Source organism: Gorilla gorilla, chromosome 19 (genome assembly GCF_029281585.2).
Source record: "Gorilla gorilla gorilla isolate KB3781 chromosome 19, NHGRI_mGorGor1-v2.1_pri, whole genome shotgun sequence".
Classification (NCBI taxonomy): Eukaryota; Metazoa; Chordata; class Mammalia; order Primates; family Hominidae; genus Gorilla; species Gorilla gorilla.
Genome location: NC_073243.2, coordinates 20,190,450 through 20,313,976, shown reverse-complemented (window position 1 = coordinate 20,313,976; position 123,527 = coordinate 20,190,450). Strand labels below are relative to the sequence as shown.

The 123,527-nt window shown below is 47.6% G+C and overlaps 3 protein-coding genes across 7 annotated transcripts; 1 reads left to right on the top strand and 2 right to left on the bottom strand.

The window, feature by feature from the left end:
- Window positions 1-8,973: 8,973 nt before the first annotated feature.
- On the bottom strand, window positions 8,974-60,098 carry USP6 (ubiquitin specific peptidase 6). 2 transcript variants are annotated; one of them, XM_031003420.3, is made up of 32 exons: window positions 59,568-60,098; window positions 58,069-58,250; window positions 57,115-57,266; window positions 56,765-56,837; window positions 56,520-56,602; window positions 54,767-54,806; window positions 54,212-54,292; window positions 53,652-53,759; window positions 53,206-53,315; window positions 51,916-51,964; window positions 51,270-51,390; window positions 50,462-50,556; window positions 50,010-50,075; window positions 49,446-49,545; window positions 48,923-49,075; window positions 47,536-47,955; window positions 45,704-45,778; window positions 45,063-45,201; window positions 44,700-44,805; window positions 42,382-42,555; window positions 41,666-41,840; window positions 40,754-40,905; window positions 39,753-39,864; window positions 38,184-38,395; window positions 31,362-31,546; window positions 25,369-25,455; window positions 23,969-24,089; window positions 18,823-19,014; window positions 14,907-15,195; window positions 13,055-13,488; window positions 12,307-12,399; window positions 8,974-11,164 (listed from the first exon to the last, which is right to left on the bottom strand). In XM_031003420.3, the coding sequence occupies exons 4-32, from the start codon at window positions 56,834-56,836 to the stop codon at window positions 10,991-10,993; spliced, it is 4,218 nt and encodes a 1,405-aa protein (XP_030859280.3). In that variant the 5' UTR covers window position 56,837; window positions 57,115-57,266; window positions 58,069-58,250; window positions 59,568-60,098; the 3' UTR covers window positions 8,974-10,990. The 2 variants fall into 2 exon arrangements, with proteins under 2 accessions (XP_030859280.3, XP_063556617.1); XM_063700547.1 differs by lacking the exon at window positions 59,568-60,098 and having other exon boundaries at window positions 58,069-58,355.
- A 12,762-nt stretch (window positions 60,099-72,860) lies between these two features.
- Window positions 72,861-109,507, bottom strand: ZFP3 (ZFP3 zinc finger protein). 3 transcript variants are annotated; one of them, XM_063700546.1, is made up of 5 exons: window positions 109,183-109,507; window positions 89,575-95,697; window positions 75,136-75,906; window positions 73,685-73,857; window positions 72,861-73,085 (listed from the first exon to the last, which is right to left on the bottom strand). In XM_063700546.1, the coding sequence occupies exon 2, from the start codon at window positions 95,687-95,689 to the stop codon at window positions 94,181-94,183; it is 1,509 nt and encodes a 502-aa protein (XP_063556616.1). In that variant the 5' UTR covers window positions 95,690-95,697; window positions 109,183-109,507; the 3' UTR covers window positions 72,861-73,085; window positions 73,685-73,857; window positions 75,136-75,906; window positions 89,575-94,180. The 3 variants fall into 3 exon arrangements, with proteins under 3 accessions (XP_063556616.1, XP_055223208.2, XP_055223207.2); XM_055367233.2 differs by having other exon boundaries at window positions 73,791-73,857; XM_055367232.2 differs by having other exon boundaries at window positions 73,791-73,857; window positions 75,153-75,906.
- ZNF232 (zinc finger protein 232) lies at window positions 74,910-81,432 on the top strand. Of its 2 annotated transcripts, none has more exons than XM_019013699.3 (4): window positions 74,910-75,455; window positions 77,385-77,859; window positions 78,201-78,327; window positions 80,662-81,432. In XM_019013699.3, the coding sequence occupies exons 1-4, from the start codon at window positions 75,118-75,120 to the stop codon at window positions 81,342-81,344; spliced, it is 1,623 nt and encodes a 540-aa protein (XP_018869244.2). In that variant the 5' UTR covers window positions 74,910-75,117; the 3' UTR covers window positions 81,345-81,432. The 2 variants fall into 2 exon arrangements, with proteins under 2 accessions (XP_018869244.2, XP_018869243.2); XM_019013698.3 differs by having other exon boundaries at window positions 74,911-75,455; window positions 80,635-81,432.
- Window positions 109,508-123,527: the final 14,020 nt, after the last annotated feature.

Below are 123,527 nucleotides of genomic sequence, written 5' to 3'. Positions count from 1 at the left end.
AAGAGGGGACTGAGAACCTATCCTGCCTTGGAAACTGAGCCCAAACCCACCAGGCCCACCTCACAGCACAGAAATGCCATCAAGCCTCGGAGACCAACCCACATCACAGATAAAGAAATTGGGGCTCCAGAGGGGTGCAGTGTCCACACTGGCTCCTTATGTAGAGTCTGACACCCAGGAATGCACTCTAGGGGCTACAGTTCCATCCGGTCAGCTTCTGTCCCTGCCCCATCCCTAGAAGCCCTTGCTAACCCAGACTCCTCATGTAAACCTTTCCCCAGGTTTACACTCCAGGCTGGGGTGGGCAAACGGGGGCTCAGCTATAGGATAGGGAAATGGTGGGCTGTGCTAAGACAGGATCTAAACCAACTGAGAGGGGGATGCCCCCTTCCATTCCTCTCACCCTTCTGTACCCCAAGAGACCTCAGGGTCAGGTGAGAGACATTTATCTCAGGTCTCAGCCCACAGGAAACCTAAAGGACATTGCCCAACAAGAGGCTCTTACAGAGACCCCAGCCAGCCCCCTCCCCACTCCAGGCTCCCCAAGATGTGGCTCCTTGGGTGGGCCATGTGCCCCACCCCACAGCCCCACCCTGCCCTGCCCACCACCCCAAGCCCGGCCCTGGGTCCCAGGGTCCCGCCAGGCCCGCTGGGTGGAAGGTGGTCATGTTTCAGACTGCCGATGGCTTCCACTTCCCAGACAGGCCCAGATAGCCCCGCCAGCAGCCAAGAGAGATTCCTCAATAGCCCAGTGGCTGCCAAGCCACCAAAGCAAACAGGACGCCCCCCACGCGTACACGCACAGCAGCCACCCCGCCTCACACACACCCTGAGCGGGGCAGAGCTGGTCTTGTTTCCTGGGCTGGCTGCATCGCTCTCACCCCCTCTCACTCATCAATGCCCTGGACCACTCCTTCAGGAGCCTCTCCCCACGGAGCCCCTCTCCTTCTGCTCTTGAACCCGCCCTGGGCTGAGGCAGGGAGTGCTCCCCAAAAGGCGTGGTCCTTGGAAAGTCTGTGTGGCCTTCCCAGGGACCAGCCATAGGTGACAGGGACTCAGGGGCTGATTCTTAGAAACTTTTCCCAATACAAGGGGCTGTCCCATCCCTCCACCCTTAATCCTTCCGCCTCCTCCCTTCACGTCTTTCCAGGAGCCCCAGGCCTGGATGGCGTGGGCAGAACGGATTGGCAGGTGACAAGCCGATACCCAAACACTCAATAAACTCTCCACCTCCCCGAGTCCCTCAGCCCACACTGCCCCAAACCAATGAACAGACCAGCTTACACGAGGCATTGAACTTGGAGCAAAGCTTTAATAGCAGGCACTGGACAAACCCAGGAGACCTCCTCAGTGAGGGGCTATAGAAAGTAGATACAGAAAGACAACAGGTCATGGACCGGGGCCCAGATGGACACTCGGGGCATGGCAGTAGCATGCTGGGAGATGGAGCTGATGGCTGTGCCGTGGCCCTCGAGGTGGGGCTGTCACAGGCAGAAAGGGGCCTCAGTGGGTAGAGAGGTGGACCTGCTCACAGAAGGAGACCACCTCTCCAACCTGGACTTCCTCCATGATGGCACACCTGATGGCTGGTCACTGTGGCCGCAGGCGATGGAGGAGGAGGCACAGGGAACATCAGGCAGGAGCTCTTCCCCCCACCTGCCCCCGAGTCTGTGGTCCCCCCAGTATCCCACACAGAAGGGTCCTCAGCCTCTCCCCTGCCTTGGGGTCCACACAGAAGGACAGGGCAGCTTCTTACCTTCCCGGGTGGGCTGCGAGGCCAGGGACAAGGAGTACTGAGTGGCCAGCCTGCAGGGAGAGGAGCACCCATCAGCCCAGGGATGCCAGCCAGCCCAGGCCCCTGCAAGCTCTGCTGGGATGAAGCACGCCCTGGCAGAGGAGGTTCCCCCAAATTGGTGAAAAATCACAGTTGGGAATGCACAGAAATTAGCACAGGCCCAAGAATGAAAGGGCAGGGGTTCAGCCCAGCAGGAAGAAGAAAAAGAAACAGCACAGCAGTAGGCCTGGAGGCACTCACCAGGAATTTACAAGCAGAAGCTGAGCAAGTGGTTTTTCCATATCCCAGAGGGCCCAACAAATAGACCCAATTAAAGCAGGAGAAACTGTCCTTAGACTATAGATGGACTTCACCATTTTCGGGGAGCAAAAAGCTGCAATGTGTGACTAAGCATGGAGACTCCAGGACACTCCCAGCTGAAGGCCTGATCACCCTTCCCACCTGCAAACCCGACCACCACCCACCTTGCTCTTCACCCTGTGGCTGACGGTGTCACCACTCACACAGTCATCGGAACCAGAAATCCAGGACCATCAATGCCCACTCCTTCATGTGTTCACCCCACACTTACTGAGTCCTGACTGTGAGCCACCCTTACCCTGAGATCCAGGCATCCAGTCCTGCTGTTTTGAGCTATAACCTCTCTTCTGCGTGCACCACCTTCCTTCCCCTGCCACCCCACCGACCCACCCTCCACCCCGCAGGACTTCTCTGGCCAGGCTCCCTGCTCCAGCCCCCTGACACATCTCTCTGGCCCCACCCTGACCCCTCTGATCCATTTCTCCCTCTGCAGCCAGAGTGAATGTTCTAAAATATCTCGATGTTCATTCCCTCTTCAGCTCCAAATCCCTCCATGGCTCCCCATTGCCTATGTGATCTAGTCCAGACGCTTTAACTTGGCATTCAAGGCTCCTCAGTCAGACTCCAGCCTGCATGGTCAGTTTCACCTCCTGCAAACCCCCACAGGTTCCCACATTCACACCTCCTGAACTTCGCTGGTGCTCAGACACCAACTTCTCCCTGGGTGAAGTGGGCCCCCAGCCCGCCCCAGCAGGTAGCTGGGTGCAAACTCACTGGGCGTCCTCAACCTCCAGCAAGCGGCGGTAGGTGTCAATTAGTTCAACTTCTATGGAAAAAGTAGGGAGGTATCTCAAAGAACTGAAAGTACAACTACCTTTCGACCCAGCAATCCCACTACTGGGTATCTACCCAAAGGGAAAGAAATCATTATATAAAAAGGCACTGCACTCCCATGTTTATCGCAGCATAACTTACAACAGCAAGGTCATGGAACCAAGGTAAGTATCCACCAACGGTTCATTAAATAAAGAAAATGTGGTACATATACACCACAAAGTACTAGGCAGTCATAAAAAAGAACAAAATCATGTCCTTTGCAGCAACACAGATGCAGCTGAAGGTCATTATCTTAAGTGAATTAATGCAGAAACAGCCAAATTTATTGCATGTTCTCATGTATTAAGTGAGAACAATGGGTACACATGGACCTGAAGATGGAGAGAATACACTCTGGGGACTCAAAAAGTTGGGGGGAAGAGTTGAAAACGTACCTACTGGGTACAACCTTCAATATTTGGATGATGGGTATGCTAGAAGCTCAACCCCCTCATTGTGCATGTGATACACATATAACAAACAAGCACGTGTACCTTCTGAATCTAAAATAAAATAGAAAAAGAAAAAAGCCAAAGAAAAATATCCCGGGAATCCAGGGAGCAGCGGCTACTGCCCCCACTGCTCACTGCAGCCCGCAGGTTCCACGCCGGCAGCTCCTGCCTGCCGGGCAGTGGAGCTGCGGAGAATGGCGGGATGGGTCTAGGTGACAGGGCCAGAGCCCAGGAGGGGCACTGAGTGGGGGCATGGCCGGCCTCTCCCTTGCACCGGAACAGGGGTGCCTGGTGAAACGGGCAACCTGATGCTCTCTGGGCCCTGCCCACGTTCCCCTTACATCCACCCTCCTTTGCATCTTTCTGTGCCTGGGTCCCCTGGGATGCGCTCACGTCCAGACTCACCAGGCCAGAGACACTGGGAGAATGAAGAAGCGCTTGCGAGCCGAAAGTCCTCCAGGAACACCTGAAGGAAGCTTCGTCTGCACCTGGGACACCCTTCCCTGATGCTGGCCTCAAGGCAGGCGCACCGCACACGCTTCCGGTCCATGACGACCACAGCGCAGAGCAGCACGCGAGCTCGGCCTCCACGAAGAGAAAATGGCGGAACGTGACCCCACAGGAAGCGGTCACATCCAGACTCACCAGGCCTGAGATGCTGGAAGATGGAGAAGCGCTTGCCACGGGAAAAATCCTCCAGGAACACGTGAACAAAACTTTGCCTGCACCTGGGACATCCTTCTCTACGGCTGGCCTACGAGGCAAGCGTTCTGCACACGCTCATTGGCTAACTCCAACGCAGAGGAGCACATGAGCCCAACCTCCAGGGCAGGAGCAGATCTTTCCCTCCCTTTTATAAAATCTGTATTCAAATGCCATATCCTGGAAGCCTCTTTCTGATAGGATGAGAGCAGACTCTGTACTACAACACAGATTGGATAAGTCTCCAACTCTGATTAGTTAAGATTATCCAGTCAGAGATGGAGGCTATTATCCAATAAGAGTTGTCAAAAAAAGTTCCTTCTCACCCAATCAGAACCAAGCTTCCAAGATACAGCGATTGCGTACAGCCATTATAAAAGGGAGGCGAAGGCCCATTCCGCCATTTTCTCTTCGTGGAGGCTGGGTTCTTGTGCTGCTCTGCGCTGTGGTGGTTGTCATGGACCGGAAGCGTGTGCGGTGCGCCTGCCTTGAGGCCAGCATCAGGGAAGGGTGTCCCAGGTGCAGGCGAAGCTTCCTTCAAGTGTTCCTGGAGGACTTTCGGCTCGCAAGCGCTTCTCCATTCTGCCAACGTCTCCGGCCTGGTGAGTCTGGATGTGAGCGCATCCCAGGGGGCCCAAGGCACAGAAAGAGGAACGGGGTGGAGGGAGGGAAGCGTGTGCAGGGGCCAGGCTTCCCGGCCCCTGCAGCCCGCCAGGAGCTGTGGCCAAGGCAGAGGCCCGCCCTCCTGCTGCTGGCGCTGTCACCTCTCTGTGGTCCTGCCTTCTGGGTCCTTGAGGGCCTCCTGTCATCTGGAACTGGAAATAAGTTAGTGAAGCGACGTTTTGTGAATATTTATTGGCCTTCGCGTCTTTGTCTTCATTTTCAGTGCTGGCTTTTCTGTTGGGTCGTTTGTGTTCTTACGTTGGTTTGAAGAATTTAAAAAGGTATTCTATAAATTAATCCTTTATGGGGTCATTTCTAGTGCAGATAGTTGTTTCTTAGTCTGGTCATTGTACCGTAATTTTATTTCACATTTCTTTCTTGCTGGTAAATAAGAATCTAATTGATTTTATAGATTGATTTTGTATCTTGTTACCTGGTTTAATTCACATATTCATAGGCATCATTTTTGGATTGTGGTGGGTTTTTCATGTACTTATGTACATGTAGTTATGTAGTTATGTACTTAAATACTTAACGTACTTACATACTTATGTAGTTAGTGTCAGCCACGTATAATAACACCTATATTGCTTAAATGTTGGTTCTTACACCTTTATTTTTCTTTATTTTCTTCTTTTATTGTCCCGATCACACCGCCTGAACACGGTGTGTCTGGTTCTGATTCCAGGGAACAGGTTTCAGTGATCCTGTATTCCTTATGTGGTTTATTATAATTTCATTTTAGACAAACTTAATGAGATTAAGGAAGCTGCCTTCTTTTACATATGCTAAGAGTTATTTATGACTAATTGTTGAATTTGAATAAATGCTTTTTTTTACATATACTGTAAATAATCATATGTTTTTCTCGTATTTTTCTGAAAATAGGATATTTTACGTGAACTATTTTTGGATGTTAACCAATCCTGCATTTTTTAGTATATCCCACTTGGTATCCATGTGTTACATTTCCATATGTGGTTTAATTTATGATATGATTTTTTTTAGAATATATGTATTTCTGTTAATGAAAGAGTGGGCCTATAATTTTTTTTTCTAAGGGCCTGTTCAGATTGTGGTGTCAAAGTAATGCTGGCTTCACAAAAAAAAAAAAAAAAAAAAACTGAAAAATATTTCCTATATTTCTTCTCCTTGGAAGAGTCTGAGAAATTTAGGTGTTTTCTTCCTTAAATATTTGGAATATTTCTTTAGGTATGGAATTTTCCTCGTGGAACAGTATTTTTGTTGGCTGGTTTGACTTCTGATAATTCAAATCCTTCGGTATATGTAGGAGTTTTCTTGTTTTATGTTATTTCTGTGTCCGTTTTAGTAAGTTTATTTTTATTTTTATTTTTGGGGGGACAGAGTCTCACTCTGTCTCCCAGGCTAGAGTGCAGTGGCGCAATCTCGGCTCACTGCAACTTCCGCCTCCTGGATTCAAGCAATTCTCCAGCCTCAGCCTCCTGAGTAACTGGAGTTACAGGTGCGTGCCACCACCCCGGCTAATTTTTGTGTTTCTAGTAGACACGGGGTTTCACTATGTTGGCCAGGCTGGTCTCAAACTCCTGACCTCGTGATCCACCTGCCTCAGCCTCCCAAAGTGCTAGTATTACAGGTGTGAGCCACAGTGCCCGGCTGTATTTTTTAGTAGAGACGGGTTTTCAGCATGTTGGCCAGGCTGGTCTCGAACTCCTGACCTCGTGATCCACCTGCCTCGACCTCCCAAAGTGCTGGGATTACAGGAGTGAGCCACCATGTCCGGCCTAGTAAGTTTATTTTTCAATGTGATGTTATTTGAGTCTCTCTTGTCAAACTTGTAGTCCTAAGTATTTCACCGAACCCTCCTAGTGTCTTCATACACTGCTCTATGGAGCAGGCTTTTGTTTTGGTTCCGGATATTGGTTTTCTGTGTCTTTCTTCTTTGCCTCAGTTGGTTTCACTAGTGGTTTCTTAAGTGTATTAATATTTATAAACCAACTTTTTTTTTTTTTTTTTTTGAGACAGAGACTCACTCTGTTGCCCATGCTGGAGTGCAGTGGTGCGATCTCGGCTAACTGCAAGCGCCGCCTCCCTGGTTCAGGCCATTCTCCTGCCTCAGCCTGCCGAGTAGCTGGGACTACAGGCACCCGCCACCCCGCCTGGCTAATTTTTTGTATTTTTTAGTAGAGACGGGGTTTCAGTGTGTTAGCCAGGATGGTCTTGATCTCCTGACCTCGTGATCCGCCTGCCTCTGCCTCTCAAAGTGCTGGGATTACAGGTGTGAGCCTCCGCGCCCAACCCTATAAACCAACTTTTATCTTTGATTTGTTTCTGTTGCTTTTTTTTTCCTATTTCATTGATGTCTGCTCTTTATTACTTTAATTCTGCATTCTTTCATTTTGATCGTTTTTAATTCTTGAGAAGGGAGTTTATGTGATTGGCTGTCAATCTTTTTTTCTATTCTAACATACTCCTTTAAGGCTGTAAATTTCTCTCTAAGCAGGGATTTATCTGACAGCCCACATTTTCCATCAGGTGTTTCCAAACCCTGTGTCTGCAGCCGCGTTGACCTCCCAGTGTCTCCACCCTGTATCGCCTACAGCCATGCCAGGCTTGTGTGTCTCCATCCTTGTGCAACAGAGACCCTGTCTCTATTTAAAAAAAAAAAAAAAAAGAAGAAGAAACCTAAAAACAGACTGGCACTTAAAAGAGTTGTGCTTCATTTTTTGGCTTTCTGTATTAATTTTCTGTTTGTTCCTTAAACAAGCTGCCACTGCTGCTGATTCAACATGTTTCATTTTATTCTTTTTTTTTTTTTTGAGACAGAGTTTTGCTCTTGTTGCCCAAGCTGGAGTGCAATGGCGTGATCTCGGCTCACTGCAACCTCTGCCTCCCGGGTTCAAGCAATTCTCCTGCTTCAGCCTCCCAAGTAGCTGGGATTACAGGCATGCACCACCATGCCTGGCTAATTTTGTATTTTTAGTAGAGACAGGGTTTCTCCATGTTGGTCAGGCTGGCCTGGAACTCTCAACCTTAGGTGATCCGCCTGCCTTGGCCTTCCAAAGTGCTGGGATTACAGGTGTAAGCCACTGGGCCTGGCCCATTTTATACATTTTTAATGTGTATTCTTGTTTTTGGAAAATGTGAACAGAGGACTATTAAACTCTTTTAGCGTCAGTGTAGCAAGGAGGTAAAAAAACAAACAACAAAACAAACAAAAAATCCCTCTTTGTGAAATAGGATTGAATATCGTTGGATTGAGCACTTACCAAGCAACTGTGCCAGGGTTTGTGTCCTTCATTTAATTCTTACAAGCCTGAGTGTTCCGTATTTTAACTTTATAGGTGAACAAATAGAAGCTGAGGGTGAAGGACCTACAGTTGTCACCTTCATCTCTTCTCAACACTGCCAAATGTCTCCTTGGATCTCCCAGACAGACAACAAGGGACATCTCTGGTTTCTCGGTGCCCCCTAGAAACCTAGGGTCATTTCAAGGCATTATGCAAATGAGAAGCTTTCCTTCTCTTCACCTCATCTCCTGATCTGCACAAAAATGACTGTAGGACCCACTGTAGGCACCAATCCTCAGTTTACCACCTGCTCTCTACTTGCTTCCCTGCCATAACTTTCTAAAAGGGATGTGAGCCATGTTTAAAGTCACCTGGTCACTGGAGAGATCTTGTTCTACCCTCTACATCAGTGGTTGCCAACCTTTTTGGCACCAGGGACGGGTGTTGTGGAAGACAATTTTTCCACGGACTCGGGGGATGGGGGGAATGGTTTCAGGATAAAACTGTTCCACCTCAAATCATCAGGCATTAGATTCTCATAAGGAGCACACAACCTAGCTTGCTAGCATGCGCAGTTCACAATAGGGTTCTTTCTCCTGTGAGAATGGCGTGCCGCTGCTGATCTAACAGGAGGCAGAGCTCAGGCGGTAATGGGAGCAAGGGGGAGCAGCTATAAATACATCTCGCCGCTCACCTCCTGCTGTGCAGCCAGGTTCCTAACAGGCCATGGACGGTACTGGTCTGTAGCCCAGGAGTTGGGGAATCCTGCTCTACAGAGTTTCCAACCTCAGAGATGAAGCATCCCCTCTGTAAGTCAGAAAGAAATTATTCAAGTAGGAGAATTAAAACAGGATCACAGAGAGGGAGGCTGAAGAATTTGACTTTCTGTGTTTACTTGTATGAGGAAAAACAGCACATAGAGGCAACCACAGTATTTAATTTGTTTGGATAATAGTTACAGATAAACAGGTACACCCCATATACAATTACCAATACTTTTGATACAGTTCATATTTCAGTACATCAACACTATTTTATTTACACTCTATTTATGTACATTAACATCTTTCTAAAGTCAGTGCATTGTCAAGTTTTATACAGTAATTTACAAGGTGAATGTAGTTAATAGTTAATTTAATAAATTTTCCACTAGTTCATGAATTAAAAAATTAATTACAACCAGTATAACAAACACAAATCAAACAACATTAGTAGATTGTGCTACCTGCTTAAATGAAACATCTGTAAAGAAATTATTTAAAATCTTCCACTTTTTAATGGGACATGTCCAGGTAGGAATGGACAGATTTTATATACTGAAAATCTTGAAACTATAAAGTGTGCATTTTGTCTGACTTTATTACATTAGACAATGTAGGCCACTCCTACCTACTTGCAATTATATTTTTTCTGAAAAGGATTTCAATTTAGGTAGCCATTTAAGATAACCTTTCCAAATGCTCTGAGAACTAGATATTAATAGTTACTGGCCTCAGATATCAGAACACAAATGCTTAGTTACACTGGTAATTACTACCTATGAGGAAGAAAGGGTAGTGGAATCTGGCAATGAGAATCAACTTGCAGGGTCTAAATGAATAAACAAAGACCAAAAATAAGGTGAAACATTTCCTTCAAGTATATATTAAAAAACTACATGAAAAAAATTCTACCTGAAATGAGTAATATTTATACTTTTGTTCCAATCTTGAATAATTAGAGGAAAAAAATGAAGTAAGCAAAGAAACATAACTTTCAATGACTACTGTAAAATTTAAAAAAAGACAAATATCAAAATAAAAAAACTAGTGGACATGCAAACAAAGCAAAACTAAAGTTGACTTCCTAAAACCACCAATTTCATTAAATATACTTATGAACTCCTAATGTCTGGGATGTGTTTTGTTTGTAATTTATAGCCCTTAGAGCCATCAAATACACACAAGCAAGTTCATTTGCATGTGTTCTCTCTTTTTTAAAGTGCAAAATAAACACAGAAAAGAATAACCACTAATTGTGAAATGTGATCTAGCTCCGATGCCGCTTACCTTCCCAGAAGCTCTTGTTGCAACATGTGCATGTGAAGATGGTGCAAATATTGGCAGCTGCTCCCCTTCCCTCAGCATGGGCAGGGCCGGGGGTGCAGAATACATTTCTGAGGATACTTGAAGTAGCCTAAATGTAAGATGCCTCCACTGGGAGGGCCCTGGTAGCTGGATTTCCCAGGATGTTTTTCTTTCTACTGGGTCTCCCTCTGGGTGGAAGGCACATAGCTCTTAAGAGAGCCTCCCTTTCAGACTGACCACTCTATGCCCCTGCCACTAATGACTGGTTGCGTCTCAAACGTAAACACAACGGCAAAAACAAAAAGCAAGAAAGACAAAGAAAGGGTATGGAAACAGTTTAAAAAATAAATTGAAAAATCCTCGTCCATGCCGTAAGAATCATTTGCACATCTTCATGATCTTGCTTTCTCCATCTTGTCAATATAATGCAATAAAACTTCAGGAAAAAGGAGGTAGCGTATCATGTCGTCCCTAGACAACATTATAATTGTTTGTTTTTTCCTCTGACTCCAAGGAAATCTTTAATATTTGTTATGATTATTGGTAAACTCTATACTCACTACATATTTGTTCATATCTGGACAAGGACAATTCAATTCTTATTTGGTCCCAGGTGGCTGGTGCCAAACCTTTTGTTTACGGGCTAATGGTGGGATCTGCCTGAAAGTTCTCTATTAGACAGCTTGTATGAGACTTCAAAATACAATTGTTTCTACTCTTCAAGTTAACTATTTTAATTAGAATTTTTGTTCTAACAGGATAAAATAACTACATTTAGCTTGTCTTTCAGTGACACTTTTGCCAAGTATCAGCTACAAGGAGTCATCTCCCTCGCCACCAAGCTGTCTAGCAGCCAGAGTGGTAGCTTTACTGTAACATAGAGTACTTTTTGTAATCAGACTCAAAGTCTTCATCCATACTGCTTGTGTCTGCCATCTTTTTGCCATCAATCTTTGGCAGAAATTGTGCATAGTCTATCCCCTGCTGCTCATAGAAAAGAATGTAGGCAGAGTCGGTATCAATTTCATCAGGGTGAAGTTCCTGAAAGGGCAAGAAAAACCTTTAACAAAAAGCCATCACTATTATGACTCTAAACCCTTGCCAGGAAAGGGAAGACCAACCCTCTGTAATTACTAACCTGATTGCTTCCAAAAAGCTCACTAGTTTGGCTGTCTCACACCTGCCCCTTTAAAATGAGCCCCATTATTTCCAATGTTTGCTTTGGGGAAAATATTTTGACCATAGACAAGTCAAAACAGAATGACCTAAAACCCCATCAAATTCTAATTATTTATTTTGTATTTATTTATTTTTTTGAGACGGAGTCTCGCTCTGTCACCAGGCTGGTGTGCACTGGTGCAATCTCAGCTCACTGCAACCTCTGCCTCCTGGGTTCAAGCGATTCTCCTGCCTCAGCCTCCCGAGCAGCTGGGACTACAGGCATGTGCCACCACATCTGGCTAATTTTTTGTAGTTTTAGTAGAGATGGGGTTTCACCATATTAGCCAGGATGGCCTCTATCTCCTGACCTCATGATCCGCCCACCTTGGCCTCCCAAAGTGCTGGGATTATAGGCATGAGCCACCGCGCTCAGCCCAACCCCATCAAATTCTAACAGTCTAGAAGATAGGAGCTTTTTGCATTAACTAACTCCTTTTTTTTTTTTTTTTTTTTTTTTTTTTGAGACAGAGTCTTGCTCTGTGGCTCGGGCTGGAGTGCAGTGGTGCAGTCTTGGCTCACTGCAACCTTCACCTCCCAGGTTCAAGCCATTCTCCTGCCTCAGCCTCCCGAGTAGCTGGGATTACAGGCATGCGCCAACATGCCCAACTAATTTTTGTATTTTTAGTAGAGATGGGGTTTCACCATGTTGGCCAGTCTGGTCTCGAACTCCTGACATCAAGTGATCCACCTCCTAAGCCTCCCTTAGCCTCCCAAAGTGCTGGGATTACAGGCATGAGCCACTGCGCCTGGTCAACTAACTCTTTATTTTTCCTCACTACTCATGTTTTCATTCCCTGCTCTGCATATCACTTTTGTTCGTTTAATACTGACAGCATCTGTATATTAATTCTAACAGAAATATCTATTTCCTATTCAAGAGATAGTTCATTATTTCAACAAATGTTCCCCAGTTCTGTTGATATTCTATTTCTAACTTTCATTCAAAGATTGAGAATGTTTACCTCACAGCTGCTGTCATTATAACAGTACCACTTGCAGTTTGGGTTTTTGGCATAAGTGATGTAATGGCCCCCACTCAGAATTCCTGAATGGCACTGTAAGAGAGAAGAGAGTGGAGGTATGTTAGTAGTTAACTGTACTATGGCCAGGGTATAGCACTAAGATCTGAGCAGGAGAACACTGATCATGTAAATGATCAGTAGGTGAGAAAATATTTTAGAACCCTCTTTCTCTAAAACCAAAATAAGCAAAATACAAAAGTCATAAGCTCCAAGTCTTGTGTGGATAAACAATCATTTTATAATTGTAATTACTATTATTATTAATATTTTGAGACAGGGGCTTGCTCTATCACCCAGGCTGGGGTGCAGTCGAGTGATCACAACTCTCTAAAGACTTGACCTTCTGGGCTCAGGTGATCCTTCTGCCTCAGCCTTCCAAGTAGCTGGGACCACAGGCACATGCCACCATACCTCGCTCCATTTTAAAATTATTTGTAGAGACGGGGCCCAAGCTGGTCTCAAACTCCTGGGCTCAAGTGATCCTCCTGCCTCAGCCTTCTAAAGTGCTGGGATTACAGGTGTGAGCCACCACACCTGGGCAGGCCCAGATTTCAATGTTAACTTTGTCTATCACTAAGCTCAATGCTAGGAAATTAGCAGGACCTGAAAAATACTTGCTGATGAATACATGAAGACAAGTGAACAAAACACAGACCACTCTCTGAAAACCGTATAATAAACCACTTACTGAAACTGCATATAGATTATAAATAGGCTTAATATGAGTGTCTTCTCTTTGGTCATCAGTGCTGTCTTCTTCACTGTGGTTTCCAAGCTGACCATTGCTGTAGCCATCACCACAGCCATTGCCACATGCTTCATGCTCATAAAGGAATCCATTGGCCAAAGCAACCTCATGGTCCTGAGGAATGACCAGCTCTGGTTGGCTGCCTCCCCGCATATGCCCTCGGCTCAAGGCGTCAGCCAGCTCACAGATCTGCCCAGCCCCATTCTCTTTGCTGGCATCCAAGTTCTTACTACTTGACGGCTTATTTTTGCTGCCAATCTGGGGCAGCCGGAGCCTCCCTTTGCTCCTCCCCAAAGTCCGTGGGCTGCTATTAGGGCTGCTGTTTTTGCTGGAGGGACAGCTGGTTCCACTTTTTCTTGATGAAGAAGGAGAACCTGTGAACAGGACAGAAGAAAAGATTCACAAATCCAAATGCCACAAAGTAAGCCAGCCCCAAATGCTAACTCTGAGGTTAGCTTTGCAACTGTACACACAAAGGTAAAGACAGGGGAGTCGTGACTGGCTACCCTTTGGTTCCTATTATGTAGCCAGTAAGTTACATTTTTGTCTTCTTCAATGCCAAGTCCCTATAAGCAACAATGTCCTGAAAATATAAAGTGCATTATAGGGACTCAGAAAATAGCAGAAAGATGATTTATGTCAGATTCAGTTGAAAAAAATCCAACTATTAGAGTAAGGAGTTTTCCAAATACATATTCCTCTCCTTTGTAAAATTAGACAAAAAATGTGACCACCATTTACTGAGTACTTCCTATTGTTAGGCATGGTACTGGGAATTTCCTGCTGTCTGTTGTTACCTCTATGTCTCACAAAAATCCTACAAGGCTTTAAACTTTTTAGTTATAGCCTCTTACCCCTACCCCCTTTTATACCTTTAAAAATTATTGAGAACCTTTAGAACTTTTATGTGAATTTTATCTATCAATATTTCCTGTATTAGAAATTAAAACTGAGGAATGAAAAAGTACAATACATTAGCACAGACTTCACTGTCAAAGTGACAATATTATTCCATGTCATGTTGTCTCTTACACCATTGTACATCTGTGAGAGAATAAAAGTGAAAAAGGACATATTTTCTCAGTATTTTTATGAAAATCATTTTGGGCCAGGCACAGTGGCTCACACCTGTAATCCCAGCACTTTAGGAGGCCGAAGCAGGAGGTTCACTTGGGTGCAGGAGTTCGAGCCCAGCCTGGGAAACATGGCGAAGCACCATCTCTACAAAAAATACAAAAATTAGCCAGGTGCAGTGGTGCATGCCTGTAGTCCCAGCTACTCAGGAAGCTGAGGTGGGAGGATTGAGTGACCCCAGGAGGCCCAGGCTGCAGTGAGCTGTGATCTGTGTTGCACCACTGCACTCCAGCCTGGGTGACAGAGTGAGACCCTGTCTCAAAAAAATAAAAAATAAAATAAATAAATAAAAAAGGAGTTTTGATCCTCTAGACCCCCTGAAAGATGGGGAACCTCAGAACTTTCACTATAAGGGGACAAGACAGCAGCTACCATTCCTGTTTACCATACATCAGGCACTGTGTGAAGTGCTTTACTCTCCATGTGTCCAACTCTCAACTCTGTAAACCTGGCATTATCTCCATTTTACAGATGAGGAAATAGATTCAGGGAGGCTGAATCTCTTGCTACAACTTACATAGCTCAAATACAGATAGGTCTGATTCCAGATAGGTTCCTTCCACCCAACCAACCTGATGTTCCAGAACAGAAGACAGAGAAACATATGTAGCCTACAGGAGTCCCAAGAAAGCACCTGCATAAGGCCCCCAGGCCTCACCTTTTGGGCTGCTGCTGATGTTAGCGCTGAGTGAGCATGGGCTTTTGCTCAGGAGCATGTCCTCTTTTCCAGCCGAACTCTGCGCATCCACTTTCTTCACCTCTCTTGCCCGAATCCTGGGCTTGGAGAGCTCATCCCCCTGGGGTGTGAGTGGTTGATGCTGGCAGAGGGCCAGGTCTCGTGGTACCAAAAAAGCACTCGGATCAAAACTTTCCCGAGGAAATTTGACAATTTTCTGTGATTTTATCCACTGATCATTTACAAATTGAAATCGCTTAAGGTGAATAATCTGGAGAAGTAAAGGTAGAAAACATCGCATTAAAGGGTTCTGAAGATACAAAATTTACATGGAAAAAACAAGTCAAATACATGTGAATGTTTGGAAATATATAACAGAACATTTACTCTTCATTATTTTTTAAAGACTTCAAAAATATGGTTTCATAAAGGCCTCTACACAGGCCCCAGTGCATTGGTGTGCTTGTGCACACACGCTCAACTCAGCGGTGTGGCCACAGCCACGTGACTATGTGCAGTGGGTATTGCCTCCGGGCTCAGTTGCTCTTCTAGAGTCCACAAAGGGCTAGCCTAAGCTTCCTCTCTCCACAGAGCCAGAAGTTCACCCTCTCCTGAAGTTCACATTCACCACGTTGTACCCCTTGTGGCAGTTCTCACATCGCACTGAATTGCAGTTACTGGGCTACATGATTGATCTCTTCTTCTAGGTTATGAGCTTTTTAGGAAAAGGAACTACCAAATATTTGTAGAAAGATTCATCTCTGTATTCAACATAAAAACCTTGTACACCCCTCTCCCCTCTCCCCTCTCCCCTCTCCCCTCTCCCCTCTCCCCTCTCCCCTCTTTCCACGGTCTCCCTCTGATGCCGAGCCGAAGCTGGACGGTACTGCTGCCATCTCAGCTCACTGCAACCTCCCTGCCTGATTCTCCTGCCTCAGCCTGCCGAGTGCCTGCGATTGCAGGCGCGCACCGCCCCGCCTGACTGGTTTTCATATTTTTTTGGTGGAGACGGGGTTTCGCTGTGTTGGCTGGGCTGGTCTCCAGCTCCTAACCGCGAGTGATCAGCCAGCCTCGGCCTCCCGAGGTGCCAGGATTGCAGACAGAGTCTGGTTAACTCAGTGCTCAATGGTGCCCAGGCTGGAGTGCAGTGGCGTGATCTTGGCCCACTACAACCACCTCCCAGCCGCCTGCCTTGGCCTCCAAAAGTGCCGAGATTGCAGCCTCTGCCCGGCTGCCGCCCCGTCTGGGAAGTGAGGAGCGTCTCCGCCTGGCCGCCCATCGTCCGGGATGTGAGGAGCCCCTCTGCCTGGCTGCCCAGTCTGGAAAGTGAGGAGCGTCTCTGCCCGGCCGCCATCCCATCTAGGAAACAAGGAGCGCCTCTTCCCAGCCGCCATCACATCTGGGAAGTGAGGAGCCTCTCTGCCCGGCCGCCCATCGTCTGAGATGTGGGGAGCACCTCTGCCCTGCCGCCCCGTCCGGGATGTGAGGAGCGTCTCTGCCCGGCCGCCCCGTCTGAGAAGTGAGGAGACCCGCTGCCTGGCAACCGCCCCATCTGAGAAGTGAGGAGCCCCTCCGCCCGGCAGCCACCCCGCCCGAGAAGTGAGGAGCCCCTCCGCCCAGCAGCCACCCCGTCTGGGAAGTGAGGAGCGTCTCCGCCCGGCAGCCACCTCGTCCGGGAGGGAGGTGGAGGGATCAGCCCCCCGCCCGGCCAGCCACCCTGTCCGGGAGGTGAGGGGCGCCTCTGCCCGGCCACCCCTACTGGGAAGTGAGGAGCCCCTCTGCCCGGCCAGCCGCTCCGTCCGGGAGGGAGGTGGGGGGGCCAGCCCCCCGCCCGGCGAGCCGCCCCGTCCGGAAGGGAGGTGGGGGGGTTAGCCCACCGCCCAGCCTGCCGCCCTGTCCAGGAGGGAGGTGGGGGTTCGGCCCCCCGCCTGGCCGGCCACCCGGTCCGAGAGGTGAGGGGCGCCTCTGCCCGGCTGCCCCTACTGGGAAGTGAGGAGCCCCTCTGCCCGGCGAGCCGCCCCGTCCGGAAGGGAGGTGGGGGGGTTAGCCCACCGCCCAGCCTGCCGCCCTGTCCAGGAGGGAGGTGGGGGGGTCAACCCCCCGCCTGGCCAGCCGCCCCGTCCGGGAGGTGAGGGGCACCTCTGCCCGGCCGCCCCTACTGGGAAGTGAGGAGCCCCCCCCGCCCGGCCAGCCGCCCCGTCCGGGAGGGAGGTGGGGGGGTCAGCCCCCCGCCAAGCAAGCCGCCCCGTCCGGGAGGTGAGGGGCGCCTCTGCCCGGCCGCCCCTACTGGGAAGTGAGGAGCCCCTCAGCCCGGCCAGCCGCCCCGTCCGGGAGGGAGGTGGGGGGGTCAGCCCACCGCCCAGCCTGCCACCCTGTCCGGGAGGGAGGTGGGGGGTCAGCCCCCCGCCAGGCCAGCCAACCCGTCCAGGAGGGAGGTGGGGGGGGGGGTCAGTCCCCCGCCCGGCCAGCCGCCCCGTCCGGGAGGGAGGTGGGGGGGCCAGCCCCCCGCCCGGCGAGCCGCCCCGTCCGGAAGGGAGGTGGGGGGGTTAGCCCACCGCCCAGCCTGCCGCCCTGTCCAGGAGGGAGGTGGGGGTTCGGCCCCCCGCCTGGCTGGCCACCCGGTCCGAGAGGTGAGGGGCGCCTCTGCCCGGCCGCCCCTACTGGGAAGTGAGGAGCCCCTCTGCCCGGCCAGCCGCTCTGTCCGGGAGGGAGGTGGGGGGGTCAGCCCCCCGCCAAGCAAGCCGCCCCGTCCGGGAGGTGAGGGGCGCCTCTGCCCGGCCGCCCCTACTGGGAAGTGAGGAGCCCCTCAGCCCGGCCAGCCGCCCCGTCCGGGAGGGAGGTGGGGGGGTCAGCCCACCGCCCAGCCTGCCACCCTGTCCGGGAGGGAGGTGGGGGGTCAGCCCCCCGCCTGGCCAGCCGCCCCGTCCGGGAGGGAGGTGGGGGGGTCAGCCCACTGCCCAGCCTGCCGCCCTGTCCGGGAGGGAGGTGGGGGTTCGGCCCCCCGCCTGGCCAGCCGCCCCATCCGGGAGGTGAGGGGCGCCTCTGCCCGGCCGCCCCTACTGGGAAGTGAGGAGCCCCTCTGCCCGGCCAGCCGCCCCGACCAGGAGGGAGGTGGGGGGGGTCAGCCCCCTGCCCGGCCAGCCACCCCGTCCGGGAGGTGAGGGGCACCTCTGCCCGGCCGCCCCTACTGGGAAGTGAGGAGCCCCTCTGCCCGGCCACCACCCCGGCTTGGAGGTGTACCCAACAGCTCATTGAGAACGGGTCATGATGACAATGGCGGTTTTGTGGAATGGAAAGGGGGGAAAGGTGGGGAAAAGATTGAGAAATCGGATGGTTGCCGTGTCTGTGTAGAAAGAGGTAGACATGGGAGACTTTTCATTTTGTTCTGTACTAAGAAAAAATTCTTCTGCCTTGGGATCCTGTTGATCTGTGACCCTACCCCCAACCCTGTGCTCTCTGAAACATGTGCTGTATCCACTCAGGGTTGAATGGATTAAGGGCGGTGCAAGATGTGCTTTGTTAAACAGTTGCTTGAAGGCAGCATGCTCGTTAAGAGCCATCACCACTCCCTAATCTCAAGTACCCAGGGACACAAACACTGCGGAAGGCCGCAGGGTCCTCTGCCTAGGGAAACCAGAGAACTTTGTTCACTTGCTTATCTGCTGACCTTCCCTCCACTATTGTCCTGTAACCCTACCAAGTCCCCCTCTGCGAGAAACACCCAAGAATGATCAATAAAAAAAAAAAAAAAAAAAAAAAAAAATCTTGTACAGAATGTGTTTTAAACACTGCTGCAGGAAAAGTCTTATTCTCAAAAATAACAAAACCTCCTGTTTGTTCATGTCTTCTTTCTTTTATGCTAGATTCCTGCTCTCTCAGAGGCAGGACCGTAACATACCAGGAAGGGTGGAAGCCTCCAGAGATCCAGCTTCTTTGTTGCTAAGCAGTGGGTCTTACACTTGGAACAGTAGTACATCTCACTTTCCCCTAGCTCTTCCTCAGTGGTGAAAGCACGGAGACAGCTGTCCAGGTTGATGGGCTCGGCTTGCGCTCGCCGACTCTGCTCCACACTCTCATGCTTATCTACAACCTGTAGGTAGAGGGAACAGGAGGAAAGGGGTGTGTGGGAAGGCATTTAAACTGGTGATCTAGCTATGCATCAACCGCTCGGTCACTCACCCTTATTTTACTCTTTATAAGGAAAAAGAAAATACAACTGGCTGGGTATGATGGCTCAGGCCTGTAATCCTAGCACTTTAGGAGGCCGAGGTGGGGGGAATCGCTTGAGTCCAGGAGTTCAAAACCATCCTGGCCAACAGAGTGAGACCCTGTCTCAGTAAAAGAAAAATCTAAAAATTAGCTGGGCATTGTGGCGCATGTCTGTAGTCCCAGCCACTCAGGAGGATTGCTTGAGTCTGGGAGGTAGAGGTTGCAGTGAGCTGTGATTACGCCACTGCACTCCAGCCCGGATGACAGAGAGAGACCCTGTCTCAAAAAAAGGGAAAAGAAAACACAACCCAAACTAGAGTCCGAGCAAATACAACACCTACACGTTTATTCCCAAATGTTACATCAGTAACATTCTGGATAAAATTTCTATTTATATGACCATAACTTTTCTTGAAAAATTTTTGAATGCTTCAAAATGACAAAAACAAAAAGAATTGAATTTATTTAACAACTTTGGAATCCTATAAGGGGTTACATGTGAGCTGGCCCTCAAGCCAGGGGTGCTGATAGTAAGCCATTTATTTTTAATCAGAAAGCCAGAGCATTATTAGTATGCTGCAGAGTTTACGAGGCTAGGATAAATAACATGAAACACAGAAACCAGAGCTGGATGAAATGAGGGCACAGAAAAGCTCACCATGAGAAGACAACACAGCAGAGCATGAAACCCCACAGGGTACAACTCATTTGCATCTGATCCCATGTAACACAGAGTTATCAGAATACCAAGTCTATAATTATCTGTCTCCTCCCTCATGGGGCCTTTTTATCAGAGATGGCAACAAAAGGAAGAACAAGCTCAAGAGTGTGCTGCTTTTGTTGAGAAGGCCTCTAATACCCACCCAAACCTTTGGGGTCCTGTTAATCAGCATGTTAGGCTGTGGAGCAAGAAGGAGTCAAGTGTAAGAAAGGAGAGAGAGCAAAGAATGAGTGGGGTGCAGGGATGTATGTTGGGGGTGGTGTAGAATGAAGAAGGAGAGAAGGAAGGATCTAGAATGCAGCAGAAGAGAAAGAATTTTTCCCTCTCCATGCCTGGCTGCTACCTGACAAACAATCAAGAACCATAGAGCTGGGATCCTTCTGTTTGTCCCTCTAATGTATGGGAAGGTGGGTGAAGCATCAGGGTTATGAATGCTACCGTAAGACTTCACACAGTATATATTTGTGTCCCAAAGCACAGCCCGGACCACAAGGCCCACACTGACTGCCTCTCTGTGGCAAACGTCACATATGTCCATCACCCACCCTATTTATTGCTCCTCCCTTCCAGAGGTGAACTTCCTCCATGAATTTCCCTTCCTGAAACTCATGATGGGAACCTTAGGCTGCCTGGAATACAAATTGGCACAGCTCAAGACATTCAGCTTAGCATGGGTTTTCAGGCGAGACTTTTTCCCTACATGAGAGTCACGAGGCTGTCAAATGCTGTTATAAACTAGCAAGGTTGGGTTTGATCATGCAGTTAAGGTTCTAGCACTGCATAACTATCCAGGCTAAAGAGCTCATTTAAAAAGGGGAACTTAGAGGAAAATTCTTTTTTTAGAAAAGGAAATCTGGCTTGGACTTGGGTTATAGACTTCCTTGGCTTGGACTTGGGTTATAGACTTCCTTTTTGAGTACAAATTCTGTAGTAACAAGATATTAACTGTCATCATCTTTTGAACTGGTCACTCAAGGAAAAAACTGATGTGCTTCAAAAGGAAACATGCTGTATCATAGTTGTTGGAATGAGTAGAAAAAGGGGTGTATCATATACGATAGTGTTTCATTTCTCATAGCCAGTTAAATATTATCTCTATTATCTCTACCAGGAATACTTTATGGCCAGCCACAAATTAGAGTAAGCTAGTAAAGAATGTTGAATTTTATTGACTATATTTTCTGTGGAACACAGGCTACAGTGCTAGAGGAAGACAGGGAGGAAAGAAGGCTGATAAAAAAACATTTGTGGACTGTACTGACAATAATTTCTATTAGTAAAATTTCCCAAAGTGATAAAGATTCCCTTTACCTCTTGGGATCTATGCTTAGATCCTCTACTATTGTTTAAATAGTCTATAAATTACCTATAGGAACCCTCTTCTTTTTCAGAGTTGCTTTAAAGCTCATCTTTAACACAAAACACAGGAAATGAAGTAATAGTTTTCATATAAGACTATTAAAGAGAGAGGCCTAAGAATTTGTCTAGTTTAATTTTTTTTTCTTTTTTGTTTTTGTTTTGTTTTGTTTTGTTTTGAGACAGTGTCTTGCTTTGTTACCCAGGCTGGAGTGCACTGGCGAGATCACAGCTCACTGCAGCCTTGATCTCTTGGGCTCAAGCAATCCTCCATCCTCAGCCTCCCAAGCAGCTGGGACTATAGGTGCACACCACCACACCTGGCTAATTTGTGCATTTTTTGTAAAGACAGGGTGACATCATATTGCCCAGGCTGGCATCTAGTTTAATTTTCTACTGAGGAATCTGAGGTCCAAACAGGAGAGAAATGTAAAGGATAAGAGTGATTGCCCCTCTATTTTTTTCTGATTACTAGGTATAATATTCATGTGGAAATTTTGGAAAGCAGAGAAAAATGTAAAAAGGCAGGGAATCCTGTTATATTCTTAATACAAAGGCAACCCACTGTCAAAATATTGGCAGATTTTCTTCTGTCCTTTTTCCTAAATAGTATTTTTTTCAATATTGAAGGTATTATTTCCAGTATATGCAACTTTATGTCTTGTTTTTAAAACAATGTTCACATATCATAAGCATGTTCCCATATATGTTAGCAAAAACTCCTAGTAATCATTTTCAACAACTGCATTATATTTTATCCAATGAATACACCATGCTTTATTTAACCATTCCTCTAATGTGAGACAAATATAAGTTGTTAATAACTTTTTACTCTCCTAAAAAATGCTATGATGATATTTGCCTGCAAATTATGGAGTAATTACAGAGTATTCTCCCCTCAGATAAATTCCTAAAAGGGAAATCACTGGAATAAAAAATATAAAGCATATGGGCAATAATCCCAATTTAAACCACAGTATCTCTTTTGTCTACATGACTTTCTAAGCACATGCAGAAACCCTACATGTAGTGGAGCCCAGATTAGGCATATGGCCCCACTCCCTAGCAAGGCATCAACAGCCCTTCGTTTCCATGGTATCCTAAGTGCATCACTGAAAGTGGAAGTAGGGTAAGATTTAACAGGTCACGTAGGCCGTTTCCTATAAGCAGGATGTCCTAAAGAGCTTTTCCGATTGCACACTGGATTTGTTAAAAAGGGGAAGAGATTTATAGAGCCAAATAATTTATCATCATTGACAGTAATGTCTTGTCAGAATAATGCCCTGTCAGATTTTGTGCTAACAAAGATTTATGAATCTATCAACTCGTAAAATTTTCCCTCCTTGCTAGTGAGCATGATCTAGAACATTAGTTTCTCTTCAGCTTTCTTTAGCTTTAGCCTAGTGATCTTTCATTTGACAAGTATCCACAAATTATACTTACTCCTGGCTAGAAAGGGCTCCCAGGAGCCTCGGTGTGTGGGGCATATTTTGGGATCTAAATAGGAAACTAGGTCTAGAATTGGTAGTTTCCCCAGTCCTCCATAGCATAACAAGACAGAAAAGTCAGTTACCGTTATTAACTTATCCAAAGGGAATGCTTTAAAAACTAGTAAAGGAAATTTCCAACTATCAAGAGCCATAAAAATGCAAAAACCACTACAATTCCTCATGTGACTTAAGGAACTCCTTTGACTCTGTTGCTTTTACCTCTCCATCAGATTCTTAATGTCTTTAGCTTTCAAATAATATTTGGTTGGTTAAAAACTGCCTGAGGCAAACATTTTTAGGTATGGAATTAAAATTATTTCTGAAGCAACATTTTCAAAATTTAAAAATTGCTGTGGCCAGACAGCAACAATAGAAGAATGTGAAGTGTGAAGAGCGGCCATTGAGATGTGCTCTTAGGTACCCAAAATGGAAACATTTCAATCCTTTCTCTAACTGTTCTGATCACTCTGCCTATTAAAGGGAGCAGCTACAGCCCTGGGACACATTTGAACTAAGTAATTGTGGTTACCAAATGCTGCAACTTCAATAATATTTAACAGAGAGATGCTTATTGATATGTCATGGCCAGACACAGTTTTGTTTCAAGATTCACTTATTAATATTTTTGAAATTTAATGCCTGCTATAGTTTGGATATGGTTTATTTGTCTCCACCAAAATGCATGTTGAAATTTGATTCCCAATGTGGCGTTGTTAGGAGGTGGGGCCTAGTAGGAGGTGTTTGGGTCATAGGGGTGAAACTCTCATAAATGGTTGGTGCCATTCTTGCAGTAGTGAGTTCTCTTCTGAGAACTTAGTTTCCAAGAGAGCGGGCTGTTAGAAAGCGAGGATCTTCCTCCTGTTTGGTCCTCCCTCTTGCCTGTGTCTGTTCTCCTTTGCTCTTCTCTGCCATGTTATGATGCAGCACAGAAGTCTTTGCCAGAAGCCAGGACCATGTCCTTGAACTTCCCAGGCTGCCGAATAGTAGTAAGCTAAGTAAACCTCTTTTCTTTGTAAGTTACCAGCCTCACGTACTCTGTTATAGCAACACAAAATGGACAAAGACAATGCCCCAATACAATGAACTCCAGAAGCTGGAAAATGAAAAAGCTCAAGCAAACATGTCAATGTATTAGGTGCCATAGAGGATGCCAATGAAGGTTTTTCTGGTTGTTTTTAAATTGTCTAAAACAGAAATGGCATAATAGTTACACTGGGGGAAATTTCCCATATAAAAACCACCATTTTACGGTGGCCCTAAATACTTACCCTTTCCTGGGATGTTTGATAGCGAAGGTGAAGGGCTGTGGGGTGCCAATCCACAGCAATATAGGCATTTCCAATGAAAGCTCTGTCTTCCCCACAATCAATTTTACAGCCTCTGCAAAATCTAAAAAGGGGGGAAAGATCCGCAGAAGAAGAAATAATTATGAAGGAATTTAAATTTTCTTAATAAAAAATATTCTCCCTTCCTACTTTTCTGCTTTCCTCTTGGGCCTCACAATTTGTCATGGGCTTCTAACTTCAGACTCTGATAAATGTAAGGATACTTATTAATAATTATTATCATTTCAGGGAATCATGCTTTTCACTTTTCAAGTCTTTATTTTTACAAAGTACTTGATAACCATCTGTTAATCACAGGAAGATGTGAACTTTATGGCAAATAAATGACATGGGAATTGGCTGTCTGAGATACTACAGCATGCAAGAAATTCCAAATTCAGTTATTTAATGCTCTGAGGTAGGACAATTTATCTGGTATAACACCTAGCTCCTTGTTTGTAAAATGGCAGATTAAATAAATGCATATAAAAGTTTACAGAGGCTGGGCATGGTGTCTCATGCCTGTAATCCCAGCACTTTGGGGGGCTGAGGTGGGTGGATCACCTAAGGTCAGGAGTTCGAGACCAGTTTAACATGGCGAAACCCCATTCCTACTAAAAATGCAAAAATTAGCTGGGTACGGTGGTGTGCAACTGTAGTCCCAGCTACTCGGGAGGCCGAGGCAGGAGAATTGCTTGAACCTGGGAGGCAGAGGTTGCAGTGAGCCAAGATTGAGCCACTGCACCCCAGCCTGGGTGACACAGCGAGACTCTATCTCAAAACAAAACAAAACAAAACAAAACAAAAAAGGAGAGGTGAATTTATAGAGTAATAAATGTTTATCACAAGTTATGAATTTGGTATGGACTGTAGTTTATAAAACCAGCTAAGTCTCAAAAGCAAAACTTACCTATTGACCTCAAAAGGAAGTGAAAAACTTTTTTTGAGACAGAGTTTCACTCTTGTTGCCCAGGCTGGAGTGCAGTGGCGCAACCTTGGCTCACTGCAGTCTCCGCCTCCTGGGTTCAAGTGATTCTCCTGCCTCAGTCTCCCAAGTAGCTGGGATTACAGGCACGCACCACCATGCCCCACTAATTTTTGTATTTTTAGTAGAGATGGGGTTTTACCAGGTTAGGCTGGTCTCAAACTCCTGATCTCAGGTGATCCACCCGCCTCAGCTTCCCAAAGTGATGGGATTACAGGCCTAAGCCACGGTGCCCAGCCACAATTCTTAAGTTTCTCATTATTCACTATTTACTTCTCAAAATTGGAAATCTTAGGAAAATTGTATAATATTTAAAGCTGAGATTCTGCTAAAGTAATTCTTTTGCAGGTCACTTTACCTATACTGTGGGCACCAAGCACAGGAGTTCCCATCTTTCTGCACAACTCGTAGAGTAAATGGATATTGATAGCCCATACAGTTATCACTGAAACAGAAGAGAACAAAAAGAGTGTAAGAAGCATTTCTGGTTCGAGGTCCAACTCCTTTTCATCTTCTCTTGAAGTAATCCTAGGAAGGGGCATTTGCCACAGCAGTATGCTCATGTTGACAGCTCAATGTTACTTACCCTAATCCATTAGCTGCAGCCCAGTACCAAATACACTCTGGCTTCCCATCCTCTATCTGGGCTTACAGAAGGGTAGACATACGACTGCCAGATGTCTCTAAGGGAGTCCATGGGGCCCACGAAAATTTTACAAGATAAGCTAATCATGAAATCAAATACCAATTATCCTTCATTCTATCCTTAATTCTATCAGAGGATTTAATTCACATTAAACTAAAATAATTAGATCTTTCTGTGACAAGAACACTGACACATTGCAGAAAGCTGTATATTTAGAAGTCTTCTTTAATCAGAATCGCTGATGTGGTACATGCTAAGTACTGCCTTAACTACTCAGAGTTATAAGCTACATACCATTTTTGGAGTAACTTCTTTTTTTTATTATACTTTAAGCTTTAGGGTACATGTGCACAACATGCAGGTTAGTTACATATGTGTACATGTGCCATGTTGGTGTGCTGCACCCATCTCACACGAGTTAGAATGGTGATCATTAAAAAGTCAGGAAACAACAGGTGCTGGAGAGGATGTGGAGAAATAGGAACACTTTTACACTGTTGGTGGGACTGTAAACTAGCTCAACCATTGTGGAAGTCAGTGTGGCGATTCCTCAGGGATCTAGAACTAGAAATATCATTAGACCCAGCAATCCCATTACTGGGTATATACCCAAAGGATTATAAATCATGCTGCTAGAAAGACACATGCACATGTATGTTTATTGCAGCACTATTCACAATAGCAAAGACTTGGAACCAAGCCAAATGTCCAACAACGATAGACTGGATTAAGAAAATGTGGCACATATACACCATGGAGTAACTTCTTTTAACTGCCAATGATTATGTCAAGATGGCCTTGTGAATTTTCCAACTTTTAAAAAAATTTACTCATCCTTGCCCTAACAAGGAGCAGTGCAACAATTTATACATATTATCGAAATATAAGCTGTATGCCTTAGATATATATACAATTCCTACTTGTCAATTATAGTTCAATAAAGCTGGGGGTGGGGGAGAAGGAAGCAATGCAAGGAATATAACGTAAGAGTGGCATACTTTACAGCTCATCTGGCAAATGATAGTGGTTATTACATGGGCTATTGAAGGTAATGAAACCATGATAAAGAGTCACTGTAAGGGCAAAAGTGAGAATCACATCTGGCATAGGAGTTCCCATCTTTCTGCATAACTCATCCAGTGAATGATCATTGATAGCCTGTACTGTCTAGTACCATGTCCAACTCAGGCCAGCAATAAGTGAGGAATCAAAATTATGGGATAAAACAATCAAGTAGCACTCTCATAGAAAGCTGTGCAACACTTCTCTTCTAAAAATTTCTTTTAACTTTTTGCTCTAACTGAACGAAGCCTGGCTTTCTTGAGAATCCTGCTCCCCCTGCAGACTTTTTCCTTTTTTTTTTTTTTTTTTTTTTTGAGACGGGGTATCACTCTGTTGCCCAGGCTGGAGTGCAGTGGCATGATTATGGCTCATAGCAGCCTCCACCTTTCTGGGCTCAGGTGATCCTCCCACATCAGCCTCCCAAGTAGCTAGGATTACAGGCATGCACCACCATACCTGGCTAATTTTTACATTTTTTGTAAAGACAGCATTTTGCCATGTTGTCCAGCCTGGTCTTGAACTCCTGGGCTCAAGTGATCCTCCTGCCTCAGCCTCCTAAAGTGCTGGGATTACAGGCTTGAGTCACCACACCCTACCCTCTGAACTTTTTATTCTCATACATTCCAGAACCTGGAGGTAAAATAGATCTCTTCCTTATTCCTATGCCACTTGTACATGATCTCTTCTTCCTTCCTTTTCTAAAACATTCCAGCTTCTTTGTAGCATGTGCTACTGAATTATGCCACCTGCTATTCCTCCTTGGAAGGTACATATCTTCTTTACTCACTACAGATTGCAGCACCTAGTTCACTGTGTTTTTTCTCCACCACTTCTATTATTATTCTTGGTGACATCAGCATCAATGCAATTAATACAACAGTAACTTGGTCTTCTCTCTTCCAACAATAACTTCCTCCACCCCATATGTAAACCCTCTCCAAATGTCATATTCTAGACCTTGTGAATACAAACTTTTCTACCTCCAAAATCTCAATTCCCGGTATCCTACTTTGCAACCACAACCTCCTATCTTTTTGGGTTACTTACTACTTATTCAAACATCCCTATTCTAATGATTCTTTCACCCAAGAGAAACCTCCAATCGCTGCCCTGAAATCCTCACTTGCCTCTTTACCCACTGTCCCTGAAAATAATCACTCTTCTACATAGACCCTTAATTCCAGGATTTTGTCCATTTAATCTAAAATTTCAAATTTATTGACATAAACACTCAAGAAGTTGAGAACTATGCAATGAAATACCCCATGTATTCTTTACAGAACTATAAAAATCATCAACTCCAGGCCACTCTTATTTCATCCATAACTTTACCAAGTACCACTAGAATCAGGTGAGAGCTACCATGCCTGGCTATCTTTTTTAACGTCCAAAGGACCGTTCTCTCTTTAACCCACTCTAATCTCTACTCCTTTATCTATACTAAAATAGCTTTCACAAAGATCACCAAAGACCATTTTATCAAATCCAGTGGGCAATTCCCAGTCCTCTGTAGCATTTGAAACAACTATCACTCCTTTCTTGAAGTACTTCCTTCACTTAACTCCTGGTTTTCTTCTTACATTAAGGGCTGCTGCTTCTCAATCTCTCTCTCTCTCTCTCTCTCCCTCCCTCTCTCTCTCTCTCTCTCCCCCTCTCCCTCTCTCTCTCTCTCTCTTTTGAGACAGAGTCTTGCTCTGTCACCCAGGCTGGAGTACAGTGGTGTGATCTCAGCTCACTGCAACTTCCACCTCCAGGGTTGAAGTGATTCTCGTGCCTCAGCCACCCAAGTATCTGGGATTACAGGCACGTACTACCATGCCCGGCTAATTTTTGCATTTTTAGTAGAGACGGGGTTTTGCCATGTTGGGCAGGTTGGTCTTGAACTCCTGGCGTCAAGTGATCCTCCCACCTCGGCCTCCTGAAGTGCTGGGACTACAGGCATGAGCCACTGCACCCAGCCTCGATCTCTTTTGATGCTTCTTTTTCCCTTTTCAATCTCTAAATGTCGGAATGCCTATGAACTCAGTTCAGAGTTCATGTATAGATCATGGGAATCTTCTCTATTTAAATCTCACTCTCTAAATGTTAATCATCTGGTCTCAGGGCTTTAAATACCACCTATTTGTTGATGACATCTATGTTTATATCTCCAGCAGAGGACATTCAAGTGAATTTCACACTTGAATATATAATAGACTTCTTGAATTTAACTTGATTCCTGTCTTTTCTTGCCAAAATCTGCTCCTTCTCCAGTTTTCCTTTTTCCATTAAATGGTACCACCATTCACAAACAATTGTTCAGGGTAAAAAGCCAGCCTGGGCCGGGTGCAGTGGCTCATGCCTGTAATTCCACCACTTCGGGAGGCTGAGGTGGGATCATGAGGTCAGGAGATCGAAACCATCCTGGCCAACATGGTGAAACCCTGTCTCTACTAAAAATACAAAAATTAGCCGAGTGTGGTGGTGTGCACATGTACTCCCAGCTACTCGGGAGGCTGAGGCAGAAGAATTGCTTGAACCTGGGAGGCAGAGGTGCAGTGAGCTGAGATCATGCCACTGCACTCCAGCCTGGCGACAGAGCAAGACTCCATCCCGCACCCCCCGCCCCAGAAAAAAGAAGTCAGCCTGGATTCCTCTTTCCTTATACTCCACATCCAATTCATTAGCAAGTCCTGGGAAAAGCCCACATCTAGAAGCTTTTTAATTCAATTACTTCACTTCAAATGTAATCTTGTCCAACTTTCATCTTTACTAAACAAAACATTCATTAACTAAACTGCTTATCTATTATTTGCAGTTTTCCTTTACGATTTATTTAAATCTTAAATACTTTAAATAATTATTTAAATAACTTATTTTGGCTGGGCGCGATGGCTCATGCCTGTAATCCCAGCACTTTGGGAGGCTGAGGCAGGCAGATGACTTGAGATCAGGAGTTTGAGACCAGCCTGGCCAACCTGGTGAAACCCTGCCTGTACTAAAAATACAAAAACTAGCCAGGCATGGTGGCAGGCACCTGTAATCCCAGCGACTCAGGAGGCTGAGGCAGGAGAATCGCTTGAACCCGGGAGGTGGAGGTTGCGTTGAGCCAAGATCACACCACTGCACTCCAGCCTGGGTGACAGAGCGAGACTCCGTCTCAAAAAAATACAAAATAAAAATAAATAAATAACTTATTTAAGTAAAGATTTATTTAAATCTTTAAATTTAAATCTGGCCAGGTGTGGTGGCTCACACCTGTAATACCAGTACTTTGGGAGGCTGAGGTAGATGGATCAGTTGAGGCCAGGAGTTTGAGATCAGCCTGGCCAACATGGTGAAACCCAGTCTCTACTAAAAATACAAAAATTAGCTGGGTGTGGTTGCGAGCATCTGTAATCCCAGCTACTCAGGTGTCTGAGGCATGAAAATCACTTGAACCTGGAGGCGGAGTTTGCAGTGAACCAAAATCACACCACTGCATTCCAGCCTGGGTGACAAATTAAGAATGTCTCAAAAAAAAAAAAAAAGATGTATTTATCCTAAGCCCTACCCTAATCATCAAAAGACCCCACATCATAACAAATAAGTAAAGAACTTTTTTTAGTTACCATAAAACAGAACTCTTATTTGTACCATGATGGCAAGAAAATGATCTACAGGCTGGGTGAGGTGGCTCACGCCTGTAATCCCCGCACTTTGGGAGGCTGAGGCAGGCGGATCACCTGAGGTTGGGAATTTGAGACCAGCCTGACCAACATGGAGAAACCCCATCTCTACCAAAAAAACAAAATTAGCCAGGCATGGTGGTGCATGCCTGTGTCCCAGCTACTCAGGAGGCTGAGGCAGGAGAATCGTTTGAACCCGGGAGGTGGAGGTTGCAGTGAGCCAGGATCGTGCCATTGCACTCCAACCTGGGCAACAAGAGCAAAACTCTGTAATAAAGAAAAGAAAAAAAAAAAGAAAGAAAAGAAAATGATCTACAATTTGATTGAGATAAAAATAAGACATCATCACAATCCCAAAAAATTATTCAGAGTAAATGCATTTACTAATCAAATAGAACAGTGGTAGGAAAAAGGGAAAGAAAACAGAAAATGTTAATTATTTTTATCTAGATTTATGAAATTACTTCACATTAAAATGACATGGTAAGGGAAAAAGAAAAAAGAATGACATGGTATGGAAATAATCCAACAGAATTATTTTTTGTATCATGAGACTTTTCAGAGTTCATGTATGCAGTCGCTCTCATTCTGAATTTCAGAGGACTGAGATTATACACATTTCCTGGTGAATTCATACTCTCTACTTCTGCAACACAGAAGACAAGGATATTACTTGAAGCATTAGCAGGACGAATCCAGGCAAAAGATTAGAGAATGGAAGGATTATTAGACACTAGAATATTTGGCAAAAGGAAGCTGTATCGTCCCTCCTACTCCAAATATCAAGCCAAATGGTTGAATTGTATGCTCTCTGAGTGGTTCTTCCAAAATAAAGTATTTATTTAAAATAAATACTTTAAATAATTATTTAAATAACTTATTTTGGCTGGGTGCCAAACTTGGCATGGGCTGGGCCCTATCAGTCATGTAGAATTCATATAAATTATTTTTCTAGAGTTTGGAAACCACAGGTTTAGATGGATCCCCTGAACTCACCGATCCTGGGCATGACTACTAGCTTCCTGAGGTGGGAGTGGTCTTGCTAACCAGGACACTTGAATCCAAACCGCATCATATAGGTCTTTCTTCCGGGTATGCACAGTGCATGGAACAATCAATGGCATTCCAAAGAGGCTGGGGCGATTCTCCTGAGGTGACAGGAAATACAGTTCTGTCCTCATCTGTATGTACAAACGAGAATAGAGAGTTGAGAAGACAGGCCTCTGATTCCTCCCTTTAGTTCTTCTAACTCTGCCAATGATAGGCATTATCACCATTTCAAATTAGTCACTATCACATTCTTCTCTATGTTTATAAAACCATCTTTATTGACACAAAGAGAACGGTTACAGTGGAGTCATTAAAAGCGCTGAGGTATTGCCAGTTTTAGAGTTGTTGCCTATTCTATCAAACTTGGGTTTCAGCAATTAATATATTCAAACCAGAGTTTTCTCTGATAAACATTTCTCACATATACTGAATCACATGTAAAAACTAGTAATTGCTTCATAGCTAAAGGCTTTTAAACAATTGAGACTCTTTCTTTCTCCAGAAAATATGCCAGTAAGCTGTGTGTGGTAGCTCACGCCTGTAATCCCAGCACTTTGGGAGGCTGAGGCAAGAGGATCTCTTGATCCCAGGAGTTTGAGATCAGAATGGGCAATGTAGGGAGACCCCATCTCTATAAAGAAATAAATACAATTAGCTGGGCATGGTGGCATGTGTCTGTAGTCCCACCTATACAGGAGGCTGAGGTGGGAGGATTGCTTGAGTCTGGCAAGTTGAGGGTACAGTGAGCTGTGATCGTGCCACTACATTCCAGCCTGGAAGGTAGAGTGAGACCTGTCTCAGAAAAAGAAATGAAAAGATGCCAGTGGGGGGGAACAAAAAAAGACTATCTCAACTATAGTTTTCTAGGGATAAACTGTCGATAGTGGTTGTTGGAGTGGCAATTCCCAAAGTTTTGGAGATTTGTGAAACCTAGTAATTCTATTTTGTAACAAGCTTATCCACCTTCCTAAAAGCAGTTAAGTGATTTTAATCTTTTTTGTTTGTTTGTTTTTTAAATACAGGATAGGATAAAAGTAAGGTAAAAATTTTAAAAATTTGCTTTGAGTATGTTAAAGAGATATTTATGATATTCCTTAATATAGAGATACTGCACAGAATTATCCTGGAAATGGCTGTTTAATAAACATTTAGTATAATGGAATGGTTGGTGGGAGTTCAAGGTTATCCAAAGCTGCTGAACCTTTGAACATTTAATTCTCTAAGAAGTTTGGTATTTATTGAGTAATTAGAAAAGCTAAATCAACAACTTATCAACTCACTAAGGGTTAAGTTAGCTAGTTTCTAAGTAAAAAGACCCTTCTTTATTCAGATTATTAAGCATTTTATTTTGCCATTTTCATTTAAGCTTAAATACATAATTTTAAGACCCTATTTCATATGTTACTATTATTATGAGACCCAGAGAAATCCAGACAGAGTTCAGTACAAATATTTCACAAAATTTTAAAACATAGCTAAACCCACACAATTTTCATCCTCTCATTAAGGAATTTCTCCTAGTGCCCTAGGGCCCATACTTTCTCAGTTACTACTGAGATAAATTCTACTCCCAGTTATTAACATGGTTAGAAACTTCAAGCCAGGGCCAGGTGCAATGGCTCATGCCTATAATCCCAGCACTTCGGGAGGCCGAGGCAGGCAGATCATGAGGTCAGGAGTGCGAGACCAGCCTGGCCAATATGGTGAAACCCTGTCTCTACTAAAAATACATAAATTATCTGGGCATGGTGGCACGCGCCTGTAGTCCCAGCTACTTCGGAGGCTGAGGCAGGAGAATCACTTGAACCCAGGAGGCAGAGAGTACAGTGAGCCGAGATCGTGCCATTGCACTCCAGCCTGGGCAACAACAGCAAGAATCTGTCTCAAAAAAAAAAGAAAAAGAAAGGAACTTTAAGCCAACGGCTACTAATTCAGAGAAAAGTAAAAATCAGAGGTAAAAGGGTACATTTCTGGCTGGATGCGGTGGCTCATGCCTGTAATTCCAGCACTTTGGGAGGCCAAGGTGGGTGGATCACCTGAGGTCGGGAGTTCAAGACCAACCTAACCAACATAGAGAGACCCTGTCTCTACTAAAAATACAAAATTAGCCGGGCGTGGTGGCGCATGCCTGTAATCCCAGCTACTCGGGAGGCCGAGGCAGGAGAATCACTTGAACACAGGAGGCGGAGGTTGCGGTGAGTTGAGATCATGCCACTGCACTCCAGCCTGGGCAACAAGAGCGAAACTCCATTGCAAAAACAAAAAAAAGTACATTTCAAATAATTATCACAAAGCAACTAGCTTTCCATTATCACTAGGTTTAAGAAACAGAATATAGTGAGCACTCAAAAGCCTCCCATTTGCTTCCTCCAAATCACAAATTCTCCCTTCCTCACAAAGGTAGCTATTATTCTAAATGTTACAGTAATCACTTTCTTGCTTTCCTTTACAGTTTTATATCCTATGCAGAAGTAAATAAACACTAGATTTCATTTTCCCTGTTTTAAAAGTTTTTATATTTATAAATAGAATTACTTAATTCATTTTTTTTGTTTGTTTTTTGAAACAGGGTCTAGCTCTGTCATCGAGGCTGGAGCATAGCGGTGTGATCTCAGCTTGCTGCAACCTCCACTTTCTGGGCTTGAGAGATTCTCTTGCCTCAGCCTCCTGAGTAGCTGGGACTACAGGTGTGTGGCATCACACTGGCTAATTTCTGTATTTTCTGTAGAGATGGGGTTTCACCATGTTGCCCAGGCTGGTCTTAAACTCCTGGGCTCAAGCAATCGGCCCACCTCAGCCTCCCAAAATGCTGAGATTACGGGTGTGAGCCACTGTGCCTACCCTAATTCTTTTTTGTCTGGCTTCTTTCCATCAACATTAGGTTTACGAGATTCATTTATACTGGATATAACTACAAATCCATTCATTTTCATTCCTGTATAATGTTCTTTTATCTTAATATATCTCAACTTCCCAATCCCTTCTACAACTAATGGACATGTAATGTTTTCATTTTGGGGCTACTATAGATAATGCTGCTATGAATATTCTTGTGCATCTCTCCTGGTACACATATCTTTTGGGTGGATACCTACAGGTAGAACTGCTTATCTTTAACTAGAAAATTGTATTACAAAGTAGTTGTATTAATTTATATTCTCATCAGCATGGTATGAGAGTTCCTGTTGCTCTACTTAGCAACCCTGTCAGTCTGTTTAATTTTACCTGTTCAGGTGAGTGCACTGATATCATAATATTGTTTTAATTTACATTTCACTGATTACTAGTGTTGTTGATCACTTTTTTTTTTTTTTTTTGAGACGGAGTCTCGCTCTGTTGCCCAGGCTGGAATGCAATGGTGTAATCTCAGCCCACTGCAGCCTCTGCCTCTGGGGTTCAAGCGATTCTCCTGCCTCAGCCTCCCAAGTAGCTGGGACTACATGCACCCACCACCATGCCCAGTTAATTTTTGTATTTTTAGTAGAGACGGAGTTTCACCATATTGGCCAGACTGGTCTTGGACTCCTGACCTTGTGACCCGTCCGTCTCATCTCGGCCTCTCAAAGTGCTGGAATTATAGGCATGAGCCACCGCACCCAGCCAAGTTATCAATTTTAATGAAGTCCAATTTAATCTTTTCTTTATATGCGTAATGTCAGGAATGAATTCACCATTATTATCTTCCAAGGGCTGTTTCATTGTTTTGCTTTCAAATTTAGCTTTACAGACCACCTGAAATTGTGGCGAAAGGTAGGTGCCAAGTTTCATATGGATATCTAATTGTCCCAGCACCACTTGCTGAGAAAACTTTCTCTCACCACCCTGCAATGTTCTCTTTGTTACAAATCAGGTGTTCATACATTTGTGAACTGGTTTCTGGGCTCTCTATTCTATCCCAGTGGTCTATTTGTCTTTTCTTGTACCACTATGACATTATTTTAAGTATCATATCTTTGTGAAATAAATCTTGATATCTGGATGATATCCAATCTTGATGATATCCTCATACCTTATTCTTCTTCAAGAGTATCTTGGCTATTCCTGGTGCTTTGTATTTCCACATATGAGAATCAGCTTATCAACTCACACACCACACACACACACACACACACACACGCAGACTTTGCATTTTTATTGGGATTGTGCATTAAGTCATCTGTAGATTAGTTTGTAGAGAACTGACATCTTAAAATATTGAGTCTTCTAATCCATGAACATGGTTTATTCCTTCCAATATTTAAGTCTTTAATTTCTATCAATATTTTATTTTCTATATAGATGTCTTATGTGTCATTTTTAAAGTTTATTCCTAGGTACTTAATTTTTTTCTCAGCATTTAATTTTTTTGATGCTAAGATAAATAATATCTGTAGTTGAGTTGAATGGTCATCCCTAAAACAGTATATCCATGTTCTAACCCCTGGAACCAGTAAATGTGACCTAATTTGGTAAAAGGATGTTTGTAGATATAATTAAGTTGAGGATGTCAAGATGAGATCATCCTGGATTATCTTGGTGGGCCCTAAATTCAGTGATAAGTATCCTTACCAGAGAAAGACAGAGAGAAGGAGAAGGCCATGTGAAGAGGCAGGGATTGCAGTTATGTAGTCACAAGCCAAAGAATGCCTGGAGCCACCAGAGGTTAGAAGAGACAAGAAAGCATTCTCTCCTAGAACCTTTGGAGGAAGCCCCCACCCTACTGAAACCTTGGTTTCAGACTTCTGGCCTCCAGAAGGTGAAAGAATAAATTTCTGGGCTGGGTGCAGTGGTTCACACCTGTAAACCCAGCACTTTGGGAGGGCGAGGCAGGCAGATCACGAGGTCAGGAGATCAAGACCATCCTGGCCAACATGGTGAAACCCCATCTCTACTAAAAATACAAAAATTAGCCAGGCATGGTGGCGTGTGCCTGTAGTCCTAGCTACTCGGGAGGCTGAGGCAGGAGAATTGCTTGAACCCAGGAGGTGGAGGCTGCAGTGAACCGAGATTGCACCACTGCACTCCAGCCTGGGTGACAGAGCGAGACTCCATCAAAAAAAAAAAAAATATATATATATATATATATATATTTCTGTTGTTTAAAGCCACCAAATTTATGGTAGTTTGTTATAACAGTCCTAAGAAACCAATACAGTAGTACCTTTTTTACAATTTCATTTTCTCTTGTTGCTGCTATACAATCAATTTACTTGATCTAGAAGCCCTAATTTCCTTTATTTTATTTATTTATTTATTTATTTTTTTTTTTAGATGGAGTTTTGCTCTTGTTGCCCAGGTTGGAGTGCAATGGCACAATCTCAGCTCACAGCAACCTCCACCTCCCAGGTTCAAGCGATTCTCCTGCCTCAGCCTCCTGAGTAGCTGGGACTACAGTTGTGTGCCACCATGCCTGGCTGATTGTTGTATTTTTAATAGAGACGGGGTTTCACCATATTGGCCAGGCTGGTCTCGAACTCTTGACCTCATGATCCACCTGTCTCAGCCTCCCAAAGTGCTGGGATTACAGGCATGAGCCACTGCACCCGGCCTTTCCTTTCCTTTATAAAATTAGGACACTAAAGTCCAAAGAGCTCAATCAGCTATCTAGTGGCAGAATTAGAACTAAAACATAGGTTGCTAAATTCCTAGTTCAGTGCCCTTTCTACTCTACCGAGTTGCCACTATACCCGAAGACTACCTCTTTAACAATTATCCACTGACCACAGTTTTCAAACCTTCCTTTTTCTTTTTTACCAAAGAGTCAACCTTTAATGCAATAGTTATATATTAGACTGTCAATAAAGGAATTATGCACAACTTGATTTTGCCCAAGAACACTTGTGTCCTCTAAGAAAAAAAAAACAAAACCCAAAACAAAAAACTTTTCCAAAGCCATCCGCATTTATGTGGCAGTGAAGATGTACATACCTACATAAACACACAGGAAACATAAATTTTGTGTGTGATGGTTTTTGTTTTTTTCTAATTTTTTTAGAGACAAGGTCTCACTTATTGCCCAGGTTGGAGTTGAGTGGTTATTTACAGGTGTGAGCATCATAGCATATTATAGCTTCAAAATCCTGTCCTCAAGGGATCCTCCTAAACATGTCTGGCTTAGGAGATACTTTGTTTTTGTTTTTGGTTTTTTTTTTTTGAGATGAAGTCTCGCTTTACCACCCAGGCTGGAGTGCTGTGGCACAATCTTCGCTCACTGCAACCTCTGCCTCCTGGGTTCAAGCAGTTCTCCTGCCTCAGCCTCTCAAGTAGCTGAAACTACAGGCACATGCCACCATGCCCAGCTAATTTTTGTATTTTTAGTAGAGATGGGGTTTCACCATGTTGGCCAGGCTGTTCTCGAACTCCTGACCTCAGGTGATCCACCTGCTTCAGCCTCCCAAAGTGTTGGGATTACAGGTGTGAGCCACTGCACCTGGCCAGGAGACACAAATTTTTAAAGAAAGTAGTACTCAGATGTGCTGACTATCCTGTTGCCTCTTAATATACGGATGAGGAATGTCATTTCATACATTAGCCATCATGAATAATACTAAATCCTGGCTCTGATCACTTATATTAGCATATATAATACATTGAAAATGCATTCATAGCAACAGATTTTGAGGACAGGATAGAAAAGTAAAAAAATAAAATTTGTAAAAGTATTAAATTTTTAAAAATTAAAGAAAAAAGAGAAGAAAATGTATTCAATGATGTTGCAAAGACAGAAAATGGCTATTTCACAAATAACACTAGCAAGACTGGCAGTGAGTTGCCTAACATTTAACTAACCATTTTTCGGTGGACTGCAATGATGTAACCTGTAAAGGGGCTGTCAGGAAGAGATGGCATGTGACCATTAACCATTCCATTTGTGAAGTTCTTCTCAGTTCCACATGGCACAACAGTGTTTGGCATTCCATTGGGGATGAATATTGGTTTGGGTAGGTCCCCATTGGTAGTTAGGGTGAACATTCCATTTGTAGATGGTGAAGAGGAGAAATCTACAAATTCAAAGATAAGCACAGCATCATAAGCTTGTGGTATTTTCATCTTTGCTCTTTTCTCAAGTATCCTGAGGACCAGAGACAGTGTAGTCTCTTAACACAGGGCAGGGAGAAATCATAGTATAAATAAATCTAGATTTATTGGAAGATTTTAATTTCCAGTTTTACTTCCCTAACTCACACTTTTGACCAAATGAAAAGGAAAGAGTAACTGCTGGAAACTATTAAGCAGAATTTTTGCAGAAACCTGTATCAGCACCATGTTGTAGCACACAAACAGTTCTACCACTTGTTTTCTTTTCCTTCTGTTCGCCTTTGAAGACACCGTCCAATACAGTAACCTCTACCCAGATGTTGCATTTAAAATTTAAATTAGGCTGGATGAGGCAGCTAACATTTGTAATCCTAGCACTTTAGGGGACTGAAGTAGCAGATCCCTTGAGCCCAGGAGCTAGTGACCAGCCTAGGCAACATGGTGAAAACCCATCTCTACAAAAGATACACCATAGCTGGGCATGGTGGTACACATTTGTAGTCCCAGCTTCTTGGGAGGCTGAGGTGGGAGGATTGCTTCAGCCCATAAGGCAGAGGCTGCAGTGAGCCAAGATGATGCCACTGCACTCCAGGCTGGGTGACAGAGTGAGACCCTTTCTCCAAATAAATAAATAAAATAAAATAAAAATTAAAAATGCATTATTCTCAGTCACACTAGCCACATCTCGAGCTCTTAACAGTCCACGTGACTGGTGGATACTGTATTGGATGGCAAAGATCACAGAAGTTTCCACCACTGCAGAATTCTATTAGACAGTGATACTCTAAATTAAAACTAAAATTAGATCATCCACCAACTCACCGTCAGGACTATCTACCTACTACACGTCAATGAAGGGAGCCTCATAAAGCCCTTTATAGTTGGGGAATTAGCCTAATTAACCTAATTGTAAGTAATATAAAGAATAGACAAAGCATACTAGTGGCTAAAAGACTCAGTGAGTGATCACATTAAATTACATATAATATTGGATTTCTTTCTAGCTATATCTGTTGTTTATATTTTCTGGTAGTATGTTCCTCTCATACTAGCTGTTGCCATGTTAGTATTAGATAAAAGTTCAAAGAGATCTGAATTCCAAGAGTATATTAGCTAACAACTACCTAACTGAAGTCACTTGGGTTCTCTAAATTTTAGGTTTCTCATCGAAAAAATATGGAATAATCAGTAAGGTTTCCCTTGAGTTCCAAAGTTCTTCTGCTATAACATCCTCAGCATGAACAAATATAAAAAAGATGACAACTCTTAGACAAATATTTAAAGGTGCAGTCATGAGAAGGAGTTCTAGTTCTATCTTACCTATCTGTGTTGGACTAGAAGCTGAAATTGGAGATGCAGGGACAGGAATTTCAAATGCACACAAAAATCCGCTCACTGAGAGTTGTACTTTTTGGTTGTCCTGAGGAAAATTCTACAGAAACAGCAGCAAGATGAGAAGGGGGAGATGTTTCAGATAAAAAGGAAAAGTTCTCTCTCTAATGTATTTCAAAAGAATGTCTTAGGTCCTTTCATCCATAAAACCAATGAGATGATTGAATAATTTTTCAACTACATAAAGGATGAATGCTTGATAAAAATAACTGAAAACTAATCTCAGTTGTTGAACTATTATCTCTTTTCACAGGAAGAAGTGTGTTGTATATGACTGACTTCTTCAGTTTTGTCCTTTGTCTCAGGGATCTAAATTCCAACCCTCAGAGACGCCATTGTTGCATTTCCTATTAAGAAAATGTCAATGAGGTGAGAGTGTGTTCAGAAATCCCAAAGATGAATATAAATAATACCAGTTGCAGGAGCTTAATTTAGAGTAAGCAATATATTTATTAGATTATTTGTTTCCCCAGCTGGTTTGTAGAAAGACATGATTGGTGTCAATTTGTCTTTACTCTTAATTTCTTAGTGTGTTAAAAGACCAAGTATATATATTCATAAATACATAAAATGCTTTAACCTAGGAAGAATTCTAGTAACAGTGGTAATATAGAAGAACTGTGAAGTGTAACAGCAGCAGTCTTTGGAGGAAACCTATACTATAGTGACACAGCTAAAACACTCCATATAGGCAGCCTTACATATTTCCCTTCTTCAAAAATACCACCATCAGTATTATCCCTTTATTCTGGTAGAAAACTCTTTTAAGTTTCTGGGTTGGAAAACTTGGCATTTTTTGTTGTTGTTCAGTTTTCGTTATGTTTTAGTATCTCTCTTGGTCACATAACCTAACAACTGATCATCATAATTGAGAAAAATGTCATCTTTGAAGGATAGAATCAAAAGTTTCTTAGAGTAGTTAACATTACCTTTATGTTGGAATCATGTACTTCTGCTAGTAGGATTTGTTCTGAATTAAGTCCACAGAGATCCCTCAGCTGTTTTTTTAAACCTGTGTACTTTTCATCCATATTCAGTCTTAGTCCATACCGTACAGGGGTAGTACCATCTAACTTAATGACTAGTAAAGAGAAAAGATCTTTTATCAGTAAAATGCAGGTTTCATTGAAAGCCTTAAATGCTGTGTACAGATATATCTGACCTGTAAATATAATAGCAAATATTTCAGCCTAGAATTTTTATTTTATGTGTAAACACTAAAACAGATGGTACTTAGGGATAATATTAAGTGAAATCAGTATTTTTTTGGTGTTCATCTGACATAAAAGTATGAGTGGCTTTGCAGGGTTTTAAAGAGAGTTGCTGGCATATTTGAAACCAAAAAAACATGCCCCAATCTACATCTTTCAAACCTCAAGTCATGCCTAAAATTAGGTTGCTTGATTATAATATGCTGACTACCAGTCTTTATTTGTAAACAAATAACTATGCTTACAAATCCAGGCTATTTAAATAAAGTAAATTTAGGCCGGGCGCGGTGGCTCACGCCTGTAATCCCAGCACTTTGGGAGGCCGAGGCAGGCAGATCACGAGGTCAGGAGATCGAGACCATCCTGGCTAACACAGTGAAACCCCGTCTCTACTAAAAAATACAAAAAATTAGCCGGGCGTGGTGGCGGGCGCCTGTAGTCCTAGCTACGCGGGAGGCTGAGGCAGGAGAATGGCGTGAACCCGGGAGGCGGAGCTTGCAGTGAGCCGAGATCGCGCCACTGCACTCCAGCCTGGGCGACAGAGCGAGACTCCGTCTCAAAAAAAATAATAATAATAAAATAAAGTAAATTTAATGGAATCAAGTAATTTTTCAGAACTTTGTGACCTACCTGTTATTTCTAAGTCCATGTAACTGTCCATTGGTAGTGGCAAAGACAAAAAATTGAAAGGGTCAAATCGGACACTTATATGCCCACATGTCTTGCATTTGACTTGAGATCTTAGCTGCCCATGGAACAAATCCACAACAATTGATCTATTTCTTCTTAGATGGTTGTCCCAGGCCTAGCAATAAAAAAGATGAGAATTTTCTCTCAAAATCCAAAAGAGAGGCATTTCTATATAAATTCACAGAAACTGGTTAAATATATTGGATTTAAAAGTAAAGAATATAATCCTTACTCTTCATTTAACATAAAATAATAAATTGAGATGGAAAATCCTATTTTTCATTTGTTCTTATCAAGGTAACAATGGTAAATATTAAAGTTATTTGTCCATTAATAAGTATAAAGCATGCCTATTGGTCACTGTATGCATTACTTTAGCAATTACGGGGACTCTTTAAATTCCACTGGATAATTATTCCTACATCCAGTCCCATAAAGTTTACAATGTGAAATGGCAACAGTTTTCTATATTCATTAAAGGTATTTTTGTTTTGGCATTATCACATAACAATTAAGCATAGAAATAGAAATTCCTTAATTTTTGCAGTAAAATTCTGATCTCAGAATAGTTTAGTTTGCATTTAAGTTGTGCTACATGTATTTGTGGCCAGAACATTTTGTCTATTGCTTACATTAGAAACTCAAAACTGACAAACCTCTGCAGCTACTTCCCAGTCTGGTCGGCCATCACTCTCCTTCAGTTCCACATATGGCTTTTCATGGACTCGGTTGAGATCTTCATGAAGAGCGTCCAAGAGAAAAGCCAGAAGTTCTTGGGAGTCTTGTTGCTGAAACCCATCAAACCTGGGAGCATATTTTGCTATGGTCCGCTATAAATATAAGAGAAGTCACAGTCATTATTTCCTACCCATAAAATTTGGAATGAACATGTCCTATAATCCAATCAGAGCCATTGTAAGAAAATAAATAGTATAGTACTTAGTCTGCCTCCATTTCAACAAATGTATTTTGGATAATCATGAAATCTTTTGAATCTTAATGTCAAATGACCCAAAAAAAAAAAAAAAAAAAAGAGAAGTATTTTGGCCAATACTGTGTCCTCAGTTCAGTATCATGTAAGCAAACTGTTCTTCAGGCACATAGATGTTATTTAAGACAGAAATATTAAAACAGCATTTGCTCACATGGAAAGACATCCTGTTCTATAATGTTTTACACATTTTTATATGCATATAAAATATGTATATTTTATAGGTACATAATATATACACAACATGCATAAAATAATGTGTATATAATAATACATAGCATGTATAAAATAATATGTGTATATATTATTTTATATAATGTAATGTTGTCTTCAACAATTACATTTTCTGGTCTTGTTGCATCCTAACTTTTATTAACTGCATTAGAATTATTTAGAGGATATAAATTAATTAGAATAGTGCCTGGCAAGAGGTAAGTAGTCAAATGTGTAGCTGTTACAGTTAATAATTTGTAATATAAAAAGCTTTTGCTTTGTATTTAACTAAAAATAATGAATAATCCTAACTTCACCAAAATCTACTACATGTGATATTAATATAAAACTTATATTCATTAGTTTCATTCATTCATTCTTCTACTTTTTTTTTCTTTTTGGAGACAGAGTCTTACTCTGTTGCCCAGGCTGGAGTGCAGTGGTGCGATCTTGGCTCATTGCAAACCCCACATCCCGGGTTCAAGCATTTCTTGTGCCTCAGCCTCCCAAGTAGCTGAGATTACAAGCATGCACCACTAACCACTATGCCTACCTAATTTTTTTTTTTAATTGATCATTCTTGGGTGTTTCTCGCAGAGGGGGATTTGGCAGGGTCATAGGACAATAGTGGAGGGAAGGTCAGCAGATAAACAAGTGAACAAAGGTCTCTGGTTTTCCTAGGCAGAGGACCCTGCGGCCCTCCGCAGTGTTTGTGTCCCTGGGTACTTGAGATTAGGGAGTGGCGATGACTCTTGACGAGCATGCTGCCTTCAAGCGTCTGTTTAACAAAGCACATCTCCCACCGCCCTTAATCCATTTAACCCTGAGTGGACACAGCACATGTTTCAGAGAGCACAGGGTTGGGGGTAAGGTCATAGATCAACAGGATCCCAAGGCAGAAGAATTTTTCTTAGTACAGAACAAAATGAAAAGTCTCCCATGTCTACTTCTTTCTACACAGACACAGCAACCATCCGATTTCTCAATCTTTTCCCCACCTTTCCCCCTTTTCTATTCCACAAAACCGCCATTGTCGTCATGGCCCGTTCTCAATGAGCTGTTGGATGCACCTCCCAGACGGGGTGGTGGCCGGGCAGAGGGGCTCCTCACTTCCCAGGAGGGGCGGCCGGGCAGAGGCATCCCTCACCTCCTGGACGGGGCGGCTGGCCGGGCGGGGGGCTGACACCCCCACCTCCCTCCCGGACGGGGCAGCTGGCCAGGCGGGGGGCTGATAATTTTTTTTCAGTAGAGACAGGGTTTTGCCATATTGCCCAAGCTGGTCTTGAATTCCTGGCCTCAAGTGATCCACCCACCTTGGCCTCCCAAAGTGCTGAGATTACAGGCGTGAGCCCCTGCGCCCAGCCTACTTCTTTGTATTCTACAGATATAACTATCTTAGTTATGTTGAAAATGTATTGGATTGGATGTAATTAATAAGACTCTGAGGTCCACCTTGCAGTTAGAATACTGCTAATAGTGAAGTATTACCAAAAAAGGTTTACTCTTCATATAAGATGTTTGACAAATTAGTAAAATGAATGACATCCCAAATTTAGAGTGTACCTTTGGTCTTTATCCTACCCACTGCATATACAGTAGTATTTTGCAAATATTTAAACAAGCAAAAGAATTTGGCCTCTTGTTTATACCAAGTGAAGGATCCAAAAAAGTTCATTAAGCTAAAAGGCTAAACACAAAAAACAAGTAGAGAAAAATGATTAAACAACTATTTAGGAATTAAATACTTTTATATTATTTTAACCTGCTTACCCGAAGCTTTAATGGGGCAACACTCTTCTGAGTTCCACTCCAGAGTTCCTGCACTAAATCACCATAGCATTTAGCCATATGCCCCTTCATACCAATGGGATTTGTCCTAGAAGTTTGAGAGGAAAATTTGTTGCCAAAGATTCTCATAAATCACAATCATGTGGGCACAAAGATGCCTAGCATCTCACATCAAAATATCTTTTCTTTTTGAAACAAGAGATGTATTCCTTGGCCTATTTCATATTAAATAGGGCAAATAAGATAAAATCTTCCTCCCGCAGGGTGACAAAAGAGGAAATTTAGGTGATAGTGGGTTTATATCAAAGTCACAGGTTAAGAGGCCAGTGACTCAAGAAAGTTTACCTGTTGAGTTCATAAAGATGTCTCCCTGAGATAAAATACTGTGTCAGTGGCTGTGTGTTACTAACGCACTGGATGCTTGAGTTCATGAAGCATGTGTTTCCCAGGTTGCTTAGACCTGTGGCTCCCTTTTCTGTGGGAACTGGAACAAACAATATGAGAACCAAAGCTTAGCTGTAGTAATATGCCATGGCACAAACAGTTACTTATATTCAATGAAAAGATTTTTTATAACTCTCATAATCAGCTAAATGGTGCTAATAATTCTCTAGCAGGTCTTTGAAATGCTAGAGAAGGCTTTTCATGGTATGTCTGGCAACAGTGATGATCCATGCTCATTTGTAACCCAGAAGCAGCAATTATTCTTTTTAATTGCTATGATTTTTCAAAATAATTCAAACAATTCTTCTTCTAGCATGTCTTTTAAAACATATAAATTATTTAATTGCAGAGTTAGAAAGAAATTTAGAAAATAATTTGATGGTGGGTTTGCCAACATCAAATGCTGCTTCAGGAAAAAAGAAAAAGAAGGGCCCTAATTACTTTTGAACTAGAAAACCAAAAGCTGTTAGCACTTTAATAGTTGAGAGAAGAAAAAAATACATTTAAAATAATCTCTTTAAAAAATAATACTGGAGACTTACCCTTTTGTCTATCTATTTTACTACTATTTGCTGTAAAAGACATCTCCTCAGGCCAACTCATATCTTTGTTGTGAACTGGAAGGACAGATAGGAATGTGTTAATTTCTTATCTAATTTACACCCACTCGATTGCTTCTGTTTTTTTTTTTTAAAGACATCTTATTCCTAAATCAGAAGTTTTAAAATCTAGTTAATTTTAGTACATGCATTGCTTAATGATGAGGTTACATTCTGAGAAATGCATCATTAGGTGATTTTGTCTTTGTGTGAACATCACGGAGTGTACCTACACAAACCTAGGCTATGTATGGTATAGGCTGTTGCTCCTTGGCTACAAACCTGTATAGTATGTTACTGTATTGAACACTGTAGGCAACTGTAACACAATGGTAAGTATTTGTGTACCTAAACATGTTAGAACATAGAAAAGGTACAACTAAAAATACAGTATTATAATCTTATGGGACCACTGCAGTAAGCCATGATTGCACCACTGCACTCCATCCTTGGTGACAGAGTGAGACTTTATCTCTTAAAAAAATTTAAGAAATTCAAGCTAGAGCAGCTGATGGATATTGAGGCCTAGATTCACTGTCAAAAGTGTTTCTCAAAGGGTGCTCTCCAGAACACCATGGAAAACTCATTGACTGTATAAGTTTGAAAATCCCTGCCCACAGGTCTACCCTTGTGTATGAGCAATCAGCTCTACCATTCAGCCCAGGTGTGTGTTTACTGGACCATCTGCAGGAAGCTGAAGAGGCATGAGCTGAAGGCAGAGGGTGAGTCTGAGATGGGATCTTAGGACAGGTATGAGAAGTTAGGTGAAAATGGGACAATTATAGCCTTAATAACCTTAGATAATAGTTCACATTATTATTTAGTTAATAGGATTGTACTCCCATTACATTTCTTAATTGTTTTTTTTAAGAGATACTGTCTCACTCTGTCACCCAGGCTGGAGTGCAGTGATACAATCATGGCTCACTGCTTCTTGGAACTCATGGGCTCCAGCAATCCTCCTGCCTCAGCCTCCTGACTAGGTGGGACTATAGGCACATGCCACCATGCCTGGCTAATTTCTTTGACTTTTCTCTAGAGACAGGGTCCACCTATGTTTCCCAGGCTGGTCTCAGACTTCTAGACTCAAGTGAACCTGAACCTCCCACCTCGACCTCTCAAATTACTGGGATTACAGGTGTGAGCCACTACACCCGGCCTAAACTTTTTATGGGCCATGCTACTACAAAACGTCATTATTAGGGGCAGCTGGATGGAAGGTGTAGGAGGACACTGTAGTGCCTTTACAATATTTCTGTATATCTAAAATCATTTCAACAGGAAACATTTATTTCAAAACGTGAAGGTGGTTATCCTTCCATGAGTTTAAAGTACAAAGGCAGGCTCATGGTGTTGTCAGAATTCAGAATGCTGGTTGTGGGGCTGGGGGTGCTGGGAGGGGGCTGGGCATGGTTGGCTTTGTGATCTGGGGGCTGGTGTGTTCCATCTGTGCATGTCTTTCAAGCTGCATGCTTTCTTAATAAATTTTCATAAGTTTAACAAAAAATAAAATGAGGATGCGAAGCCTGCTTGGGTTGTTAAGCCTTGGGAAATTATCCAGCCATGAGCCCTGGCCCAGATGCTTCTAGAAGCTTGGAGGGAACTGAGAACTTTCCAAGTAGAGGTGGCAGAGGCAAGGCCCTGAGGTGGGAGTGCACTGCTGCTCGTCCCTAGCTGCGAAGGAGGTGTCCCGGTCGGAATCAGTGCTGGGTGCACTGCAGGGCCGGGAAGTCCATGCCCACATTGTGGCTCAGTGCAGTGAAAGCCAACCTCACCCCCTCTGCAGTGTTCAGCCTGCCAGCAGGTGGCCAGCTGGTCCTCCTGGGATATGGCACGGACCCAGCAGCTCCATTCAAAATCATAATGGGGGAACCAAGGGCCCCCTATATCCAGGTCCGTTGGGAGCTGGGGCGTCGACTTCCACTCCAAGAATCTCCAGGAACCCTGAGGTCCTCCCTGAGCCGGGGCCGGGCTGGGCACACCCTGAGTGCCCACAGGGTACGTGTCTTCCCGGACAGCCCCACCAGGACAGGGTGCGGAAAAACGAGGTGCCCATGGCGGGGAAGCTGAGCAAATGGGCCGCTGGAACTGGGCTGGTGGGCCTGGAGGGGCCTGCCTATACCCCTTGCAGAGGGTCTTCCCACCACGTGAAGCCGGCACAGGCCTGGGTGCCAAGGACCTTTGCTTGGGTTTGGCTGAAAGGAAAACAGACATGGTCAGCATCTCCAGCATTTCCGGGCTGGGCCCCACCTGCCTGCATCTTTGGAGTCCTTGGGGTCTCTGTGTGGCCCCTGTGGTCTGACACTGATGACATGCCTGTAGTCTGCTGATCCCAGAGGGAGGGGTGTGTGCTGCCTGGCATGGGGAAGCCGTTGGGGCATGGTGGGTGGCTCCTGGGACTGCCCCCAGGGTTCAGACTGGCTGGGGGCTTCCTGCCACACACCTTCGTCCCAGGGCTGTTAGGCCTGGGATATGGCCCCCAGTCAGAACTCAAGTGGGAGGGGCCTTGGATGTCACCCAGCCCCTTGCCACCTCACATGGGGACCTGTCTCCGCAGTGGGTGACTGGGCCCGGACGTGGGTCACCCTCTGCCCCCCTGGGCTGCCCAGTCCATGCCAGGACTGACCGTTCCCACATCTGGCTGAATTCTTGGCTCTGGCTCTGGGCCCGGGGTCCCGCCTGTGCCCTCTCCCTGAATGCCCTGTGGGTCAGGGACACCCGATTCCCTTGTCTCCCTTGCTCAAGACTTGTTGTCCTGGCAACCTTGGAGGAGCGTGCAGGAGTGAGGGGCCTCTGCTGCTCTCTGAGGCTGTGGGTGCTTGCAGGGAGGGGCGGGGTCTCCCACAAATGGGTCTGGCTCATCTAGTAACTTTGAGGGCCCTGTGAGGGAGAGAGCGAGACACCGTGGAAAGTGGGAGGGGGCTTGTTGGAGGGTCTTGCCCACATCCCTCTCCTGCGTGCACAACACATCCAGTATACACGCACTGAGTGCCTGCCCTGAGGACCGTTGGGCCTCCTGTACTTTCTTAGAGTCCAGGAGGAAGAGGAGAAAGAAAAGGTGAAGAGGAAGGCCCAGGTAGTAGGGTTGCTGGTCCGGGGCACTCGCCCACTATTGACTGCCCCAGAGGCTGACACGGGAGGGGACATGGCACTGGAGCCCACCTGGGGGTGGCAGGTCCCCTTGCTTCCTTGTTAGTTTCTTCGTAGAGGCCCTAAGATGCTTGAGCACAGTGTCATCGTTCATGGCCCAGGTATCGAAGAATTGGTTCCGCAGACGTGCCCACAGGCCACACCTGGATGTCTTCATGAGGCGCTCTAGGGACAGGGTGGATATCAGGCCAGGAGAATTCCCTGGGAATGGTCACAGCTCATACCCTGTGGCCACTTCAGTCTCCCACTGGGCGGTGCCGGATCCTTTTGTGGCTACCCCAGGCATCCAGATGTACACAGGAGACTGTGGCTGGGGGGTGATCTGGACAGGGAAGTACTCACCACACTCTCGACTTTCATCTGGGTCATGTGGGGGATGGGCTCGGTGTCACAGTGCCCTGCCCAGCCCACCTGGCCAGACCTCCCTCTGGGCCAGAACAGAGGATCATGAGGACAGTGTGAGGAAGCTGCCCTTGGGCCAGTCAGAGTCTGACTGCAGGGCTCCCCAGGCCCCACTGGGCACACGTAGACTTACTCTGCTGAACCTTAAAAGCCATGCTGGTTATTGGCATCAACACCTGTTCTCCTTCCACCAAATACACGTCCCACAGGCGCAGGGTGAGCCCGAGAGAGATCTGTGGGGACAGCAGGTATGAGAGAACCTGGCCCTTCCAGGCTGGGGCTGGTGGCTTGAGCTGCGCACACTGGGGCTTCAGTCTCCAGAGTCAGTGACCTTCCCCATGAGGGTCACCTGAGCCCTCCAGAATGCTGAGTCAGAAAAGGTCTTGCAACTTCTCATGGGGGGGTACTCATTTGAGTGGGGATGTGGCTCCTGGAGAGAGGGGCTTGCCCAGGGCTTGAGGCTTCCCTGAGCCCTCTCAAGTTGGGTCCTGACCCAGTCTGCCCATGAGGCTGGACCTGAGTCCCAGCCATTGCCCTGGGATGACCCCTCTTGGGCAGAGGGTTTTGCTTGTGTGTCCTTCGGGGACCCGCCTGAGCCTCCTGTGGGCTGGGAGTGAGCCAGACCCCCGGGCTGGGGAAGCAGGGCACTGCAGGGCAAGGAGGGTCCCTGAGCCAGGGTCTCCCTATGCCTCCTTACCCCGTCAATCAGGTTCCGGAGAAGGCAGCCTAACGAGGAACACTGCCCGCATAGACCTTCCGTGTCCTGATGGGATGAACAGAGGTGCTCAGGGCCCCCTGGGCTGCCCTAAAAACCTCCATCTTCCAGGGCCTCTGAAGACCTTTCCCCTAGTGCAGAACACTGGGCGGTATCCAGAACTCCCCACAACACTGTCCCCTTCCCACACTCCCGGTGGACACACTGCCCTTTGCCCTGCTCTGCAGGAGCTGGGCCCCGATCCCTGTGTCTCTGTCTGCTCCAGGGCATGAAAGGAAACCAAATCCCAGCCCATGGAGAACCCGACGTCCCAGGTCAGGCCCTAGCTGGGACTCCGCCAGTCACCAGTCCCACAAGGGGCTCCAGTCCCCCTGCTCCTACAGCCCCACGGGAGGCAGGGCCTCTGAGAAGAGCCGAGGGGACCATAAACTCACCTGATGCCACATGGTCTTGGGTTGTGACTTGGGTACCACATGCTCCTGTTGGTCTTGGAGCCCCTGGACTGTCCCACCATTTGGGCTGTGGAATCCTGAGAAGCCCCCAGCCCATCATGAAATCAGAGCCTTCCCCCAAGGTGTGGAGCCATCAGCTCAAAGAGCTGGGCAGCTGCAGAGGCCCCCAAACCCCAAGGCCTCCCACCCTCCCATCTGGTGACCCTACCATGCGGCCTTTGCCCTGGGGAGGTGGGACAGGAACATCTCCTGGAGCCTGGCTGGAGGTTCCCCTGGAAGCCTCCTGGGCCAGGGTGCAAAAAGGGCAAGCCTGACTTTGAGGCCACAACAGAGCGGCCAGAACAGGGTGGGTGCTGGGCTTCCTGGTCATCTCCTGGAAGTGGGGTCGGGCCAGGGGACACGGGATGGTGAGATGCTGCCACCTGGGCTTGGTCAGCCCATTTGTGGGCACCAAGGGCAGCAGGAGCCCAGGCAGCTGGAGGGCAGGAGGACCCTCAGGGAGGGGAGAATCAGCTGCACAGAATCAGAGCCGGAGGGTGTTGCTCCAGGACACAGAGGGCGGCCATGGCGAGGATGAGATGCCCTCTGCTGATGGGGATGAAAGGCATCTGACTTGGGTTGTGGGGGTCAGCTGCGGACTCCTGTGGGACCCTCAGCAGAGACGTCCTAAAGGCTCCCAACAAGCTGGCGGCACAAGGAGTGTGCCTTGGCTGAAAGCCGAGATCACCTGGCCACAGTGGCTGTCCCCGGGTCTGGCTGCGTGAGGCCCCACGGGCAGCTGTTCACCTACCTGGCAGGGAGTGCCTCTCACTAGCCAGCAGCTGCACCAGTGCCCAGAATGCGTCCTCCTCAGGCAGATAAAGGAGGAACAAGGCGGCGATGTGGCTCAGGTCCCTGCAGTAGCCCACCTCCTGCAAGAGCCAGAGTCACCATGGAAGGACATCACCTGGGAGGGCTGAGGTCACCTGGGAGGACTCATGTCATTGGAGAGGGCAGAGGTGACTGGGGAGGCTTCCTCTGAAGAAGAGGCTTCCTCAGGATGCAAATTCATTTCATGACAAGAGCAAAGTCCATCAGGCACTTCAGCACCTTGTCCAAAATGTCTCCTGAGAGCACCGTCCTGCGTGTGACACTGCCAAGCTCCTTGGCTTTGGGGCAGCCCCAGGAGGAGGGCGTCATTTCTTGTTCTGAGAAGTGGTGGTCAGGCCCAGGTGACACCAGGAGTCCAGGCCCCAAGTCCTTTGTGTCTCAGCTTGACCCCTTGAGACCACCCCCTTGCTTGGAGGTTTATGCCAGCAGTGACCTAGAATCCTACCTCCTATATCCTGGTGAGTCGCAAATACTAACTTTAAAAGAAGCAACGACACCCCCACCAGACACCCACTCCTGTGAATATGGAAATACAGCCTGGGAACCTCACTGCCGGGAATACTCACCGGGTTATACTCCGAATAGGCCAGGAGGATGTAGAATAGTTCCCTCTGCCTAGGAAACACAGAAAGGGGGCTATGGTTTGGTTTGTGCAGATGCTGTTAGTTTCACTTTGTCTACAAATCCTAACAAATCCCATTTCAGGTTCAGATGATTCACCAGATAAGCAGTGAGCTCTTCAGGGCCTGAGACTGTTGAAGAAATGTTTCAGTAAAATCCACATCTGTGACATGCAAATAGCCCAGTTCTACAGTGAGTTGACCGATCCTTTTCACGCTGAATGATTTTTTTTTCTTTCAGTTTGCACACACACCAGTTCAGTCTTTGGGTGTACAGTTCCTCCATGGTTCCAAACCAATGTGCAGTCTCCCGGCCACCGCTCCAGCCCCTCCTGGAGCGACTCCATCATCTTCCAAATCTCCAGGGTTTCCCCTATGCACCCAGCCTCTCCCTGATCCGTCAGCCCCTGGCCACCCAGACTGCTGCTCAGTCCCTATGGTTTGGCCTTTTCCAGAATGGCCTAGGAATGGGAATCCTACTACGGTAGCTTATTGGGTCTGGCTTCTTTCCCAGGCATCTAGGATCCACCCACGTTCGTGCAGGCATCACTGGCTCGTTCCCTTTTCTCACTGGGTCTTCCGTTTGAAGGGAGGACCAGCCTGTCTCTCCCCATTCCCGTGTTGAAGGCCATCCCCGAAGGCTCCATGTGTTAGTGACGAGGAATCAAGCAGTGAATCTGGCATGCAGGTTTCATGTGGATGTCATTTTCAAATCAGTGGGTTCAATGTCTGTGACACCATGGGGATGCGTGGTTCAAGTCCATTGAGCTTTGTGAGCCACTGCCCAACTGGCTGCCAATGTGGCTGTGCCATGTCATGTTCCCAGCAAACCTGGATGACAGTTTCCAGGACCCCTAATTCTCCCAGCATTTGGTGCTGTCAGTGTTGCCTGGGGAGGCTCATGGGCCCTCCATCCTGCCACGCTCCCGTGGGTCCTACCATGGGTCCCCGTGGGTCAGGGAGAGCACCTTTCACCATTGCGCATGATTTTCTTTGCTGTGCTGTTTTCTGTCTCCTCAGGATCCTCCTGGGTTCTGGCTTCACATGTTCCAGCCTGGCCCAGGGCTTGGAACCAGGGAGGTGCTCGGTTCATGGTGCCGGCTGCTCCCTGGGCCAGGAGAGCTCTTGGCAGCTCTGTCATCCCTCCTGGGTGACCCTGGCTTCTGCTCCGGGGAAGTCCCCATCCCTCTCGTTCACCCCATCTCTGCTGGGACCGTGTGGCTCCCGTAGGCTTACTTGGCTCCATATCGGTCCCTGAAGAAGACATGGTTCCGGAGAGTCCTCCTCACATCCAGGTCGATGTGGTGGATGTGTTCAGATGACCTCTTGCCCCTCTCCTTCATGATCTGTGGGGCAGGGCCAAGAGGAGGAAGCAGCCTCAGAACAGATGGAAGACTCCCTGCCCCAAATGGCAGTCAGCCCACAGTCAGCACTTCGGGAAGGAAGGAAAGAAGGAAGGTTTCCTTCTGCAGAAAGCTGCTTTTTGGCTTGCTACTGAGGCCAGGGAGGGTCACCACAGCCGAGTTTGTCTGTGGTGACTGTGTCACTGTCCATGCCCAGGATGTGCATCTAACCAACCCCTCCCACCCCCCCACCCCAGGGTGGGCTTGACGTTCCCTCCAGCTGGAGACCTGGGCCCCTGACACGGCCTGTCCTGTTTGTTGTGCTCTGGCTGAGCGTACCTGGTATCTTCCGGGGTTTTTCAACTTGATTTCCTGAATGTTCAGGAGGACTGACCACACCAGGCCCCGGATGTTCATCGGAATTCCCTTGTACACTCGATCTACGAGCTGTGGGCAGAAAAGAATCTGGTGTCACAGGCCATGGGGTGACCCCAGTGAGGACCAGAGCCTGGGGATTCTGGAAATTGTCAGTTTTAGCCCCATGATTCCTCAGTAGAGGTGAGATCAAGCTGGGACAGGGTCTCCCTTCCCAGGACTGAAAGAGTGGATGGACACTCAGAGTCTAAACTCTGATCCGAACCTTTTCCTTCCTTCGGGTCACCAGGGCATCCCTAGCCTTGAGCTCTGGGTGGTCCCAGCCCTAGATTCAGATTCCCTCCCAGCAAGGTGACACTTGCACGAATAGGCAGGCAATCCGGCGACCAGGCCTGCAGTCCTCTGGGCAAGGACCGTGTGCCACCCGCCCTCTGAGAGGCTGACAGTGCCAGGCCACAGCCATGGGTGCCTGTCCCCTGTTTCTGCAGAGAGTGCTTCCAGGGGCCTCTCCCTCCACACATTACTTTGCTACTGTGCTTATATGTCTCCCATTCTCCCAGCATTTCCATCCACTTGCTCGTTCGTGTCATCTCCCGCCGAATTTTCTGTCAAATGAGGCATGTTGGAGTTAGCGGAGCTGCCAGGCTTCCCAGAGCCGCCCGTGGATGCTGAGTCTTGGGCTCTGGAGCCCTGGTGGGACCCAACTGGAAGGAGCCAGGGAAGGGCAGACCCTAAGGGCTGAGAGCCTTTGAGCAAGTGAGCACCAGTGGGCTGGCTTTGGGATCCCGGGACATGCCATCCTCAGGCCACAGACACACCAGTCTTAGGTCCCAGCCTCTAGGTGGGGTCCTGACACAAGCGCGCAGCCACCCCCCAAGCCAGGACTGTGGTTCTCACTTTGGAATTTTATCAAACTGCCAAAGTTACAGCAACTTGGGGTCAGGTCTCTGCTGCCCCTCCCAGTGACAGCGTGTTGCCCTCACCCGCCACCGCCCAGGCCAGCTGCTTCCTCTGCCTCACTGACCACCTGCCCAGTCCCTACGTCCCTGGACCAGCCCCTCCATGCATCAGGCTCTTACCTTCGCCTCCCGTGCAGTCACAGGAGGCAGCTCCGTCTCACTGTAAGGCAACCCAGGCAGAGCTGAGGACGTGCACAGGGCCTGGAGCTGCCCAAGCCTGGAAGCCGACCCCCAGAAAGGACTGGCTCTGTCCCTATCCAGCTCAGGGCTCAGCCCGGGAGAAGGCACAGGGAAGGGAGGACAAGGGCCTTCCTGTGGCGCTCACTCCCAGGAGGGGTGGGACTTGGGAGAAGAAGGAGTGCAGGGACAGCCTGGCTGGGGTTACTGGGGCCCCTGGCATGGGGGGTGGTCAGGCTGCACAATGGGGCTGCCCGTCCTGGACTTGAGGTGGTGCTTTCTGCTGGAGCTGAGAAAGGTTAGCCCTGAGATGGGATGGGGGCCACCCAGCATGGGCGACCGGGCCCTGACAGGAGTCCCTCAGGGAGTGACCACATCACCCCGCCAGGGTCAAGGAAGCCTGCCCTGAGACCTTCCCGTTATACTCTGGGTGCACTAAGGGCCCATCCCACTTGACAGCCCCAAGGCTCTTGCAGGTTCTGACCTCTCAGCATCCACCTGCCTCTCCCTGCATCTGAGCCACACACCCTGCATTTCAGAAGTGGCACAGCTCATCAGCTCCCTCCCACCCTACCTCCCCTGGGATCCTCTGTCTCTCCATCCTATGATCCCTGAGGGATGGGCTCCTGGCTGGGCTCCTCTTACCTGGCCCCAGATCCCTTCCCAGCACCAGACCCAGGGTCTTTAGTCACAAGCCCTGCTGCCTCCCTGGCCACACCGTGAGAGGCCCAGAATGGGGCCCTGCCCATCTTCTCCCCCATTCCCCTAGGGCCACAACTCCCAATGTCCCCATGCCTTTCCCCCTTCCCCATGGGGACAGTGAGGGCTGTAGATATAAGGACATGGGGGAGAACAGGGGCAGGTGGGCCCTCAGAGACCTGCTGGACAATAGCCCTGAGGCTGGCCAAGCATCCACCTGCCTCTCCCTATACCCGAGCCACACACCCTGTGTTTCAGAAGTGGCATGCCTCATAAGCTCCCTCCCACCTTATCTTGCCCGGCATCCGCTGTCTCTCCATCCTATGATCCCTGAGGGATGGACTCCAGGCTGGGCTCCTCTTACCTGGCCCCAGATCCCTTCCCAGCACCAGACCCAGGGTCTTTAGCCACAAGCCCTGCTGCCTCCCTAGTCTCACTGTGAGATGGCCAGAGCAGGGCCCTGCCCGTCTTCTCCCCCATTCTCTTCGGGCCAAAGCCCCCACTGTCCCCACACCTTTCCCCCTTCCCCATGGGGACAGTGAGGGCTGTAGCTCTAGGGAAATGGAAGAGGACAGGGGCCGGTGGGCTCTGAGAGACCTGCTGGACAACAGCCCTGAGGCTGGGCCAGGTGTCTCCTCACCCTGTGGCCACAACCCTTGGATCTCACTGGGGTTGTCTCCTGGTAGACAGGACCAGAACCTCAGGCTGCCCCGCTCCTCTTGTGCTCACTTGCCAACAGAACTGCTGAGAGCCCAGGGGCCTGGCCTAGCCCAGTCTCCATTCCCACCAGCTCCCTAGATGGGCCTTGCACCTCTGGCCTAACAACCACCTCGGGCTGGACCTGCAGGGGAGCCAGGGAGGAGTTCTGACCCTGGAAAAGAGGTTGGCCCGGCCTAGCGAGACATGTCCTGCATCAGAAAGGCCTTTCTAAAAGCAAACCCATCCCTCAGCTGAGACAGCTGCTTTAGGGGTGAGGGGAGCACAGAGGACGACTCACTGCAGAATGCCAAAACGATCAATGCTGCTGTAGATTCCAATGGGCTCAGGCCCCTTGTCCTCTGGCAGCCCAGCTCGGTGTCCCTGTAACCCAGAGGGAGCCTTGGTGAGGGGTCCAAGGTAAAGGGTGCAAGGGCCTGGGGGTATTGGCCACCCGTCCCTGCCCTGTACTCCTAGGGAACCCAGGACCCTTTGACCAGGGCACACTGGAAGAGCCCTCCCTCCAAGGAGCAGACCGAACTGTACCTTGTCATACTTCATAAGTATGTCCTTCCGCTCCTGTGCCTGCAAACTATCCGCGTTCTCTACCATGTCCATCCTGTGAGACAAAATTGTCTAAAGGTTACACTGTACTCGACAGCTTCGGAGAACACCTGAACCGCTCCCACCAGGCTCCCAGATGCTCGCTGGTTGTATAACCTTCATTCCACCACTGCACTCCGGTAAAAAGGGGCCAAACCCCGTGGCCCACACCTCCATGGGTCTCTGCAGTCTGAAGCCCCAAGCAGGGGTGGGCATCTTCCCAAGGACTCGAGAAGAGTGGGACCTGGACAGAGAATCCCGTTGTCCCCATATGCCATGAAACGGGCACACACCTGCCCCGGCAGGTTGAATGGTGTCCACCTGCCAAGGGTGAAGAGCCTGTGATGGTCTATTCCAGGGATGTGGATGTGAACTGTGGTCAGGCACCAGAGGTCTCTACGATCGGCCTCCTGGGATGTTCAGGGCCACAGAGATGCCCAGTTTCCTACGGGGAACAAGATCTCTCCTGATTGCTCCGTTCTACCCCGCTCATCACTTGGGCTACCATGCCCCTTCAGTCTAACCAGTGAAGCTGCTTTAGGAATAACACCATTTGAGCAGGAGTGTGTTTGGTTTTGGGGATGAAAATGATTACTGTCTCCAAAGCAGCCACTGTGCTCATGGAAACCATGTCTCTCAAGGAGGGACTGTGGACTCCACCATTCTGAGCTGTCCCCACAGGAGGGGGCTTCATTTTCCTGGGTCACTGATGAAGAACAGTGGGTCCTTGCTCCTGGAGAACATCTAGATGGACCGTCCCTCCTGAGAATACTCAGGGCAAAAGGAAAGCGAGGCCAGACAGAATAAGAAATACTTGGGGAGAGCCCCAGTGCCTGGACCCCTTTGAACACAAGGGAAGATAGTCTCCCCTCAGCCAGCTCTCCAGGGCTCCTTCACTTTCCACAACTGCCCAAGGGCAGAAGGCTCCCCATGCCACTCCCAGACAAGGGACTGTGTGTGTCCAGTGGGTCCCACAGTGACCATCAGGACCCAGCTTAGGCCCCAGGTGTGTTCTGAGGACCCTTCCCTCCTCCCCACCCACAGTGGATCCATCCCAGTGTCTCTGCCAGGGCCAGGCTCTGCCCCATTGGGATCGGAAATCTGGGCAGATTTGGGATCTAGAGCAGGGAGGTCTCAGGGTTGAGGCCTGAAGTCTAGCATGGCACACAGCAGGGCTGAGAGCAAAACCCAGGGTCTTGTCTGGATTCCCAGGCCAGTTACTGCCTCTCTGACCCCAGACGGCTCACCTGTCGAATGGGTACATTCGGGAACAGCACCCACTCTACGAAGCCACCATGAAGACGAAAGAGAAAATTGTCTACACGGGCAGTGTAGAACGGGCGCCCGGTGAGTGCTCAGGGATGACCCTCCTCTGTAGCTGCCCAGAGGCCAACACCGCCCATACCATAGCCACTGTCCCCAAGTCAGCCTGGAGGGAAGAGAGCAGGTCACACTCACCTGATTCTGATGAATCAGCTGGCCTGGGTTATGCCTCTCAGGGAGAAAACCTTTGAGTCCACAAAACCGCTCGTGAACACCACTGCGTGTGTCTAACTGCCGTAGAACACAGACGCAATCTGGAGAGCGGATAGGTGCTAAGCACCAGTGACATTCTGAGGTCATGGCACGCATCACAATGGGGCCTTGCCCGGGTCAGCAGGGCCCAGAGTCAGGGTCCTCCGCTGCCTGAGGCGTCAACATGCCTGCCTGCAAAGTGTTTGTGCACGTGCGTGCACATGTGTATGTGGGTAAACATGTCTGTGCACGTGTGTGTTGCTTCTCTGGCCAGGCCCGGCTGCCCCACTCATGTGTGCACCCAGTTCCTCATCACTGTCACCCCCAGAGCCCAGGACCAGCATCAGACCTCCCTGACCTCAGCCCTCCCCGCCCAGGGTGGTCCTGGGATACACATAGGAGTGGAGGGAAGTGACTGCTGCTGTTGAATCTCAGAATACAAAAGCTAATACTATTACTTAATGGTATTTTTAGTATCTGTAATCGTCTTTTTAGTGTCTCTAATGGTATCACTTTTTCATTTCTGATATTTTAACTGGGTATTTCTCTCCATGACCCTTGGATATTCTAGCTAGAGGATCCTGTGGGGAAAGTGCCAGGCACACAGTAGGGGCCCACTCTTCTAGACATGTTATCTAAAACCTGGCTCAGCTGTCCCACCCAGGGCCTAGGGGATGCCAAATTCCAGGGTCCAGAAAGAGCTTGGGATAAAATGAACATCCAAGGGGAGGGCTTTGACCTGGGCTTAGTCTGCCTGTGCCATCCAAACGGAGTCTCAAGTCCTGAGACAGGGCGTCCAGATGCCCCAGTGCAGGGTCCCCCTGATCAACACCTGCTCCCCTGTACTCATTAGCAACCTCACCCACCCTACTCTCAAAGCACACTTGGCCCTCGTATCTGGGAGCTCTGCAACTGTGGATTCAGCCAACAGCAGATGGAAAATATTCAGAAAACAAATCGGATGGTTGTCTCTCTACTGAACATGTGCAGACTTTGTTCTTGTCATCATTCCCTAAATACAGTATCACAACCATTTATATAGCATCTGCATTGTATTACACATAATGAATAATCTAGAGATGGTCTAATGTATACGGGAGAATGTGCATAGCTTATATGTAAATACTAGGTCATGTTATGTCAGAGACTTGAGCATCCATGGGTTTTGGCATCCCCGGGGACCCTAGAACTAATCCTCCATGGATACCAAGGGATGACTATATAAACTCACTCAGGAAGGCTTCTCACTGGAGGAAGGGCCCAGTTCAGGACACACAGGGACATCTCCCTGGACTGCTGTCCATTCATCCATCCATTCATCCATTGTCTCCCCCGACTCCCCATCTCAGATTGTCCCAATGACAGCCCTAGCAAGAAGAGACAAGAAACAAGTTCACGTTGTCCAGTTTTGAGGTCTTGGAAGAAGTTGCACCAGTATGAGAATAGTGGGTCAGTTTTCTCCAGGATCCAGAAAGCATATCAGGCAGCCTCGGGGTGAGGAAAGGAGCCCAGCCTCTCCAGCAGCCACACAGACCTGCAGTAGGATGGGGCTGGGACTGGTTTGGGGTGGAGGATAAGTGACAGCCAAGGTTTGTCAGCCTGCAGAGGGGTGGCTGACTCATGGACTAGGGGCTGCGGAGCCCAGTGGTTGCCCTTAGTTCTTGGATCCTGGGAGACTTCTGGAGCCTGGATCTGGACAGCCTAGGGGTGGAGGTGATGAGGGGCAGGGGTGGGACAGGAGGCCTTGCATGACAGCGTGCAGGGCAGGAAGCCAGCCAGGGGCTGCTTTGCAGTGGCTGCTCCCATCCCCATTCCCACCCCAAACCCACCCCTCCCCCCACCCTGGTGCGGGGTCAGTCGTGTGCAGGTGTCCTCTGCTTTGGCCTCAGCAGATCCCAAGATGGAAGCTGGCAGCCACGTGGGCATGTCACTTGCGCCAGCTTTGTCCTGCAGTTTCTGCTTCCTGGAGCGTGGGGCGCCCACCCAGGAGAGCATGGGCACACCCCACACCTCTCATTTTGAGGGTGCTGGGAGGTGGGGGACCAAGGTCCTGCAGCCCTGTGCTTGTGCCGTGAAAATTAGCCTAGGAGTCCTGTGTCCAACCGTCCACGTGGAGCCCCAGGAGCCTGAACAGTGGCGTGAAGCGAGATGAGGAGAGAGAGAGAACTGGAAAAGGAGAGAGAAAGAGAGATGAGGAGAAGGGAATGAGAGAGAGGAAGAGAAATTGGGAGAGAGACAGAGGAGGCTGAGAGGATAAGGAGGGCGAGAGATGGGGAGAGAGACACAAAACGCAAAGAGACAGAGAGAGACATGCATGAGTAGGAAGTCGAGTTACTCTTGATCCCGGTTCCCAGTGAAAACTGTAGGTCACCGTCACCTAACCACACATGCAATAAAGTCTTCTGCCTGCTGCTTAGAGCCCTGAGAACCCCTTCTCGTGGAGCATAAAACCTTTGACTACTGCCCTTCCTCACTGCATTTTTGTTGTCTCTTCTGGTGAACCGTGATGTCTTGTCTATTGCCTTCCTGGGCTCAAGGATCCATAAAAAACCGACGCCTCTTTTAGGGAGGATCTGCAGTGCCTTCCACTCACTAGGCTCCCCAGGAAACTTGCGCACCTGGCTTGGGCCCTAAGCAGCTTGGTACATGCTGGGGCTCTGCTTCTCTCTTTCAGTAAGAAGGAGAACTAAGAAAGAGACTGAAGCATGGTCTACGGAGAAGGCACTTGTGCAAACACCAGGAGAATGAGGGTCCTGAGTTGTCTTCGTTTCTCCTAAAAGCATGCATTCCCGGCTGGGCGCGGTGACTCATGCCTGTAATCCCAGCACTTTAGAAGACTGAGGCGGGCGGATCACCTGAGATCGGGAGTTCGAGACCAGCCTGACCAACATGGAGAAACCCCATCTTTACTAAAAATACAGAATTACCCAGGCATGGTGGCACATGCCTGTAATCCCAGCTACTCAGGAGGCTGAGGCAGGAGAATTGCTTGAACCCAGGAGGCAGAAGTTGCAGAGAGCCGAGATTGCGCCATTGCACTCCAGCCTAGGCAACAAGAGTGAAACTCCATCTCAAAAAAACAACAAAAAAAAACCCACGCATTCCCTCCCAGGCCACCCTAGTGAGGGCATGAAACACAGTGTGTGTGTGTGTGTGTGTGCGTGTTTGTGTGTTGCAGGGGTTACAGTGGACAGGATGTGGGAGGGCAGCTGCAGCTCCAAGCTGTAAGTCTTTCTGATAGAATGCCTAAGATTCCTTGGACCACAGCAAGAGAGTGTTTTCATTTGCACCCATTTTTATTAGCATTTAAACCTGTATTTTTTGTAGCATGTAAACTTTAAGCTGCTTAACTATTCCTTAAAGCATTTACACCAGTGGTTCCCAACCTTTTTGCTACCTGAGACCAGTTTTCTTGAAGACAACTCTTCCACGGACCCGGGAGAAGGGGAAGGGATGATACGGAGATGATTCAAGCCCATTACATTTATCGTGTGCTTTATTTCTATTATTATTTCACTGTAATATATAATGAAATAATTACACAACTCACCATAATGTAGAATCAGTGGGAGCCCTGAACTTGTTTTCCTGCAACTACGTGGTTCCATCTGGCAGTGATGAGAGACAGTCACAGATCATCAGGCATTAGGTTCTCATAAGGAGCACGCAATCTAGATCCCTGGCATGCGCAGTTCACAGTAGGGTTCATGCTTCTGTGAGAATCTAACGGCACCACTCATCTGACAGGAGGCAGAGCTCATGCGGTAATGCGAGGGATGGAAGTGGCTGTTTCTACAGATGAAGCTTTGCTCACTGGCTGGCTGCTCACCTCCTGCTGTGTTGCCTGGTTCCTAACAGTTGGGTATCCCTCATTTACCCAGCAAGATAAATACATTATTATGTCAATTGAAATTATTCACCTTGAACCACCCAAAATTACCTTGCATACCTACACCCACCCAAGGGTCCCGCAGCACACTTTGGGAGCTGTAGATAGTAAGCCTGGAGCTCCGTGGAGCATTCCATCCCTTCCCCATCTGTGGGCTAACAGGCTGCGTTAGTTTCCTAGGGCTGTTTTACATTACCACAGACTGGGCACCTTCAACAACAGAATGTTACTGTCTCACAGTACTGGAGGTCATGAGTGTCAGTCCAAGATCAAGGTGTCACCAGGGTGGGTCCCTTCTGAGGCTGTGCAGGAAGGCTCTGTTCCAGGCCTGTCTCCTGATGCGTGGGTGGACGTCTTCTCCCTGTGACTCTTCATTAAGGGTGATTCTGGTGAGGACTCAGAAGAGGAGACTTGGACAGAATGTTGGTAGATAAATGTGTCAGTGGAAACCAGAGGGTAGACAGGAATCCATCCACGCCCAGGGCTTTCTGGGGACAGACCTGTCCAAGCAGCTGCCATTCCCAACCAAGTTCTGTTTCCAGAAAGCCAGGCAACAGCTGGGGCTGGGCCCTCTGGGATTTGTTTAGTGACCCGATTATGTGGGAGGCCTGGACTGGGTGGTTGGGTGGGGGGTGGTACTGCCCAACCTCATTGCATCACTCACTTCCCAGGCCCTGTCCTGGTTCTCAGCCACCCTGTCCCAGTGGGTGCTTCAGCCCACTCACTGACCAAGTGAGGGACTGACTCGAGATTACAGAGTGCTGTGTTTATGTGACCTGAGAGTATGTGTGCACAGACTGTGCCTGCAGTGTCCTCGTATAGTTGAGCATGTCCATGTCCTGCCCGTGGGTAGGCAGCCTGTCCACATATGCCTAGGAGTGTGACTCCGTGTCCTGGTAGGGTCCCCTGATTAGCTCTATGGGTGCATGTTTGTGCGTCTTGTTAGGGGTCCTTGTTAGGGGTATGGAAGATTCTGCCCTGGGTGTCCTTGATCACGTGTGTGTGTGTGTGTGTGTGTGTGTGTGTGTGTGCGCGCGTGCTTGCGCGCGAGCATGCATTAGGGGGTGTACTGTGTTAACAGCATCCTCAACCAACTCTGTATGTGTGCATATGTTTGTGTGTGTGTGCCTACAGGTGTGAGCCAGTGGATGCTTCCACTACGTGTCTGCACACGTGTGCGTGCACTTGCATTGTCCTTGCACACCTGCGTGTGTCCCGTGAGAGCGAACGAAGCCCAGCATGTGCTGGCACCTGCAGGAACGTGTGAGTGAGTATGCGTTCTGCGGGTCCCTGTCCTGCTGGCTCCCCGCTTGTCCCCGGGGAGTGCGCGCACGGGGTCCCAGGCCGGCGTGCCCCCCCGGTGTGAGTGCGAGTGAGTGTGGCCCCACGCAGCTCTCTCCGCTCTGCACTGCCTGGGCAGCCCGCACACTCACCCTGCGTGTTTGCTGCCGGGTGACGCGGGCTGGGCCGGCCCCCTGCCTGCCCACGCCTGGCACTCACTGGCGCTGGCCTTCACGGAGGCCCCGCCGCGCCACGCCACGCCACGCCACGCCGGGCCTGCTGAGCCGCCCCCGGGCCGGGGTCGCTCCGGGCCAGGCCGTGCCCGGGCGGGGAGGCGCTGCCTCTACCACTGCCCCACCGGCGGTGCGGGGAAAAGGCGACCATTTGTATCCAGGAGCATGTGGCCACCGACGTGTGCCCCAGCCCCACCCGCCCCATCCAGCAGATCTTTGGCTACTTCCCCCACTTCCCACGGGACCTGTCCCATGACGCCCCCGCACGCCCAGCCACTGCCAGCGCCGGCCGCTGCCGCCGCACCTCTGACGGCGCCCGCGACGACAAGGATGGGGCCCATCTCTTCGGAGCCTAAGGATCCAGCCCAGGTCCAGCCCTGCGCAGCCGCCCACCAAGCTGGCAGAGGACGAGCCGGACGCCCAAGGCTACGAGTGGACGATTGCAGTAAGTTTCCAACTCGCCGACTTCGCCCCCTCCACTGGCTCCGGCTTGGCGGTCCCCGGCTTCGGGGTGCTCTCGGTCCCTCCCCCTCGTGTCGTCGCGTTCTTCCTTGGCATAACCCCCCGCCGCGGGGCCACAGACCTCTAAGCGCTCAGTGCGCTCTCCGCGCCCTACCCACCGGCCCCGACCCCTCGCCCTACCGGCCCGGAGAGGTGGGAAGTTTGGGGATACCCGCTGCGGGTGTCCCATTTCCGGGGCTGGGCTCCGGGTGGGAGCTCAGGCGCGGGCAGCTGCTTTTGTTCCCGGGAAGGGCGGAGCTGTGTCCAGGGGAGACACGCGTTGCAGCCGGCAACGTTGCAGCTGCAACGCCGGCCGCTCCGGGAGGGCCCCGCAGCGGAGGGTTGGGGCTGGGTTGGGCTGGGGAGGGGGCCCAGGGCTGGGGCTGGTTCGGCCTCCCGGGTGGCGCGCGGGCCGAGGAACTAAGAGGACCGCCGGGCCGCTTGTCCTTTGGAAAAACCTTGATGGAAAAACCTTTTCGGGGAGCAAAAAGCTGCAACGTGTGACTAAGCATGGAGACTCCAGGACACTCCCAGCTCAAGGCCTGATCACCCTTCCCACCTGCAAACCCGACCACCACCCACCTTGCTCTTCACCCTGTGGCTGACGGTGTCACCACTCACACAGTCATCGGAACCAGAAATCCAGGGCCATCAATGACCACTCCTTCATGTGTTCACCCCACGCTTACTGAGTCCTGACTGCGAGTCACGCTTACCCTGAGATCCAGGCATCCAGTCCTGCTGTTTTGAGCTATAACCTCTCTTCTGCGTGCACCACCTTCCTTCCCCTGCCACCCCACCGACCCACCCTCCACCCCGCAGGACTTCTCTGGCCAGGCTCCCTGCTCCAGCCCCCTGACGCATCTCTCTGGCCCCACCCTGACCCCTCTGATCCATTTCTCCCTCTGCAGCCAGAGTGAATGTTCTAAAATATCTTGATGTTCATTCCCCTCTTCAGCTCCAAATCCCTCCATGGCTCCCCATTGCCTACGTGATCTAATCCAGACGCTTTAACTTGGCATTCAAGGCTCCTCAATCAGACTCCAGCCTGCATCGTTCAGTTTCACCTCTTGCAAACCCCCACAGGTTCCCACATTCACACCTCCTGAACTTCACTGGTGCTCAGACACCAACTTCTTCCTAGGTGAAGTGGGCCCCCAGCCTGCCCCAGCAGGTACCCGGGTGCACACTCACTGAGCGTCCTCAACCTCTAGCAAGTGGCTGTAGGTGGCGATCTCCTGCTCCAGCCGTGTCTTCACGTCCAGAAGGACCTGGTGCTCGTGGTCCCGGTGCTCCGCGTCGCAGCAGAGCTCGCACAGCTGCTGCTCCATGCTTCTGATGAGCCCCTGCAGCTGGGCCAGCTGGGTCCCGTAACACACCTCCAAGCAGGGGTCTATAAGGCTGGGCTCACCCTGGGGTGACAGGTACAGGGTGGGGAGGGGACAGAGGCCCTACCTTGCTGAGCTGGGATGGCTCAGGTTCTGCACAGAGATGTAGAGCTCCGTATCTCTATCCTGCCGCTCTGCAGGGCCTCTGTGTTGGTGGCCACCTCGCAGTTCAGCCCCTCTCTCTGGAAGGCAGAGTGGGCCACAGGGGTTTAAGGAGATTTTCAGAAGTGGGGCACAGGAAAGGGGCTGAGAACCATCCCCTAGCCCCTCCCTGGCCTCTATGGGGCCCCAAAGGCACCTGCACACAAAGACCCTCTGCACCCACGTTGGACCTTGGAGGAATTCAGCCTGCTCTGCGGTTGTTTGCATTTCTTACTCCTACCGAACTGCGGCACCTCAAAGACAGGCACTGGGTGTTATTCTTTTGCACCTGTTGCTGTCCCTAGGACACTGGAGACACTCAGCCTGTGCTTGCCAAGGGTATGCGTATGTACTCAGATACACACATCCTGTAAACAGCTGTGGTGGAAACCCAAGACCAGACTTGTAGAGACCTGGATCTATTTTGCAGGCCACAGTGAAGGGCTGTGTGAGCTTGAGTCCTCTCTGAGCCTCACATTTTACATCGAAATCATGAGGGGCTGGTCCAACTGGTTTCCAAAGTCCTTCCAAATGGGACAGCCTGTGGATCTGCCAGCGTTCCAGCTGCACCAGCATGCAGCACATGTGCCCACATGTGTGCACACCTGCTTACATATGGCCACCCACCATGCTGAAGAACCAGCCCTTGGCATCCTTGTAGCTCTTCTCCACCAGTTTCTTGTCCTGGTCATGCATCTCATTCAGGATCCAGCTCAGGTTCACTCCAGGCACAGTGTCCATCTTCACACTGACATCCTCATCCACCTGACCTCAAAGGGCCTTCATTTCCTGGGCAGAGAAGACAGCAGGAGCTCACCCAAGGCCATCCTGGGAAAAGACCCTGGGGCCTGCCTTCTTTCCCTCAGAGAGACAGGTACAGATGACAGACAGACAGACAGACACAGATAGGCCAACAGCTCCTCACCCTGAAGGTGGAGGTGGATATTGTCATTACTCAAACATACAGGGCTATGAATATCAGCAACCTCCCCCAACACACACTGTGACTCGGGACTGGACTTCACCCATCCCCAACAAGTGCTAAGCCCCGAGAGATGACAACCCCCCAGCACAGTGGAGGATGACCACAGGCGACCTCACTCACTGCCCTGACCTTGCCCCCACCACTGCCTTGCCCCCACCACCAACCCCACAGCACAGGCATGCAGAGAGCAACCCTACGTTGGTGTCACCGCGCCAGGCCCCATTAGCAAATGTTAATCTGCTGGAGGAAAGCAATTGTATAACCAGCCTCAAAGCCAGGGGGAAACACCTTCCGGGTGTCCTGCTTCTTGGGGAGTAGGCTCCCCCAGCTTAGAGCAGCACAGAACTCGGCTGAGAAGGAAGCCACAGGAGAGGGCATGCCGTAAGGCCTCCTGACTGCCCCGGCAGGACCTTGGATCTCTATCCTTGGGTTGAGCCTTGGAGTTCCTGGGACCTAGAACCTTCTGGAAAGGAGAGGCAGGAGAGGGGGCAGAGAGGTGGGGTGGATACAAGTCCGAGAGACCTGAAGGAGGGTCCCTGTGCAGCCGTAGATAAATCCCTTAACCTCTCTGAGCTTCAGTTTCTTCACGGGTCAAAAGGAAGAAAGAGTATCTTTCTCCCAGCTGTTTATCAGCTGAGATAATGGCTGTGAGTCACTTGTAGTGCTGGGCAGAAGTTCCTTGTTTTAATGACTATCACTATTATAATTAATTATAATAATTAGCATTGTGTGTTCTTACACTGAGTTACTCATTAGTTAGTTAACTGCAGTGAGCTGAGCCTCAAGGGACAAATGAAGTCTATTTGGGAAGAGGGGCTCCTCCAGGCCTCACCCAGGGTCCTCTGAGGGTCAGGGCTAGGCATCCATAAAAGATGGGAACTGGACTGGAAGCATGGCCCAGCCCAGGGGGGTTCTGGGCCCCAGCCTCGCTTGCTTCCAGGTGAATTTCTGCTGCATTGCCTGAGCTGACCTCACTTTAGTGGGGGCTGAAGGAGGACAAAAGAGTTAATTTTCAGATTATCAGGTAATTCATGAAATAAAAGCCCACCTATTCAAAGCTTTTATAGGTAGCAGAAGCTAATGTAGTAATGTCCAATTTGTAAACCTGAATTCCACAAAATAAAACCTACCTGTTAGGGAGCAGTCTACTTTAGAACTTTGAGAAAAGAGCCTAAATGATCAAAGTTTGCCTTCATAAGATTTTAAACAGCTAAAGAACCAAACTCCAAGAGGACCAAAACTGAGAAAAAGTCAGAGTCTGATAATCTCTTTGAGGAAGAGGGGTGATCGGAATGTGGCTTAGGAGAGGTTTCTTCATATAAATACTTGATAGTGATAGAGGCAAGACAGGAAGTTGAGAAATTCTAAGCAGATGTGGCAGGCCCCCAGTGAAACCCCATCTTTGAGCCGAAAAGCCTGAAACCCATAGCCCAAAGTGAGAACTTCTATTCCTGTTTGCTTACTCCCTCCTGATTGGTTCTTTCTGAATAATGTCTTCTTACCAAATGTTGCCTTTTCCAAAAATACCTATGGCTGCCCCACCCTCATCCTGTGCCTATAAAGACCCCAGACTCAGTCAGTAGATGAGAGAGATGGCCAGACTTTCGGGAAGAAATGGCCAGACTTTGGGGAGAAGATGACCTGCCCTTTCTACCCCCTCTCTAGCTCCCCTCTCCGCTGAGAGCCACTGTGATCACTCTGTAAAATCCTCCACCTTCACCATCCTTCAAGTGTTCCACACAACCTCATTCTTTTTGGATGCCAGACAAGAGCTTGGGACCCACCAAGTTTGGCTACCCAAAAGGCTGTCACACTCACCCTTTGCCCTCACCAGTGGCAGGTAGCCACCCCACGCAATGGGGCTAGGGGCCAGCTGAGCTGTTAACACACAGCCATCCTCAAACAGTGGCGCTAAGAGAGCACTGTAACACTCCCTCTGGGGATTTGGGATCACAGGCACCCCCACTTGGGCAGCACCGCAGACCCCAAATGGAGCTTGCTCCTGCAGCTGCCCAGAGCAGCCAGCTAGATCCTGCAGTCGTTTTCTCATGCCTGGTCTGGTCACAGGCCCCGCAAAGAGCTTGCTCATGCTGGTGCCTGTAGTGGCCAGCCAGATCCTGCACTTGCTCATTCACCTGCACACTCCTGCAAGAGGTTGAGCACAGTGGGCTGAGTAAACAGGGCACCCCTGTCTCGAGTCCCACGAAGGAATCAAGGAAAAAAATCCTGTATCAATAGGAAATAAGACTGTCACTACCATCCCTGAGGGAGGGAGCACATGACTATGGTAGAATAAGTGAATGCTAGCCAGTAATCTGCCAATATAGTCCACTTGTCTTGATTTTTTTTTTTTTTTTTTTTTTGAGATGGAGTCCCACTCTGTTGCCCAGGCTAGAGTGCAGTGGCATGATCTCGGCCCACTTCAATCTCCGCCTCCCAGGTTCAAGTGATTCTCCTGCCTCAGCCTCCTGAGGAGCTGGGAGGAGCTGGGACTACAGGTGCATGCCAGTACACCCAGCTAACACCATGTTAGCCAGCCTGGTCTTAAACTCCTGGTGATCTGCCTGCCTTGGCCTCCCAAAGTCCTGGGATTACAGGTGTGAGCCACCCCACCAGGCCTCACTTGTCTTGATTTTTAACACCCTTAGAGTGAGGCCACCATCATCTCTTGCTTGTACTATTATCGCAGCCTCCTAACATGCCTCCCTGATTCCAACCCTTCTCTACAGGGCAGCTGGAATGTTCTTCCTTCAGAACAAATCTGATAGTGCCACCCCCCTCTCTAAATTTCCACAGTGATTTCCCACTAACTTCAGCCTGAAGTCCAAAGTCCTTATTGTGACATATATATTCTGATGCGACCCCATTTATTCACTTGTGCTGTAAATATTTATTGAGCTTTTTTTGTTTTTTGAGACGGAGTCTCGCTCTGTCGCCCAGGCTGGAGTGCAGTGGTGCAATCTCAGCTCACTGCAACCTTTGCCTCCCGGGTTCAAGTGATTCTCCTGCCTCAGCCTCCTGAGTAGCTGGGATTACAGGTGTGTGCCTCCACACCCGGCTAATTTTTGTATTTTTTGTAGAGAGGGGGTTTCACCATGTTGGTCAGGCTGGTCTCAAACTCCTGACCTCATGATCCACCCGCCTCGGCCTCCCAAAGTGCTGGGATTAGAGGCGTGAGCCCCCTCGCCCAGCCTTATCGAGCTTTTAATATGTGTTAAGCAGCGGGTGCTACAAAGCAGGGTGAGCATAAATGGACAAGTCTCTGGCCTGATGGAGCTTATAATTGTAGAAGAGAAACTAATTAGAATCATTAGTAAAGTTGCAACCATAAGTGCCAAAAAGGAGAGGCATATGATACTACAGCGGGGAGTCTCACCTAGTTGGGGAAGGCTTTCTGCAAAGTACTTACCTTTCCTTCCTATTATTTACCCATGAACTCTCTGCAGTTCCCGAAGAACGTAGGCACCGCCCTCTTGCCCTGTGGCCTTTCCACGAGCTGCTCCCTCTGTGAAGATTGCTCCCTCCGTACCTAGCTCCATCACTTTTTAGTACTTGCTATGTGTTGGGTACCGTGATAAGCACTTAACATCAATTTTCTCTTGTATTTACCTCAGTGAATGCAACTGTTAACCCTGTTTTATAAATAAGAAACTACGCTCTAGAAAGGCAAATTGGCCCAAAGACTCACAACTAGTAAGTGAAGAAACGAATTCAAATTCCGGTCGGCCCGACTCGAAAGCGGTCTTGGCGGTACAGTCTTGGGTCTCCCAGTTCCTTCCTGTTCAGGCCTCACGTATCTGCCCGCCTTTCCTGACAGACCCCTGGTGAGGGTCTAGTGCCTCCACGGGCCACGGCCATCGTAAGGCAGCAACTGTAACTTGTCGCCCGCCCCACTAGGCTGAGCTCTTCCCGGACAGGCACTGGCCTTTTCCCTTTTTGGTCGGCTCAGTGACTCCAGGTAGACGCCCCTCAGACACCACACGAGACGGCGGCTCACATGGGCCAGAAGTGTTTCCCCTCTCCCCCAGCGGCTTGTCTAGGAAAACATGAGGACTCGGTTCGACTCGATGGTGCGGGCCCAAGCCCCGGGAAGCCGGGAGTGGTGAGGCGGCCCCCGGGAGCGGGGCCGGGAGTGGTGAGGCGGGCCGCCCGGAGTGGGGCCGGGAGTGGTGAGGCGGGCCCCCGGGAGCGGGGCCGGGAGTGGTGAGGCGGGCCGCCCGGAGCGGGGCCGGGAGTGGCGTCGAGCAGAGAGCCCGCAGGCGGGAAGTCCTCTCAATGAGCATCTCGAGCGCTGCCCGCGGCCCCTCCTGACTACTAGTTGGGGCGGGAATAGCATGGGCGCGGCCGCCAAGGTAGCGCCGAGTGAGGGGAAGACTGATGGGCGCCTGGAGACGAGCTCCCACAGCGGCCACGCATTTGGAGCTGGGCGTCGGGGCCCGCCCGTCCCGCCGAGCCGCTAGCTGTCCCCTCTGCCTGGTCTCCGTGCCTTGCGCCCCTTTGTGCCGTCCAGCCCTACAGCTTTGAGGCCCTTTCGGCGCACGCACCCCGCCCCGATCCCCCGGCGCTATCCCAGCCTTGACGGCCGGGGAGGCTTTCCCTAGCCCGGCGCCTCGAGGACCGCCTCAGTGGCCAGAGGCGGCGCGGGGTGCGCCCGGGCTGTGTCCCCGGGAGGCTGGACCGCCAGTCCGCGCATGAGGCCATCTGCGAGGCACGAGTGCAGGAGAGTGAAGGAGACCGGGGCTTGCTGAGTAAGGACCTCCTTCAGTGACTGGAAGGTTATTCATGGGGCCTTCTGACACTCTAAAAACGAAATTTCTCCGGGGTTTGATGAGTATCAGGGTGGTGGCTTCTTGAGTTTTGAGCAGGCATCACAAATCAATCCCTCTGGAATATAGAACTGCCTCTGTTCCGTTTTGGGTTTTGTGTGTGTGTGTGTTTTTGGAGACGGAGTCTTGCTCTGTTGCCCAAGCCGGAGTGCAGTGGCGCCATCTCGGCTCACTGTAACCTCCGCCTCCCGGGTTAAAGCTATTGTCCTGCCTCAGCCTCCCGAGTAGCTGGGATTACAGGTGCCCACCACCACGCCAGGCTAATTTTGTATTTTTAGTAGAGAGAGGGTTTTACCATGTTGGCCAGGCTGGTCTTGAACTCCTGACCTCAGGTGATCCACTGGCCTCGGCCTCGCAAAGTGCTGGAATTACAGGCACGACCCACCACATCCGGCCCTCTGTTCCTTGTTTTGAAATAACTCAATTAAAAGTCAGAGGCTCACTGGCCACATCTCCTTCCACCCACCCACCGCCCCACCCCCCAAAAGATGCCTCTAGCAAATAAAATGAGACATCCTGATGCCTTCCTGGCTCGTTCCAGAATTTTTAGCTTTGACTTTTGACGTGAGGTCCTTCTACCTAAAGTCCCCACCCTCGCATCAGCCCCCAGTTTTCCTCTGTCTTAGCTTGGGCTGCCGTAACAAAATACCGTAGACTGGATGCCAGACAACAGAAATTTATTTTCTCAGTTTTGGAGGCTTGCAAGGCTGTGACGAGGGCCCAACATGGTCAGGTTCTGGTGAGAGCTCCCCGGCTGCCTTCTCACAGGGTCCTCACATGGCAGAGAGAGAGGGACCCAAAGCCCTCTGGTGTCTTTTTTGTTTGTTATTTTTTGAGACGGAGTCTCACACTGCTGCCAGGCTGGAGTGCAGTGGCCCGATCTCGGCTCACTGCAACCTCCACCTCCCAGGTTCAAGTAATTCTCCTGCCCCAGCCTCCCAATTAGCTGGGATTACAGGCACCCACCACCACACCCGGCTAATTTTTGTATTTTTAGTAGAGAGGGGCTTTCACCATGCTGGCCAGGCTGGTCTCGAACTCCTGAGCCCAGCTGATCCACCCACCTCGGTTTCCCAAAGTGCTGGGATTACAGGCGTGAGCCACTGCGCCTGGCCAGAACTCAGTCCTTACAGAACATCAGAGAATCCATACAAGGTGAGAGAGAGGCCTTATAAATGCACTGGGTGTGGGAAAGATTTGAAGGGGAGCTCACAACTTATTCAGCATCAAAGAATTCACAGTGGAAAGAAACTTTATGAATGCAATGAATGTTCAAAGACTTGTAATCAGAGCTCACACTTTATTCGACATCATAGAATTCATAGTGGAGAAAAGCCCTATGAATGTGACAAGCATGGGAAAGCCTTCAGATGGAGCTCAGACCTTGTGAGGCATCTGGAAATTCATATTGGAGATAAAGTTTTGGAATGTAGTGAGCGTGGAAGAATTTTCAATCAGAACTCAGGTCTAATGCAGCACCAAAGAAACCATACAGAATCATAACCCTAGGAAGACAGTAATGATAAAGATGTCAGTATGTACATATAGGAAGAGAGAAGGAGAGTCTGTTTTTGTCATAACTATTTGGAAAATTGTAAGCTTCCTAAGAGCAATTTTCATCTGATTCAGTGTATAGTACTTAGTCTCAGGTCATGTGCAGATATGTCCTTCCCAAATGCTTACCACAAGATAAATCAGAAATCTTGACTGGAATAAGCTTCTAGTTCCTTTGCTTTATCATCAGAGGTTCCACACCACAGGAAAATCTTGTAAATGGTGGAAGCTGCATAAAGCACCATCATCATCACAAAATGGTGTCCTTGTGTGTCCTGTTTAGCAGCACCGAGAATCTAATAGCTTTCCCCTTGTCTTTTTTTCCTTACTATGAATTGTGCCAGGGGAACAGTAAAATGGGTATGATATCCTGAACTCTAGGGTGGATGTCTTTCTGGGACAGAATCTAATCCAAAAGTCTGCAAATGGACTTGAGGTTTTCACATTAGTATAAATGTCAATATGTAGTTTAGGGAATTTGCCTTATTCCTCCATTCCTAGCAAAATTAGATACAGAAGCAGCTAATTAAATCAGGAAAAGGAAACTGACAGTAAGTCATAGGACCCATTGTCTTCTCTCATGTAAAAGTAGAAGTTGTGATTCAATCTGTTCTGTAGGATTTAAAAGTATAATGGCACATTGAAGTTTGACATACTGAAATTCAGGCTCTGTCAATTTCACCTCTGTAACCTTTATTGTTTCTGAGTCTTGAGTTTTCTCATCTGTAAAATCAAGATAATGACATTAATACAATCCCTTGTGGAGCAACTGTGAAGACTAAATGAGACAATTTCATTAAGTTCCTGGCATAGTTCTAGACACGTAGTAGACATTCAACAAATGATAACTATTTTTATCCATAGCTCCTACGTGCAGTAATTATCAATGGCACTTTGAAGGAAAAAAGATAATATATCCCCCAGCCATGGGCGTGTTAATGCGCATTTTCAAGGATACTATATCTTGGAGAAACAAATTTAATAATCTGAGAATCTGAGAACTGTTACTATGGTACTACACAGTTGAACAACAATTTTTCTTGGAGAGACTAGGATTAAGCTATTTTATAAAAGTATTGAGAGACTGGATCAATCAATATCCTGCAAATTTGATAGTGAGATAAATTTATTTTTAATTAATTTTTTTTTTTTTTTTTTGAGACGGAGTCTCGCTCTGTCGCCCAGGCTAGAGTGCAGTGGCACAATCTCAGCTTATTGCAACCTCTGCCTCCCGGGTTCAAACGATTCTCCTGCCTCCTGAGTAGTGGGGACTACAGGTGCCCGCCACCACGCCCGGCTAACCTTTTTGTATTTTTAATAGAGACAGGGTTTCACCATGTTGGCCACCATGTCTCAAAAAAAAATAAAAAATAATCGGCCGGGCGCCTGTAAACCCAGCACTTTGGGAGGCCGAGACGGGCGGATCACGAGGTCAGGAGATCGAGACCATCCTGGCTAATATGGTGAAACGCCGTCTCTCCTACCAAAAAAAAAAAAAAAAAAATTAGCCGGGCGTGGTGGCGGGCGCCTGTAGTCCCAGCTACTCAGGAGGCTGAGGCAGGAGAACGGCGTGAACCCGGGAGGCGGAGCTTGCAGTGAGCCAAGATCGCGCCACTGCACTCCAGCCTGGGCAACAGAGCAAGACTCCGTCTCAAATAAATAAATAAAATAAAAAATAACAACAAAAAAACACCAACCCCTATTTCCCCCATCGCAATAAAATTAACCTTAGAATTCTTTTTTCTCCTCCCCTCCCCCTACGCCCCAGGAATTTTATAGGCTAGTGGTTGGGGAATATTTTTTCGTGGAAGGGACCGTCTTCCTTAGCTGTGGCCCTCTCATCAGGTCTGGGAAGAGGTAATTGGAAAATAGAACTCATGGAGAAGTGTTACCACAGGCCATGGACAAGGCCAGAATTTCCCTGACATCTGTCCGCCAGCACCGCCCTCCAGGTACAATTCCACAAGAGACCCCCCAAACTTCATGAAGTCACCCGCTTACAAGGGCTCACTCTCCACCTGCGCAAGGACTGCAATTCCCAGGGGCCTCCAGGGCACCCGGCCGCTCCAGTCCAGTCGTGCAGGCGGCGCGCTCTTCCTCGCTCCGCTCAAGTCCAGGAACCGGTTCCCGGGCTCCCAGCCTCTCGGCAGCGACCACGCGCCTGGGCCAAAGTCCGCGAACGGAAGCCGGCGGCGAGGAGGATTCTGGGAGTTGGAGGCCGAGGCTGCGACCTGCGCAGGCGCAAACCTGCAGCTGGGGGTGTGGGCTGTAAGTGGCGCGATTCGCGGCAGCGCCCCGATGGAACCTCCTGGTCCTGTGAGGTGAGTGTTGGCGGCGGCTTCCCCGAGGTCCACCTCGCGGCTTGGCTTTTGCCCGTCCCGCAGGCAGCGGCGGCTCTGCAGTGAGCAGGCCTGGCAGGCAGCTCCGCGGTTGTGTGTGGAGATTGCCCACGGTGCCCGCGCTCCGCTACCCGCGTTGCGTCGCGTCACGTGCCGTGGAGGGGGGTCTTGATGTTCCTCTTCTCTTTTCTCGAGACCCCTGGGTAGGGAGTGAAGGGTGGGAAGGGGAGTTGTACCTGGCCTGGACGACAGCCCCCTCCCCGGGCGGGCACCTGCCCGAGGCCGGGGTAGAGAAGTTTTGCTGGGGCCAGCGCCGCCGGGCATCACCCTGGGAGACGCGAGCTCCGCGTTTTTCCTCGCGCCTCCTTTGTCTTAGGCCAGCGGTCCCCCTTTGTGCTCCTTTCGTGGCCTCTGATGCGTTCCACCTCCTTCCCTGTGTGAAAGGAAAATAAAATCTCAGGACCCCAAACTTACTATGACAAAGGGAAAAGTTAAGCTTGGAAACTGAGTCACGGAAAAAACTGCTTTTCCTTTTGTTCCTAAACCGATAGCTGCAAGATAGAAAGCAACATATGCCCCCAGGTGGCCTCCCTCACCCTGGCAATGGAAATGAACAGCCGAGCTTCACCGGACAAGACTAGAAATCGTTCCTCCACCCACCCAGAAACAAAGCGTATTTGACTTCTTCCTCTACTGTATGTCTACCTTATCTTGTGTAAAATGCAGATTTACTGAGCACGAGACAAATTCATAATTGACTTCCTCTTTTCACGTGCAACATGTGGATTCAGCGAGCTCTAATCAAATCCTCACAAGAATGTGGCCGCTTATCTCACCACATACCCTCCCTCTTCTCTCCTCCTTCTCCTCCTGCCAGCTTTCTCCCCATTAAATTGAAGCCCTCAAAACCCTCTTTGGTAAAAGTGCGGGCCACGGATCCTACTGTGGCTTGTGTGTCTTTTTCCTGGGTGCATCCTCAACCTTAGCAAAATAACTCCTAAATTGGTTGAGACCTATCTCAGATGCTTTTTTGGTTTACACCTGTTAGATTTCCTTGACGCAGGCCACTGTACCCGAGACTTGTTCATAGCTGCCCCTTAATAGGGCTTTGGCATTTGAATGAAATCCAGCTCCTTAAAGGGGACTTATATTTTTCTTTTGCTGTAGCTACTACTTCAGAAATTTTTGAAAGCAGGGAGGAGCCATCTCAGAGGAGGCTGCCTCCCCAACACATTCCACCTTGCACTGAAAGCTGTTCGGCTCTGGGCTCTGCATCTGGAAACTTGGGTTTTGCTTCAAACTTATTTCTTCCAATAGTCATTTCTTCCCATAGGCCCCCAGAACTTTTTTTTTCTTGATACATTTTTCCTGTTAATGGCATTTAATTAGTTGTATTATAGAAAACCACTTTACATCCCCGTTTCTACCACAATGCAAGTTTCTCAAAAACATTGACTTAGTGCAGCAGAATTCTGGGGAGGGGTGGAAGAAAAAGCGGGACTACAGGGCATAGGACAGGGTTTGGCTTTTTGTAGTGTTGAGTATATGTATATGTTTAATGAATGAAAAAAGAAGAGGAGGATGGGTGCGGTGGTTCATGCCTGTAATCCTACCACTTTGGGAGGCCGAGGCGGGTGGGTCACCTGAGGTCAGGAGTTCAAGACCAGCCTGGCCAATATGGCAAAACCCCGTCCCTACTAAAAATACAAAAAAATTAGCTGGATGTGGTGGCAGGCGCCTGTAATCCCAGCTACTTGGGAGGCTGAGTAGGAGAATCGCTAGAACCCCGGGGGTGGAGGTTGCAGTGAGCTGAGATCATGTCACTGCACTCCAGCCTGGGTAACAGAGAAAGACTCTGTCTTAAAAAAAAAAAAAAAAAAAAAAGAGGAATGATTTCTTCTTATGTTACAGGGGGCCCTTGCAAGATTCCAGCTGGTATGAGCCTTCTGCAGAGCTAGTGCAGACTAGGATGGCTGTATCACTAACAGCAGCTGAAACTCTGGCCCTTCAGGGTACACAGGGACAAGAGAAGATGATGATGATGGGACCAAAGGAAGAGGAACAGTCTTGTGAGTATGAGACCAGGCTACCTGGGAACCACTCTACCAGTCAAGAGATCTTCCGCCAACGCTTCAGGCATCTCCGCTACCAGGAGACTCCTGGTCCCTGGGAGGCCTTGAGCCAACTACGAGTACTCTGCTGTGAGTGGCTGAGGCCAGAGAAGCACACGAAGGAGCAGATCCTGGAGTTCCTGGTGCTGGAACAATTCTTGACCATCCTGCCTGAGGAGCTCCAATCCTGGGTGCGGGGACATCACCCTAAGAGTGGAGAGGAGGCTGTGACTGTGCTGGAGGATTTAGAGAAAGGACTTGAACCAGAGCCGCAGGTGGGAAGGGGGATTTGGTCTGTTATGGGAGCCAGATTGATGACCTTCAGGCTGGACCGAGGGGCAGCTGTAGGGGGAGGTGCCAAGTTCAAACCTCTCTTGGGCCAGGTAGAGCAGTTAGTATGTGTTTCTGTGTCTGTCTTTTCTGCCCTCGAGCCCTGAATGAGAAAGAGACTCTAGCTCCTCTTCTTCCCTTGTGCTGACTCTGAGGAGGCTCTCTAAAGTCTCCTTGGAAGCTTTGGTCCAAGGAGGGTCACATCTGCAAGTGTCCAGGCAGGGGACAGAAACCACACTAGTAATTTGAAGAAAATTTAAACTGAGTGGTGCCTGATCACCTCCAGGTCCCAGGCCCTGCACATGGACCTGCACAGGAAGAGCCATGGGAGAAGAAGGAATCTCTGGGAGCAGCCCAGGAAGCACTGAGCATCCAGCTCCAGCCTAAGGAGACCCAGCCTTTCCCAAAGAGTGGTGAGGAGCAGGATTCTGTGGGGAGGGAGAGGAGAAAGAGGGACTATAAAGGGCACAGTACCTAGTACCTGTAAAGGGTAAATAGTAGTAGGTGCTTAAATGTTTGGTATCATCACAGCCTTACTATTCTTATCTCTTAGGTGAGAGACTTTGCCTGTTTCGTCACTCGTAAAATTAGGAGTAAGAATAAACTACCTCATAAGATAGCTCTGAGGATTAAGCTGAACTTGGGTCTTATCTGGATATAAAGCCTGACCAGCATCTCTTAACTTTAGAGAGCCCTAAATCAGGACCAGGAAATAGCTCATTCACTTATGCCTTATCATCTCCACTGCACTTAACTCCTAGTCTATAATAACTCTGCCCTGAGCTAGAGGCCAGCCTTGAGATCCTTTTTTTTTTTTTTTAAACTCCCTGAGGCCTCACAAAACACTTTTTAAGCCATAAAGCACTCCTATGTGAGATACAGCCTGTCATCACGTTTACCACCTCTTCCTCACGTAAACAGCCCTATCTGAAACTCTCTTATGTGTGCCCTCACCTTCTACCCTTCAGATTCACTACAGAAACTTCCTTCTTGGCCTGCATACATACCTGCAAACAACCTCTCCTCTCTCCCAGCGGCAAACACTAGACTTAGAGCCTCAGGGGCGTGAACTCTCCTTGTTGACCTCTGTAGCCTCGTGACCGTATTGTGAATATGCGGCTAACCAAGAAGAGTCTACTTGATATTTGCTTTTACACCATAACTGCCCCCCCATCACTATCACCAAACCAAGGCATTTGAAAAATCAAATTCTTCTTAGTTACAAAATGGGAAAAAATAGAAATGGAGATTAATTAGACTGTGTCCCAAAAGTATGTTTCTACTTCTTAGCTCTTCTTTCTTCCTTGCCTTTTTTCCAGACTTTTACTTGTCTCCTTTACTTCTGTTTAGTAAGCCTCTATTCATTTATCAATTTTATTATTTTACTTTCAAAAAGAAGCTAGCTATTGTGTGATTTTTTTTTTATATATAGCAAGCATATTTCAGATTTTTTTAACCACAGCATTTAACCTGAAAAAATGAATTTTTAAAAAATCAAATGATCTTGGCTGGGCACGGTGGCTCACGCCTATAATCCCAGCACTTTGGGAGGCTGAAGCAGGCGGATCACTTGGGTCAGGAGTTCAAGACCAGCCTGGCCAACATGGTGAAACCCTGTCTCTACTAAAAATTCAAAAATTAGCCAGGTGTGGTACGCACCTGTAATCCCAGCTACTGGGGAGGCTGAGGCACGAGAATCACTTGAACCAGGGAAGCAGAGGTTGCAGTGAGCCAAGATCATGCCACTACACTCCAGCCTGGGCAACAGAGCAAGACCCTGTCAAAAAAAAAAAAGTCAAATGACCTTGAGTTATCTTAAAGCAATTGGTTTCTGTTCTCCTTAGGCTATAGGGAGCATTACAACAGATAAAACTTAAAATGTGCTATGGACATTTAAAAACAAAAAGGCAACACACTCTTTTTTTTTTTTTTTTTTTCCTTTTTGAGATGGGGTCTCGCTCCTGCCTCAGCCTCCTGAGTAGCTGGGACTACAGGCGCCCGCCACCATGCCTGGCTAATTTTCTGTATTTTTAGTAGAGACGGGGTTTCACCATGTTGGCCCCGCTGGTCTCGAACTCCTGACCTCGTGATCCGCCCGCCCTGGCCTCCCAAAGTGCTGGGGTTACAGGTGTGAGCCACCACGCCCGGCAACACACTCTTTTTCCCTTTTTAAGGAAGAGAAAGGCAGAGAGCACCAAGCAGATAGGAGGCAGGGAGCTGGAAGTCCTCCCTTTGATAAAGGAGGCAGTTAGTTGAGAGTCCTCTAAAGAGGCTATAGATTGATGCAGCTGGGAAACGGATGGGAAGAGGTGAAGGTTGCAGAGCCATGAAGGGCACAGTTTTTTTTGCCTTTAGAAACCTCCCTTTTCCTTAACCCTAATGATTCTTTCATGTTTTTCCCTTTCTTCACAACATCATTCCCTGATTCCTTGAAAATATGAAAAATCCTAAAAAGACCATGCATTGTAATTGCTTTCATTTTTTCAATAAAACTTCTTTAGTGTTTCATTATGGAGAAATTAGGGGAAAAAAAGCAGATAAATGGGAGAAATTAAAAAGAAGAAACCCTCTCTGTATAGTCCCATCACCAAGAGATAACTGTTGGCAATATCCAGTAAATATTCTTCGAATGTTTGTCATATATATAGTAGTTTTTAAGCATTTGTTTTCATTCCAGAAATATACATTTTAATCTAAGTGTCATTTCTTCATACATCCAGAACAGGTATATTTACATTTTCTGTCAGTTGTTACAGAAGATGGCCCAGAGCCCAAGGACAAAGGATCATTGCCACAACCACCCATTACTGAAGTGGAATCACAGGTGTTCTCAGAAAAACTTGCTACTGACACCTCTACATTTGAAGTTACCTCTGAGGGTACCTTAGAACTGCAGCAGAGAAATCCCAAAGCGGAGAGACTGAGGTGGTCCCCTGCCCAGGAGAAAAGTTTCAGGCAGATGGTTGTCATCCATAAGGAAATTCCCACAGGGAAGAAAGACCATGAATGTAGTGAATGTGGTAAAACCTTCATTTATAACTCACATCTTGTTGTCCACCAGAGAGTTCATTCTGGAGAGAAACCCTATAAGTGTAGTGACTGTGGGAAAACTTTCAAACAGAGCTCAAACCTCGGTCAGCATCAGAGAATTCATACAGGAGAGAAACCCTTCGAATGTAATGAATGTGGGAAGGCCTTCAGATGGGGTGCTCATCTTGTTCAGCATCAGAGGATTCACTCAGGAGAGAAGCCCTATGAGTGTAATGAGTGTGGGAAGGCCTTTAGTCAAAGCTCATACCTAAGTCAGCATCGGAGAATTCACAGTGGAGAGAAACCTTTTATATGTAAAGAATGTGGGAAAGCTTATGGATGGTGCTCAGAGCTTATTAGACATCGGAGAGTTCATGCCAGAAAAGAGCCTTCCCATTGAATTGAAGGGGAGAACGTCTCCAGACACAATTCTACATCGGTCTAATCTACTTTAGGACTGGATCCCATAAAAGTTATAAGTTCCTTAAGATTTTTCCTGTGTCTTTCTTGATTTAGGAAAAACTGTTTACTTAGTTCTGCCTGTAGATCATCCCTTCATGTCCTCTGGTGAAGATACTGATACTAATTAGGATGCTTTGGCTGCAAGTAGTAGCCAAGTTGTTTTGCTTCTCCTTTCCAGCATGATCTGCCTAGTTTGCCCACCAATAATGTCTACTTCATTAGAATTTTGTTGTTGTTGTTGTTGTTTGAGACGGAGTCTTGCTCTGTCGCCAGGCTAGAGTGCAGTGGCACGATCTCAGTTCACTGCAACCTCCACCTCCCGGGTTTAGCAGTCCTCCTGCCTCAGCCTCCCAAGTAGCTGGGACTACAGGCATGTGCCACCATGCCCAGCTGATTTTTTATATTTTTAGTAGAGACGGGGTTTCACCATGTTGGTCAGGCTGTTCTCGATCTCTTGACCTCGTGATCTGCCCACCTCTGCCTCCCAAAGTGCTGGGATTACAGGCCTGAGCCACCATGCCTGGCTACTTTATTAGAATTTTTTTTTTTTTTTTTTTGGAGATGGAGTCTCGCTCTGTAGCCCAGGCTGGAGTACAGTGGCATGATCTCGGCTCACTGCAAGCTCCGCCTCCCGGGTTTACGCCATTCTCCCACCTCAGCCTCCCAAGTAGCTGGGACTACAGGCGCGTGCCACCACGCGTGGCTAATTTTTTTGTATTTTTAGTAGAGACGGGTTTCACCGTGTTAGCCAGGATGGTCTTGACCTGACCTCATGATCCGCCCGCCTCGGCCTCCCAAAGTGCTGGCATTACAGACGTGAGCCACCGCGCCCAGCCTTCGTTAGAATTTTTCACCTGGCACTGAGCAGCTGCTCGGGAAGTGTTAGTTATATTTGTATTTATTGTGAATGGGTCTTTCGTCTGGCTCCCTTTTTTTTTTTTTTTTTTTTTTTTTTGGTAGAGATGGAGTCTTACTATGTTGCCCAGGCTGGTGCCAAACTCCTGGCCTCAAGCAGTCCTGCCGCCTTGGCCTTCCAAAGTATAGGGATTACAGGCATGAACTGCAGTGCCTGACCAGTTCCGGCCCTTTCTCAGACCCAAACTAGTCTGCTGGCTCAGACAGGGTCACATCTGCCAGCGTCCAGGCAGGGGACAAAAACCACACTAGTAATTTGAAGAAAATTTAAAGAAGTATTAACTAGTAAAAAGGGTTTATCTGCTAAAGGGAGTAAAGAGCTCTCTAAAGAATATAGGGGCTGGGCACGGTGGCTCACGCCTGTAATCCGAACACGTTGAGAGGCCGAGGCAGTTGAACCACTTGAGGTCAGGAGTTTGAGACCAGCCTGGCCAACATGGTGAAACCCCGTCTCTACTAAAAATACAAAAAAAAAAAAAATTATCTGGGCATGGTGGTGCGCGCCTATAATCCCAGCTATTCGGGTGGCTGAGATAGGAGAATTGCCTGAACCAAGGAGGTGGAGGTGGCAGTGAGCCAAGATCGTGCTGCTGCACTCCAGCCTGGGAGACGGAGTGAGACTCCCTCTCAAACAAGAATATAGGAATAGGCCAGGCATGATGGCTCACTCCTGTAATCCCAGCACTTTGGGAGGCCAAGGTGGGTAGATGGCTTGAACCCAGGAGTTCAAGACCAGCCTGAGCAACATGGTGAAACCCCATCTCTACAAAAAGATACAAAAAATTAGCCAGGTATGGTGGTACGTGCCTATAGTCCCAGCTACTTAGGAGGCTGAGGTGGGAGAATCACCTGAGCCTGGGAGGTTGAGGCTACAGTAAGTCATGATCACACCACTGCACCCCAGTCTGGGTGATGAAGTGAGACTCTGCGTCAAAAAATACAGGAATAGCAGAAAAGGGAACAACTACTACCTCTAGGGCTGAGGGAGAAGTCTCAAGAAGCAAACTTCTAAGAGCCCACACCCCCCTGACCAAGACTGAAATTCAGACCTTATTGTATAGGGTGTGGCTAGTCCAGTGTTGTGCTAGAGCCGGTCGGTACAGGCTGGCAAGAGCCAGTTTTGCGCGTCCCTTCCCAAGTCTGCACTGAAGTTAGCCATGGTGGGAGTATTCACACCATGGAAATCAGCATATGCAGCAAATAAGAGACTTTTTGGTTTGGAACTAGCTATTAGCTAGTTGATAAATATCTACCAACACAAGCCAGGCACTGTGGCAGGTACGTATAGTCCCAGCTACTTGGAGGCCGAGGTCGTCCAGCCTGGGCAACATAGCAAAATCCTATCTAAAAATTAAAAAAAAAAAAAAAACATTTTTTAGTGTACCTGTTGTATAGAGTGCAAGGGACAAATGCATTTGATGAAGTTGGAGAGATGAAGTGTAGCAGATATCAAGACCTTTTAAGCCACCTAAGGGATTTGGATTTAAGAGCAGTAGGGAGCCATTACTAGGGAGTGAGACCGTCAGTTACTCAGTTATGTACTTCAGAAAGATCACGTCATCTGCAGTGTGGAAAACTGAAAACGGACTCTTATTAGGAGACTTGTGGTAACCTCCAAGTAATATGGCTACCTAAACTGAGGGAGTGGCCATGGGGATGTAGAAGAGGAGACAGATTTGGAAAGTATGAAAGGGGCAAGATCAGTAGGACTTTTGGGGGTAGATCTGACTGCCAGGCAGAAACCAGCCCACCCTCCCTCTAGACTCCAGCTCAGTTTATGCTTCAAGCCAAACAGTGCAAATGGCTCTAAGTTTTCCTACCAAGAGCCTTAGGCTCTGTCCAGGAGCCCCATTCTACAGGCCTTTCTCAGGCATCTGCCTCTGTACACACCCAAGAGGACCCTGAGGCCAGAGGTGGCAGAGCAGCTGCCCTACAGACAGTGTGGCCGTAAGCCCTGGGGGCGAGGGAGGAGAGCTGCAAACCAGGGAGCACAAGGAAGTGGGGAAGCTTTGGGCTTAGGGTTAAGGGAGTCACTTTCCTCTTCCAGGCACCCGAAAATTACTGAAGCGGTGTTTGAACTGTACTACTAACCTTCAGAAGGAGGCTTTATGTTGCAATGTTACGGATGAAGAAAAAGACTAAAATAGATGAAATAGTTTGTCCAAGGCCACATAATTGATAAGTGCCAGAGCCAAGATCTGAACCTAAATATGATTTCAAAGCCTGTGCACACGGTACTCTTTACTCAGAGCTGCAAGGAAGAAAAGTGGGGCTTTTGCATTTCTAACTTGAATTGTGGAGCAGAGAAAGCCAAACTCACTGTCCCAATCAGCACTGCTTCCCAGACACATGAGTGCTTGGTCCCACTGATGAGACTGTCTCTACTGCCCAGGAACCAATGCAAAATTTAATTAAATTTAAAATTAAATGTAATTGAATGGGCATGGTGGCTCATGCCTGTAATCCCAGCACTTTGGGAAGCCGAGGCGGGTGGATCACATGAGCTCAGGAGTTTGACACCAGCCTGGCCAACATGGTGAAACCGCGTCTCTACTAAAATTACAAAAAATTAGCTGGGTATGGTGGTGGGTGCCTGTAATCCCAGCTACTCAGGAGGCTGAGGCAGGAGAATCGCTTGAACCTAGGAGGCGGAGGTTGCAGTGAGCCGAGATCACGCCACTGCTCTCCAGCCTGGACAACAAGAGCGAGACTCCGTCTCAAAAAAAAAAAAAAAAAAGATTAAATGTAATTAATTCTTGTTAATTCTGCAAATTAATGCTGTCACCTTAATTGCTTAATGGAACAATGAGAAATGAAGGTCTTTATTTAAAAAATGAAAGCCTTGAAAGAGTTCCATCAGCCACAGAATTGGCATACACATAAACCTTATATCAAATGAGCAAATCTGGCTGGGCGCAGTTGCTTACGCCTGTAATCCTAGCATTTTGGGGGGCTGAGGTAGGCGGATCACTTGAGCTCAGGAGTTCCAGACCAGCCTGGGAAACATGGCAAAACCTCATCTCTACAAAAAATACAAAAATTAGCCAGGCATGGTGGCACACACCTGTAATCCCAGCTACTTGGGGGGCTGACACAAAAGGATTGGTTGAACCTGGGAGGTGGAGGCTACAGTGAGCCGAGATTGCGCCAGTGCACTCTAGCCTGGGTGACAAAGTGAGACCCTGTTAAAAAAAAAAATAGAAACAAATTTCTTTTTTCTGCTTCCAACCATGAAACCATGATGGAGTAACAGGGACTGAATTTACCGTCCCACATTAGAAAGCCAGATAAAATATATGAAACAATAATTTTCAGAACTGGGCAACAGGCAATGTGAAAGAGCCCTGAGGGAAGGGAAACAAATGAGAGAAGTCCTAGCACTGGCCCAGCTTTCTTTTCTTTTTTTTTTTTTTTTTTTGAGACAGGGTCTCATGCTGATAGTTCACTGTGGCCTCGACCTCCTAGACTTCCAAGTAGCTGGGACTACAGGTGCACAGCACCACACCTGGCTGATATTTGTATTTTTTGTAGGGACAGGGTTTTGCCACGTTGACCAGGCTGGTCTGGAACTCCTGGGCTCAAGTGATCCTCCTGCCTTGGCCTCTTAAAGTGCTGGGATTACAGGCGTGAGGCACTGCGCCTGGCCTGGCCCGGCCCAGCTTTCTATAGGGTGAGTTTCTAGGCTGCAGTGCCAGAAGGAGGAACGCAAACAGCCAGCAGATTCCCTGAGTTGAGAAGACAGACTTGAGAATTCAGAGAGGCTGTGGTAGAAGAGCACCAGAGAGGAGAGAGTCGCACAGGGCTCCAGAGATCTGCAGGTAGTTCCCTCAGTTCAACTGAGGACTGATCAGCACAAATGTTCACAGAATGTCTCCCTCTGGACCCAGCCCTGGACTGGACAATGCCTGGGACTCGAAGGTGATTCAGACCTAGTGTCTGCCCTTGGGGAGGTCCCAGTCTAGTGGGGAAGATGGACTAAGTCAACAACTGTGAATCAATCCTTGGCCTTAGGAGCCCTTGGGAGGAAACTGCTACTGCCGGGGGATTGGAGGAGTGTCAGGGAAGGCCTCAGAGGACAAGCCCTTTGCAATGGTCCTTGAAGCTAGAAGTAAAGAAGGGTGGGGGTGGGTGTTAAATGGACAGCGGTGCCCTGGGAGGAGGGATGGAGTCTGTAAAGGCAAGGAGGCATCAAAGTGCTGGGTGTATGTGAGTATAAGCAGATCAGGGTGGCTGGTGCATGGTGCTGGTGCCGGTGCTGGGATGGGAGGTTCTGGGACCAGTTGTCAAGGGTCTTGAATGCCACAGAAAGGATTTTTCCCCCAGGATGCCATGGGCTCCAGGGGCAGGGTGAGAGTGGGGAAAAGGGTCCTGAGAAGTAAGGGGTATGATGAGAGCTGTAATTTCCAAAGCGTGGGGAGGATGGACAGGAGGCTGGTGAGGAGTATGAAAGAAAGATTTTTGAGGATGATACAGGCAAAAGATCTGATTTCTTCTTCCTTTGCTTTTCACGGCTGATAGGGATGTGTTTTTTTGTTTGTTTTTTGAGACGGAGTTTCGCCCTTGTTGCTGAGGCTGGAGTGCAATGGCACAATGTCGACTCACCGCAACCTCCACTGAGGCTGGAGTGCAATGGCACAATGTCGACTCACCGCAACCTCCACCTCCTGGGTTCAAGCGATTCTTCTGCCTCAGCCTCCTGCGTAGCTGAGATTACAGGCATGCGCCACCTCGCCCGGCTAATTTTGTATTTTTAGTAGAGACGGGGGTTTCTCCGTGTTGGTCAGGCTGGTCTCGAACTCCCGACCTCAGGTGATCTGCCCACCTCAGCTTCCCAAAGTGGCATGAGCCACAGCGCCCGGCATGGATGTGTTTAAAGCAACCTGTGGCTATCTTGTTTTTGAGTAAATGGTATGATAAATTCCCTCAACTAAAGAAAGGTTTTGGTTCACCTGTTCAACACTGTACTTGCCCACATCACAGAAAAATCAGATCATCATTTGTTGCCTCTTATTCATTCATTCATTTATTGATTTTTGAGTGGCAACCCTGGGGTGAACACTATTCTACAAGTTAGCCCTGTCCTCAAGGAGCAAAGCAAAATTACTGCCCCCAGTGAAGAAGAGGCAAGATCAAAGTTTCATGTCAGAATGAAAGTGTCCTACAGTGAGTAAGTCCCCATATCCCTGGGCACTGTGCATGCTCGGATGCTGAAGTTGATGAGAACTGGGCTGGTCTTTCCCACACTGGCATTCAAAGGTCCTCTCCAGTGTGAATTTCCTGATGAACTCGAAGGTGAGAATTCCATCTCAAGGCTTTCCCACACTCTACATAGTAGTGTTTCTCACCAGCGTGAACACGAATGCAGAGGAATCTCCCACCTCCACCTGAAGGCATGAAGCTCTCCCAGGTCCTTCCCACATTCAGGGCACTCCTGGGATTCCCCTGCCTTCAGAGTCAGTGGAATAGAACCTAGATTTATAGTGCCTACTCCAACTAAATCCCTCCGCACCCCCATCCACAGTCCAGCTTGGAGAATGCGCGACATACCCAGCTGACCAAGGGCATAGAAGCATTTGCTCTTTTCTTTCTACTTTTTCTTTTTCTATTTTTTTTTTTTTCTGAGACAGAGTCTCGCTGTGTCACCCAGGCTGGAGTGCAGCGGCGCAATCTCGGCTCACTGCAACCTCCACCTCCCAGGTTCAAGCAATTCTCCTGCCTCAGCCTCCCGAGTAGCTGGGATTACAGGCGCGTACCACCACGCCCGGCCAATTTTTGTTCTTTTAGTAGAGACAGGGTTTTACCATGTTGACCAGGCTGGTCTCAAACTCCTGACCTCAGGCAATCCACCCGCCTCAGCCTCCGAAAGTGCTGGGATTACAGGCGTGAGCCATCTCGCCTGGACCGCATTTGCTCCTTTCTTGATGATTCTCTGGATAATCTGCCAGAAAGCCTCCCAGACCTCTGCCCACTCCCAGCACATAACCACCGTCCCTCTTAGCAAAAGGCCTCAAATGATCAACTCCACTGTCTCTGACACTCATAACTTCCATACCTCTCTTTTTCTTATTATTATTTTTTTTTTTTTGAGACGGAGTCTCACTCTGTCACGCAGGCTGGAGTGCAGTGGGGCATTCTCAGCTCACTGCAACCTCTGCCTCCCAGGTTCAAGCGATTCTTCTGCCTTGGCCTCCCGAGTAGCTGGGACTACAGGCGCCTGGCACCACGCCGGGCTAATTTTTTTGTATTTTTAGTACACACAGGGTTTCACCAGGTTGGCCAGGCTGGTCTCAAACTCCTGACCTCGTGATCCACCCGCCTCAGCCTCCCAAAGTCCTGGGATTACAGGCGTGAGCCACTGCGCCCAGCCCTTGGGTTGTTTTTTTTTTTTTTTTTTTTGAGAGGGAGTCTGGCTCTGTCGCCCAGGCTGGAGTGCAATGGCGCGATCTCGGCTCACTGCAACATCTGCCTCCCGGGTTCAAGTGATTCTCGCCTCAGCCTCCCGAGTAGCTGGGATTACAGGTATACGCCACCACGCCCAGCTAATTTTTGTATTTTTAGTAGAGACGGGGTTTCACCATGTTGGCCAGGCTGGTCTCGAACTCCTGACCTCAGGTGATCCACCCGCCTAGGCCTCCCAAAGTGCTGGGATTACAGGCGTGAGCCACGGCGCCCGGCCCTCCATACCTATCTTCTTAGCCCCTCTGACAGTCTTAGACGACAGTGACTTCTTTCTAAAGCCAACCCTGCCTTTCGTGTTTTGAGTCTATGCTTCCCGACTGCAAATAAGTTTAATTGTAATAATTAGATATTAAATAGTTATATTAGGCCTGGTTTGGTGTCCAGAAGAGCCTGGGCCGCGGAAGGGACTCCGTAAATATCCGTGAGATGTGAAACGTCCTCACAAACTGCAAATCCCAGCAGGCGGAGAGACAAAACTACAGGCCCACTGATTTGCCCCCAACTGCCACCCCGACCCCACCCCGCACACGCACGTGGGAGCCTCCGCGGACGCCCCAGAGCCCGCCCGGTGCGGTGGCGGGGTGGGGGGGGTTCCTCGGCCCTCAGCGTCCGACCCCACTGGTCCCCGGCAGAAAGACCCGCCGGATGGCAGCTAATCCGCGCATGGCGCGCCGCCCTCAGCCCTCGAGCCCAACCCCCGGCTGCCGAGGTCCTGCGCTAACGAGGGGTCCTCCCGGAGTCCTAGAGAGGCCTCGCGACAGACACGCTTCCGCCTGCGCCGCCGGGGCTCTTACCTCTCGGATACCGGGCTGGCTGGCCTCTAGCGCATTTGGGGACTTTTTGGAGACGACAAGTACCAACAGAGTTGGGTCCACCAGAAGACACCTGCCTGTGAAGAGTACATGGTGTTCTTGTCCGCGGTACTGCAGGAGAGTGGAGTGGCCGTCGATTCCCAGGACTAGGAGACAAGGACATGGGAAGGACGCCTGGGGGATTGGAAAGGGGCCCGAGCTCGGGTACCGGGGCTCCTGAAATGGGCTTCCACTGTCCGGTCGGTCACTGCCCTCAAGCCACCTTCCTCCTTCCCTTATGTGCATCGTGCTGGCTCAGCGCTTCGAGGAGAGGGACAGGTGGGCGCCACGCTGCATGGCCGCCCTGCGTTTGGGACCCTTTCCTGCTCCGCAGCGCTGACGCCGCTGGACTGTTCAGGCGCCCGCTAGTGTCGGCGCTTACCCGCCGCGCCCAGCGCAGGTGCTTCATGTCGCAGGCGGCCAGCGAGTGGTTGACGACTGTGTCCACCTGCGCTGCTGAGGCTGCTCCCTTCCTCATGTGATCTCCAGAATCGTCCCCGCTCCTTCCCACTGGGCTTTTACTGAGGTCCAGCTGACCTCCATTTGCAGGGGTTCACCCAGGCAGGTCTTTTTGACATAGCTTCATTCCAAAAGCTGAGGGGTGCGGTGAAGAGGAAATTATTGGGGAAGTGACTCGGTCTTTTTTTTTTTTTTTTAAGTTAAATGTTTGATTTGGGGAACAGGGTTCAGAGGATGAGTTTCAGGAAGTCCATCAATTATCTGAAACTGCATGTACATTTTTCCGGGCAGAGCTATCCTGGTTCTCAAAGAAGATTCATGACTTAACAGCATTAAGAACCTGGCATCCGCCAGGAGTCAGAACACTTGTAAAAAATTTAATGGTAAACAATCAGCAGCACCCGCCGCCACCCTGAAATTTCAGTAATAAGGTGATTTTTTGTTAAAGGCCATACAAATGGTCCGGAATATTTTAAGTTGCTAATCATGAAGAAAAACGTGTATACCAACACACACACAATAGATAACACTTGTCCTGTTATTTAAGATGAAGGATCTCACCAAGCAAAGCAGATCAAGGACACAGAATGTACACTGTATGCAAAACCAGGAGCTAACAAGCATGTGGGGGGTATTTAGGTAAGGTGAAACTTACAAGGTGGGGATGAAACTGATAAAGTCCTTATTAAAAACCATAGTGAAACATAATGCAATTTGGAATAAACATGACAAAGGCATTATATCAATAAAATAGTAAAGAAATATTTTATTTACCTAAGGTGTTAGTATACCATTAAAATTAGGGAAGGAAGAAAATTTTGTACATGGGCATAGCTTCAAAAATTCTGAAGCGTATTTCTGGGTATTTAGATAGGACTTTTAAGATTGAGGCCTGTGCGGTTTTTTAATGGGTCTAAAATTAAGACAATTCATGTCCTTTCCTTAATAGTATTTGCACAAATCATCATTACCAGTCACGACTGTGGTCAGATGCTGACTCCCAAGTAAGTTGAAGAGGGAGGCAAACAGAAGGAAAAGAGAAATCTTCCTGAGATATCTGGGTAAGACATGAAGAGGACAGAGAATTGAGGTTAAGGATTTGCGTACATGTACCTAATAAGATACAGGTGATTTCATTCACCAGAAATCTGGGGCGGGGCGGGGAATATGTATCTATATATGGTAGATTTTTCTGGGAATGAGACGTGAGACCTCCGCCTTAAGAACATGGTCAGGTACAACAGGTCACTAAATTGCCTCCTAATGTTCAAATGAATGAATAGTGAACTAGAGGACGTTTTGCTGAGCAGGAATGGGTTTAAGAGGGTAATTGAGCTAGGGCCAGGGGAGGCGAGGTGATGGATTGGATATCTAGTAGGCAAAAAGGAGTTGAGGTGACTGAGCCTTGAGAGGGGAGGACAAGAGAAAAACCTTCATTGGTTTGGCCAGTAAGGTACTTCTGAGAACAAAATGTCTAATAGGATGCACAATGTGAACTCTTCTCCTTTGCTTACACACTATCTTCAGTGAAGTCCATATTGCTCAGGGGTGTTTGTGTGCATAGATTGTTTAGAAGCTTGAAGGGGTGCCAAATTCTCTATCAGGGCTGACAAGAGGTAAATGTGGAAATAAAATATGCAAACACGGGAATCAGGCATGGAAGGGATAGGTGAGATCCAGGTTTCATGTGAGAAAGATATGGTCTGGGCACAATTCAATTTGTGCTCCAGCAATGAAAAAGGAATAAGACGGCGCACTTCACTTGTAATCAACCTAAGGGAAGAAGTAAATCAAACAACTTCCCTTACTAAGAGTGTGACTGTTAGAGGCAGAGGTATCTGGAAGGATGTGGAAACTCTGCAATCATCTATTTGTACAACCCTTTTCTCAAGCCAAGGATATAAACCTGGGAAGACACCTATATTGGACAACAGAATAAACCCATTTGGTGAATTTTTTTTGGCTGTGATCAGTTCTGTTACCAAGGACATTATTTAAATTTGTTATATTCAAATCTACATAGAAATCAGTAATAGAAACTGTGCAAAGGGTTTCAGATAAGGCAGTAATGAATCTGCCTACCTGCGGCACAGCACAGTGGTTAAGAGCATCAACCAGGTTTGGAGTCTTGGCTGTCGCTCTTACTAGCTGTGGAATCATGGGTCAATTACTTAACACTGCCCCTTCTTATCTTTTAAATTGGGGTAAGAATACCCACATCATTGATGGTTGCACCACTATGTAAATTAAAAATCATTCAACTGAACACTTAAAACAGGTGAATTTTATAGTATGTAAATTATACCTTCATAAAGCTTTAAAAAAATGAGTACCCACATCATAGAAATGATGTGAAAATTAAAATGTAAACTGGCACTGTGCCTGTCAGGTAGTAAACACTCAATAAATATTAGTGACTGATATTAGTGTAACAAAGATGAGGTTAAAGAATAATAAAGATATATAAAGTTAAATTTTTAAAGAATTAAGGAATTATTGGGCTGGTTGAAACTTTTGAGATCACTTAGTTCAACTCTTTCATTTTACAGAGGAGAAAATTGGAGACCAGCAGGTGAAGTGCCTTATTCAAGGTCTAGCGCTAAGACCAGACCCCAGGCCTGCTGGACCCCCATTAGTGCAATTCCCACTATCACCCACTGCCTCAGAAACATGGACACATGAAAAATGTAGGCTGTTTCCTTAAAGAAGAAATAAATATAGAACACAAAAAACATGCAGACATAGCGAAGAAAGAATTTCAAGGCCGGGCATGGTAGCTCACACCTGTAATCTCAATACTTTGGGAAGTTGAGGCAAAAAGATTGCTGGAGCCCAGGCATTCAAGACCAGCCTGGGCAACATAGCAACACTTTATCTCTATTTTTTTAAAGTTATTCAAGAAAAAAGAATTTCAAGGCCAAGGGGCAAAACCAAGAAGAGGCTACGACATCCTGACTTAACCAGGGCCTCCAGTGGGGTCCAGGTCATGAGAACTTAAGTGCTTTGGCAAGGCCAGACCCTGGTTTGTCATCAGGTGAACTGGCTCATCACTGTAGCCAGGTGCCGGGAGGAGGTGAAGCCACAGTCCTCTCTGCTACTTACTGTCACAATATCTGTCAGCAGTGGCAGGAGATGGGGCTAAAAATATATGCAGCAGAATTCTTAGGAGCAGTCAGTCTGAGCACCCCTGAAGTGTGGACAGCTCCTGAAGAGCTGCTTCTGCCCATGCCGAGCAGTGGGACCTCAACTGTTTATCCCCTGGTGTTGCCTAATCGGCCCCTCTGGATTCTAAGGCCTTCACTTATAATCCCGTTGTAAATTGCCTGTCAGTTCCTCCATCATGGCAGCCTCTTCAGTTGAATAAGGAAGCCTGACAGATGTGAAATGAGCCTGCTTCATTAATGCTGCCATCTTCTAAAGTAACTTCATAGCAGGGCTGGATGACTTTGAAGCTAATAACAGCTTACTAACTTATTCCAATGCTAAACAGTGGACAGGAGAATGAGGTGTGTCTTCTAAGTTATGACTTTCTAATATTTCAGGGGGTAACAGTCAATGAGTCAACTCTCGTTCTTAGGAGGTGGTGGAATCCTGTTCCCACAATTTTGCTGAAGAGTAATTTAGGAAAGATGGCTGGTACAGACCCTTAATGTTTGTTATGTGATCCACTGGGGGAGGAGAAGGGGAAGGAAGGACAGAGGGGAAATTAAGGCCTGAAAGAGCTTTTATGATTTAACTTAGCACACTGAAACCTCTCAATGAATAATTCATAAAAGTGCCTCATTAGTGCCTGCAGTCCTAGCTACTTGGAAGGCTGAGGCAGGACTGTTTGAGCCCAGGAGTTCAAGGAAGCAGTGAGTTACGACTGTGCCACTGCATCCCATCCTGGGCAACAGAGCAAGACCCCAATGCTTAAAAAAAAAAAAAAGTGCCTCATCTTCTTCAACCAACTATTTAAAATCAGTGGGAGGACAGAGGAGGTTCTGTCCATTCATTGGATTTGAATACTTGGGGCGCATATTTGCATATTATGAACAAATGAATAAGTTGGACTTTAGCTTTTCCACTAAAAGCTTTCCTATTTTGCAGATTACTCCATACAGTGAACACTTTGATGTCGGAGGAGGTGAGAGCTCCGACTAAAAGTCTTCTGACATTCTTGGCACTCATAAGGCTTCTCTCCAGTGTGAATTCTCTGATGTATGATAAGTTGGGAATGCTGGCTAAATGTTTTCTCACACTCGCTACATTCATAAGGTTTCTCTCCAATATGAATTTTCTGGTGGAGAAGCAGCTCAGAATTATCCCAAAAGGTTCTTGCACACTCATTACATTGATGGGGTTTCTCTCCAGTATGAATTCTCTGGTGGACAACAAGGTGAGAGGTCCGCCTGAAAGCCTTTCCACACTCAAAGCATTCATAGGGTTTCTCTCCAGTGTGAATTCTCTCGTGTCTAAGAAGTTCTGAGTTCCCCCTGAAGGCCTTCCCACATTCCTTACATACATAGGGCTTCTCACCAGTATGAATTCTAATATGTCTAATAATCTCTGAGTTCTGGCCAAAAGTTTTCCCACATTCATTACATTCATAGGGTTTGTCCCCTGTATGAATTCTCTGATGCCGGATAAGCTCAGAACTCTGCCCGAAGCCCTTCCCACATTCATTACACAGATATGGTTTTTCTCCAGTATGAATTTTCTGGTGTCTAATAAGGCCTGAGCTATGCTTGAAGGCTTTGCCACACTCATTGCATTCATGGTATCTTTCTTCAGTATGAATTCTCTGATGCTGAATAAGCTGTGAACTAACCCTAAAGGTCTTCCCACATTCATTACATTCATACGGTTTCTCTCCAGTATGGATTCTCTGGTGTAGAATAAGGGCTGAATTTTGACTGAAGGCTTTACCACATTCTTCACATTTATAGGGTCTCTCTCCAGTATGAATTCTATGATGGTGAATAAGGTGTGAACTCTGAATGAAGGCCTTTCCACATTCATTACAAGCAAAGGGTTTTTCTCCAGCATGAATTCTCAGGTGCCGTCGAAGGCTTGAATTAGTTCCAAATGTCTTTCCACATTCTTTACATTCAAAGGGTTTTTCTCCACTATGAACTCTCATATGCTGGATGAGATGTGAGTTCTGATTAAAGGCTTTCCCACATTCTTTACATGTATGAGGCTTTTCTCCCACAGAACTTCTCTGTGTTTTGTTAGATTCTAAAATCTCTAGGAAGTTTTGGCCAGAGGTAGCAAATGCACTAACTCCCTCTGTTGTATCTCCCTGATGTGTAACCAGATTTGGGCTGGGACTGCAGCCTCTCTCACTCTCATTATTCTCCCGGTCTTTCTCACTTGAGGGTGATTTCTTAAAGATCATCAACCCTGATGGAAAGTCTCTCTCCTGAGGAGACATCTGCTCTATAACCTCTTCCATGGACTCTCTCGAATGTCCCTCCAACATGTCTTCTTCACATCCTGCTCCAAACTCATGACCTTGGTAAACCACTTTTGGAAATTTTTCTAATAATGACCCATGTGGCTCAGATTCTTCAGAAATTTCTTCCTTGGGAATCACCTCCTTGTTCTCAGTCCCCATCTCACAATCTGAAATGAGAGAGGTAAGTATGTGAAGGGACCGTATCATATTTAAATGAAGCTAACACTAGAGGAGAACAGAGCTTTGATGTAGTTCTCATAGCACTCAGAAACAGTCTTGGTCAGGGGAGGAGGGCAGCTGAGGCAGGAGGATTGCTTGAGCCTGGGGAGGTCAAGGCTGCAGTGAGCTGAAATGCGCCACTGCACTTCAGCCTGGGTGACAGGGCGAGACCCTCCCAAAACAAAAAAACAAAACAGAAACAGTCTTGATATCTGGCGAAATGACAAGATGCTGCCAAAGAGAAGATCCAGATTCAGGACTATGGTGGACATGCTAAACAGTGGATGCTGACAGGAGTGAGAAAAGATTTCAAGAGAGAAGTAGGAAATGGATGGTAAAGAGATGCTGATAAAAAAAAAATCCATAATATTAACGGTGAGTTGGGTTAGAACCTGAAGGTGATTAAAGAAAACATCTAGGGAAAATGGTGGCCATATTAATAAATAGGTATACGATAAATATTGAAAGAAGGGACAGAAATGACATGGTGGTTCACATCTGTAATCCCAGCACTTTGGGAGGCCGAGGCGGGCGGATCATTTGAGCTCAGGAGTTCAAGACCAACCTGGGCAACATGGCGAAACCCTGTCTACTAAAAATACAAAAACTAGCTGGGCATGGTGGCGTACACCTGTAGTCCCAGCTTCTTGGGGGGCTGAGGCAGGACAATTGCTTGAACCAGGGAGGCGGAGGTTGCAGTAAGTGGAGACTGCACCACTGCACTCCAGGCTGGGTGACAGAGTCAGACCCTGTCTCAAAAAAGAAAAAAAAAGGACAAGTTAATAGAAATAACTTTTGGGTGTATAGGGGAAGTAACTGCAAAATGAGTAACAAGAGGACTATTCTTAGTCCTGTTCTCTGGTACTCACCAGCTCTATAGAGCAGGAGAGGGGACATAGAGGGCTTACCTCTTCAAAAGATGAATGTGTCTTAGCTATAACTAGCACAGAAGTACCGCCTTTGGCTCCCTGACATTTGGAGCCACTGGCTTTAAACTTCTCCAAATGGCTACTGAATTGTGTCAATACCACTTACTGAATAATTCTTTCCCCTACTGATTTAAAATGCCACCTATGCCATGGTCTAAATATCCATCTATATTTGGGCCAACTTCTGGATTCTATTCAGTTCCACTGATCCTTGTCTTCTCTAACATCAAACAGTTCAACCTGTTATCTTTATTAACATTTTTAATATATGCTAGAGAAAGTTATCTTAGTTTTCTTTTTCAGACCTTTCCTGTCTATTCTCATATCTTCCCAAGTAAACTGTAGTATAAATTTGTAGTCCAAACTTATGCTGATGTTGTTTTTATGTTCATCATGTCTCTGTACCTCTTTTCATTTAGTGAGATTTTCTTACATTTTGTAACTGGCTATTACTTTTATATATAGCAATGCTGTTGATCATTACATATTAATTTTGTAATCAGCTCTCTTATAGTATTTTCTTAATACCTTCATAGATTACTTAAAGAGTACATTTTTGGCAGGGTGTGGTGGCTCACGCCTGTAATTCCAGTACTTTGGGAGGCAGAGGTGGGAAGATGGCTTGAGCTCAGGAGTTCAAGACCAGCCTAGGTAACATAGGGAGATCTTGTCTCAACTAAAATTTTTTAAAAATTGGCCAGGGGCAGTGGCATGTGTCTGTAGTCTCAGCTACTGGGGAGGCCGAGGTAGGAGGGTCACTTGAGCCCAGGGGGTCAAGGCTGCAATGAGCCGTGATTGTGCCACTGTACTCCAGCCTGGGCAATAGAGCAAGACACCTTGTTTCTTGGGCAGGGGTGGGTGGGGGGAGAGTACCTTTTTAAAACTTTTACAAATATTTTTAGTTGTGGCAAAATGTTTAGTTGCCTACCCCAATATTATTCCCCATTGCCTTATAACAGAATAATAAATTTATATAGTGTGGCAATTAGCCTAGCTAAAAAAATACATTCCTCAGCTTTTTAATTTTTGCAGTTGGGATTGGCCACATGATCATATTCTAGCCAATGAGACAGTGAGATGCAAATGAAACCACATGGGACTACTAGGAAATCTCCTAAAGGATGAGGAGATACATTTCTTCCATCTTGTCTTCCATGCTGTTCCCAGAGCATGATGTGATAGCTGGACACCATCCTGGACCATGAGTATACTGGCATAGCCTAGGACTGGGGATCACAGCTGGAAGGAACCTGGGACCCTGATGACTCCATGGTACTGCCATACCAATCCTGGAATGCCAGCCTCTGGACTTCATTTATCTAAGAGAGAAATAAGCTTTTGCCTTGCTTAAGATATTGGGGGTTTTTTGTTATTATACGAGGCCAAACCTATTCCTAATAAAACTGTCCTGGGGATTTGGCTGTCCCCACCACAGACAAGGGGTCCAAATGCCAGGAGAATAAGCCTGACCTTTGTTCAGATGGTAAGCAATCTGGAACTAATATTAAAGTGGCCTTTGCTTAGGGCAGTCTATTTGTGCACTACGGCAAATCTGAGGAATACAATCCTCCCGTCAGTGAAAGTGTTCACTGTGGAAGGTGATTCTCAAGGGGGCATGGGAATGTACGGAACTTCATCCTTTAGACATTGCAGAACTATGGGATGGTTGTTTAAACCAAGGAATGACATGGTCCCTAGTCAGATTAGCATTCCACGCAGATGCACACTCGTGGTCATTCAGTGGCTGAAGTAGAAAGCAGTAGGCCTGGCCGGGCATGGTGGCTCACGCCTGTAATCCCAGCACTTTGGGAGGCCGAGGATGGTGGATCACGAGGTCAGAAGATCGAGACCATCTTGGCTAACACGGTGAAACCCCGTCTCTACTAAAAACACAAAAAATTAGCCGGGCACGGTGGCGGGCGCCTGTAGTCCCAGCACTTTGGGAGGCCAAGGTGGGAGGATCACGAGATCAGGCGACTGAGACCATCCTGGCTCACACGGTGAAACCCCATCTCTACTAAAAAAAAAAAAAAAAAAAAAAAAAAAAAAGAAAGCAGTAGGCCTGCACATAGGAAGATCAGCTGGGAGGCTGCTGCAGTCATCAAGGCAAAAGGTGATGTGATCTCACTAGAGCACTAGTAGCAGTGGGGAGGAAGAGACAGGCTGGGGAAATACGGAAGAGGTCAAATTCTGCAAGACTTGATGTGTGACTGGAGATAGGTGTAAGAAGGGGGACTCAAAGATGGTGCCCAGATCTCACTCAATTTGAGGGATGGTAATTAGATGGACGGTGGTGCCACAATATTCTGAATACTGGGAGAGAGCTAGTATAGCAATAAAAGATGATCAATGAGCTCTGTTTTGGACAAAATGAGTTTCAAGGTATCCACAGAGAGGTATCAAAGAATCAGTCAAAATATATTGGTCTAAAGCTCAAAGTAGTTAGGACTAGAGATACAGACTTGAGAGTACTCAGCCTGAGTGTAGCATGAGAACCATCAGAGGCTGCGAACAGAAGCCTAGGAGTCAAAGAAACAGTCACGAGTGCTCCAGTTATCTTCCATTTTCCCTCTAGATCTTCTTTCCACCGTTCTCCCTGTCCCTCTTTGCCCCAGAAGCCTAACCTGTATGGAACACATCAACAGAGCCTCTGGCTTCCAGCTGTGGTCCACCAATGAGGAGCCCCAGCAGGGGTCTGGAAGCAGGGACGAAAGGGCAGGGCAGGAGAAAGGGGTCAGGGTTCCTCCCTGTGAGGTCGCCTTGGGTTGGTGTTGTCCCTCAACTGAGGTCCCTACTCCTCTCAACTCTATCCTACTCAGTAGTCTCACTGTCTGGGTTCCAGTAACCTCTACTCCCTCCTCTCTCTTCAGGCCCAGGGCTAGTGACTATTATTGCCAGCCCCGGGTTCTTCAATGACCTGCCCACACCTAGATCATTTATAATTAACGTCACTGCAAATAAACCCTCCTCAAATTATCCTAATTTGAGTGAGCTGTTTCCTGTTCAGACTCCGTTCATAAAGGGGTGAGTAGAGGAAGAGAATGAGCCAAGAAGATAAAGAATGGTAGGGAAACCGAAAAACCAGAATAATGTGTCACAGAAGTCACTTAGGCATTGGCAGAGGGAATTTAAAAATATCGAGTGAAGGCTAGGAAAGGTGGCTCACGCCTTTAATGCCAGCACTTTGGGAGGAGTAGGCGGGAGGATCACTTGAGCCCAGGAGTTTGAGACCAGCCTGGGAAACATAGCAAGACCCCATCTCTACAAATTAAAAATTTAGCCAGGCATAGTGGCATGTGCCTGTAGTCCCAGCTACTCGGGAAGCTGAGGTGGGAGGATCACTTGAGCCTGTGAGGTAGAGCCTGCGGTAACCTATGATTGAGCCACTGTACTCCAGCCTGGGCAACAGAGTGAGACTCTGTCTCAAAAAAAAAAAAAAAAAAAATCAAATGCAGTTGAGATTTGCTAGGATAAGAATTAGAAAATGTCTACTGAGGCTTGGCACAGTGGCTCACACCTGTAATCCCAGCACTTTGGGAGGCCAAGGCAGGCAGATCATGAGGTCAGGAGATCGAGACCATCTTGGCTAACACGGTGAAACTCCGTCTCTACTAAAATTACAAAAAAAGGAGCCAGGCGTGGTGGCGGGCGCCTGTAGTCCCAGCTACTCGGGAAGCTGAGGCAGGAGAATGGCCTGAACCCGGGAGGCGGAGCTTGCAGTGAGCCGAGATCACACCACTGCACTCCAGCCTGGGTGACAGAGCGAGACTCCGTCTCAAAAAAAAAAAAAAAAAAAAAAAAAAGAAAGAAAGAAAATGTGTACTGAGACAATAGATAGTCACATATGAACTGTGAGCACAGATTCAGGGGAATGACAGTAGCAAAAGCCATGAATTTGCTGCTTCTTTCAAAAAAAAAAAAAGTGGATGAAAGGAGAAGACCAAGAGGGACAGTGCTATAGAGCAAGGCTTTCCTCTGATGGAAGAGATATGAACATGTTTATATTAGAAGGAATAGGTCCAGCAGAGAGACAGGGGTTAAGAGTGAAGAAAGGATGAGATTACTGAAGAAACAAAGACCCTGAGCAGCAGAGGAGGCTGGAGTCATGTGGTAAGGGAAGGGGAAAGGTGGAGATTTGGGGGCGACTTTGGACTCCCCTTCTCTCTGCCCAGCCTCCCGTTATCCACAGGATGTTGGTTACTAACACCATCTAGCTCGGGCACCTCTAGTCACTCATCAGGGCAGCCTGAATGCCCCCCTCCCCAGACACCTGGAAGGAACCTGATCTCCTACTGGAATCCTGAAGTCTTAGAAGCTCTTTGTGCTACACCTGAAAATGAGGTGGAACTTTCTTCGACCTTCCCCATCTCAGCATCTTCTCTCATTTTCCCATGAAGTAAGAGAGGGCACCTAAAAACTGTACTTCTCCTTTTTGTTGAAATCTTTGAAAATTATAGGTAATGTGTATCTATACAATTGTAAGAATCCATTGTCGAGAATTTAGCTGTCTTCTTCCTCCATGGTACCATCTGAGTTGGGAAGTACTGTCTTAAATACATTTCTCTCTCATCCCTACCCAAGAGCAAGTTCCACAAGCTGCCATTTCAGTCTCCATCTGCTTCCAACCCCCTCTCTGGCCTTTCCTTTTCATCCTCATGCCTCCTATACTTGCTTATTTTCCATCATCTAGTTCTTTACAAAATCAGCATTCATAGAGCTGACATGTGTACCACGATAAATGGAAAATCACTTTTTCTTAGCAAAACAAGATACAACAGAAGTTAGGTATGTATTTATCCCCAGTCAAGTAACCAGGACCTAGTTTAAAACTCAAATTCAGGGCCGGGTGTGGTGGCTCACACCTATAATCCCAGCACTTTGGAAGGCCGAGGTGGGCAGATCACAAGGTCAGGAGATCAAGACCATCCTGGCTAACACAGTGAAACTCCATCTCTACTAAAAATACAAAAAATTAGCTGGGCGTGGTGGCGGGCGCTTGTAGTCCCAGCTACTCAGGAGGCTGATGCAGGCGAGTGGCGTGAACCCAGGAGGCAGGGCTTGCAGTGAGCCAAGATTGCGCCACTGCACTCCAGCCTGGGCGACAGAGCAAGGCTCCGTCTCAAAAAAAAAAAAAAAAAACTCAAATTCAGAAAGTCTCCCCTGGCCAGGCGCGGTGGCTCATGCCTGTAATCCCAGCACTTTGGGAGGCTGAGGCAGGCAGAACCAGCTGAGGTCAGGAGTTCGAGACCAGCCTGGCCAACATGGTGAAACCCTGTCTCTACTAAAAATACACACAAAAAATTAGCCAGGCATGGTGGTGTGCACCTGTAGTCCCAGTTACTGGGGAGGCTGAGGCAGAAGAATCGCTTGAGCCCAGGAGGCACAGGTTGTAGTGAGCCAAGATCACTCCACTGCACTCCAGCCTGTGCGACAGAGTAAGACTCCGTCTCAAAAAAAACACAGAAAGCCTTCCCCAACTAAATCTTACCCACTCTGATCATTCTTTTACTTTGCATTCTGCCAGCAACACAGTATGTCATTTGTTAAATACTGCTCTATGGGTATCTTCTCAAATACAAATCAAAGCCAGTCTCCATTTGGTTGATTCTTCCAGAGGCACAGCCATATATTAGGCCTCAGACTCATGGAAACACCACTTCTCATAGCCTAAATTCAAATTCCCAAATACAATTTTCTATCTTTCCGTTTCTCACTTCCTCACTTTCCTAAATCTGAAATTAAATGTTTCTGAAGAGAGATAAGATGGAGGTGCTACTGGAAGAGTACAGGGTGACCACTGGTCCTCAGTTTGGGGATGGTAGGCAGACCTCTATTGGGTTTCCACAGCTCAGAATAGGACCCTCAACTTGGCAGACCTAAATCTGTCTTTTCAATGCACCCAAGGAAAGCAAGCTCAAAAAGCCTCATTCACAAAGTACTGATGTATAAACCAGATATCTATTAATTAACAACAAGAAATCAAATTTATAAAGGACCATATTACCTAGATGAAAATCTACATGAGCCAGGCACAGTAGCTCATGCCTGTAATCCCAGCACTTTGGGAGGCCGAGGCAGGCAGATCACCTGAGGTCAGGAGTTCAAGACCAGCCTGGCCAACACGGTGAAACCTCATCTCTACAAAAATACAAAAATTGGCTGGGCATGATGGTGGGTGCCTATAATCCCAGCTACTCGGGAGGCTGAGGCAGGAGAATCGGTTGAACCTGGGAGGTGGAGGTTGCAGTGAGCTGAGATCGCGCCATTGCACTCCAGCCTGGGCGACAGAGCCAGACTCCATCTCAAAAAAAAGAAAAGAAAAGAAAAGAAAAGAAAAGAAAATCTGCATGGAAAGCCACATAAAACCCTGAAAATTGCTTAGGAGCCCTGAAATCATGGCAGGAAGATCTTGTTAGATGAATGTCTCTTAAACAATGGTTCCTGGCCTGGAACTAGGCTAGCTGCGTAAGAATCCACTGAGAAATCTGTTAAAAATACTAATTTCCAGGTCCCATCTCAGATCTCTCAGAATCAGAATCTCTAGTGGGGCCAAGAGATCTATATTTTAAACAAGTACCCTAGGTGATTCTGATGCCCAGCCAGGTTTGAAAACCACTGTTACAAAGTCTTTTTTTTTTTTTGGAGATAGAGTTTCGCTCTTGTTCCCCAGCTGGAGTGCAGTGGTGCAATCCTGGCTCACTGCAACCTCCACCTTCCGGGTTCAAGCAATTCTCCTGCCTCAGCCTCCCAAGTAGCTGGGATTACAGGCATGCACCACTGTGCCTGGCTAATTTTGTATTTTTAGTAGAGATGGGGTTTCTCCATGTTGGTTAGGCTGGTCTCGAACTCCTGACCTCAGGTGATCCACTCACCTCGGCCTCCCAAAGTGCTGGGATTACAAGCATGAGCCACTGCGCCCGGCCTACAAAGTCTTAATGACTGCAGTTATCCTACTCTTAATGTGGTGTATCCATCTTTACCCAAAATCTGGCCTACAGGCAGATCAACACAGGTGTCAAGCAGCAGAATTATGGGTACACTGCCAGTTCCTGCTCTGACTTTTTTCCTCTTCCCAATCTAGATTGCCCCTCCCCTCCCCTAAACCTGAGAGCAGACAGATATAATACAACTCACTGCATACCTCTTCTGAGTTAAAAACCACCTTTCTGTTATGCTTAACAAACTGACTCTAGTTACTGTAACTGGACCTGATTTTTCCCAAACTGCATCAATCTACATTTACAGCAATCTCTTGTGATAGCAATATCACAACTTTTTGAACTTATCTGCCAAAAAGCCACACAGTGATTTGTAGTAAAACATTACGGCATAACCTGGCAGCTGACTGACAACCTGATTACATCTTTTAAAAATTCTGTCGGGACTGGGCACGCCTATAATCCCGGCACTTTGAGAGGCTAAGGTGGGTACATCACTTAAGCCCAGGAGTTTGAGACCAGCCTGGCCAACAGGGCGAAACCTGTCTCTAGAAAAATTACAAAAAAATTAGCCAGCCACGGTGGTGAATGCCTATAATCCCAAGCTACCTGGGCAGCTGAGGTGGGAGGATCACCTGAGGCTGGCAGGTGAAGGCTGCAGTGAGCTGTGATCACACCACTGCACTCCAGCCTGGGTGACAGAACAAGAGACCCTGTCTCAAAAAATGAAGTAAAATTTTGTTGGGAGCAAAGATTGGGACTTGTATTACAAAAGGTCCAAAAAACTCACTTCTTCAACAAATTGTCTCTGTATGGCACACTAGAGGATTTTCCACTGCAGAGGGATACACCATGGTAACCTTAAGGAGATGGGTGAGTGGTGTCTTTATTTATTTTATTTTACTTATTATTTTTTTGAGACGGAGTCTCACTCTGTCGCCCAGGCTGGAGTGCAGTGGCGTGATCTTGGCTCACTGCAACCTCTGCCTCCTGGTTTCAAGCGATTCTCCTGCCTCAGCCTCCCTAGTAGCTGGGATTACACACGCCCACCACCAGGCCCGGCTAATTTTTTATATTTTTAGTAGAGACGGGGTTCCACCCTGTTAGCCAGGATGGTCTCGATCTCCTGACCTCGTGATCCGCCTGCCTCGGCCTCCCAAAGTGCTGGGATTACAGGCGTGAGGCACCGTGCCCAGCCTGTTTTTTGTATTTTTAGTAGAGGCGGGGTTTCATCATGTTGGCCAGGCTGGTCTCAAACTCCTGACCTCAAATGATCCACCTACCTCGGCCTCCCAAAGTGCTAGGATTACAGGCGTGAGCCACCATGCCTGGCCGGTGTCTTTCTTTTATAAAAGAAGAAAAGGGCCAGGCGCGGTGGCTCACACCTGTAATCCCAACACTTTGGGAGGCTGAGGCGGGTGGATCACGAGGTCAGGAGATCGAGACCATCCTGCCTAACACGGTGAAACCCCGCCTGTACTAAAAACACAAAAAATTAGCCGGGCGTGGTGACAGGCACCTGTAGTCCCAGCTACTCGGGAGGCTGAGGCAGGAGAATGGCGTGAACCCGGGAGGCAGAGCTTGTAGTGAGCCAAGATCGCACCACTGCACTCCAGCCTGGGTGACAAAGCGAGACTCCGTCTCAAAAAAAATAATAAAATAAAATGAAGAAAAGAACAATTGTGAAAAAATGTGAGAAAAGAGAAACCTACAGGCCACAGGCCCATTCTTAAGCAGATCACTCATAGGCAAGGATACAAAATAAAGTCAAGGATCTAGAAGTTGATTTCCATTCAACAATCTATGTGCCCAAAGATGTTACAGAAAGTGTCTGTGTACCCCCTCCACATATTTCCATCTGAAGACCACTGCACTATAGCATTCCAGACAGAAAGTGGGCAAGCAAGAGGCCAGGAAGTACAGGAGGAGTAAGAAAAGAAACAGACATCATGGCTAACACGGTGAAACCCCACCTCTACTAAAAATACAAAAACTTAGCCAGGTGTGGTGGAAGGCGCCTGTAGTCCCAGCTACTCGGGAGGCTGAGGCAGGAGAATGGTGTGAAGCCCGGGGCAGGCGGAGCTTGCAGTGAGCCAAAATTGCGCCACTGCACTCCAGTGCAGAGCAAGACTCCATCTCAAAAAAGAAAAAAAAAAAAAGAACAGAAACAGAAAAAACATTCGGATTTCAATGTAGCATGCACAAGGGTGGGATAAATATGGAAGGGGGGAAGATGAGCCAGGCAGCACTGACATTTTGATGTGGAGGGTAATGATAAGCTCTCACCATGTGCTAAGCAATTTACAGACATTAACCCTTACCACCACCTCATGAAACAAGCAAGCTGGAGAGCATCAGAGTGAAGAGGGGCCAATCACCATGCTCTCCTGACTTCTTTCAGTGGCAGTTTTGGCAGCCTGAGAATCCAGGGAGATGTGTGGTGGAAGACTGAGGAGGTGAGGCCTAGGGAGGTTAGTCAGGACAGAGCTGAGATGACTAAGTGAGATACGGATGGAAATGAAGGGGGGCTGGGAGGAGTGGGGTGCTAACAGATGGAGGTTACAGAGAGGGTGAAGGATGTGACGAGCACCTTCTTTGTGCTCCAAGGGAAGGTAACCAAGGGAGGGTATCTGGGAAACTGGGATGAGGTTTTATTTTGAAATGTCAAAATTTTAATACCTCAAAAATAATATCCTTTGAAACTCATTAAAATTTATGATGAGAAATGGAAATGTTTTGGATGTCAACTTGCAAATGTATAAAGAGACACAAACCTTCCAAAATTATTTTACGGGGTATGTGAGCAAAAATATTTGCAGTGGCTTTGCTTTCCTTGCCAGAGATCTAACCTCATCCAAGAGCTCCAGCAGGACACTCCAACTGAGTTAACCCAGCCAAATAAATGCCCTAATTCTTGCAAGGCACTGGTTCAGAAACAGCAAGGATTCGGGAATTCCTGGTTTGGAAATGGACATCCACCTTCATCTGGGTCAATATTTTGAGGACGTTTGCTGGGAGCTTCTGGGAACAGTTTCCTGCCATCCTGAGAGAACCATAGGAAAATAGTTCCATATATTATTGCCTGTACCTGCTGCTGCCATCTCACTACCAGCCTGTGGATGAGGGCAGCTAAAGCTAAGAAAAACAAGGGAGATGCCGCCAGGGCCACTGGATTAAATCAGTCCTGAAACCACGATACCTCTTTTTTTTTTTTTTTTTCCTTTGGAGATGGAGCCTCGCTCTGTCTCCCAGGCTGGAGTGCAATGGTGCAATCTTGGCTCACTGCAACCTCCGCCTCCCAGGCTCAGGCGATTCTCCCACCTCAGCCTCCCAAGCAGCTGGTATTACAGGCATCTGCCACCACGCCTGGCTAATTTTGTATTTCTAGTAGAGACAGGGTTTCACCATGTTGGCCAGGCTGGTCTTGAGCTCCTGACCTCAGGTGATCCACCCGCCTCGGCCTCCCAAAGTGCTGGGATTACAGGCGTGAGTCACCACACCCGGCCTATACGTCTTGACTTCCAATTATGAGAGCCTATATACTTGCGTATTTTAAAGCCAGCTTGAGCTGGATTCTGTTACTTACAGACAAAAGCATCTTAGCTAATGCAGATGATTTTCCTTAACCTCTGAAAGGCCAGATCCTACCAAATATTCCATATTTAGTACAAAGAGCACCTCCTTCTCAAAGTCTTCACTAACATCTACAGGAAAGAGGTTCTCTCTTGGTCCTCTGAGCCAGCATTTCATTGGCCCTTTTCTCTTTCATTGTACTATAGTTATCATGTCACTTCCTGTTTATTGCATCCCAAAGCCTACAGAATAAAAACTTCTTCCCAAGGCTCATAATGTCCCCCTGAGGAAGCCCATTTCCCTTTCTCATCTCCTGTCCCACACCCTCCATTAACTGCTGGAAGGTGCAGTCATGCTCAGTGTCCTGCAGTTCAAACATTTTCTATTCTTTAAAGCTTCTTTGCCTTTGAGAACAAGTTATTCCCACTTCCTGGAAATCTATTGCCTACTTTGTGCACTTCACAAGCATCTCCAAGCCTCAGCTCAGGCATGGACAGACCCCCTCCAATTTTTTTTTTTTTTTTTTTGAGACAGAGTCTCACTGTGTCACCCAGGCTGGAGTGCAGTGATGCGATCTCGGCTCACTGCAACCTCCGCCTCCCAGGTTCAAGCGATTCTCCTGCCTCAGCCTCCCAAGTAGCTGGGATTACAGGTGTGTGCCACCATGCTCGGCTGCTTTTTGTATTTTTAGTAGAGGCAGGGTTTCACCATGTTGGTCAGGCTGGTCTCAAACTCCTGACCTCAGGTGATCCGCCCACCTTTGCCTCCCAAAGTGCTGGGATTACAGGCATGAGCTATCACGCCCAGCTGACCCCCTCCATTTTCTTCCCTGACCCCCAGGCTCTAAGGCAGACAGCTACTCCTTCACCTTGTAGCAGCTACCCCACTGCATTATTAATTTTTCATACCTATTTTCTTCTCTAGACCATAAGCAAGGATGCTGTTCCATTCATCCTGGTATTCTGAGTACCTAGCATATTTCAGATACCTGGTAAATGTTAAGTGAATTTGTGTAACTGTCTTATATATATAATGAATCTGCAATACCTCCCTTTTTTCTGAGACAGGGTCTTGGCTCTATTGCCCAGACTCACTGCAGCTTCAACTTCCCAGGCTCAAGAAAATCCTCCCACCTCAGCCTCCCAAGTAGCTGGGACTACAAGCATGCGCCACCACACCCAACTACCCAACTAATTTCTTTGTTTTTTGTACAGATGGTGTCTCACTATGTTGCCCAGGCTGGTCTTGAACTCCTGTGCTCAAGTGATCCTCCCGCCTAGGCCTCCCAAAATGCTGGGATTACAGGCATGAGTCACTGCACCCAGCCTCTGTAATACTCTTGATGGCTAACTGGATATTTCATTCATCATTATATCTAAAGAGCCTAGGATAGTGTCTGACACATAGCTGGTGTCAATAACTGTTTGTAAAAATAAGTTCCTTTTCCCAATCTGGGTGATATTTAATTTATGGCACTGTTAACCTCCTATCCTCTCTTCTCCCTCTGGTACCCATAATAGGGCTCTATCTTTGCAGCTCAAACCTGTCTCCTTTTCACGACCACCCCTCATAAGCCAATATCTTGTCTGGCAGCACGGGGCACAATCTGCCACTAGGGCGTTAAGTTTGTGACACTGCCCGCCATTTCGTCCTAGCGGTTTACTTGGGGGTGCAATGTCTGAGAAAACCACAGCTCCCACGGGTCCCCACCTCGGTACAGAAGGGAGTGTCCCTGCTTCTCCCACCCCCACGGCTGACAGGCACCAAACCAGAGCTGGGACTGTCCCTGGCGGTGTCCAGGCCCCACCCTCTCTGTGTGCAGGTGGCAATGAAGGCCTGGAGGCGGGGGGAATGGAGGGAGGCATAAACTTCAAGGTCACACAGCGAACCCCGGTCAGAACGGGCCTAAACGTAGGGTTTCCGCTCGGCTCTCTAGGGAGCTGGGAGCCCAGCCCCCGCCTACCCCCACAGCCGCGACGGAATGAGGTCTCACCGCAGGCCGCTACTGCCCCGCGCTCGCTCACTCCGCTGACGCTCCCCGCTGCTGGGCCGCTCGCACAGAGCCCGCAGCTGTTGTCCCGGTGTCACTGGCGACGGGCATCGGCCACTTCCGGTACCCGGGCGGCACTCCAGCCAATCGGCGCGCGTCGCACTCCGCTGGAGGAACAGGTGGTCAGCGCACCGACGCCCCCTTGCCTTTTCCGGCTTTGCTTTTCGCCGGTTCTAGCCCTAGCCCAAGTTCCACGTCGCCGCCGCCTGCCGAGCCGGCTCCCTGGAACAGCAAAGTGCACCCGTCGATGCCCACTTCGGCCCCGGAATCATTGACGACCTGAGTCCTCCGGGTTTCCTAGAACGGCTCCGGGGATGAACTTCCGCTCCGCAATCTGCCGCTCTGCGCCCTGCTGTCGCTCCCCAAGCATTGCTCTGGGCTCAAGAACTCGGGAATCCGCTTCGCATTCCTGCGGGGACCGTTTGCGCGACCCTTTTAACTCTCCCAACCCGCATCGTTCTTATCCCATGCTTCCTTTCCACAGACTCTGTGGGTCTGATAAACACAGGGCTGCAGATCCTGGGAACAGGTCGCTCCTCGGCGGGAGCGAAGGGAGACATGCTTTGAGTTCCGGAAGGGCTTGCAGGAGTGACGTTTGGGCTGAAATCTCAAGATTGCGTGGGAATTACCAAGGTTAAGAGTAAAGGCCTAGGTTAAGCTGCTGAGGCCACGGAAACAGCATTCTGCAGCTAGCCTTCCTGGGTTCCCTGAGCAAGCTTGGCCCATTCTCATCTCAGAACCTTTCCTTGTTACTTCCTCTGTAATTTTGCACAGCCAGTTTGTTTTCTTGTTTGTTTGTTTGTTTGTTTCTTGAGATGGAGTTTCGCTCTTGTTGCCCAGGCTGGAGTGCGATGGCGCCATCTCCGCTCGCCGCAACCTCCGCCTCCCAGATTCAAGCGATTCTCCTACTTCAGCCTCCCCGAGTAACTGGGATTACAAGCATGTGCCACCACGCCCGGCTAATTTTGTATTTTAGGTAGAGACGGGGTTTCTCCATTTTGGTCAGGCTGGTCTCGAACTCCCGACCTCAGGTGATCCGGCCGCTTCGGCCTCCCAAAGTGCTGGGATTACAGACATGAGCCACCGCGCCCGGCCTCCAGCTTGTTTTTGTTTGTTTGTTTTTTGAGGCGGAGTTTCGCTCTTGTCGCCAAGGCTGGAGTGCAATGGCACGATCTCTGCTCACTGCAACCTCCACCTCCCGGGTTCAAGCGATTCTCCAGCCTCAGCCTCCAGAGTAGCTGGGATTACAAGTGCCAGCCACCACGCCCAGCTAATTTTTGTATTTTTAGTAGAGACGGGGTTTCACCATGTTGGTCAGGCTGGTCTCGAATTTCTGACCTTAGGTCAGACCTTAGGCCCACCTTGGCCTCCCAAAGTGCTGGGATTACAGGCGTGAGCTACCGCGTCCAGCCAGCCAGCTTGTTTTTAGGTGTCAGTTCCAAGATCACCACATTGAAGACTTTCATTCTATGTAATGTTGCCTCAGGGTACACTATCCTTCCCATATATCAGTTACAAAGGACTATGATTAGCCCTGTTTGGGTCTGGTGCTCAACCGTGGACCAATCAAGGGGGAAAGGACTGTGTGATTTACCAAGCCTGGTCACCTGTCTTCCCGCAAGGATGACAGCGGGCTTCTGTGTCTGCCTCACCATAATCCTATGAAATAGGGAAAGGAGTGACCACCTTTAGAAGGGAATATTGTGTTTGTATGCCGTACACAATCTAGCAGAAAGAAAACTTTCTCTTGAATTCATCATTGCCATTAGGCCCTAGACTCTACGGTCCATCACTTTAGCCACTCTGGTACTAAAATCCTTAACTCCCTTGCCCTACTGTCTGCAACTGCATGGGAAGTTTGTTAACTCTGATTCAATCAGAATATCTATTTTCCGGCCGGGCGTGGTGGCTCATGCATGTGATCCCAGTACTTTGGGAGGCTGAGGCAGGCGGATCACAAGGTCAGGAGTTCGAAACCAGCCTGGCCAAAATGGTGAAACCCCATCTCTATTAAAAGTACAAAAATTAGGGCCAGGCGCGGTGGCTCACACCTGTAATCCCAGCACTTTGGGAGGCGAAGGCGGGAGGATCACAAGGTCAGGAGTTTGAGACCAGCCTGGCCAATATGGTGAAACCCTGTCTCTACTAAAAATACAAAAATTAGCCAGGCATGGTGGCGCATGCCTGTAGTCCCAGCTACTCGAGAGGCTGAGGCAGAAGAATCACCTGAACCTGGGAGGCGGAGGTTACAGTGAGCTGAGATCACGCCACTGCACTCTCACCTGGGCGACAGAGTAAGACTCCATCTCAAAAAAAAAAAAAACTACAAAAATTAATCCGATGTGGTGGCTCGCACCTGTAATCCCAGCTACTCGGGAGGCTGAGGCAGGAGAATCGCTTGAACCTGGGAGGCAGAGGTTGCCGTGAGCCAAGATCACGCCACTGCACTCCAGCCTGGGCCACAGAGCGAGATTCTATGTCAAAAAAAAAAAAATCTGTTTTCCTTGCCCATGCGGCTAATGGTGAGTGGGAAAAATATATTTTGTTGAAGAGTCCTAAGGTAATCTTATGGTCTCTGCTTTCCACAGGCCCAGAAATCACTTTCTGTTTCCCTACTCAGCTTGTCTACCATTTTCCACGGTTGCCATTGCAACCTTCCTCACTCTGCTCAAAACTTTCTCCAAGCCGTGATCCAAGAAAAGTCCATTTCCATCAAAATCATTGCAAGCTACATTTATCCCAAGGAAAGACGCCCAGACTACAAAAATATCCTGCCGCAGAACCAAGGGTGGAAGATATTTGGTTTTACTGACCTTTATCTAGTACACCTGCATTAATGGGTGTCTGCCTCAAGAGCCTAAATCGTGATTCTCAACCTTGACTGCACATTGGAATCACCTGGGGTCTCAAATCATGGCTGTCTGGTGCCTCCCACATAGACTCTGTTGAAATTGATCTGAAAAAAGATCTGGACATGGATTGTTTTGCTTTTAACTTTCCAGGTAATTCTGACCTACAGCCATGGTTGAAAACCAATAGCATAGGCCAATGGTTCTCAAAGTGTGGTCTCTAAACCAGCAGCATTAGCATCACCTGGGGACTTGTTAGAAATGAAAATTCTTAGGCCCCACGCACAGATCTTCTAAATCAGAAACTCTGGAGTTGGAGCTCAGAAATGTGCTGTGGCTTTTTTGTTTGGTTTGGTTTGGTTTGGTGGTGGTGGTTTTTTGAGATGGAGTCCACTCTGTCGCCCAGGCTGGGGTGCAGTGGTGCCATCTCAGCTCACCACAACCTCCGCCTCCTGGGTTCAAGTGATTCTCCTGCCTCAGCCTCCCGAGTAGCTGGGATTATAAGTGTGCACCACCACACCTGGCTAATTTTTGTACTTTTAGTAGAAACGGGGTTTCACCATATTGGCCAGGCTGGTCTTGATCTCCTGTCCTCAGGTGATCCACCTGCCTCGGCCTCCCAAAGTGCTGGGATTACAGGTGTGAGCCACCGCGCCCGGCCCAGAATGTGTGTTTTAACAACACCTCATGGCTCTGATGCACAATAAAGTTTGAGAATCATTGGCCCCAGCTTTGGCAGTGCTTAATCTGACCTGCGCTTGTGTATGGGTTAGGAAGGAAAAGGATAAGTTGTCTCCTCTCAGCCACTCCCCGGATCACCGTTTGCTTTATTTTATTTTATTTTGTTTTGTTTTTTGAGATGGAGTTTTGCTCTTGTCGCTCAGGCTGGAGTGCAATGGCGTGATCTTGGCTCACCGCAACCTCCGCCTCCGAGGTTCAAGCGATTCTCCTGCCTCAGCCTCCTGAATAGCTGGGAATACAGCCACGTGCCACCACGCCCGGCTAATTTTTGTATTTTTAGTAGAGACAGGGTTTCTCCATGTTAGTCAGGCTTGTCTCAAACTCCTGAGCTCAGGTGATCCGCCCACCTCGGCCTCCCAAAGTGCTGGGATTACAGCCGTGAGCTACCACGCCTGGCCCACCATCTGCTTTATTACATTAGCCAACCTAGGTGCCACCTGGAGTAATAGAAATCTACTGAGTGAAGGAGACAAGGACATATGGTTTGTAAATACTGTTCCCACTTTCAGCCTGTATGAGGATGTGTATGACTGGGCAGGGGCTGATGTTTCACGGTCTACTAACAGGCTCAGGACTTCCACAGAATTGGCTTTATAGGTAAGTATGAGCAGTTCTGTTCCTCTTAAAAAAAAAAAAAAAAGGTAGCTAGGAACACTGACCACCCTCCTGAATTCACACAGAGACAAACACATGGAAAACCAAAGACACACTGCACTATTTCACCCTTGTCCCTTCTCTTCTATCTGTAGAATATGTGAGAAGGAGGGCTACAGGCACTGGCTGCACTCCTTTCTTACATTTTTATTTTATTATTTTATTTTATTTTATTTTATTTTTGAGACAGAGCTTCACTCTTGTCGCCCAGGCTGGAGTGCAATGGTGCAATCTTGGCTCACTGCAACCTCCGCCTGCCGGGTTCAAGCGATTCTCCTGCCTCAGCCTCCCAAGTAGTTGGGATTACAGACGTGCACCACCACTCCCGGCTAATTTTTGTATTTTTAGTAGAGACAGGGTTTCGCCGTGTTGGACAAGCTGGTCTCGAACTCTTCACCTCAAGTGATCCACCTACCTCGGCCTCCCAAAGTGTTGGGATTACAGGCATGAGCCACTGTGCCCGGGCTCCGCTTCTTATTACTGCCAGCTGCTTCCTTACTCCTGCCTTTCTTCTTTTAACTAGGCCAGCCTCACAGAACATCCTACATACCCAAAGTCTCACTCAATGTGACACAGACGAATCTTGCCTCATGTGATTTAACTATTTCCTACAGACACACAGCTGTCCTTGAGGTCCAGGACCATGTCACATGTCTTTGAGAGTTTCCTGCAGAACTCTCAAAGGCACTGGCGGTGCTGGGCCTCTGTTCAGTGGAAACTTGATGGACAAAAGTATTCATATCTCACCTCTGCACAGTAACGTGACTGGCTGAAGCTGAATCAAGGTTCAGTTACATCGTTGGTGTTCCGCCTTACACCTCCAGCTGTGAAGATGTAAGGAAGTAGAACAAAGGAGCAACTTCCTACTCTAGAGTTAACAATTATACAGATGGTCCCCAACTTAACAATGCTTCAACTTGCAAGTTTTTGACTTTACAACAGTGCGGGAACAATACACATTCAGTAGAAACTATACTTCTTCTTCTTTTTTTTTTTTTTGAGACAGTTTTGTTCTGTTGCCCAGGCTGGAGTGCAGTGGCACCATCTCAGCTCACTGCAACCTCCACCTCCCGGGTTCAAGCAATTCTCCTGCCTCAGCCTCCTAACTGGAATTACAGGCACATGCCACCACGCCTGGGAAGAGATCAAAATTCAGAATTTGAAGTATAGGCCGGGTGCGGGGGCTCACGCCCATAATCCCAGCACTTTGGGAGGCCGAGGTGGGCAGATCACCTGAGGTCAGGAGTTTGAGACCAGCCTGGCCAACATGATGAAACCCTGTTTCTTTTTTTCTTTTCTTTTTTTTTTTTTGAGACGGAGTCCTGCTGTGTCACCCAGGCTGGAGTGCAGTAGCATGATCTAAGCTCACTGCAACCTCCGCCTCCCGGGTTCAAGCCATTCTCCTGCCTCAGCCTTCCAAGTAGCTGGGGTTACAGGCACTCGCCACCTGTAATATTTGTATTTTTAGTAGAGACGAGGTTTTGCCGTGTTGGCCAGGGTGGTCTCGAACTCCTGACCTCAGGTGATCCACCTGCCTGGGCCCCCCAAAGTGCTAGGATTATAGACATGAGCCACTGCAACCGGCCTGAATGCATTTTCAACTTACAAAATGTTCACCTTACGATGGGTTGATCAGGATGTAACCCCATTATAAGTTGAGGAACATCTGTATCAAGGAGGCCAGAGCAACCAATTCTGAACCTGACCCAGCAAGGTCACGTTTTTACTGTGCTTGGATGACAGATCCTTCTCGGGCAAGTTCTTTAAGCCTAAGAGGTGCGTTGGGGTCCTGTAAGGTCCATGTCTGTCTTAGGTGAAACCACCGTCCGTTTCACAGTGGGAGAAATGCAGCACCACCCAGAAACCTCAGCCTCCCAAAAACCACCATGAGAGGGAAGACAGAGAAGAAAAGGCTGGCTTAGAGGAGGGGTCAGTACTGGGCTTTGAGAAGGTGAGCAGAAAGTTGAGGTTGGGGGCGTGGTGCGGCACTGAAACTAGACAACAGCAGAGGGTATAGGGAAAAAGCAATCAGAGGACAAAGGAGAAGAAAGCTGCATCCCAGCATATGAGGCTCATCACCAGGAATCTGGAGTCTTAACAAGGTCAGCAAAATAATCGGCAGGATTGCCACCACAGGCAAGACATCACTGAGCCACGTGTAATAATGTTCTTGTCCACTTCTCAGATCCCCAAATGTGCCTTAGAGCCCCACACAGCACAGTATTCCAGGCAGCTGCTACTATTTGTCTGAATTTGCACATGAGTGACGTTATTTGCCATCCCAGGGTCAAGGCAGTCCTATGTGAATATTTCTGAGGCTCTTTTCTGAGAAAATAACTTAGGAAGAAAATCAAGTCCCAGGGTCTCCCACATCATAGGGACACATAAGCTCCCAGTGTGACCAGAAAAGCATAAGACTGCCGGAACAACTCCTATTTCTTCACATTTACTTTACTTTACTTTTTTTTTCTTTTTGAGACAGAGTCGCGCTCTTGTCGCCCAGGCTGGAGTGCATTAGTGCCATCTCGGCTCACTGCAACCTCCGCCTCCCGGGTTCAAGCAATTCTCCTGCCTCAGCCTCCCGAGTAGCTTTATAGTTTCAGGTCTTACATTTGAGTCTTTATTCCACTTTGAGTTGATTTTTGGGTATGGTGCGAGATAAGGCTCTAATTTCATTCTTTGGCGTGTGGATAGCCAGTTTTCCTAACACCATTTATTAAAGAGACTGTCAAAAATAAAAATAAAGAGACTGTTTTTTTCTCACTGTGTGTTCTTGGCACCTTTGTTACCAATCAATTGACCACAATTGTTAGATCGATTGGATCTAACTCTGCTTTCACGGTGTTATTTTCCCAGCTCAAGATGTGGCTCATCAAAAACATCTTCAGGCCAGTGGCTCACGCCTGTAATCCCGATACTTTGGGAGGCCAAGGCGGGCAGATCACCTGAGGTCAGGAGTTCGAGACCAGCCTGGCCAACATGGTGAAACCCCCGTCTCTATAAAAATACAAAAGTTAGCCAGATGTGATGGTGGACGCCTATAATCCTAGCTACTTGGGAGGCTGAGGTACGAGAATCGCTTGAACCCGGGAGGTGGAGGTTGCAGTGAGCCACGATCGCACCACTATACTCCAGCCTGGGTGACAAAATGAGACTCTGTCTCAAAAAAAAAATAAAAATAAAAATAAAAACATCTTCAGGGAACTACTCAGTCCTCCAACAAGATTCCTTCTCAGTGATGCACCTTTGTCCTTGGGCTGACGCCATCCTCCACACCCCAGTTACTCACTCTTCATACTGTTGTTTTCCATTAGGCCACACACCTGCCCACAATGCTATCCTTGTTCCCACTGCGACTACAAACCATAACTGTGATGATACCTCAGGACCTCTCTCAAATAAAGGGTCCCTTTGTTTCTGGGGCTTAATTCTGTTGCCAGCAGCCACAGATTCTCTCTCCGCACAAATCTCGGGATCATGGCCTTCCTCCCTCATTCAAACTCACTCTACCCTCTGCAGTAGTGAGTCATTCAAACCATGGTTTTTGATTTCACTATTTTAATGCCATATAAGAAATCTTGATGTATAGATCTCACACAGGTGAGCAAAATATAGGCTTTGAGTTCGGTTTAAAACAACAATAACAAAAAAAATCCAAACTTTATATGTACCCAACATAGTTTACAAAATCCTCTCATATGTGTTAACTATGGTCAGAGTCCCTTGAAGCTTAGACTGTCTATGGCAACTGTAGATAAGGTATTTATAGGCAAGGGAGGCCAGAAGTTTAGTGACATGTCAATGTTTACTCAGATCGAGGCTGGGCGCAGTGGCTCACACCTGTAATCCCAGCATTTTGGGAGGCCAAGGCAGGTAGATCACCTGAGGTCAGGAGTTCAAGACCAGCCTGACCAACATGGAGAAACCCCGTCTCTACTAAAAATACAAAATTAGCTGGGTGTGGTGGCGCATGCTTGTAATCCCAGCTACTCGGAAGGCTGGGGCAGGAGAATCGCTTTAACCCAGGAGGCAGAGGTTGCAGTGAGCTGAGATTGCGCCATTGCACTCCATGCGGGGCAACAAGAGCAAAACTCCGTCTCAAAAAAAAAAAAAAAAAAAAAAGTTTACTCAGATCGGAAGGGGAGGCCAGGTGTGGTGGCTCATGCCTGTAATCCTATCACTTTGGGAGGCCGAGTCAGGTGGATTGCCTGAGCTCAGGAGTTCGAGACCAGCCTGGTCAACATGGTGAAACCCCGTCTCTACTAAAAAAAACAAAAAAAATTAGCTGAGTGTGGTGGCACATGCCTGTAGTCCCAGCTACTCGGGAGGCTGAGGCACAAGAATCACTTGAGCCCGGGAGGCAGAGGTTGCAGTGAGCTGAGATTGTGCCACTGCACTCCAGCCTGGGCAATAGAATGAGACCCTGTCTCAAAAAAAAAAAAAAAAAAAGAAGAAGAGAAGAAGGGAAGAGGTCAGGATTTGCACCTATATCTGCCGATTTCTCATCAGGCTCTTCTCACTACAACCTGATAGCCTTCCTAAAGTCCCACTTAACACACAATCTGCCTCTGCTCCTTTATGGGACCCTGAAGATTCCCAGGCCTGTTTTGCTACTATTTTTTGTTTTGGAGGTTTTTGTTTGTTTGTTTTGAGGTGGAGTTTCACTCTTGTTGCCCAGGCTAGAGTGCAATGGCATGATCTCAGCTCACTGTAACCTCTGCCTCCCAGGTTCAAGGGATTCTCCTGCCTCAGCCTTTCAAGTACCTAGGATCACAGGTGCCTGCCACCATGCCCGGCTAATTATTTATTTATTTTTTTTTTAGGAGAGATGAGGTTCGCCATGTTGGCCAGGCTGGTCTTGAACTCTTGACCTCAGGTGATCCACCCGCCTCAGCCTCCCATAGTGCTGGGATTACAGGTGTGAGCCACCACACCCAGCCTTGCTACTGTTTTGACCATTATTCAGCTAATGGTCAAGATGTGTCCAATTAAATTTTTTAAAATTAATTTAATTTATCATTTTTTTAAAAAAAGACAGGCCTCACCATGATGCCCAGGCTGGTCTCAAACTCCTGGCCTCAAGTCATCTTCCTGTCTCAGCCCTCCAAAGTAACAGGATTACTGTGAGCCACCACACCCAGCCAAAAAAATTTTTCATAAACTATTCAGTCTTCCAACAAGATCCCTTCTTTATGATGAAATCTTTCTCATAGTCAGCTAATGGTCAAAACAGGAAACTTCAAATCTAACATTCAGCAAATCCACATTTGCCTTACGTGTGCATAAAGCATCCCCCTTCTACCAAAATAAAACCCTGTACAAAGATGGCGTTTGGGTTACTTAGCTGGCTTCAATACTTGAGTTACTTTAAGACCTCATTCGAAACAAGCACATGCACAAAGCCATCTTGAGTCCTCTCTTCTCACTCCAACCACTCCTCCACTGCCCTTCCTGACTCTTAGCATTTGAGTTAAGTTGACTTGTTGTAGCTTGCGTTGTCTTGTGAGAATATTTTGTTTTTCCTTTTTTTTTTTTTATTTTTTTGAGACAGAATCTTGCTCTGTTGCCTAAGCTGGAGTGCAGTGGCGTGATTTCGGCTCACTGCAACCTCTACCTCCTGGGTTCAACAATTCTGCCTCAGCCTCCCGAGTAGTTGGGATTACAGGCACCCACCACCACGTCCAGCTAATTTTTGTATTTTTAGTAGAGACGGGGTTTCACTGTGTTAACCAGGCTGGTCTCGAACTCCTGACCTTAAATGATCTGCCCACCTCAGCTTCCCAAAGTGCTGAAATTACAGGCGTAAGCCACCATGCCCAGCCATTGTAAGAGTATTTTCCATCTCCTCACTCAGTTCTCCACCCTCAGGCATTGCACCTGTGGCACAGAACTGACCAGAGATGGTCTGTACAGGTTGACTGACAAATGCTTACATGGGGTCGGGGCAGTGGCTCATGCCACCCAACATTTTGGGAGGCCAAGGCGGGTGGATCACTTGACGTCAGGAGTTCAGCACCAGCCTGGCCAACGTAATGAAATCCCGTTTCTGCTAAATCCCATCTTTGCAAAAAATACAAAAAATAGCCGGGTGTGGTGGCACAGGCCTGCAATCCCAGCTACTTGGGAGGCTAAGGCAGGAGAGTCACTTGAATCTGGGAGGCAAAGGTTGCAGTGAGCCAAGATCACATCATTGCACTCCAGCCTGGGCAACAAGAGCTAAACTCCATCTCGAAAAAAAAAAAAAATCCTTATATGGAAAGTCTTCTGAGATTACCTCGAATTTTAACAGTGACCTTGAAGAAACAGTACCTTAACACAGAAGTCTAATGGCAGGAATTTTAGGCACAGGGTGAAAGTGGTAAAAAGAGCAAAGTAGCCAGCTGACTTTTCAGAGCCCCTCACATCACATTAGATCAATAGGTTTTCTTGGTTGGTTTTTTGTTTTGTTTTATTCTGTTTTTAGACCAAGTCTTGCTCTGTCGCCCAGGCTGGAATGCAGTGGCATGATCTCAGCTCACTGCAACCTCTGCCTCCCGGGTTCAAGCGATTTTCCTGCCTCAGTCTCCCAAATAGCTGGGATTACAGGCGCCCACCACCACACCTAACTAATTTTTCTATTTTTAGTAGAGACAGGGTTTCACCATGTTGGCCAGGCTGGTCTCAAACTTCTGACCTCAGGTGATCCACCCGCCTCAGCCTCCCAAAGTGCTGGGATTACAGGTGTGAGCCACCACACCCGGCTTTTCTTTGAGACAGAGTCTCACTCTGTTGCCCAGGCTAGAGTACAGTGGTGTGATCTTGGCTCACTGCAGCCTCCACCTCCTGGGTTCAAGTAATTCTCCTGCCTCAGCCACCCAAGTAACTGAGATTACAGGTGTGCACCACCATGCCCAGCTAATTTTTGTATTTTTAGTAGAGACAAGATTTCACCATGTTGGCCAGGCTGGCCTCTAACTCCTGACCTTAAGTTATTTGCCCACCTCAACCTCCCAAAGTTCTGGGATTACAGACGTGAGCCAGCCCCCACCCCCGGCCTCAGTTATTTGAATTCAACTTCTGTATAGGATTGGATGAAAAACACTGACTGACACTAGAGTCCACAATTTTTTTTTCTTTCTTTTTTTCTTTTTTTTTTTTTTTTTATAGACGGAGTCTTGCTCTTTTCCAGACTGGAGTACAGCGGCGCAATCTCAGCTCACTGCAACCTCCGCCTCCCGGGTTCAAGCAATCCTCCTGCCTCAGTCTCCTGAGTAACTAGGACTACAGGCTCATGCCGCCACACCCAGCTAATTTTTTGTATTTCAGTAGAGACGGGGTTTCACCGTGTTGCCCAGGCTGGTCTCAAACTCCTGAGCTCAGTCAATCCACCTGCCTCGGCCTCCCAAAGCACTGGGATTACAGGCGTGAGCCACCACGCCCAGCCTCAATAGTTATTTGAATTCAACTTTTTTATAGGATTAGATGAGAAACAATGGCTGACACTAGAGTTCACAATTTCTATATAACATCTGAAGGTCAGAGATCCAAAATGCAGAAACTAGATGACTGACTTATGAGACTGGTTGATCTTGACTGCGGATATTAGAAAACTTAAAATAGGGGAGACTTTCAAATGGAATTGAGGTGAAGTATGTGTGCAACCAGTGTAAGGAGCAGATGTTTGCAGATATTTCTTTTATTTTTATTTTTGAAACGGAGTCTCACACTGTTGCCCAGGCTGCAGTACAGTGCTGTGATGTGGGCTCTCTGCAGCCTCCAACTCCCAGGCTCAAGTGATCCTCCCGCTTCAGCCTCCTGAGTAGCTGGAGCTATAGGTGTGTGCCACGATGCTCCGCTAATTTTTTGCATTTTTTGTAGAGGTGGAGTCTCCCTGTGTTGCCCAAGCTGACCTCAAACTCCTGGGCTCAAGCAATCCTCCTGCCTCTGCCTCCCAAAATTCCAAGATTACAGGCACGAGTCACCATGACAAGCCTGCAGATATTTCAAATCCATCTGGGTTTCTGCTTCTCCTCATCTTTCTTGTCTCATTAGACATACCTTTTAAACTCTATTTGGCATTTCCTTATTTTTCCATAGGGCCACCCCTGAATCAGCAATTTTGTAAAGTTGTACTCAACCAATGCTCAAAACTAGACTCTTCTCCACTTGTGATTGAGCATGTAATTTGACCTATCAGTGCTGGACCCAAGGAAGTTGAGATTGTTCTTGGCAGTGTCTTTGGTGCCAAAATGTTGGAAGAATCTGGGCCCATTTCCAGCACTAATGGGCAATTGTTGAAAGTCACCAGATCCCACAAGGGTAAAAGCAGCATTACCAGCCAGAGATGGACAAACATGTCCAAACTGGGTAAGCAGGTGACATCTCCCATCATCCTAATAATCACTGCTTAATATGGGATGTGGGTTGTAAGAATGACAGGAGACGGGCTGAACCCAGAGGGGCTGGGCTGTGCGGAGAGGGATATAAATGATTGTATTAGGACTTTTCAAAATCAAGGGAATTCCCTTCTCTTGACAAGGACTAGGTGTTAAATTATGCAATGCAGTGGACATTTCAGCCTTCTCAGAGAACAAAGAACGGTTCTGCCCCTTTAGTCTCTACTCAAAACAATTGCACCCAACATTCACATATTATTTTGTTTCAGCCCAGCCTTCAGCTTGTGTGACTGGCCAACTGCCCTAAAATCATCTAACACATGAATTCTTTTTATTTTATTTTTATTATTTATTTATTTTTTTCTTTTGAGACGGAATTTCACTCTTGTTGCCCAGGCTGGAGTGCAGTGTCACGATCTCAGCTCACTGCAACCTCCGCCTCCTGGGTTCAAGCTATTCTCCTGCCTCAGCCTCCCGAGTAGCTGGGATTACAGGTGTGCACCACCACGCCTGGCTAATTTTTGTATTTTTAGTAGAGATGAGGTTTCTCCATGTTGGTCAGGCTTATTTAATCTCAATTACCTCCTTAAAGGCCTTATCTCTAAATACAGTCACATTTGGGATTAAGGCTTCGACATATAAATTTTGGGGGAATGCAGTTCAGTCTGTAACACCATGCCTCACCCCAGATCAATTAAAATTTGGAGGAAGAGGCTGGGAGCGGTGGCTCACGCCTGTAATCCCAGCACTTTGGGAGGCCAAGGTGGTGGTGTGCAACTGTAGTCCCAGCTACTCAGGAGGCTGAGGTAGGAGAAACACTTGAACCCAGGAGGCGGAGGTTGCAGTGAGCCGAGATTGTGCCACTCACTCCAGCCTGGCGACAGGGCGACAGTGCGAGACTCTGTCAAAAAAAAAAAAAAAAAAATTTGGAGAAGGAGGGCAAGCATTGGTACCTTTTCTTTTTTCTTTTCTTTTCTTTCTTTCTTTTTTTTTTTTTTTTTGAGACACGGTTTCACAGTGTTGCCCAGGCTGGAATGCAGTGGCATGATCACAGCTCACTGCCTCCCATCTCAGCTACCTGAGTAGCTAGGACCACAGTCATGCACCACCATGCTCAGCTAATTTTTTTTTAATTTTTTGTAGAGACAGGGGTCTCACTATGCTGCCCAAACTGGTCTGGAACTCCTGGGCTCAAGCAATCTGCCCACCTTGACCTCCCAAAGTGCTGGGATTACAGGCATTAGCCACCGTGCCCAGCCAGCATTGGTACTTTTAAAAGAGTTCTCCAGGCTTGGCCAAGCATGATGGCTCATGCCTGTAATCCCAGCACTTTGGGAGGCTAAGGCAAGAGGATCACTTCAGCTCAGGAGTTTTGAGACCAGCCTGGCCAACATGGCGAAACCCAGTCTCTACTAAAAAGACAAAAATTAGCCAGGCGTGGTGGCAGGCGCCTGTAGTCCCAGCTACTCGGGAGGCTGAGGCAGGAGAATCGCTTGAACCTGGGAGGCGGAAGTTACAGTGAGCTGAGATGGTGCCACTGTAGTCCAGCCTGGGCGACACAGTCAGACTCCATCTCAAAAAAAAAAAAAAAAAAAAAAAAAAAAAAGAGCCCTCCGGGGTTAAGAACCACTCATAAAGCATGAGCTTTGAAGACAATCCCACACTCCCC

Excerpts from the sequence above, each read along its gene's own strand:
- USP6 (XM_031003420.3), bottom strand. The coding sequence starts at position 56,836 with ATGGACATGGTAGAGAACGCGGATAGTTTGCAGGCACAGGAGCGGAAG. Across the intron at positions 31,547-38,183 it reads TTGCAGTCCACCGAAAAATG|ATGAGGACAGAACTGTATTT; the intron begins GTTAGTTAAATG and ends TTGTACATACAG. Across the intron at positions 12,400-13,054 it reads ATAATCTATATGCAGTTTCA|TGCCATTCAGGAATTCTGAG; the intron begins GTAAGTGGTTTA and ends TCTCTCTTACAG.
- ZNF232 (XM_019013698.3), top strand. The coding sequence starts at position 75,118 with ATGAAGTCACCCGCTTACAAGGGCTCACTCTCCACCTGCGCAAGGACT. Across the intron at positions 75,456-77,384 it reads GAACCTCCTGGTCCTGTGAG|GGGGCCCTTGCAAGATTCCA; the intron begins GTGAGTGTTGGC and ends CTTATGTTACAG. Across the intron at positions 77,860-78,200 it reads GACTTGAACCAGAGCCGCAG|GTCCCAGGCCCTGCACATGG; the intron begins GTGGGAAGGGGG and ends GATCACCTCCAG.
- ZFP3 (XM_063700546.1), bottom strand. The coding sequence starts at position 95,689 with ATGGGGACTGAGAACAAGGAGGTGATTCCCAAGGAAGAAATTTCTGAA.